Raw genomic sequence first — 144,179 nt, forward strand, 5'->3', positions numbered from 1 at the left:
ATTAGTTCCAATATGCATAAGTGTTGTTGTTTCTTCCCGCACACGTTTCGCAACTTCTTAAGCAGCAGGCTGAGCTGAGGTAACTTAGCCCCGACACGTTCCGTTCTGGCTTGTTTGAAGAAAACGTCACGCCAAACTTCATTGAACATTCTCTCAATTCAATGTGTCAGCGCTCATCACCAAACGCATAATGCTTCGTAAAACCTCAGTTAAGACGATTCCCGGGTCGGTTAAGTCTTCTGGTAAACTCGGCACATATCTAATCCACCGAGCAGCATTTATTACAATACAATTTCATCTTTTAGAATTGATTCATGTTGCTCGCTTCCGCCCACCACGCTGTATTTTGGTGAACGAAGATGGTCGGAATAACAACCGTACTCGCTTAGAAAAGTTGAACATGTAGTTGCAGTTAATGGTGCTATGTCTATTGGATATATGCCGAACTGGAGAGTGGATCCTACTTATTCATAAAATGCATTGAGTCATGTTCTCCGATGTATTTCCGTTTGCCGATAAGTAGGGAATTATTAACTTCATCGATTTCTGAACGGAGGCTGGCGGACACTTCTCTCCACACACTCTCATTGGCACTCATCGGGGCTAGAGGTAACTTAGCTTGTGAATTATGTTTGCAGTGAACAAAATAACAACAACAGGACTTACTTTCTGTGCAACGCATCCCATCACGAAGAGTAGATAGGTTGTCATAAAAACATGAGCCCCAAGCGATGTAACACAACTCATTTTCCTCTACTTGCTCCTTTTTAATGCGACGCACAGTGAGTGAACCGTAACCCGCTCCTCTTCCCTCTCTCCCTCTCTCTCCCTCTCTCTCTCTCTCCATTCACCTGAAGTGTCGGGAGCGCGCTTCCATCGTTCATGGGCAGACCCGATACATAACCAGACCCCTAGTTTTACAGGGTCGTATATTGTAGTGTGTATGACATTACAAAAAAATCTCCTATAATATCACTTCAATATTCTTATATTTCTAAATTTGTTTGACTGCGCACAGTCACACTAGAACTCAGTGAGTCTTCTCTAGTGAGTTTTATGGTGACCTTGAGGTTGAGGGCAGCCTACTATTCTATGATATCACATTATATTCTTATAATATTCATGTAGAGACTGTAAACAAAATATGGCAATTTGTGTAGTATCCTTTTAAGTTTATAGGATGTGTACTATATGATTAGCCTACTAGGGTGTGTGTGTGTGTGTGTGTGTGTGTGTGTGTGTGTGTGTGTGTGTGTGTGTGTGGGATGTGTACTATATGATTAGCCTACTAGTGTGTGTGTGTGTGTGTGTGTGTGTGTGTGTGTGTGTGTGTGTGTGTGTGTGTGTGCGCCGTGCGTGTGTGTGTGTGTGTGTGTGTGTGTGTGTGTGTGTGTGTGTAAACCCCTCAAAAAAGTTTGGAAACTTTTGTTTGGTTGATCATATCTCTGCTGTTACTGTTTCCTCAGCATATCTTATCTTATTGGAAAGCCTATCCATGTCCCTTTACAATGTTGTCTCTTTTAAGGACCCTGCGTTTGTGGGATGAGCAGCACAGCTGATTATGTGGCTAGAGCCGAAGTCAATGTAGTCTCTCAAGCCAGACTGCCTTCTACATTCTGCGAATGCAGCTTAAAGTCTGTAATTCACGCCCACAGAACATGGACAAAGGAAGTTGGTGGGAAAAAACGCTTCAGACCGGAGGAAGTTCGATCCGATGCAGGTGATTGGAGAAATGCGAGCGGATGTCCCGCCTTGCTCGTATTTCTCCAATCACCTACTTTTAGGGGGGACATCCGGGACATCCCCGTATCATCGCTCATTATTTTCCCTGACCAAGTTTTCCCTGCTTGAATTACAATTATCTGCATTTAGAATTTGCGAAGTTGCGAATTTCCCTGCCAATCTCAAACAATGTATTGGTTTTGACTCTATGGTTTTGAGTTGTCTGGGGTGTTGTGGATGATTGAACTCTACAAGGAACAAACCACACATATTGGCAATTTGACACTTTATTCATTGAACACAGTCAGGAGCCTCAGTAGCGGGCAGAAGAACCATATGCAGACACAACAACACCCTGCCACCTCCTCATGCTGGTCACCAACCTGGTCACATGTTGCTGTGGGATAGAGGTCTGGGCTGTGGGCTAACTGTGCGAGGCAGCTGGATTCACGCGAGATCATGAGATCACAATCACACGACAAATCCATCTTGCCACGCTCAAGTCTATCGGTTTGAATCCGAACTACCAGCAGGTTCACACCAATCAGCGTCCTATGAGAGGCAGCTAGGGGGCGGGCTTTAGGTGTGACGCCAGCGAAAGTGAGCCCGTGACAGACATGATAGATTATGGTTCATCCAATCATCTGCCAGGTATCTTTGTGAAAGTATTGTCCAAACTCACCAACAGCGAGCACACTCACTCCAACGAGGAAAAACCTCAGTGAAGAAGGCCTTTTGGCTTTTTGCCGTTGCTGTCTTTAGTCTTGCCCGGATGATTCATTTCCGTCTTACGCAGCACAATGCTGAAGCAGGCCTTTTGAGCTGAAACGTCCGTTGCCGTCTGTCCCAGATGATTCATTGACATTTCCGCCTTACGCAGCACAACGCTGAAGAAGGCCAGTGTTGTGCAAGTTCACACTTCACAAGAGCTAGCTCAAAGTTCAGCTCACACAGATTAAAATGAACTTGTCCATGTTCATCATAGTTCACAATTTTGAATTTTGAACTAAGTTCACTGTCCCAAAAAATGAGCAGTTCAGTTCATTTTCAGTTTGTTTCTCATTCTTCTTTCCTTCCATTTTGTTTTTTTCCATCTACGTGAACCTGCCCTTTCAATCGGTTTCCCGACAACTTGTTCCCAGGTGGTTATGTGGAAACAAACCATCTGGCAGCGTCGCATTAGCTGTGGGCAGGCCATTCCATTCTCTCTACTCCCACATTCTGGAGGTAATAATAAATAATGTGATAGCCCTGGCTCTATTGGGGCAAGCGTTGTCATCTTTGAGGATGGAGTTACCTCCCAGCTTGTGGAGATATGGGATCGCCAATGGCTGAAGAATCTCGTCCCGATATCTTACTGCATTGAAATAACCTTTAATGGTGACAAGCCTTGTTTTGGCAGTGATGGAGATGGTGACCAACATTCCATACTGCCCCCATTCCATTTGTCAGTGTTGCCGACTCCAGTGCAAACAGCTTGATAGTGAATGGCAGTCATGATGGCAGGCTTACGAGCTTGGAGATTGCCTGTGTGTTCCTGATCTGTTCCTGATCGTCTGATTAGAGACCGTCTGCCATAACGTCCTGTTGGCTGTGTGCAGTCTGTTCCTGATCATCTGATTAGAGAGCGTTCTGCCATAACGTCCTGCAAACCTTGCCTGCAAATCTCTGGAACACAGCCTATGGTTCCTCAGTGATGAAAGGGTGATGAACCGGACTTCGTGGGATGTTGTCTTCTCGGGGCACCCACTTTGTGGTCTGGCTTCACAGACCTTGGCCTTGAGTTTGGAGATGGTACCAGGGCAACAAAAGAGTCAATACCAACAGGATAATACACTGTTTGACATTTGCAGGGAAATTTGGCACATTTGACTTCGGCTCTATACCTACTGTATATAATCAGCTGTGCTGCTCATCCCACAAAGGCAGGATCCTTACAATGATACATCGGTGTAAAGGGAAATGAACAGATTTTCCAATAAGATAAGGACAATGCAGAGGATACAATAACACCAGAGATATGATCAACCAAACACAAGCTATACATACATTATATACAGTATACACACACACACACACACACACTCATGCACGCACGCACGCACACACACACACACACACACGCACACACTCATGCACGCACGCACGCACGCGCGCGCACGCACACACACACACACACACACACACACACACACACACACACACACACACACACACACACACACACACACACACACACACACACACACACACATATGGGTTTTCAAATGCCATGCCCATACATAGATATTTTGGATTGAAGCTGACAATAACAAAATTCTCAATATGCATGCACGTGTCAAAATGTCCCATTAAATCAATTCAGGCTGCTCGGAGTCCTCTTTGCTCCTCACAACGGCCGTGCAGCAATCTCTGACACGGGATGACTGTTGCCAAGAAACTAATTCTGAAGGAATGGAAGTCCTCCTCTCCACCTTCTTTTCAGCTGTGGCTGACAGACACGGTCTCAATTATACATATGGAGAGACTCAGGTTCCAGAGGACCAATTTGTTGAGGAAATCTTTAGTTATCTGGGACCCATCTATTTTGATGAGGCTAAAAACGATAATTGCCTTTCTTTTGGACCACTTGTAGTGGATCCATTGCACAGTTTCTTGCATTTTACATGACTGGTAGCACCACTTTGTAGCATTGTAATGTTGAATGTATGTATACAGTATATGTTTTTTTTTCTTCTTTTTTCCTGTTCTTGTGTTTTATGTTCTGAAAACATAAAATGAAATATTGAAAAACAAATCAATTCATGCTAAGGCTTTCTCATATAGGCAACCAATATTATTGATCATGTATGCAATGTATGACACGACTGGCCGATATCTGCTCTCAATAAAAAGCTAATATACCAGTTTAACTCGGTTTAATCTTAATCACACCAATTCAGGCTACATCTACTAAATGCATAATGAAATCATGTTTTCTCAATTCAATTTAAGCTGTCAGATGAAAACTGTGTCCGCAATCCAGCGTAATCCCATTACATTAAGCAGTGGTAATATGATGGTATGTATGCATAGGGTTGCAATCCAACCATGCATTTGAAAAGTAGGGCGCAGTTTTACTCGTTGTCCACAAGAGGGAAGCAATGCACTAGCCTATCTGACAGATCGACACAGCGGTATCTGTTCCACATTACACATCGTGTACTTAAATTATTATTATATTCTTTCAGAACAGATGTATTTCAAACGCTCAATGTGTTGTAATGGAAAATAATATGAACGTTGTGTGAGTGTGTAGTACACACAGAAGCCCAGTGTCTGCATCCAGGTACTCTTGAGAAGAATGGTATCTGGCTCCATTTGTTCTTCCGGATACAACATTTGCGGTTGCGCCCTCTCTGTTTCTAGTCGGAAACATATACGGATGGAAACCAAACAGCCACGTATGTAGAAGGCGCTTCGCTCGATAAGGTTAGCGTTTATTGTCTTTTTAAACATTTTCGGAAATTGTCATTCTATGGCTTGCCCCTAGGGTTTGTAACACAATTACACTATACAAGATTATTTGCAGATTATTTTAAAATACTTGAGAAAACGCTCCTTTGTTTCAGTATTGGGGCTTCAAGATACTAGCTAGCTAGTTAGCACCTAGGGGTTAGCACGGTTAGCTTGACAGTTCCCGTCGTAAACATAATAGCACACGGGTTGTCATTAGGTGACGGCTAGCATACGATCATTTGGAGGCTGCAGCTTTCATGCACAACAGCTCTCTAACGCTGTAACATAGTTAGCTAGTCATCATCCTGCTAGCTAGACAATAACGTTACATTTCATTTACGCCTACGCTAATTATATTTAAAAGGCTAGTATTATGGAATGGGGCCTTGATTATTGGTAGATAAACACACCACGTAAACATGGCTCCACCAGACCTTTTCGGAATTGTTCGCTAGTGACCCACTCGTAAATTCACCAAACAGCTTATATTTTAATTAAACTTCACCCGTTAAAATGGGTGCGCCTGATACTCCCCACAATCTTCTTCAACACACAACAGCGAACAATGACAAGCACGTTAATCCCAAACACCTTAGTGGATCAGACGTAACGCTAATTATGCCGAATATATCACTACAGCAGATCCCACCGATTCGGAGCCTAAAGGCATGTTGACAGGTGTCATGCCGGGTATGCGCGTAGTCGATAAACAAACGAAACATGCGACTCAGTCATCTGCTGCTGCTGGTGTGCCTTCTCCATACGGAGATAGATAGCGAATCTATCGGGGCTACTTGCCGGCTATCCTATATTTAACGACACAATCTACTTAGCGTAACCACCAAGTCAGCTTGCTAGCTAAAGTGAGCTATTTTGTTATGTAACGTTAATAATACAGGCTAACGTGGTCTCCTTAAGCTATCTTGTAGGGGTGGGCGATATGGCAAAAATACCATATCACTATTTCCCCCCCATCCATGATCTGATCAATATTCTTTTTCATGTTGCTTAAAAACGATTGTGCAAATTACTGAACAGTACGACTAGGGCTCAGTGACATGGGCCAAAAATCATATCTCTGTATTTTTAGGCGAATGGTGATACATCTTGGTATTTCATACGAAGTGGGCTTAATGTTAACTTGTAAGTCAAAGCTAGATGTCACAAGCACTTTTATTAAAACAACACACTATAAATTTAATGATAATGATAAAGACAGGGTTTCCTTCCCTGACTATTGGCTTTCATAAAATATTTACACAATGAGATTTTTGATCAATAATCATCAGTAATGTGGATATTGTGGTAAAGGCAAATAATAGAACAGCTAGACCAGTGTGGTAAGTTCAGAAAATTACATAACTTTACTGTAATGCAGCCTTTAAGACACCACTTATGCCATATCACGATATTACAATATCCAAAATCTAAGACAATATCTAGGCTCATATCACGATCTTGATTATAATATCGCTGTAGCCCAGCTCTATTCTGAAGATATGCATTTGTGTTTGTGGTGTAATGATACATTACCTGGCTGTTATAGATTAATTATCTTTGGTTTTATTCTACCATTGGATGTCTAACCTGATACATTGTTATTGTTTAAATTCAGTCTAATGTTAATATTGAGCTCCCAATTTGATGTTTTCTTTTGTTAGTGCAGTTTTCCTGGAGACTTCAGCCTCTCACTAGCCTGCCAAGATGGTTTGAGACATTCTTTCCAAGGGGGCACCAGCAGTACAGTCAGCGTTCAAGTCCTTAATGGAAATGGATATTAACCACACAGACGCAAAAGAAATGGAGACAAAGGTTCATCAACAAGACATAGTTGTCAAATCCAAAGAGGCCGAAGCTGAAACACAGCTGCCGAAGCAAAAAGGGCTGGAGAAGACAAAGACCACAGCAGGGGAGGTTCATAATGGTGAGACACCACAGCTGCTTACTTGATGGGATATGGCTTGATGTGTTAGAAATTATTTCACTTGAAGCCCAACACTTTAATACAGCCCAACAGAATGTATAACTAATTATTTTCCATTAAGTTTGTTGCCAAGCCCACCCCATTAAAACAAAACTATGAATAAAAGGAGCTGCTTTTGCAGAGATGTCCTTTCCCTTTTAGGCCAAATTTTCTTTCTAATAACATTATGATCTCTCCACGCATGACCTGTTTTGGTGGTTACTGGTAGGCCTGAGGCCATCCAGCACTCCCTGCTGCCTGGCTCTTTGAAGTCATGACATGTAGAATGGACTTCCCTCTAATAATAGTACCTTCATCACGGTGCTGCTGGGACTTAGAATCCAAGGTTGGCACTCTTTTAGGAGAACAAAGTTAGGGCTCTGAAAATGATTGCAAATACCTCTCCCAACTTTGAATATTAAGTTGCACACGTGGTCATTCATTCCCCCCATTCCAGCTATAATGCATTTATTTTTAGGTGTATTTTCTTTCTATTTAGAACCATGTTCATACCACTCCCTCCTCACCCTCATCGCAGCCTGTGTTATTTGTCTTCTCAATATGTTTGCATTGCAAGTTGATCCTGGTAATTGTACTTCCTTGATACAAGAGTAGGTGCAGTCATAGGGACACGTGGCAGCTGAATTGTCACCACCTATCTTTTCCAGTTGGTAGAAAAAAAGCGGAAGACAAAGTTGCTTGGCCAGTTCGCCAAGTTTGCCAGTTTGTCTATCGGGGCGGCTGTGGCTCAGGAGGTACACTAATCGTCCACTAATCGCTTTGGATAAATGAGGCCGGTGGTTTGAACCCCCGGCTCTCCCTGTCCGCATGTTGAAGTGTCTTTGTGCGAGATACTGAACCCCAGCTTTTTCCTGATGGTTGTGCCAGCAGCACCCTGCGTGGTCACTTGCCACTATCTGCATATGAATGTGTTGTGTGTATGAATGGGTGAATGTGGGCATATTGTCAAGCACTTTGGGTAAAAGCACTATATAAATACAGACCATTTACCAAGAGAATCACGGTAGTTTTGCGGTCTTGCCAACAGGGCTTTTCCTAAATTTTGGGGATATCACAAATCCACCTTATTTTTTATTTTTTATTCACTCTAAATCACCAAAGCTGATCCATTTCTCTGGGCTTCTCTTGTGCCTCTCCTGTCAGGTCCTGTCAATCCAGATGTGGTGCCAAATGGAGACACGGTAGCAGAGGGTCCGGCGGCCACTGCCGGGGACACCCATCTGAATGGTCCCCTGCCTCCGTCAGCCCCTCCCCAGAGCACCAGCTCCCCTGTCACCCCTCAGACCCAAGAGCCCCACCCAGGTGTGGCTGCCCCTGTCACCCCTCAGACCCAAGAGCCACGCCCAGGTGTGGCTGCCCCTGTCACCCCTCAGACCCAAGAGCCACGCCCAGGTGTGGCTGCTTTCCCACCCATGATGCTAGAGAAGTCTGAGGGAGCTAGTGCTGATGAGTTCACGGTTCACAGGGGGGATGCATTGCAGTCGCTCAGACTAAGTATTCCTATGCAGGAGACTGAATTGTGTAAGCATAATAAACCTGTGTGCAGTGAGTGCCCCCTCTATAACCCCCCCAACCTCCTTTTGCTGTGGGAGTTTTTGCTTTACTGGCTGATTTATATATACCTCCTTTTTTAACCCCCCTTGCCTGTGCATTCTCTGTTGAGCAGATGGATTCAGTGGCTATTCGATGCAGTTGTTTGAGTCTGCTTCTTTTGTGCAACTCCTCTGAGCATCCAATTGCTTCATTAGGTCTTGGGCGTTGTTGGCACATTATTTAGATTAGTAGTTTGACTATTGCCTGTGTGTTTTGGAACTAAATCCCTCTGTCATGTCATGTTTTGGTGGTATTTTAATGTCAGGCATAGTTGCCTCGTTCCCAATCATGAAATGCAATGTTGTTAAGCCTGTTGCCCGTATTGGTTCATACACTTTGGTCAATTTGATCGGTTATGTCTCCCACCTAGAACGCAAACATGATGAATCCTGTAACATCCCATCTGGTGGTACATATTCAAGACTGATCCATTGTGCATCTGTTCGATCGATGTGTTGCTGCAGTCAAGAAGTCCTCATTTAACCTCTTGCCAAGTTTGCCATACTGACGCCTTGTTGCTGCACAACTGGCTGCAATCATGGCCAAGCTTTTCAATTGTGTGCAAGCTAACCAAGCAACTCCCAATAATTATCTGGCGTTCCCGTTTAACCTGAACCCTTAAGCAGAAAAACTGGTGAAGGGACTAACCAGGATGCTAATTTAAACACATTCGCATGTAACAAGTAATTGTTTAGAGAGAGGTTCTTTTCTACTCTAAAAATCTACCTGTCTCTGGTCAAATAGATACTAAAGTGACAGGTGCATTTTTAGACTCTTTGGCCGCTGTGACTGTAGAACGGTTAGTTTACTGCCCTGGGATATTAACATAAGGGACTGCCATTAATCTGATTTATGATCACTGTTTGAGGACAGGGTGGCATGCAGCTTCACTCTTAAACCACCATGTACAAACTACAAACAATGTGATCCAAGGCTCTGCATGACAGTGATGCAAAGTAAGGCTCATTGCTGGCCAGGATTCACCTGTTAACAGACCAATCAAACCACGCCTTGTATCACAGTGTTCATGAAGGGCTGTTGTGTGCTGTGGGATATGAAGGAGTGGAGAACACTCCTCTTTCTGTCCTAATATACTTTCCCTGTAGCCAACCAGGAGCCATCACTGGAGATGGAGAACGAGGAGAAGATTCGCATGGAGGCTCGCCGGCGTCTCGAGGAGCAACTCAAACAGTACCGAGTGCAGAGGCACAAGGAGAGGGTGAGTGGATTCAGTCAGGCTGAAGCTCAGTTTGAATCAAAAAGCATAATTTCCTTGCAAGTTCTCCCAATGTGGCTTTGTGGTTTATTTTTGATTGAACTTAATTTCTTCATATAAACAAAACACTTTATTCTTCCCCATTGACAGCAATGACCTCTTAAACAACTGGGAAAGGTGGTCAAGGCAGCACCAGCATATACACGGCACAAAAAAAAAATCATAATAATTAATAGTGAATGTGAGAAATGGTGAGAAGCTAAGCAGCATATTGGTTTCAGACCCTGCAGTGTGCACAGGGTTGCTGGACTAGTGACATTCTGGTTTCAGACCCTGCAGTGTGCACAGGCTTGCTGGACTAGTGACATTCTGGTTTCAGACCCTGCAGTGTGCACAGGCTTGCTGGACTAGTGACATTCTGGTTTCAGACCCTGCAGTGTGCACAGGCTTGCTGGACTAGTGACATTCTGGTTTCAGACTCTGCAGTGTGCACAGGCTTGCTGGACTAGTGACATTATGGTTTCAGACCTTGCAGTGTGCACAGGCTTGCTAGACTAGTGACATTCTGGTTTCAGACCCTGCAGGGTGCACAGGGTTGCTGGACTAGTGACATTCTGGTTTCAGACTCTGCAGTGTGCACAGGCTTGCTGGACTAGTGACATTATGGTTTCAGACCCTGCAGTGTGCACAGGCTTGCTGGACTAGTGACATTATGGTTTCAGACCCTGTAGTGTGCACAGGCTTGCTGGACTAGTGACATTCTGGTTTCAGACCCTGCAGGGTGCACAGGGTTGCTGGACTAGTGACATTCTGGTTTCAGACCCTGCAGTGTGCACAGGGTTGCTGGACTAGTGACATTCTGGTTTCAGACCCTGCAGTGTGCACAGGGTTGCTGGACTAGTGACATTCTGGTTTCAGACCCTGCAGTGTGCACAGGCTTGCTGGACTAGTGACATTCTGGTTTCATACCCTGCAGTGTGCACAGGCTTGCTGGACTAGTGACATTCTGGTTTCAGACTCTGCAGTGTGCACAGGCTTGCTGGACTAGTGACATTCTGGTTTCAGACCCTGCAGTGTGCACAGGCTTGCTGGACTAGTGACATTCTGGTTTCAGACCCTGCAGTGTGCACAGGCTTGCTAGACTAGTGACATTCTGGTTTCAGACCCTGCAGTGTGCACAGGCTTGCTGGACTAGTGACATTCTGGTTTCAGACCCTGCAGTGTGCACAGGGTTGCTGGACTAGTGACATTCTGGTTTCAGACCCTGCAGTGTGCACAGGGTTGCTGGACTAGTGACATTCTGGTTTCAGACCCTGCAGTGTGCACAGGCTTGCTGGACTAGTGACATTCTGGTTTCAGACCCTGCAGTGTGCACAGGCTTGCTGGACTAGTGACATTCTGGTTTCAGACTCTGCAGTGTGCACAGGCTTGCTGGACTAGTGACATTCTGGTTTCAGACCCTGCAGTGTGCACAGGCTTGCTGGACTAGTGACATTGTGGTTTCAGACCCTGCAGTGTGCACAGGCTTGCTAGACTAGTGACATTCTGGTTTCAGACCCTGCAGGGTGCACAGGCTTGCTGGACTAGTGAAATCAGGACTGCATGATCGTCTGCAGTTGGTCTGGAATATCAAATGCTGAATCATCATATTCCCTCAGCCAGTTTTGTTGCTCTGTCATTGCAGGTATTGTAAAGTTGGAAAGAGGCCATTTTCACTCCTGTCTGTTTGCCAGTTTACCAAAAATGGTAAAACACAGATGTGGATGAAATTTGGTGCACAGATGGGATCCCAAGGATCAGTTGATTTGGGATTTCTGTCATTAGACTTCCCCCCCCCCCTTTTTTAACTAACTATCATGCTATGTTGTTCAAGTGCTGGTGGGAAAACATGCATTCACATGTTATTTTCTTGGAAAATCAAACCTAGAGAACATTAAACACACAGATATGTATGGAGGCTGAAGCTCTGCAAATGAGGGAATTGGTCTGCATTGGTGGAGATTTAAGCTTTACTGGGTGCCTTGTAGTTGCTGTTCTCTTGATTTGTATGCAGTGCTGTTTTTGTTTCAGACCGCTTTGTCGTCATTGTCAGTATTGCCACTGACAGAACCATGCTTCATTTATTTGAATGTTTTGTGGGGGGGGGGAGCACTTTCATGGAACCCCAAGCTTGAGGGGTCCTTCAGGGTGGTAGAGGTGACCCTGCTAACAGAGAGCCGCAGGGATGACGTATTTTTGTAGGCTGAATGCGGAAGTCCCGAACTTCCTGGTTCTTCACTGTTTCTGTCTGTGGGATTTTTGAATGGGTTTTTGGCGCGATGCTTCAAATAATGTCTGTGGGCAACGCAAGTTTAATCAAACGCGAACCAAGGTTCAGCGGGATAATCTTCACACATGAGGACCACTTGCATGAGTTTTGTAGCGTAAATGTGAGCCCTAGAAGTAAAAAGCTCGAGCTAAGCTAATCCAGAACTACACACTGTCGCATAGGCTTCCACGTCACGTCAGCACTCAACCTGGACTGTTGTTGATGTGTGCACTGATTACCCCGGGCTGAACGGGGCTGAACCAGGTGAGGGAAAGATAATTTCCGTGTTCCTCCTTGAAGTGGTGACGTTATTGACGTATATATCCCCATCGACTCAACAGTGTAGTCTCATTTAGCCGTTTGCTAGCTAGCCACCCTTTTAACGGCACATAAAAGCTTCAAAACTCATAAAAGTGGTCTTCATGTGTGAAGATGATGTTACTAAACACTGGTTCACGTTTGATTAAGCCAGCGTTGCCCAGAGAGATTATTAGAAGCATTGCGGCAAAAACCCATTCAAAACTCCCATAGGCGAAAACTGTGAAGAACCAGGGCTGTTAGCATCGATGATTTCCGGACTCGTTACTGCGGCTCTCTACTTATGCTTGTGTTGTGCCATGCTTACATGGCCACACTGGCACATCTGGTCAGGATACCTAGAAGAATTGATAGCAGCACCCCTGATCCCTTCATGTTCTCTATCTCCAGTCTCACCGCACCGCCCCAAAGAGCAGGCAGTTCAGCACCCTGGATACAGAGGTCATGCTGCATCCTGAGACTCTGCCCCGGGCCAGTACGCTTGCCATGACCACAGAGTATTCCTTCCTCAGGACCAGTGTCCCCCGTGGGCCCAAACTGGGCAGCCTGGGCATACCCCCCTCCAAGGAGAGGAAGTCCCGCTCCCCCCGCAACAACAAGATCCACTCCCTTGCTGACTACAAGTCTCCCGAGAATGACGGCGGTGGAGGAGGAGGAGGAGGAGGAGGAGGAGGACGACAAGATGGAATAATGACAGCAAACAGCACCATGGGCTCCCTGCAGTCCACCATCAGCTCGGTGTCCACCCTGTCCGAGGTCAGCGTGATGTCCGAGTTGAGCTCCGGCGAGCGCGAGGGCCGGCCTTCCGGTGCTTCCCGCCAGGCCGGCGACAATGTCTCCGAGATGGACGGCAGCGAATCGGGAACGAGGCTGGGCAACGACGGCAACGACAGCGACAGTTCGTCTTACAGCAGCGTGTCCACCAGGGGGACCTACGGCATGCTGTCTGCGGCCGTGGACAGGCAGCGGGGGCCCTACACGGTCGAGGGCAGGGAGATCGCCCCCGAGGCCATGGGGCAGTTCCCCTCCCTGCAGGAGGTGCTGCAGGCAGCCAGCGAGGAGCGGCACCTCCTGGAGCTCGAGCAGCAGAGAGAGGGCACAGCGGAGCCTCGCAGCCGCAGAGACAGTTTCTCCAGCAGGTATTTGTTAATTGGCAAATTCTAGTTAATTGATCAGATCAGGAAGAAACATAAAGCGTGCCAACACATCGTTATCACACCAAGTCATAGAAACTGAAAGTAACGTTATTGTTGGCACTACATTTTAGCCATCGTTAGAGTGAGGTAGCGTAGCACTATGCTAGTACTTGTTGCTGTTGTTGAGCTCTGCATTGCACAGCGATAATCTTTCTTAAACATCAAGGACATTCCTTAAAATGCCATACAAAATATTGCCTCTAAAGTTACTTTGCACTATGTGCACGAAAGCTAATGCTGTGCTAACATAACAGATTTACACTTAACTGTGAAGGTGCTCTGCCGTCTTTCACCGGCATCGTGTGTCACATTTTCAGTTACTCAAGCAAATTAGTTTGATTGCAAGTATTGCAAAGACATGTTAATCTCACAGTGTGCATGTTACGACTGCATTCCTTCAAGTGTTAAACTTTCCACACTTTGGGGCGGCTGTGGCTCAGGAGGTAGAGTGGGTCGTCCACCAATCAGAAGGTCGGTGGTTTGATCCCCGGCTCCTCCAGTCCGCATGTCGAAGTGACCTTGGGCACTTGCCACCTTCGGTGTGTGTGTGTGTGTGTGTGTGTGTGTGTGTGAATGGGTGAATGACTGAATGTAGGCACATTGTAAAACGCTTTGGATAAAATCGCTATATAAATGCAGTCCATTTACTTTGATGTACTTTAGACATGCTTGAGACATCCTCACAACTGCTGTGCATCAACTATTTTCAAAATGCAAACAGTGAGAGATGATTCTTTAATGACAAATTGACAATGGGAAACAGTATTTGATTATTCTTTATGATCAACATTGTCTCTTTAATGTTTCTAAACAGCCCAGAAATGAAATCAGAATTGGGCCATTACCGAATTGCTCTCACAGTGCATCTTAAATGTACAATTCAGAATTTATTTGACTGTCTAAATGTTGTTGTGAGAGAAAGGAGCAACACCTTCTTGTTGTAGAAAAATATAAACCTGTTTATTTAGCTATAAAACAAATGGTCTTGTACCTTTCTCACTCAGCATGCCATTTTGGATTTAAGGTTGCACCTCCTTTTTGTAGCTTGAACATGGATTTTGAATTGTAAATGGCAAATACGCTTCTTAGAACTTCCTTAGCCAAACAGCTCAAAATACAGATCTGTTTTACTTCAATTAGGGCTGGGCGATATAGACCAAAATCATATCTCTGTATTTGTAGACTGAATGGTGATACACAATATACTACATCTTGATATTATCTTGTATGAAGTAGGCTAGATGTTCAGTTGTAAAGTCAAAGCCACATGATGTGAGATGTCACAAACACTTTTATCAAAAGGCTGTCATCAAAATAAAATGTAAAGACAGGGTTTCCCCCTGACTATTGGTGCTTTCTCTAAATATTGACACAATGAGATTTTTTGATAAATCACACCTTTATTTATTTTTGCTGTCTAATGCTATCATAACAACAGATCTTTCCCGTTACCTCTGTCTTTAATAAAACACAGAAATGTCAGACTTTAGATTTGAACTCAATCTGATGCATGTCTCCAATGATGACTTTGTTGCCTGTTGGTTTTGTAATGACACACCTGCATGTTAAACGGACAGTCGCCTGTAAAGACAAATCAATTGTATTTCCTCCAGTGTTTCTTTGGAGAGTTCAGTGATGGGCCATGATGACATGCTCCAGGTGTTGAAGGAGAAGATGAGACTGGAGGGCCAGCTGGAGTCCTTATCATCTGAGGCCAATCAGGTGAAGCAAATATACTGATTTCTGTTATCATAGTTCTGTTCCTTACACACAAAGCACCCGTACAAATCAGACCTACTTACAGCTGGCTATCAGGAAATGATATCTAGAGGTACTGTCCTGGTTATTGATATCTATTAAAACCAATGAAATTGTAATAAAAAATATTAACATCTTATCTAACAGACTAAATTCTTAAACTGCGCTCACAGGACCTCTGTGAATTATTTGCTACATTTGCTACAATTCAGTTTCTGAAGTGCTTCATGGGCTGTTTCAAGTCGGCTGCCAGACTGCAGCATCAAATCCTGTGTATTGGTGGATGCTGATCATAAACCCCAGGGCGTGTCTGCTGAGAAATGTAATTGAGTATGGGCTAATCGTATTTAGAAAAGACAATTGTTGGTAGAAATCTTACACAGAAAATTATTTACTTTATTACACTATGAAATGTGTTTTTGTCTACCAAAGATGTGAAAATGAAGGTTTATCATATTAGAACCAGCATATTATTATCTTATCATTCATATCATTTTTCTTTTTTTTTTTTCCGGCACTGATGTCTTTTACTATAGTATAAGTTAATGAGGCCTTACTTGCTGCAGGCAGCCAGGAGCAGACGTCTAATTATCACCACTTTAGTGAAGCAAGTACAAGTACAGTGCCCCTCTATTGAGTTCATGTTGTCAGTGCTAAGTTGAAGGAGCACAATGTGCTGTGCCAGAGGTGCAGTCAGTTATTATGGGCATTGGCCTTTTTCACAACAGCCATTGTGTGTCTAAAAGGGAGAGGGTTTCCAACTTCCAATCCATGTAGGTGTTCCACTGCTCGGGCCCTCATTAATGTTTTGGTTGCACCTGTGTTTACCCTGCCTTTTAGACACAAAATGGCAGCTGTGAAAAAGGCCAATTGAATTCCAGTAACATGCCTACAGTGTTTGACAGCATTAAATGTTTGGATTTTTTTAATTTACTTTTTAATACAACATAGACAATAATTGCAAGGTTTGAACACTAGCTTTCCACAGCACCCAAAATGAATGAATAAAATGGTGCTGGCGGTTAATGAACTTGGGCAAGCCGGTCAGAATAATAGAATCGTAACGCTGACCGGACTCTCATCCTCCAGGCACTCAAGGAGAAGACGGAGCTACAGGCCCAGCTGGCCACAGTGAACGCGCAGCTGCAGGCTCAGATGGAGCAGGCTCGGGCCAGCCAGGAGAAGCAGAGCACCCTCAACACGGAGGTTGGCACCCTGCGGCAGAACAGCAGCCAGCTGGAGAAGGCCATGGTGGAGCTCCAGGGAAGCCTGGAGAGCAGGAACGCCAGCCTGGCTTCCCTGGGCAATGACCTGCAGATGGCTGAGGAGCAGTACAACAGGCTGCTGGGGAAGGTGGAGGAGATGCAAAAGGCTGTCTCCTCCAGGGACAATACTGGTGAGTGATGCAGACACAGAAGGCTGGTGAAAGTTCCCATGGATCGGCTTGTACGATGCTCTGGCAATTTGTAATTTGCACTAAAATGCTCTTGTTTTTATACAGTTTGTAGCAGGGTTCCCGGGGCCTTGAAATCCTTGAAAGTTTTTGAATTTGAGGGGGGGAAATCAATGCCTTCAACGTGTTTGAAAATAGACAAATAGATTATACAAATAGATATGGGTAATTGAAAGTGGTATATATTTTGTGCAAGAATAGAAATAAATAAAGTTATTTTCATATATATATATATATATTTTACTTAACGTTAGTAAATAGGCTACATTCATATGTCTGCATGTGTGTCTCCCGCCGTCTGTGCGTCCTTGTTTCAGGCGCCACCTGCCCAAAGACGGTCGCATGAGTAATTGAAGTCGAATGATGCAAGTTAAACCGCGACAGGCAAGCGAGAAAGTTAACGTTAAGCGAAGCTTCAGTTATGCCTGTAAAGTGTAAAAATTCTCAGTGTTTTAACTGTAATTAACCGTGATCTGCGTCTCAAACTATGCCGTATTGGGTCCTTGAATTTGAAGGAACTGGGCCTGGAAAGTCCTTGAATTTATTTGGTGTTCAAGAAGGTGTGGGGAACCCTGTGGCAGATACATCCCATGGTGTCAGTGTGGCTTGGATTTAGGTTGTGTGAAACATGACATGTTTTTGGTCGTATCCTTCTGCAGTCCAGGATTTGCGTCAGCAGATGGGTGGTCTCCAGAGCCAGCTTCAGCAGGTTCAGTTGGATCGCAGCACCCTGCAGAGCAGACTGAAGACGTCCCAGGCTGAGATCGACTCGCTGCAGCAGGTCCGACAGTGGTACCAGCAGCAGCTCGCGCTGGCCCAGGAGGCCAGAGTACGGCTGCAGAGCCAAATGGCTAACATGCAGGTAAGGATAGTGCTGAGACGGGTGGTTTTGTCTCATTGGGCTTGGCAGTTGATGGATAATAGAGTTGACTTGTGACAGACATGACATGCTACTGAGTTGACATGTTTTCTCTCTCTCTCTCTCTCTCTCTATCTCTCTCAGGCTGGAAAGATGACCCAGAACGGCGTCCTTGAACATCTGAAGCTGGAGAACGTGACACTATCCCACCAACTCAATGAGACCCAACACCGCTCCATCAAAGAGAAGGAGCGTATTGCAGTTCAACTGCAGAGCATTGAGGTATGTTCAATAAATCACTTCCTGAATATGCCATCAACAGGTTTGGACGCAAAGAGTGTTGAGGTATATTCTCTAAAATCCATTTCTGAATATGGTATTAAAGAGTTTATTTTCAAAACTATATATCCATTTAGGTAACAAGCGGCAGCTGAAGCTGTTCAGTATACCTCTAAAATACAGAGGAGGCTTTGTTGCTGCTGGCATGTTTTTCCAGTGTTTGACTTTTACTGTCTGTGATGTAGGCTGACATGATGACCCAGGAGTCAGCTTACCAGCAGATCCAGGATGCCAAGTCCATGGTAGAGGATGATCTGCAGCACAAACTGGAAGAGTTTGAGGAAGAGCGCGAGCACTTAGTGAAACTGGCCAACACAGCCAGCACTCTAGAAAGGGAATTAGAGCAGGTAATCACTCTAAATGTCTGTTAATTTTGCCATCCATACATTTTCATTCATACATTCCTACAAGTTTTAGTGTTGAAATTGTCTTTTTTCCACCTTGTATGGACATTCAATTTTCATTCTATGCTATTGCCCTCTGCCTGCCTCCCCCAGGTGAAGTTGACCCTTTCCCAGAAGGACGTGCAGCTGGAGTCCCTCCAGAGGGAGCATCTGGACCTGATGCGTCAGCTGACCGCCACTCAGGAGAGCCTGCACACCAAAGAGCAGTCCATCAACCAGCTAGAGGCCCAGTACCTGGAGCTGGAGGCCCAGCTGGCCGAGGTGCAGACGGAGAGCAGCGCCAAGGACGACAGCATCCAGTACCTCCAGAACCAGAAGATCGTCCTGGAGGTGGCGCTGCAGGCGGCCCAGGCCGACAAGAGCCGGCTGGACGAGGGCGCCGCGCGGCTGGGCGAGGATGTGCTGGTGACCGCCGACGTCTTGGACCAGCTCAGACAGGAAGTCCAGGTCAAAGCCTCTCAGGTAGGAGACTGGTGCTGTGGTAGAAAGTTCTGTAAGAATGATCTGACACTGGAAAGTTGAGAAATGTCCATTCGTTTAAAGCACGTGAATGGAATAAAGAGCGCTAGACAACAGATTGCACTATTAAAAGCTAAGTTCAGCTACAAGGGGGCGGATCTAAGATAAGAGTTTCGGTATTAGACAAAAGGCCAGTCTCTGTAAGATTCTCCGATCCGCCTACCCAACACCTACAGTACAGCTGGAGGCCCATTCAACTGACAACTGATAACATACAGAATAGGATGGTAAGGATCCGGAGATGAGGTTCTGAGGTGAGATCAGCTTTTCTGTACAAACAAAGACCAATTAAACTGGCCACTAATCTCAGGCTCATAAGAGAACTGCTGTACTGCAGTTCACATGAGCTTGCAAAGACATCTAATAGCATAATAGTATAATGCAAAATAGGTGCCAGGAGGAAAGTGTGTAGTGGTGTACCCCGATTCTGCTACGGAAGGTGAATGGAGTTCATGACTAATTTTGACAGTGTTTCAAATGTATTGTATTTGCTCATTTGGATGATAGTGTCTGCTAGAGGCCTGGGCACAGTGGGCAGAGGAGGGAGCTGCTCATGTGTTTCTTCATCATAAGTGTTATTTGTGGAAATGATAGATCTCAACACTACCTTTACCAAAATTGTCCAAAATTGCAGTCACTACAATTAGCGGTCAAAACTCTTGAATGTTTTCAGATCAGATTTGTTTTGAAATGTAATAATTAAAATGTAATTCTCCAGCATTTTGCCTCTGAATCATCAACATTGTCCTTAGCTCTCAGGAGTGCATGGGTTTATAATGTACCTTTAGGGTCTCCTCCCCATCACTAGATTTATCTATGTAGTGAAGTTGTTGAGAAGGTATTAAATAACTATGGGCTTTTGCTTTATTTTAGATTGAAAGTCTACAACAGGAAAACAGCACCGTAAAGAAACAAGCTCAGAAACTGAAAGAGCAGTTCCAACAACAGAAGGTAAGTTATCTCTCTCTCCTTCTCTAGCCTGATTTTCCCCCCTGATTTTGACAAGTTGTAGGTCTTTAAAATTGTAGAAAAAATATGAGCCTAATTCAAAAATACGAAATGGATAGACAGTTACTTTTATAGTCAAGATAAATAAAAACACAAATGAAGAAACAGATTGGTGCACTTGCGGAGAGACAGTGCTCAGCCCCTTCTTGCTGGATGAAGTTAGAGGGGCAAGAGAGAAGAGTAGATTCTGTGTACATTACCAGTACAATCTACCAGCTGGCCAAGGCTGATGCAGTTTTGGGCGGACGTTTTGTAGAGCCAGATGGCAGTCTGCGCAATTGAACGCCCAAAGCGCTCCTCCACACGCCTCGATGGGTTGAGCAACGGAAGAAGCTGCTCAGTTGCAATGACAGCCTGTCATGAAGAGGGAGGAGGTTATTGACAGGATGACAGACATATCTATTGTAGTTGATCTCTTTTCGTGCTTGAGTTTTCAAAGACCCCTTTTATGCCTGGCTGGCATTAACAAGCATTCTGGCCAATCAGATTGGATTCAAACAGAGCAAAAATGCATCAAATCCAGGTGTACATGCATTCAAGATGTTTAATATAACATCACCCCGTGCCTCCGGAATGGCCTCCATTAGCCTACTAGTTATATAGACTATAACATTTAACCGTCCATTTGTGTTTTTCACAGCAGCCATTTTGTGTCTCAAAGGCAAGAAATAACACAGGTGCATTAACGATGGCCCCGGTACTGGAACACCTACATGGATTGGAAGTTGGAAGCCCTCAATGTTTTGCTTGCACCTGTGTTACTTCCTGCCTTTTAGACACAAAATGGCTGCTGTGAAAAAGGTCAATAACTGTGTAAAACCTACCCCACTCAAGCCCAGAGATGATTCAGTGTAGGACTTGAATCGTCTTTCTTCTTGTATCTCTGGTACATTGTCAAATCTCTGTCTGCCTGTGGCTACTGTCTGACTCGAGACAAACACCAAAGACACTGCCCACTCTCCTTGTTGGGCATTTCCTCCTTGTAGACCAGAGGAAAAGCATGCGATTGACTTACTCTTCACAGGTGATGGTGGAAGCCTACCGCCGGGACGCCACCTCCAAAGAGCAGCTGATCAATGAGCTCAAGTCCAGCAAAAAGCGGCTGGTGGCGGAGGTGAAGGAGCTGAAGCAGGAGGTTTTGGGCGTGCAGGGGGAGAAGCAACAGGCGGACCTGGAGCAGGCCCGGCTACAGAAGGAGGTGCTGAGGGTCCAGGAGCAGATAAGCAGCCTGGAGACTCACCTACAGGCTGTTCAGAAAGAAAGGGATCAGCTGGAGACACACATACAGGTAAGGATAATCATCAGAATCAACTCAAACAAACTTGACAAAGTAGTTTAATGTTCAAATATAAGCAAACATCCTCATTATCACATTGATTAAAACATGTAAAAACTAGGGATGGGCATTTCTAGCAAAAACACTATTCGAAATTCGCTGGCCAAATTCGAATTTAATTCGAAATTCGAAAATAAAAATAAAAATGTAAAAAAAAATTAAAATGTTTTTTTTTTTTTTTTTTTTTTTTTTTTTTTTGTGAGTGAAATGTTGCATTGTCTCCCCTGATTCTAAGTCTAAGGCTTTATTAATTAATATAAAAAGCTTCTGCTGTGGATTTTTAGCTCAAACAAGCATTGCACCACTGAAGTAAAGAACATGTTACATGACATTGACATTTTCGAAAATAAAAAACAGTTTTGACAATCATGAGTGGTTCATTAAATATTTAGTAGGCTCAGGTCTGAGTGCCAAAGGGGTGCCAAAGTCACCCCCTCTCCCTCTTCATGGGATTTCATCCGCCATTCATTTTTCCATAAACCTTGCTTAAAATGCTTATAAAAATTGTTTTACTTGCTCAAACCAAGCGATTTGACTATACTTAGAATCAGGGGAGACAATGCAACATTTCACAAAAAAAAAAAAAAAAAAAGGTTTTTTTTTTTCTTTTTTTTTTTTTCCCGAATTTCGAATTTCAATAATAAAAGTCGACCTTGATAATAACAACGATTATTCGAAAATTCGAAATTCGATGCCCATCCCTAGTAAAAACAAGAAGACAGCAACAGATGAGAGGAAGGTAAAGACAATAGAATATGGAAAATAATAGGAAAAATGACATTACATCAAGGGGAAATATGTCCATAGAGTCCATGTGGCCATGCACACATAAGGGTTTGATTTAATCAGTTTTTGAAGGCCAATACCAATATCTTTTGGAATGAAGCAGTTGATAGCCACTAGTTTGTACCAATATTCAATATCTTTAAATTTGGCAATATCTTTAAATTTTCTTGCCAGGAAAATGTCAAGGATTCAGTATACTCCACCAAAAGAATGTTATTTTTAGTAGGGTGGAAAAGCCTCTGAAATGACATGTTTTCCATGACACACACAAAAATCAAACTGAAACCCAAATAAAAGTCTTTTAGGTGGGTGATCATTTATGTGTACTTCATGTGCCTGTTGCATATTGCATATTTAAATGACTGCTAGGTACTATATGCAGCCAGAGATGACTTCTTTCTGTAAAACCTTCAATCAGGATCTTCAACAAGACAGACAGGCTTTGGTCAGGGAGGAACCACCACTAGGTTGAAGTCCAGGGTTTAACTGGCTTTGGTCAGGGAGGAAGCACCACAAGCTTTAAGTCCAGGGTTTGCTGTCAGCCTTTTTGTGTGAAGCCTGTTGTAAGTTGGTCTGCCTCCCTCGTCCTCTCCAGACTCTCCAGTTTGACCAGAGCCAGCTAGCAGCCGTGACGGAGGAGAACGAGGGACTGAGGAAGCAGGTGGAGCAAATGCAGGGCGACGCCAAAAAGTGAGTCATGTCCTCCACAGTGATGGCTTGGACCGAACCATATTTATGATAAATATCTCTTGTTGTCAAGTCTAGTTTATACAACTACACAACATTGCTTGTACAGCTTTTGATCTGCATATATTTCTGTACATTCTCTGCATACGAGTCACTATATAGACTGCTATCTCCATCAATGAATATGTTCTGATGATAGTGAACAGACGGTAATGCACCCTTGCACGTTACTTTTTCTGTACTTGGAGTTTTTAGTAAGCAAATCATGTCAGCATGTTCTGTACATAGTTATCTACAAATTGAATAGCTCATGGCCTTCTATAGACAGTTTTAACTCAACATTTAAACATTCTAAATTACCTCCAGCCTACTTCCTGTTGCAGTGTTTGCTAGTACAATAACTGACAGGATATAAGCTAGGTTCCAAACTGTTCTTTAGCAACACAATTCTGTGAAAACCATCTATAGAACTGGTAATGTGAATAATACAGTCACAATCCATTACTTTTGCTGCTGCAACAACCCATTTTCCCCACGGGTTCATCCCATCTTCCAATTCTTACGTGCTTTGAACAGGGCCATCTCGGAGCAGAAGGGACGCATGAAGCGACTGGGGACGGATTTGACCAGCGCGCAGAAGGAGATGAAGGCCAAACACAAGGCGTACGAGAACGCGGTGGGCATCCTGAGTAGGAGGCTCCAGGAGACGCTGACCGACAAAGAGACAGCTGAGGCAGAGCTGCTCAAACTCAAGGCCCAGGTGGCAGATGGGGGCAACAGCCATGTCCTACAGGTAAGGCAGCACTTTCCCCAAGCATGGACCATTTTAATAGGATGTCTTGACACGTTTCAGATGGTTTTGCAACAAGTATTAAAATAACAAGACTGGGGCGTCTAGGTAGTGTAGAGGTAAAAGCACTCGCCTAGCACCGCGGAGACCTGGGTTCAATGACCTGTAGCGGTACTTCCTGCTTGGTCAAACGTTCCTACAGACACAACTGGCCGTGTCTGCGGATAGGAAGCTGGTGGGTTTTGAGTCCAGGTTGCTGCATTAGTGCCTCCTCTGGTCGGTAGGGGCGCCTGTTCTGGGGAGGGGGACTGGGGAGAATAGCGTGATCCTCCCACGTGCTACTTCCTGCTGGTGAAACTCCCCGCTGTCGGGTGGAAAGAAGTGGCTGGTGACTGTACATGTACTGTATCAGAGGAAGCATGTGCTAGTCTATGTTTCTCCCCAGATCGGCAGAGGGGGTGGAGCAATGACTGGGATAGCAGGAGGAATTGGCCAAGTACAACTGGGAAAAAACTTGGTCAACAAACAACATAACATAAGACTAACGGTCACTTTTGCAATGTAAGGTGTTGATGCAGAGCTTCGGATAATTGGCATAAGGAAAATAACTATTATTATGATCATCACAACTCACCATTTGACATGATCAGCATGGCTTTTCTCCTCCCTCTACGAGCCTTTAGGAGGCCTAAGGCAGTGGGGATGATTTGGTCGTAATAATAATTTACACTTTGTCCCAGCCAGGCTCATATTTCTTCATAAGTGTTCGTTGCAGACACAGGCATATTTCTTTGATCTATTTATAGGATGCTGTGCTTTTAAACCTTGCACTTTTTAGTGTTGATTGCTTATGATGTTGACAATCTTGGAATGAAAAGTTATTCTACTGTCTACTCATTGTAATGCATTCAGGAGAAGAGCGCCTGCCGAGTGACTAAAGTGTGGTGGCATATTAATAATCTGTGTTTCTCTGTGGTCCAGGAGAAGATTGAGGCTCTGCAGACCGAGCTGCAGGCTGTGAGCCACAGTAAGAGCATGCTGGAGAAAGAGCTGCAGGAGGTGATCACCATCACCTCCACAGAGCTGGAGGACTACCAGGAGAAGGTCATGGAGCTCGAGGATGAGGTATGCTATATAATTGTGAGTGAGTGAGTGAGTGAGTGAGTGAATGAGTGATTGATTGAGCACACATGATAGAGGAAAAAAGAAAGCTCGCACACTGCAAGGCTCCAAGTTGAGTGTATTTATTTTACACCGGTGGTGGTAACGTTTCGGGCAGCACCCTGCCCTTCCTCAGACAAACTTGACATGAAAGACGCCATCTTTAAATACCCACATAATGCAGTCACATGACGCAGTCAAGTGGGTCAACTCGGTCATGTGACAGGAAAAGCTTAGAATTAAACAAAAGTTGTATACAAAGACAATTGCACATAGTGAAACAAAAATAATCAAAAGTGAAGGCACAGTTAGTGATTGAGCACACATAACTGCTATTCCTTTCTAAAGGGAGCTCACTGGTTCTTGCTTTTATCCATTTTTGTGTTCCTGATCACAACCCTGTCTTCGACATGTTTATTTTAGATTAATTATATGAATCAAAATCTAATTCACAGCTTCAAGAGGCGCGATGCTTCAAGAGGCGGATTCGGAAGTTGGAGGATGCCAACAAGAAGCTAGCACTAGAGCTGGAGCATGAAAAGGGGAAATTCACCGGACTGGGACAGTCCCACAATGCACTGCGGGAGCATTCCAACGTTTTGGAGACTGCCTTGGCCAAGAGAGAGGCAGATCTTGTCCAACTCAACTTACAGGTGAAAATGATTTTACATCTCACAATGTTCTTCCATTTTTCCTGTGGTAAAATGTTATTCAGAGTATGGAAAATTAATGTTTATCATTTTCAGGGTCTTGAAAAATTATAGACATTTACAAAGTGTGAAAGGGAATGGAGGTGGGAAATTGTTGTTCATCCTCATACTAGTATCTGGCTACACACATTGTAGAAACCCAATTCTTTCACCATTGTAAACCTTTATTAGATCAAAACAATTGAGATATAAAATCTCTTTTACAATTGTGATCTGGCCAAGAATGCAGCAAAGTTACATGTTGGCTTATACATGTTGTCATGTAAGAAACTGCCATGTCACAATAGTCACAAGAAAACAACATACATAGGAAAGAAAGGACATGTCAAAATAGTTGTGCATTGTGATAAGAGCAGCTTGTGGTAAGGATTTCAGGTATTAGAATAAACCTAAGCTACAGATACCAGTATTTGGCATGCATAATATTGATCATCAACCAAACCCATCAAATCCAGTCAAGAGCTAATAGTGATCCTGTTGCTTTCTCACTTATTCTCTTCTTCAGGTTCAAGCTGTCTTGAAACGCAAAGAGGAGGAGGACCAGCAGATGCAGCAGGTGGTGCACACTCTACAGCTCGCCTTGGAGAAGGAGAAGACCAAAGTCAAGGACCTCAAAGAACAGGTAGCAACTTATAGCCCAACATAAGGATGCAGTTTGCTCTTTTACATGTTTTAAGTCGAGGGACTCCAATGAGTATATTCATGTTGTTTACATATATTTGCATAGTTATTTTTTATATCACTTGCTTCTTGCAAGATTATTCATGGTGCAACAGTTGGGAAGCTGTTACTTTATTGTTACATTGCTTAATCTGTGTCCATTAGCTTTTTTGGGGGGGTCTGTGGCCCACCAGCAGTGTTATTTTTGGGTATTTGGCCCTCTGTTTTCTCCACCTGGAGCTTCCAGCAGCGTAATGAGGTAATGTGTCCTTTAGGTGGCAGCAGCAAAAGCTGAGGCAGCCCACAATAGGCGGCACTACAGGGCAGCCATGCTGGAGCTGAGTGAGATCAAGAAGGACCTGCAAGCCAAAGAGGAGCTGGTTAAAGCCCTGCAGAGTGAAGCTCACAAACTACAGTACGTCTAACTTGCCTGTTAAAAGAAGACAGTGAATTTTTAACCAATTGTTTGTTTCTCTAATGACCTCTAAGCAAAGAACATTTCAGTCCTGTACATGCACACATTGTAGCATGGCTGATCCCAGTCCCAGTGCCATGCTCTGTCCACAGTGGTACATCAGACCACTCCTCACTTGTTGGGCTGATCTCTCCTCTGCAGAGCTCAGGATGAGCAGCACTCTCAGGAGGTGTCCAGGTTCCAAGAGGAGCTGGCCGAGGCCCACTCCCACCTCCAGATCCTCCAGAAACAACTCGACGAAGAATTGGACAAGCAGCCTCTCACCAACCAAGAGGTGGGAACTCTGAACTAGGGACCAAAGATTGGGCTGATATTAGCCTGTTATTTAGGAATCAGATATTGTCAATGTCATCCACCTCTCATATGATGTGGCTTGTTTTTGAGATGTACATAGTCAGATATAAAAACAATGAATATACAATGAATATCTGACCAAGCGTTGCTCTGAGCCATCCCATATTGTTACTGGAGAACCGATCTCCGTGACGCTGATGTCTGACAATGTCCTTTATCAGGTTGAGGACCTGAAGTGGGAGGTGGAGCAGAGGCAGAGGGAAATCGAGGCCCAGAAGCAGCAGCTGGAGATGATGGAGCAGTGCAACCACAGGGAGCTGGACAACCTACAGACAGCTCTGCAGGCAAATATTAACTCCATTTTAAAATATACACAACTGCACACAAAGGTCCCCTGCTGAGTGTGGCTGTATTTCATACAGTCAACTAAATACGAGAACGCTAAACTCATGAAGTTATGCCTCCAGCACATGGAGTAGTTCCAAGCTTGAGAGGACTTTTACTGTTCTGTTTCAGCATCTATTTATTTGTTTATTTCCCATCTCTTCCATCACTGTTTGTGCTGCCAGAAAAGCAGGCACCAGACTAAGTTGTGGCTGGAAATGAACACATTAGCGCACTCATGTGGTGGAACAATGTAATACATGTTCTTTTTTATTGTGCACTGTGCAGTCACTGCTACTGTTACCATATACCTGTATCATTTTTCTTTCTCTCCAGCCAAGTCAAATTGCACTTGGAAATTGGTCTGAATATATGCAGTAGAGTATTCAAAAGCAGACATTGAAGTTGTTGATTGTTGAAATTGAAGTCTGTCTTTGATATAATCTGTCGTCACTGTAACACAGCAGAGTTGAGAATTGTTCACACATTCAAGCCTCTCTCTCTTTAATTGTTGTCTGTGAGCTTCTGTAAAGCCTGCTAATTTTCATTATAAAATGTTTGTGTTGTAACAGTAATTAATTACCCTTGATCCGTCCATGTCTCAAACTTCCTTGAATTTGAGGGAATTGGGCCTGGAAAACATTGAATTTGATTAGATGTCTCACTAGACTAGAGCATCCTCTATCATCATCAGACATAAACAAATAGTCTATGAAACTAATGGCCGTGTCTTCCATCGTGGCTCTCCTCTGTCTGCTGAGTGTGCAGTGCCAGTGATGTCATCAGTGATGTCAGTGTGTGTGGACACACACAGAGTGAAACAAAACCCGGAAATACCGCAGCGTTGTATGCACTAGCATGTCACACACGCGACATGCACTAACATGCACAAGTGGATTTCAAAACACAGAGGGGGCGTGGCTTCCTTCACTGCTCAGATCGCCATTACTCCCCTGTCTCGCCACATAGCAAGTAGCGTTTTGCTGACATCTAGCAAGGCTGAACATCGTATTTAGTACCTTTTTCTAAGAACGTGTGGGAACCCTGATATAAGTCTAATCTATATCTATCATGTACGTAACTAGGCGCTTCTGTTTGTGTCTCAGAACATCAAGGTGGAGCTGGAGGTGGTGCAGGAGGAACTGAGTGGCACCAGGAAGGACAAGTTCATGCTGCAGGCCAAGGTGGGCGAGCTGAGGAACAGCATGAAGACGGTGCTGCTGCAGAACCAGCAGCTCAAACTGGACCTCAAACACAACCGGCTGAGGAAGGTAAGGCTTTGTTTGTTTGTTTGTTTGTTTTCTCAGAAGTGTGTGTTGATGTTGTGGAAAGGCCTCTGAAAGAACACTGTAACTAGGGTTAGACTGATATGCCCATATGTCACACCACATAATTGGTCACTAAGATTTTGATAGTGTTGTCAAGCTCGGATATGATGCCGGTTCATTGCATGTTTACTGTATAATTGATCAATACTACAGTGGTTACCTATCAACTTTTATTAGCAGACTCATAGTCCATAAAAAACACATACACAATTATTAAAACACACAAAACACATTAAAAAACTATAAAAGAGTATTTCCACATATGTGACTGTTATCACACAGCACTAAAACCAGGATTCGAAACCCTTAACCTGGATTGATTCTAATGCAAGAATTATTGTTGGGTTCCATAGTATGAATGAATGTTATTCTCAGTATTATTATTGCTATATTTGGTAAGAGTGGAGTTTTAGTGTCCCATGATGGTCTAAAGGCTGTTTCAGAGGCTTTTCCACCCGATCAAGAAATGTCTGGTGGAACCCTCTGAATACTTGTGATTTACGGAAAAAAAAAAAAAAATTGGCATGATGTATTTTTTTTATTTTTATATTGTCTATCAGCAGCTTCAATTCATAGACATCGGTATTGGTGTGATTGTGATATTACTCTTCATGAGGCACTTCCAATGTTAATGTTTATATTTGAGCTCAAATAAGTGAAAAATAGTAAGTGTGTTAGAGATTTCTTAGGACTGAAAACAGTGGACACTGACTGACTGCTATCTTGCTATTTTACATCTGGCTGTCATTCAGTGTCCAGAAGTAATGCTCACAAATCTCTCTACACCACCTCTCAGTGGCTGAATGACCAACCCTAAATCATTTACCCAAATGACAAACGCCTACTCTAGATAAATGCTAAAATGACTATATGTATCCCTATACTAGTAGGCTACCTATACTAATGGTGTTGTTGTATGGAGCAGCAGCGTATGGAGTTGAAAAGTGAGGGGAACCCGTCCAGCCCAGTGACGCCGGTGAAGATCCCAGACTGCCCAGTGCCTGCCTCCCTGCTGGACGAGCTGCTGAAACCCTCAGCCTCCGTCAACAAGGAGCCCCTCAACAACCTACACAACTGTCTACGGCAGCTCAAGTAAGAGCCTTATATTGAATCAGTGTTCGACAATCACGTAGCATTGGGTGTCTGGCTAGTGCAGCGGTAGATTTCCTGCCTACCAACACACGAAGGTCGCAGGTTCGAGCCCTGTGTTACCTCCAGCTTGGTCGGGCGTGCATACAGACACAATTGGCCATGTCTGCGGGTGTGAAGCCGGATTAGGGGTGTGTGTCCTGGTTGCTGCACTAGTGCCTCCTCTGGTCAGTTTGGGCCGTAGACTGTAAGAAGAGATGGGCGGAGTGAGTGTGATGTCACCCATTGGTTTGTGATGCGATCTCCCGTTCTGAACGGTTCTGAAGCCTCTAGTTTGGCATTTTGGCCGAGGAAAAAGAAAGAACGATAAAAACAAAGAAAACAATCACGTAGCATCTAAACGTCTGGGGATAAGGTTAACAATCATACTGTTGTTTTCCCTCAGGCAGGAGATGGACAGCCTTCAAAAGCAGATGGAGGAACACACAGTAACGGTAAACGAGTCCATGAGCTCATGGACCAACGCAGAGGAGGAATTGGCTCAACTCGGGGTGGGGCACGACGTCTCCAAATCGCCGACCCCACTCGACAAGCTGGAGGAGAACAACCACCCAGCAGAGCAGGAGGCGGAGCCATCATAACTGCTTTTTTTCTCAGGCCAATGTAGGGAGAGTGGAGTTTTATCCACATGGACACGTTTTAGCCTCCCTAGCCCGTTATTATTTCCTTTCTCTTTTCTTAACAATTGCTGCCAACATTTGGCGTTCTCCCATCAGCACAGAAGTGCTTGCATAAAGTACTACTTTACATACCATAGCTTTATTCTTTACTCTTTATTTTGACGGTTGTCTATGTTTTTGTTATGCTTGTCATATTTATTTATTTACAATTCAAGAATTACAACCCCCTCATCTGAGCGGCTAAGAAGCTTCCCCATCTTCAGTTTCGCTGTCATCGATGCAATTAAGCTCTCGCTGTTCAAAGATTTCCAGTACGGCAGTTTTCCCCGTTAGGCAGTTTTACTCAGTAATAGGTAATTAATTACCCTCCTCCTGGAGGAATATTGAATCAGTGAATCAGTTGATGCTGCGAGAAAATGGCCATTATTAAGCAGTGTTCTTGGTGACAGAAAAGGCAGTGAGCCACCCCACCACCACCACCGCACCACCTGTGAACTGTTCTTCCATTTCTTGTGCCTGTGCAGGAGTGAAGTCACTCTGAGCAGTTTGTGACAAAACTCCATTGAACTTCAAGTCATGCACAATTTGTGGTCATTTACTTTTATAGCGTCTTGTTACAAATGCAGTGTTTCTTTCCTTAAGCTTGCTCTAATCATATCATATTTGCTTCTTAATCTATTGAAAACGGTGTGCGTTTGTCTGGCTTGGACTGCAGTAATGTGTATGCAAAAAGCCGTATGGAATGTTTAATATGCTGTAAAAGGACTAAATTGATTGGAATGAACGTATTTCTACTGAAAGTGTGTGCGAGATGTAATATATAGGTTATATTGTACGGTTATGTTGTGTGCAAATCCATACTGAATTGTTTATTGTAAATTATGTGGGTCGCACCAACTGACATTGCACACTAGATGATCAAAACTTGCATAACTGACTGCGAGGGAAAGTTGACGAAGCAAAAATGTTACTACTAACAAGAGTGCAATCACATGTGTTCATTTTCTGTTACAATTATTTCATATTCCTTTTACAGTTGGTTCATGGTTAGGGGAAAATGTTAATTATTTGAAGAGGTTAATATATGAATATACTTCCTTTTGTATGATTGTAAATTCATCATAGTTGTTTAATAGTGTAAATTGGATGAAATGGAAAATGTTATCAAATGCAACCCATAAAATCAGAGCAGATGGTAATTCTGGTACAACTCCATTAGAATTCAATGTAGAGCGGTCTTTGGACAGCATGCTATCTTAGCCCTTGTTCACACATGACGCCGAACGTAAGCAGAACTGAAGCTTGAAGCAGGCACAAGCTGAACGTACGCCTTACCGTTCACACAAGAAGCCTTCTCTTTTCCTCTCGCGCCTTGAACCCCGCCCACAACTCCTATTGACTTCATGCCTGGCTTCACGCGTCCCGCTTGGAAAATAGGCGTGAATCCTGAATGGTCGCTTGAGCAAGGTGTGAGCGTGGCTTCGGCGAGGCTTCAGCGTGACACACGTGCGGGTGGTGTGAACGGCCTCGCCTGTTAACAAGGACGCCTAAATGAAACTTGTGGGTTCAGTGTAGGTAGAGCTTAGGTTGAACATTGCGTCTGCGTCCTGTGTGAACGGGGGCTTACAGCACCTGACCTGTGCCGCGACTTGTGTTGGTGCTCATTTCCACACCATCTAGCAGCTTGTCTAAAGACTCTTTAACAACAGTGTATGCTCATGTGTTTCCAAAGGGACAAGCAACAGTTTAAGGGATGACAGCAGTGACCATCTTCCACACTACCTGTCACTGTAGGTAGTGCTTAATAACATTTGCATAAACCTTCAGCTGTATTTACTGTTCAGTCGGTTAATCTGCAATGGTTGGAATTGATCAATTCCGATGTTTAACATTTATATTGGGAGATGTCATTGTATTTATCTCATAAAATTGCACTATTCATCAATCATTACTTGCTTGTATTTTATTCAATGGATATTGTCTAAAACTAGGCATGTCACGCTCCACTCCTAGGCTTCCATACGCAGCTCGGCCGCTGCATGGCCTCGCCCGCGCTGCAGCTCGACCGCTGTGCGGGCTCACATGCTCTTATGACATCACTGATGACCACTAATAATAATAATACATTTTATTTGGAGAGGCCTTTCAGAACACCCCAGGTCATCCATCGTACCATAACTGACTGCGAGGGAAAATTGACGAAGCAAAAATGTTACTACTAAGAGAGTGCAATCACATGTATTCATTTTCTGTTACAATTATTTCATATTTACACAAAAAAAAAAAAACATACATGAGTTTTTAAATTCCTTTTACGTTTGGGGAAAATGTTAATTCTTTGAAGAGGTTAATATATGAATATACTTCCTTTTGTATGATTGTAAATTCATCATAGTTGTTTAATAGTGTAAGTTGAATGAAATTGAAAATGTTATCAAATGCAACCCATAAAATCAAAGCAGATGGTAATTCTGGTACATCCATTAGAAAAAACGTAGGCGTAAAACTGTGCTAAACAGCAGCCAGCAAAGAGCTCCATCCAGAAAATCTGTTGCAAACACTTTTTTTCACCCACCACTTCCACTCACACCATGCCGAAGGGGAAATTTAGGTCTGAGCAGTTCATCCAAATCTAATCAGTTTATCCTTGTGAGTTCACAGTGACCTTGAACTTTGACCTTTGAGGACCAAAATCGAATCAGTTCATTATTGACTCCAAGTGGACGTTTGAGCCAAAGTGACCTTGAAATTTGACAACCAAAATCTTTTTTTAACAATATATTTATTGTGACCACCAAAATCGATTTTGTATGACACTCACTTTAACGTGATCTTAAATGTCTCCCTGCAGCATGTATTGTTTCCCCCTGTGCGATAAGATCAAAGCCAAAACAATGCCTGGAGACAGTCACCTATGGGGGGGCCGGCCAGGCAGAGCCCACAGCCAGTATTTCAATAGCAGAATGATGCCTCCACACTGGCACTGTTGTAAAGTTTAAATCATGTGAACTGTCATCAAGGAGTTTCATCCACCTCCAAGGTGGTGAAAATGCAATCAGAGTTGATCTAATCAAGCGTGGTCTTCCGGCCTGGGGCACACAGACCCCCGGTGTTGTCAAAAGGCACAGGAGCCCATCTAAACTCTGAACACCTGCAGTGCCCATCTAAACTCTGAACACCTGGTTGGCTAGGCGCCAGCTAGCCTTGAGACATGATTGGCCAAATGATATCTCTTTATTGTGTCTCTGATCAGTGTATAGAGAGGCAAAGTGACCGCCTACTTCCTGCTTCAGCACTACCAGGGATTTTTATCCGCCATTTATTTTCTCATAAACATTCCGTAAAATGCTTATAAAAAAATAGTTTTACTTGGTCAAACCAAACCGGTTCAGCTATATTTAGAATCAGGAGAGACCATAGAACATTTCACTGGGACCAAAACTTTAAAAAAAAACTACATTGAATTTTTTTTTTCCAAATCCGCAATTTTTTTTAAAGTTTTGGTCTGAGTGAAATGTTATATGCTCTCCCCCGTTTGCCATGCTGCTCTTCCAAACCTGGCCATCAGCTGCGTTGAGCAGTCTGGAGGACTGGAAACTGCCTGTTGATTGATGTTACTCTGTGCCTAAACAGCTTTAGATGAAGATTTACACCTTCTGGGTTACACCATTTCACCAATGTGTTTCAAGGTGAATTTCATCATTTTTTTTTCTATAGTCTATCAGTATTAGCCTATCTGAATCAGATGGAGAGGAGCTGGGGGACGCATCACTTTATGAGAGGTCCAACAAGCAATTAAAGATCTTGCTACTGGGAAATCTCCAGGGGCTGATGGATTCCCCACAGACTTCACAGGAATTCAATTTCAAATATAAAAACCAATTGTTCATTTCTGATTGTATTTAAATGTGGACAACTAAGTAATGAAAAAGATACAAAAAGTACAGTAAACCTTTAGATTAGCCATTTGATATGTTGAGTCAGAACTTTGTGCTTTTACCAGTGAATGTCTTGACTGATGTTAGATTTTGAAATACTCAGTCTGCTTCTTTCATGTAAACTGATGATCTCCATCTTCCAACCATCCTGAACAGCCTCCAGTTTTCCTGAATCTCAAGGAGCTTCATGAGGCATCGATGCCTGATACAACTTTTCAATAGCAATATATGACAATACTGATGTTCATCTCAATTGAAATGCAGGATACTATAAGATACAAACATGTAATTTTCAAATAATATTCCCATTTATCATTCATTTATAACAGAATTGTTATGAAAATCTCGATCAATGTTCTGAACAATGTGTTTCCATTGATAAGACAATTACAATATTGAATTATTGTCCAGCCCAATATTAAGTGACCTCTGCTGTGTGGAGTATCATGTGTCTCTTCGGGTTTTGTTATGACCAAAACATTTACCACAGACTGAACATTTAAATGGTTTATCACCTGTGTGGACTATCATGTGGACGTCCAAGGTTACTTTCTGACCAAAACTGTGAAAACAGACTGAGCATTTACTGTAAATGGTTTATCCCCTGTGTGTGGACTCTCATGTGGATGTTCAAGGTGCTTTTCTGACCAAAATTGTAACCGCAGACTGAGCATTTAAATTATCTCATGTGGACAATCATGTGTCTCTTCACATTTCGTTCATTACCAAAACCTTTACTACATACTGAGCATTTAAATGGTCTATCTCCTTTGTGGACAATCATGTGTTTTGTCAAGTGTCCTTTACGACTAAAACTGTTACCACAGACTGAGCATTTAAATGGCGTATCTCCTGTGAGCGTGTGGACTCTATGAACACATCTTTTGCCACAAACTGAACAACCAAAGTGTTCATTCAATTTCACACGAATTCCCAAGAAGTCTAAAAGAGACTGAGGGCTAATAGTGTCTGTCCTATCATCACTATCTTCAGTCTCAGAAGAGTCTGAAGTCTTGCCAGCACTGGCTGGTTCTGATACTCCACAGTCCTCTCCAGCAGCTTCTGTTTCCATCTGTTCAGTTGAGCTGCTAGCTAGAGGCTCTGCCTCACTGTTCTCAGTTTGGCTTTGATGAAGCTGTGAGGAGTGAGGTTTTTCTTCCTCGTATTCATTCTTCAAAGGAACAGGGGTGAATTGGAACTTGGTGATATCAGCCTCCTCCAGGCCTTGAAGCTGCTCTCCCTCCTGACTGGCCCAGAGTTCCTCCTGTTCCCCTTTAATGGGTGGGAGCGCTCGGCCCTCCTGAAGCTCTCCCTCCAGACTAATCCAGAGTTCCTCCTGTTCCTGTTTAATGTGTGGGAGCTCTGGGTCCTCCTGAAGCTGCTCTCCCTCCTGAATGATCCAGAGTTCCTCCTGTTCCTCTTTAATGTGTGGGGGCTCTGGGTCCTCCTGAAGCTGCTCTCCCTCCTGACCCGCCCAGACCCAGAGTTCCTCCTGTTCCTCTTTAATGTGTGGGGGCTCTGGGGGCTCCTGGTCCAGACTGGGGCTCCACTCCTGCGGCTCAAGGAGTACTTCTTCTTTAATGACCAACAGCTGCTGGAAGTCTGGAGGTACGGCTGCTCTGTGTAACTGCACTTCAGGATTTAAAACAATGTCCAGAAGCTTTCGTTGTTGCTCGTTCTTTTTGGAATGAAAACATTCTAGTCTGATATCAGACTGAATGGTTAACTCGTTACACTCCATTTCCTTCTTCAGAAGCAGTCAACTCAGTGGAGTTGGAAGATCTGGAGGTCTGGACTCAGGAAAAGAAGCTTCCTCCTCGTACCATGCATATCATGCGTATCATGCACCTGAGTCCATAAAGAGAGAGGAGCTTCCTCTTCCTCTCTCAATGCTAAACGAAGCCTCGCCTCCAGTTTATATATCCGTGATCATCCAAACAGAGACTCTGTCGGTCAATTACAGTTGTAAACTAGTAATGAAACAGAGAAAAAAATCTGCAAGATAGACCTCCGCCCAAGAATATGTACATGTCGAGTAAACAAACACCATGGCTGACACACACACACACTGGGCCGCAGACACGGCTCTGACTGGGCCGCCTTCTTATCATCACTTTCACTTTCACTCTTCTTCTTCTTCTTGCCCGACGTCTTCTTCTTCTTCTTCTTCTCTCGATTTGAACAACTTGCACACCGCCACATGGCTCTGACCGCCACCTACTGTGTTACGTTTTAACAATTTCAACGTGTCAACTATTTACAATGTAAAATAAATAAATAAGAAAATAAATAAATGTTGGATTTAAACAGAATTTTCCACTAACTACCGTAAATAAACAAAATAAGACCCACCCATTCTTAGATGTTTGTTTGAGAAAGCTCTTGTCCGACTCAAAAGAGTCCGTTCCGGTGTTTGTCCGACTCAGCTCCCGCGCATTGCATCGTCAGCATGAAAGGAAGTAGCACGTGTGCGCCAGCGGCCTCAACGGATAAAACTGTTTATCTGGGAAAACATGCACCTCAAAGTAAAGGTAAACACTGTGTTATTGCGATGGAATTAGGACGACCTCACATCACGCACGCATGCACACACACACACACACACACACACACACACACACACACACACACACACACACACACACACACACACACACACACACACACACACACACACACACACACACACACACACACACACACACCTGTGCATATAAACAGGCCTGTGCTGGCTTGCCATAACCCCACATGAGTTTGCATTCAATAATGACAATCATCAGCTGTAGGCTACAGTATTTATTTAAAAAAGTAAAGTATCAGACTGCATTGAGTGGTTAGCTTATGCATGTGTAGACTATTGGATTACTGTATACAAACACCTAAAAAGCAGAACCAATGTATCGAGTTTTAGTACCCTTTGTGAGCCACTGGAGGTGCCCAGTGTGTACAACATTCTACACATTTAAAATGCAAGGCAACTATTGTCTTTGCTGAGATTTTAGGCATTGGTTTTAGGGGCTAAGTTGTCTCTGAGCAGCTTCCAAATCTAGCATGTATATTAGCTTGTATGTTAGGTTAGCAAAGAGTTCTAGAAATGTGAATATGAGCTGTGAATATGGTAGGCTATTAATGGCTATTTCATTCTTTATAAGAAATAGCTTGCAAATCACATTTGTTTGTTCATAAAACTCTTTATCCAGGGGGGTGTTGTTGGCCATATTGTATATTGTAATATTTTGACTGTGAGAGTGAAATTCAGTGGGACTGTGGGCTAGTCCATAGTCCATACTCTTGTAGTATGGTAAATCATAATATGTCATATAAAACCTTATTCCATGTTTGTATAAAATCAAACATACATTTTAAATAGAAAACAAGTGCATGTGCCACCAATAAAATATATGAAATTAGAAAACAATGAAACAACACATTGTGCTTGATTGCTCAAAAGGTCAAGAAAGAGTAGGGCTAAACATAATGTGGACATTCTTTCTTGTATTTCTCATTGGAAAAATCAGCTCTGCACTGCATTCGGTGGAGTGTTTCTTTTTTCATGCTTCTGACCTTTCATTCACTAACCTAAAAACGTGTATATTGTGTAGGCCTGTACAAAAGAAAATGTTTTTGTAATCCACAGATCAAGCCGTTATAAAACCCCCCCAAGTCAGATAAGCGATCAGCGTGAGTGAGAGCTGCTGCCTGCACAGCACAGGTTGACTTTTCTGGCCGTCCTCTTGGCGAACCTCACCTTGCCTCTCTTCTTCATGTTGGCTGTGTACTCGTTGGACTTGAGTTTGGAGTAATAGTCTGAGAACTTGTTGAAGAGGATGGATATGGGCAGGCCGTTGAGGATGATCCCAAAAGAGATGCAGATGAACGCGAAGCAGCGGCCCAGCATGGTCTCTGGGTAGATGTCCCCGTAGCCCACTGTGGAGATGCTGACCTAAGACATACAGTAAGCATAAAACATTTTCAACGAAAGTCTTATTTAGTAGCTATACCTTATGATCAGGGTTAGACCCATATAGTGGTTTGATGATATTGCAAACACAGTACTAGGTTGGAATAACCTGGGTACCTGCCTGGGTTATGAGAAACATTAAGATGCCAGGTTAGTGTTGCGTTCATGTCACATTGGATTTTCCATAAATGTGATCGGCAGACTGGGAAAAACATTCAGCCTAGAAGTGATGGTTACAAGTAGGATGTGAATGATTTTTGTAGGTGTGATTGTAATACTGGAATACGTAAAAAATGCAAAATCTGATTTGATTTTAGATGTGTGCATTCCAACATGTTCGGACAAACTCAGACTCGCATAGTACATTCTGATGTCAACAAAAAAAGAATGGGGGGAGTATTCTGTGGTTTATTCATTGGGAGACTCAATCACAAGTTATCAAAGGTTCCCATAAACATCCTGTAGCTCAACCTGTATCGGACTTTAACCACTGTGAGGCCAAGCCCAGCTTACTTGCATGTATGTAAAAAAACATGTAAAACTAGCAACTGAAACAACAGAATAATCCCAGTGACTCCCAAAATGACATCTATGAAACGGTGCGTGCAGGTGATACGCCTCGCCTGGGACAATTTGAAACACGTCACATCAGTTAATTTGAAAAACGGTTAAGCTATGTTTAGGCAAATAAAAGCTTGGTTGAGGTTAGGGTTATGGTTTGGGTTACAGTTTGGGATGCAATCCCGCCTCTCTCACTTGAAAGACAAGGAAGTTACCAGTCCACCAATCCCACCCTTTCTGGTCAGCGAGCTAGTCATTACATCAAAGGTCACCAGAGGTCACCGCTACTTCCTGGTTACAGCTCCCTTCTCTGGCCTACTGTATGCACTGCACGCATGCACTTACTCACGCGACCACAAGAGGTCACATTCGTAAACATCCGTCCTTTTAAGCACCTTGAAAATGGAGCAATGTTGTCATTTTCTTTTCAATGGAGGCTTTTAGTGTCCTGGCTGTGATGGTCTAAAATGCTGATGCTGTTTCCGAGGCTTTTTTCTGCAGGAAACACTGAATGCTTGCATTTTTTTGGTAGATTTTTTTTTGCATGCAAATGATCAAATGTAAATTTATATTGCTGTTGCACCATCCTAAAATGCACTGAGGGTTTGAGAGTGACTAGAGAGAGACAGACAGTGTCTACAGTGACTCATTTAGGTACCGCTATACTTGTCAGGATATTCCACTGACTTTCATCCGTGCAATTGTGGATACACCTATACCTAACCAGACACATGTCTGAGAGACACCATTCAGAGGCCATGATGCAACCATTTGAGTAATTAAAGCATCAGAACCTAGCTTAAGCGGGTGACTTAGGTTTCTCGTTAAGTCAGTAATTGATTTATTCAAGGTTAAATTACACGCAGGTGATTAAGTATAGTTAATGGGTTACCACGGGAAACAATGAAGTGATGAATGACGACCTGCACTAACTTACACACCTAATTTGAAGACACATTTCATTATGCGAATTGTGTGTTTGTCTTTGTCTGTTGCTGCTATATATCTTCTGCCTGGGGTATATTATCTATTGGTTTTTGTTTCTTCTTTAGTCTTGTCCTCTTGCTCTTTCACACTATTAGCTTTTACCAGGCTGTACTCAATGCAAGTACAAAGAGAACAGATGTAATTGTACTTACATCGTGCTGTCATACACTTGTAAGTGCATGATGTATTAGGGAGATTTCCAGGCTACCTGTTAGACATAGCTTAATACAGAGGTTCATACCCTGGAGCGAGGCCATTATTATATATTATTATAACCAAATAAATGTGTTGGCATTGGCAATGAGTGGAGTAAAAGAGGCCAGGATTTTGAGTTACTTGCTGCTGGTTGCAGGGCTCTCTCTCTCTCTCTCTCTGTCGCTCTCTCTCTCTGCCTCCCCCCCCCCTCTCTCTCTCTCTCTCTCCCTCCCTCTCTCTCTCTCTCTCTCTCCCTCTCCCTCTCACTCTCCCTCTCACTCTCCCTCTCCCTCCCTCTCCCTCTCCCTCTCTCTCTCTCTCTCTTCAGATTGCTGCTGACTGCAGGGCTCTCTGGAGCAGAAGTGGTGCTGCCACTCCCCCTCCCATCCTCTCATGCACCCCCCCCCCCCCCCTATGTGTTTCTGTTAGTGAGCCCCTCCCACCTGATCCCCCTTGTTGTGTTTTTTTTGTTTTGGTCCAGGTGAAATGTTCTATGGCAGGGGTGGCCATACTGACTTAGTTAAAGTAAGTGAAGGGGTGGGCCACACTTTGGAGATCATACCTGCCAACACTCCCGATTTTCGTGGGAGTCTCCCTATTTTTAACCCTCTCTCCCGCTGTTATTAGTAAATTTTCTCGTTAATCTCCGATATAATACTGATACAAATCCAATGGCTGTAGCCGAGGAGATTTACTAACATAATACCGCCTTTTACTGGGGTTTGTTTGTTTTCCTTTGAGGGAGTTGGGGGCCGGATTGAGCGGCCGCATTTTTCCCATGTGTGTTCTATGGTCTCTCCCGATTTTAAATATAGCTGAACCATTTGGTTTAATAATTTAATTTAATGATAATAATAATTTAATAATACAAAGATGTATACTGTGGAGGAGCTGTCAAAGATGGTACATGCTCTATCCAAAGAGTGCACTGTTAAAAAAGAAAGAGATATATCATAGATGAGTAGATTATGTAGGTGACTTACAGCTGCCCACCACCATGCGGCAGGGATGCTGGTGAAGTTGGTCTCCGGCATGTCGTGCTCCACAGTGTAAACCATGGCCGAGAAGCTGAAGATGCCCATGGCGATGAAGAGGAAGAGGCAGCCCACTTGCTGGTAGCACTGACGCAGCGTGAAGCCGAACGCCCGCAGGCCGGTGGAGTGTCGCGCCAGCTTCAAGATACGGAAGATCCGCATCAGCCTCATGATCCGCAACACTTGCCCCAGCTTGCCCACCTGGCCCACGCGGCGCATGTCCGCCTCGTGTTTCACGTAGTTCTCATGATTGTCAAAGTACTCTAGGATCACCTGTAGATACTGGGGCAGGATGGCGACCAGGTCCACGGTGTTGAGCACGCTCCTGCTGAAGGATCTGATGTCGGGCGTGGACACCAGGCGCAGTAGATACTCCATGGTGAAGAAGGCGATGCACATGGACTCCACGTATTCGCAGTAGGTCTTCCCGCTGAGCTGACCGGTGGCGGTCTTGTACTGCATCTCCTCCACCGTGTTGAGCGTCATGGCCACCAAGGAGATCAGGACAAACAGGCTGGAGGCCACTGCCATCAGCTTGGCTAGCACAGAGGAGAAGGGCTTCTCCATCAGGTTCCAGATGATCCGGCGTTTCTGGCCCATGAACATGTCCTGGAAGAGCTCCTCGTCCTCCTCGATCTCCACCTCGGCCTCCAGCTCCCTCTGGATCTTCAGCTGGTCGTTGAGCTCGTCCTGCCTCTCCTCGAAGGAGATGCGGCAGCAGCGGTGGGTGTTCTTGATCCGCACCCCCCAGTAGTTGATCTCCTCCAGGAAGTTGCGGGGGCACAGCTCGTCCTTGATCCACAGCACGCCGGTCCTGTAGAAGTTGAAGATGCTGTGGAAGACGTTGGGGTCCCTGTCGAAGAAGAACTCGTTGTTGGTCACGGTGTAGTCATCACACAGCTCCAATTTCATGTTGTGGTCTGTGTAGGTGGCGAGTCGCCCTATTCTGGTCTTGGGGTACTTGGCAGCCATCGCGTGGGCGATCTGGTAGCACTTCCCCCCTACATTGATGTTGATCATGTAGTTCTTCTTGGAGGCTGGCGCCTGTTTGTCAGGGCTGTGCACCACAGTGTCCTCTTCCTCGTCCTCATACTCGGCGTAGATGTCGTAGATGTCCCTGGTGCTCAGCTCCTGCATGGAGTGCCATGACTTGACGCAGCTGTCCCCGGCGAACGGGAGGACGCTCTCCTCCGAGGGTCTTCGAGTGGCGTCTGTCCCAGTGACTTTGTAGTTGGGGAAGAGGCTCTGTCTCCTGGTCAACAGTTTGAGCATCTTGCCGGTGCTCCCCATGTCAACGCCCCCAGACTACAGCGCAGACGGCACGCTCACACCTGCCAGCATTACCGCCATCTAATACCCCCTTCACTTAACCATGGAGGATATGTACGATGCCTCATGGCCCCATTCATATTGCTGACTGAGAGGATCCGCCTACTTACAGGACATCTAAATACCATTATCCTCTGCTGAGCTCCCTGGCTGGCGTGACGTCGGCCTAGAGGCATATCTCAAGGAATGCCCATTGTGAATTCACCTCCTTTTAAATGTGAAAAAGACTGGATGATGTGGACGTGTAGTGGAGAGTGGAGAGACTAGGTGCTCTTTAAAAACGACCATCAATATGCTTTTCCTCGCATCCCCTCTGAATGCATAGGCACTGAGCCCGCAGTCATTAATCTTTTTGCAATCCCCATAGGCATAGATTATTGAAAGGAAGTCATGTTGGAAGGCTATGCTTGGAAAAAAATTGCACTGCACATCTTGTACTTTCATGATCTCTGAGCAAAACCACAACACCATGTGATGTTTTGTTGTTGTTGAAATATAACAAAAATATAGAATGGTTTTTATTCCGTGAAAATCAGTTAAAATAAATGTGTGATGTTTACATCATCAATCAGTCTGTATTGCCAAAGTGAAGGTCACTTCCTGCTTCAGCACTGTACCAGAGATTTTCACCCGCCATTTATTTTCCCATAGACATTTCGTAAAACACCTATAAAAATAGTTTTACTTGTTCAAACCAAACAGTTCATATATATTTAGAAACAGGAGAGACCGCATAACATTACACTTGGACCAAAACGTTAAAAAATTGCGGATTTAAAGAAAACAAAAAATTGATGTTTTGTTCTAAAAGTTTTGGTCCGAGTGAAATGTTCTACAGTCTCTCCCGATTCTAAATATAGGTGAACTGTTTGGTTTGACCAAGTATAACTATTTCTATAAGCATTTTATGAAATGTCTATGGGAAAATAAATGGCGGACGAAAATCTCTGGTACAGTGCTGCTGAAGCAGGAAGTGACGTTGACTTTGGCTCTCTATTGTAAGACCCCCATAGTGAAGGAGAACAAAGCGGGTGGATACATAAAAGAGGATAAAGGTTTTAAGCATTCAGCCTACTTCCTGATTGGGAGGGGCGGTGTGTGTGTGTGTGTGTGTGTGTGTGTGTGTGTGGGGGGGGGGGGGACCCAGACCCAGACACAGACACAAACTGAGTCACTCAATGGAGATAATCTTCTGTTGATCATGACGGAACTACAGAGACATCAGCTGTAAAGCTGGCATATACAGTAGAGTACATATTGTGACACACTGACATACAGTAACTAGTAACAAGTAGGTTAAAGTGATTCAAATTTAAGTTTGATTTGTATATCCAAAACAAGTCCTCTATGGAACATAACCTTGCTCGGCACTGAATCCTCTTATCGGACATCAGATTATTATCCTGCTCATTAACATGCTGCTTGACCAGCAGGGCCATTCTGCAGAACCATTGGCTAATTATTATTATTAACAGCATATTTACCTGTATTTACCCATTCCTGTGGCAAGCGCAGCTGATTCATTAAAACAATGAATGATTGAGCTTGTTAAAGCAGTGACATTTAAATAGAGCTACCAGATTAAGCTAGTCTTGTTAGTGTGTGTCATAAGACTTATGAACTTGGCTTGTTATGCAAACCACATGGGCACACTATAGATGGAAGAGACCAAAATGAAAGCTGGAAATCTAAACACTGCATTTGGAAATTGACTAATTTAATTTTATAAGCATATAGGCAGCTAAAATGGTCAGTGATCTTCCACTTCACTGATAGGTTCAAAAAAGAACTGGCGATGGCATTACACGCATCTTCCAAAGGAGAATTTCGACTTATTTTATGGCGGATTAATGTTTGTGATTGATGATCAATTGCTGCAATTATTGCAAGTTAGCTGCTGATCTTTTCGATATGTTCTGCTGCTTTAAGGTCTAACGGTGCGGTGTGTAACAGATTCAAAGTTCAGCCTCTCTGAAAACAGTGGGTGTCTAGTGTAATGTGTGTGTCTAAATGGGCTACCAGGCCTGAGGAGATCTATAATGTATTCCAACAAGAGGCTTGGAGCAGTGAGCTTCTAAATCCAAGTGCATCTAATCTTGGGGGACAGAGCATTTGCCATCATCGCTGGCCCAAACCTCTGGAGTTCCCTGCCCCCTAACATCTGAACTCTACACACTCACTTCTTTATAAAGCAACTCAAATCCCACCTGTTCAAGAAAGCCTACAATATCTGACTTCCACCTCCACCATCCTCTTTCACTCTGTAACCTCTATATTTGTATTTGTTCTGTATCTGTGTACGTTTGTTATATGGTTATTTGTTTTCATGTAAAAAGTGTATTTGAGTACCTAGAAAAGTGCTATATAAGTCCTATCTATTTATTATTATTATTATTATTATTATTATTATTATTATTATTATTAATAATAATAATAATAATAATAATAATAATAATAATAATAATAATAAAAAAATATCTCAGGAGAACAGGCAGTGGTCTAACAGGAAGTACTGTATATCTACATTTCCACAGTTTTGATCCCAGTTTTGGTCATGGCCCAGGCCAGGGTTATACTCTATAGGTACGTCGTCGTGATGAAAGTGCTAGTTTGGAACATCGGTTTGGCTAAAATGCAAGGTCCCCGAAAAAATGTAATGACCAAATGGATGTCTCTGAACATACTTTGGCATTTGACTGGGATTAATGTCATCTACGCTCAAGGTCTCTCGCTTCCTGTCAGTGACTATTGTCTGCAAGATTCACGGGTCAAATTTAGTAAAGGCTCTTCAAAGCTGCTTAGTAAACCAAGAATGTAGGTTATAATCATCATCCACAGACAATGTGTACGTGTACGTACAGTGGGAGTCACAAAGCGTGTGTGGCATCTGGCTGTAATCCCTTCTGTTGCATTCTTCTTTAGTATTTACAACCAGACGTGGAAAATCCAAATAGACTGTTCCTCACACGAACAGTGTGCACTCATCCTGGCCTTTCTCATGTGCTTGATTAAAGGTGTGATCAAAATAATTTGACAGAAACCAAGTCAGGTCTGCTACCTACTTTTAGTCTCATCTTCTCAGACTCCGTTTCAATCAGAGCAACACTTTATTTTGGATTCTTCATCTGACACCTATTTCCATAAAAAGCCACGACTGAGTTTAATGTTTGAACATATGCTGTCAGTATGCTGCCGCCTCCTGGACCTAAAGTGAGTCCTCATTTAATCTTAGAATTTTTATTATTATGATCAAGAGCAAAGATGAAGCAAAAAAGAAGCCGCGTGTGTGCGTACAACATACATACTGTACAGATACATACATTCATTCATTCATACATACATACATACATACCGGTACATACATACATACATGTACATACGGTACATGCATACATACATTCATTTTTGCTTCATATTTGCTCTGGATTATAATAACAGCACTGTTCAGAACCAATGTTCTCTCTAAGCTGACTTTGACAACTAATCACATCAACAAAATAATATCCTGTCAGTCATCAGTCATGGCTCTACTTTGTCCACAGGAATGTAGTGGATATTAGTGTTTTATGACTTTTTGATACATTCAGGTTTTTGTGAATGTGGACCCCTGCCTGCTCTCCAGGGTGTTTCCCAAATAGGGACATTTTCAATTTCAGAATTTATTTTTTATTTATTTATTTAGAACTGGCTAGACATTTACAAGATCACAGAATGTGTAATGATTGACTACTGTTCATGTAAGCCATACAGCAATAATCTTCTCATTTGTGTGCGCGCGCGCCTGGAGACATAATCTCATCAAATGGGTGGCGTTTACTTGTTCTACAATATACAGTAGCAACATCATTTGGTTCATTAGTCAAAACTATTACAAGAAAAAACGTAACTTGATCTTGACAATCTGCAGAAAACAGCCAACAAGAGATACCAATGATAAAATCTTAGCATACTTGGGTCTACATTTATACAGTCTATAGCAGGGGTGGGCAACTATTTTTCATGGGGGGCCACATGAGAAACCCAGATTGTTGCCGGGGGCCGAACAAATATTGTCATGCCGTAACCCATGGATGGGCAACTTTGATGATAGAGAGGGCCACAAAAAAATGTCCTGGCTACCAGATTTTGCTGAGGGCTGAACGGCGCCAGCACGAAAAATTTGGGGCATTTGAAGCCAGGTTTAGAGGAATAACTCATTTTAAATGAACAATTGTGATGTCATTATTCAGTCTTAACCACCAATATTTGATCCTTTTCCTCACTCACTCCTATGTCACCACCTGCTCTCCCTGCAGGGCTTGAAATTAACTTTTTTCACCACCTGCCAATATGGCTGCTAGATTTTAAAGTTACCAGCCAATTAGAATTTCCACTAGCCGAAATGTTTTTCTTGAAATAAACCGGAATATGAGTGGGTTAGCATAAGTATCAGTAAGTGGCCCGGGATTCTCAAAGCCTGTGTTGTGGGTCACACAAGAACAAAAATGCACTCTTGAAGCTAAATAAATCCAAAACCAACAAGTTAATTATTTAAATTTCTACTTCAATGTAGAACAGTCATTTCTTACACATGAGATTACTTTTAGCCTTTTAGTCATAAATATTATTGAAAGATATTCCATATTTCAGACTGAAATGCTATAACAGAAGAGTATTGCCCAGAATGACATGAACATTTGGACACTTATTCAGCGGGTATATTGCATGGTGCGTTCAAGTGCACTGTAAAAAAAAAAAAAAAAAAAAATTTTTTTTTTTTTTTTTTTTTTTTTGCAATTACATCGCGGGCCACACAGGGGGCGCCCGCGGGCCGCATACGGCCCGCGGGCCGTATGTTGCCCATGTATGGTCTATAGTCTACAGTTTAGGGCTGTGCATCTCCATGATGGAGGCAGATGTGATATACGCATCTCGGTGCATTGCCAACAATCCAATACATTAAACAGAGATAGATATCAAACAACTACTAATGTAGTAATGTACTATTGTGATGCAGTGTGATTCGATTCAACATAATGCGATTCAGCATGATATGATGCGATTCAACGTGATGCAAAAATAATCATGCTATGCTAAAGTCAATATGGTACAGAGAGTTTCATTTTATTTCTTTAGCAGCAAATCATAAATTAACAAGAAAAAAGTAAAGAAAAAAAATTTTAAACAAAAAAAGTGCGACTTTTACTTTACATACCGTAAAACTTAAAATAAACGCCGAGTCCCAAATAGATGCCGGGTCTGGCTACATGTTTTGGTAAATAAACGCCGGTCCCAAATAGACACCGGGTATTTTTTCATTACGGTATATTTTTGTGTTGCGCTCAGACTGAATTCACAGTCACAGTTACAGTAATGAGGTGGGCAGTGCATGTTTTTGGCTGAAGTCAGTCTGGTTTGGCAAGAGGAGAAATTTGAGTAGGCTACTTTCTCCCCCCTGTCACAGTTTTACGCTTTGTTTCTACATAACCGACATGTTTTAAGTATGCATACTGCATTGTTTGATGCTACGGAGTATGGACAGAGTCAACGTTTTAGACTGGTTTCCATAAGGACAACATGGGGAGCGGTGGAGAAGTTACCGGTAACGTTAGTTGGGCGTTGTAAAAGTGCATTTCTGCCAGCGGAACAGCGATCATAAAGGCAGTATGGATTATACCGGAAATGTATTGGAAACATTTGCTAAGTCTGCTTTTTGCGCAACAATGTATTGGTATTGTCTGATTTTGAAGTGCTGACCAGCTGGTTACTGAGCTAACGTTAGCTGCTGCTAAATGCTAACGTTAGGTCTCAGCCAGAAAGACTGCTATTCACCTCCTGTGTGAAACGGTGGCAGTTTGGTTTGGTTCAAAGTGAACGACTGTGTTTCCAGCCTGTGATTATTAACCACGGGTATTAATCACTGGTTTAAATAAACAATTTGATACTTTCCAATCTTTGCTGAGCAAGAATTCTGTGCAAACAGAATTAAACGCCGGTCCCTATAGACGGCGGGTCTGGAAATAAGGTTTGGTGAATAAACGCCCGGGCTACTATTTGAAGTTTTACGGTATTTGATCTCCATTGCTGCAGCTCAGTAAGCATCTCATTCATGCTGTTTCTTTAAAGGCATAGGGCCTCTACTAATATAAATCTGATTTTACAGATGCAAAGAAAGATGATGGAAACAATGCATCGTGAGTTCACCCCAAATTGTATCCGATGCCAACTTTTTTAAGCATACAATCGCATCTTGAACCTTTGTGCTGTTGTACCGATGCAAATCTGTGAATTTGATCATCCCTACTACAGTTTAATACAGGTCTTGACTCTGTACTTGTGCATTTGGAGTGTTTTCTAGGCGTCCTCATCTTGACTTTTCATTTTGACAGCTTTGGCGTTCATGTCGTGCAGCTCCTCAAAAGTCATATAGATGTTGGACTTGGTTTTCTCCTTGAGCTTCTCCTCCTTGTGCTGCTTCTTCTCCGGGTGAGAAACAGCCAGGATGAACGGGTCTTTCCTGCAATGACACAGGATGGTGTGGTCACACACAGACAGTTGTTGTGGCAAATTAAAACGTTCAGTCAACTGTGGACTCCAGTTGATGATCACTGCAAGGTCAACCACCACAAATGGACACAGAAAACACATTTTCAAAATTGGATAAATGTATGTTTTTAACAAGAGCAATCTAATAGAATTTACCACAATGCACATTATTTATTTATATCATAAATATTTAGTATATCAGATGAGATAAAGACACAGTGAAGCATTTCTTCTGCCTCCCCCCCCCCCCAAAGAAAAACTGCAAAAACATTAGTTCCATAATACTTACTGTGTTGTTTACTATGGATTATATAGATTTATATAATCCGAAAAAGGAGGAAAACAACTACCGTATTCTGCAATTTGAAAGGTGGTGAAACTACTGTAAGTGTAGTTGGGTTTACCCTCTGTGTCAGATAGAAGACAGTAAAATAACAGTATGTAGTTACTTTGTGTGTTCAGTCTTAATTCAGGATGAGCTTTGCCCCCGGATTAAACAGGAAATTATATTTTTTTGGTCAAATCCGTGAAAGTTGCTCTCACCCGATGAATGTTGCCGTTTGTGGGTTTGGTCTCACACGTCTCACTACGTAGATGCCAAGGAGTAATTCAGGAAGCAGAAACACACAGCACCATCCCAAACACAGCCAGAAGGCATTCTGCACAAACAGAGACCAAGACATACTCAGTGAGGTCACGGTGCTACTGACCTAGTCTAAAGACTCAACCATATTTAGAACCCCTGATAGACAATTTGCTATTAGCATTGCTGTGAGTCACACACCCTCCCCCATGTTCTTTATTTGAACTAATATGATCCTTTCTCCATTTTTATTATTTCTTTGCCCAGTAGGCTGCACACAAATATTTGGTTAAAGCTATTGCCAGGCTGCTGGGACATTGACCCTTGACCCTTGCACTTTCCAGGCCATCCTCGCAAGGAAAATGACAACATTGGTCGATTTTCAAGGATATTAAAATGATTCTGGCATACGCCAGAGTCAGGAGCTGTAACCAGGAAGTAGCGGCGACCTCTGACACTCTTTAACCTAACTACGGTCTGATATTAAAATAGCTTGCTGACAAGTGGTAACTTTCTCATCTTTCAATTTCCTAGTAACGAGACTCGGTTCGCCTCCTGATGTCTTCCGTTTTTAACCATAACCCAAACCATAACCGACCAAGTTGTTTTAGTTGCCTAAACATACCGTAATTAACATTTAAACATAACCAAAATGACGTGTTTCAAATTAACTGTGCCACTTGCGAGGCGTATCACCTGCACGCACCGTTTCGTATGTCGTTTTGGGAGGCATTGGAAATCGGCTTAATCTGTCATTTCAGTATGAGGATGTGTTGTAGCTTTGCTACCTGTAATTATTACTCAATGATATTGAGTAAACTGAAGCTTATTTTACTGTTGGGCCCATTGCCAAAAAAGCGACATCCCTGCAATGTAAATCATGTCATGAAGATGTCTCACTCACCCATGGGTCGATCACATTTAGGCATATTGCAGTGTACACATTTTCCACAGATCTTACAAGCCAATGGCAACCCATAACCTCATCCAAGATCTACAAACAAGAATAGAGACAACAGTTGATAAAAACATTTCAGAAGCAGTAATTAATCCACTTTAAGTCATACACACATATGCTTTTTAGACAATGATAAATGTAAACACATTTATCATTGTCTAAAAAGCATAGAAGACATTCACCTCAAAAGCTCTTTGTACTAAACTAAACACCTTGCTATTTAAATGCTAACATCTTTGGAGCGTAGCATACATAGAGAGTGCCTACAATCATTACAAATCGTCTCAACAGTTTTTGTTACTGTACAAATTAGTGCTACATTGTCCCGACCGATATATCAGTCCACCGATATTGTCAAACGATATTTGCCGATAACAGATATATCGATATCGGCCAATATGTTGGCCGATATTGCCGATATCTTTTTATTTTGTGTTTTTTAAGTTATAGACAACATGTTGTGTATAATTGATCTTTTTTCTTAACTCAAGCTATATTTTATATTTGCTCCATTTGTGTTTTTGTATTTCTAGTTATTTATACTTATTAAATTCCCAGTGTAGTTTACCGTTTCATTGCATAGATGTCATTTTGGACAATAAAGTTGATTGATAAGCTGTAAAATATCCTGCCTACATGACATATCTCAAGTCATGTCAAGTCATATCTTTGTCAAGTGTTTGATATTTGAGGGATCAATATAATGTGTATACAGTATAGAATATAAGAATATTGGCCGATATATCCATATCGGCATTTTTTTACTCCCTAATATCGGCATCGGCCTCAAAAATCCAGTATCGGTCGGGTTCTAAATTATTGTGTTGTGGTCTGTGTGGCTACACTTCACCCACCGCATGACGGACCCAGTCCAGGTAGCGCAGCAGGCATCGCTCCGCTTTCTCCAAGGTGCACCTGAAGACCTGGGGAGAGGCTGAGACATGAGCTTATTTCTCCAGGACAATCATTCACATTCATGAATTGATGATCAGTGTTGACAATAAAGAATATTTTTCTTACGTTTGCTACAACGTATGGGACCTGAGCCTGCATGGCAGCTTCAGTTTGCGTGAAACCATGCAGCGTTTTGTCAACATTAGCCTGTAGGCGTGAAAGAAATGAGTTTCCAACCAACACACGACACACAACAAGTGATTGTCTTTGATATGCAGAGATTTCTGTTGACATCACACAACTGTTGCAGCACCATCTTGAGGACCAATATTTGAAACAATAGGCCCTCTATTTAACTGGAAATAGTGGAACATTAGTGTCAAACAAACAATATCTCAAAAACTATAGCCTACATCGCATTGCTTTGACATTGTGACAGAGCAATTAGCTGGAGGGTTTGATGTATACAGTAATATACACTGTATGTATGTGTGTATGTACAGTATGTAGTGTGTATACAGTAATATACTGTATGTACTGTATGTAGTGTGTATACAGTAATATACTGTATGTATGTGGTGTGTTTACGGTAATGTACTGTATGTATGTGTGTGTTTACGGTAATGTACTGTATGTATGTGTGTGTTTACGGTAATATACTGTATGTATGTGTGTGTTTACGGTAATATACTGTATGTATGTGTGTGTTTACGGTAAGGTACTGTATGTATGTGTGTGTTTACGGTAATGTACTGTATGTATGTGTGTGTTTACGGTAATATACTGTATGTATGTGTGTGTTTACGGTAATATACTGTATGTATGTGTGTGTTTACGGTAAGGTACTGTATGTATGTGTGTGTTTACGGTAATGTACTGTATGTATGTGTGTGTTTACGGTAATATACTGTATGTATGTGTGTGTTTACGGTAATATACTGTATGTATGTGTGTGTTTACGGTAAGGTACTGTATGTATGTGTGTGTTTACGGTAATGTACTGTATGTATGTGTGTGTTTACGGTAATGTACTGTATGTATGTGTGTGTTTACGGTAATGTACTGTATGTATGTGTGTGTTTACGGTTATATACTGTATGTATGTGTGTGTTTACGGTAATGTACTGTATGTATGTGTGTGTTTACGGTAATGTACTGTATGTATGTGTGTGTTTACGGTAATGTACTGTATGTATGCAGTGTGTATACAGTAATATACTGTATGTATGCAGTGTGTATACAGTAATATACGGTATGTGTGTAGTGTGTATACAGTAATATACTGTATGTATGTAGTGTGTTTACAGTAATATACTGTATGTATGTAGTGGGTATACAGTAATATACTGTATGTATGTAGTGTATACGTAAGGGATAATGGATAGTGAGCCGGTGATACTGGCGAAATAATGACCGACAGGTGATATTGAGCCCGACGCGCAGCAGAGGGCTTAATCATTCACCTGAAGGTCATTATTTCCAGTAATCACCGGCTCACTATCCATTATCCCGCTTAGAACACGGCCTACAACTAAATCATTCAATAATCTGACAAAAATAATTATTCAAATAGATTTTTTAATAGCGTTTTCAACGACAAAGCGGTTTCATTCATAATTGGCACACAAGACACCACAGCTGCAACTGGTTGGCCTAATTAGTAGTGTCTTGCTGACAAAAGGCTCTTATCAACTGATTAATCCAGGTGTGGCAGAGCAGCGGTCGGTTGTCGAGAAATAATGACCGGTGAATCTTGTTGATTGACCAATCAGAATCGAGTATTCAAGAGAGCCGTGTTCTAAAGTAATATACTGTATGTATGTATGTATGTATGTAGTGTTAAAGTTGTGTGAACTGTCACAGTTTTAAAATGTGCGAAATTAGTCAAAAGCGCAGCTTGGAAAGTTGAGTAGAGTAGACTAGTAGAATTGTAGAGTAGTAGAGTGAAACAAGTAGGCTATAAAAGGTAAACTGTGACACGCACGCACACGCACACACACACACACACACACACACACACACACACACACACACACACACACATGCAACAGAAATGTGTAAGCAGATTGTGTGTACTGTACCTTGTAAGTTCGGCTTATGTCCCTCAAGGCCTTGACACTTGCAGTCATGTTGGCCTGAAGTGATCAAAAGACATGCAGACAGACAAAGCCCACATTTTGACATTAGAAAGAGAAATTCCCATGAGAGAAGCAGAAACGTCTCAGTATTACAGTTTTGGTCTTTGTGTGTAAATTGGACTTGACGTGAGGAACATACTGCATCAGCTCTCTGCTGTCTCACAAGGTTGTGCAGAGATCTGCTAGTTGCTGCGTCGTGATGTAAGTCGGCCGTGATGTTTGCGTTCTCCTGCCAGAATAGATGTAAATGCTGTCAATGACTTTACTGTAATTTTAGGATTTGTAATTTTATTTTAAAGAAATATACCAAGTCTTGGGAAACTGACTTGTTAAGTGATGATCATTGGCTCCGGTGTTCCATGCTAACACTTAGCATACAGTATGTTGTTGACTGAGAGCACTAACTATACAATTCAAAAATAAACACGAACTCAGTACAGATGTAGCCAAGATCATTTTCAGAACTATTTCAGGTTAACGTGTAGTCATCCGCTGTGGTTTTCCATTGGCCACCACCACTATATGTACACTATTTCTTAAGCGACTCTGTCAGACAAACACTTACAGGCAGCTCTGCCTTCTCGTCTAGCTCTTCGGCCAAAGCAGAAAGATTTCGCTTCACCACTGGCTTGCTGAGCTGTGAAGGAAGAGAGTGAAATGCAAATCCTTGATTAAAAGGAATGGAGACTCTCACACGCACGCGCACACACACACACACACACACACACACACACACACACACACACACACACACACACACACACACACACACACACACTAAATGGCTTTTTTCCACAGCAGCCATTTTGTGTCTAAAAGGCAGGGTAAACACAAGTGCAACCAAAACATTAATGAGGGTTTCCAACATCCAATCCATTAGGTGTTCCAGTGCTGGGGCTCTCGTTAATGTTTTGGTTGCACCTGTGTTTACCCCGCCTTTAAGATGCAAAATGGCTGCTGTGAAAAAGGCCAATTTGAAACAAACCGTCGGTTAAATTGAAAACCTCGCCACATTGCCAACGTTGAACGCAGATAAAACAACTTTAACAACTTTGTTTATGTTTAGGCATAAAATGACTTGGCTAAGGTTGGATTATGGTTTGGGTTAGGCAAACAACAGATAACAAAAACATTAAATGTGACTTACTTTGAAAATAAATGTAGACTTTGAACACACGCGAACACGGCCCTCCGGTGTGAAAGCTAAGTGTCTACGCCCTCCACCCACCCCGAGCACAACACCCTTATTAGCCACGCGCTATTTCAATAGCAGACTGTAATGTTAAAACCTATCTGGAAATGTTGATATGCAACATATTTTCGGTTCAGAAACATTGATATTCTACATGTCCGGATTGAAGAAACATACAATGCGAACGTTTTATTCTGCCGACCAGACTGCAAAAGAGACAGGGAGACAGAGAGGTGTGTGTTTTTATTATACCAGCTGCAGCATCATGTCATAGCTGTAGCTTTCCAAGTCGATATTTCTGAAGTCCAACAGGCCTCGTCTGTCTCTATCAGACAGCAGCTTAGAGTCGTTGATGTTGACCTTCATGTCTCCAACCATCTCCCTGAAGCCTTCCAGGTACTAGAATGGATGCACAGGTTCTTCTCAGCTAACAGTACAGTTCATATTCATATGCGCTATGAAAACATTATTATTCTGGTGGCGTCTTGTTTTTACTTATTTAGTTAAAGATATTTGATGAGATCGATGTCATGCTTTTATTTGACAGTTATAGCCGTTTGTAGCTTATGTTTTAAAAAGTGCTTTGCAAAAATATATTTAATGTTTATAAATGTAACAATTAGACCCGCACCTTGGTGGAATTGAGGAAGTCTTCCAGGTCAAACTGCTGATTCATGTTTATGCTGTGAAAGATGGAGCTTCCTCTCATACAGCCTCTGGACAACAGGAACAGTGACGGTGCAGAAACAGAGCGTCCGAGACACAATATTGATGAATGATTGACATTGCTTGAGCTGGGAATCATTTGTGGTGGGACTATCTTGTTATTGGTACAGTAATGGAGGACTTACTGGTAGATGGTTGACATGCGGGGGTGAACTTGTGCAGTGGCGTTTCCTTGACTGACAGCAGTCTGGTTTCCCTGACTGACAGCAGTCTGGTTTCCCTGACTGACAGCAGTCTGGTTTCCTTGACTGACAGCAGTCTGGTTTCCTTGACTGACATTGAGACCGGTGAAAATGTGCTCCTGATGGTCGAGGAACTGTGTAGGACAAGCAAGTTCAAATTTGTTTATTTATATAGCCCTAAATCACAAACCTGTATCTAAAGACTTTACAAAAATGAACAATTATAAAAGACAAGAAAAAAAAAACGGTAGATTTATTGCACACTTGATCATTCAGTCTTGTTTACTTTTTTTTTTTTATTAACAAATTTTTTGTAATTCAAGTAAATGCAAGTAAGTTGAAACAAGTCTCTCTATGACTGATTGCTGAGTTCTTACTGTAAAAAGTTGGCCACTGGTGAAACTCTGGCAACCCAGGGTGTACACATTTCCTCCCAAGAACAGAGTGACAAAGACCAAGATGATGAAAAGCCAAGAGAAGGCACCGCTCAAAATCATAGAACTGTGGATGGAAATTAACACACACACACAAAAGACTCAGGAACTGTTATTGGATTGACTATCTCTCAGCAGGAAGAGAAAATCACCATGTCGGGGTTGAGCTACTTACGCTTGGAATAAGCCGAGTGCTGTCCGTTCCAGTCTTGCATTTGGGAAAGAGGAGTATATCGCCGGGTTGAAAAGCACAGGCAGTCCCATGGACAGAGCAGCCACCATCAGTAGCACTATCACCAGCATCACAAAGCACAGTGTAACTGCCACCGCCCACCTATAGAGGGAGCCAGACGACACACTGCCAATAAGAAAGACATCACATTTCCTACCAGCCGTACTGGTTGGAGTTTGGAATTTAGATGCAGGATAAGTGCGAGATAAATACATGTTGAAAAACAACACATTGGTATGCCTGCTTGGTGTGCACCTTCACAACAGTAGTCTCATGTCATGTAATTGATAAGAGATCAGTGATGACCTGTTTGATTATAGCCTACTGTACAGGCCGTCTGGCAACTCTGGCATCTGTCCTTTATCTATATTATTTATTTATTTATCTGCGCACACATCAGCCTGGTAGACGGCCCCTAGCCTAGATTTTTAAATTAACTTACAGAACGCTGTGCAGTCTGTTATGGGCTACATAGCAGCAGTCTGTTCTACAGAAATAACAGACTCAGAAACAAATTCGGTTGTTTTCTTCTCCCTGATGCTCGGACGTTGTTCCATTAGTTCTTTGGTTGTTTTAACTGTGTGCTTTTCTAATGCAGGACGAGGCTGTTTAGCAGAGTGAATAGAGCTGAACAGTCACGTGACATCTCTTGCCCCGGAAGTGAGTTTCCCATTCATTTTCTCCTTAGACCAGGGGTCAGCAACCTATGGCACGGGTGCCACCTCTGGCACGCAAAGGGTTAACCACTGGCACGGCAGCGTACAGTAGCAATAAGGGCGCAATTGAGATTTATTTTATAGAAATGTTGAAGTGCCCTGTCAAATTACCTACTGTACTTCACAGCCATTTACAATAGCGTGGCATCAGTTATTTATGATAGATATGTATGGTAGTGACCCACTCTCTTCCTCTGATTGGTTCCCTTCCATCGCAGCAGAAAGCAGATGAACTAATTTTCCATCTGCTTTCTGTTGCCATGGGAGAGAGAGTAGAGTGTGTATCTGTCTTTGGAGAGATGTGATAGACCCGAAGCTACCTGATGTAATCATAGTAGTCTATCGGTCCTTCAAAGCGCCGGATGGAGGTTCTCAGCCGGGACACGAAGTGGGTGAAAGATCGCAGGGAGGGAAAACTCTGACTGGTGTTCATCAGTGACTCCTGGGTCTTATTCAGCTCCAATATGAGAGCTGGTGGAAGACAAGTCACATAAACACACAGAAAGTCACAGACGGAACGAGGCAGAGAGAAAGAGAATGAAGAAAACAGAAACGAGAGGCAACACTTCTGTGTATGATGTTAGAAAGTGTAGAATGAGTGTCCATCTCACCCGTAGTAGTCGGTGCAATTTGGTCAGAGCAAAACTGAGGAATACCCCGGAAGGTGGAGTTACCCTGAAGCAGATTTGATTTGATCATGTTTTCATGCATTTTGGGGTAAAAACAAATCACATACCCCCTCTGGCTACATGGCTACATCAATTACAAATCCTGGATCAGCAAGAATCTACGTATGTCCGCCTGTAACAATTCCACTTGCCCTTAGGATCATTACCGTTTCCTCTTATCTTGTGTTTGTTTTCTCATCAAAATCTCCATCACACTTTAGGCTACTGCCTCATTACCAATCATGCTTACTTGTTCAACAAGGCCTTCAAGCTCACGTCTGGGGGGCATTGAATCCAGTTTGTCCTGAACACTTTGGATCTGAAATGACAAAACGACTGACTCGATTCTGTACTAATTATATTAAAATATATCTGTGTGGAGACTTTAATGTGTGCATTGCAATGTTGCCCAGAACACATCTAATGGAATACCAGTGTATAGTCAGCATCCGTCTCCAGGTCAGTGGAGTCAGGAACATCACAGTCGCGACAGTACTTTAGAGTGTCCAGTCGGGTATGTAGCTGGCCCAGGGCTGTCTGCAGGACTCTGTGTCTGCTCTGCACAGACCGTCTTCTTGTCTCAATTGTATTCAGGTTATCAGTGGTTCCAATAGCATCTGTTGGGGGTTACAGAGACAGAGGTACAACTCGCAAGTGCAACCACCAATACCGGTTGCTTTGCTGTGCAGCTTATTTCAAACTCTACCTGGTTGTACATGGCAGCTAAAAGCACGCCAGAGAGACGCAGCCACGCCCATAAGACAACTATAAATGAAACTGTGCATCATTGCATGACATAATCACATCAACATGTGCTGTATGTGTGCAACAAAAGCTCGTCGGTCGGTCACACCTTAACACACCTTTAACAGCAGAGGACAAATCCCTCAGAGCCTCCTGCACCTCACTGCTGAAAGACGCCACTATTGTCGCCCTGACGGCATCATCAGCCTCTGAAGGTGCAACAGAATGTCGATTCTTTAATATATCAAAACGTAAATGTTGAGAAAATATCAGAAATCTATGAAGCAGTCACCCTCACCGTGGATTGTTTTTGTGATTTCTGATTTGGGAATGTTGTACTGTTCCATGATGGCTTCCATTCTCTGCAAAGACAGTAAAACAAGTGACATCACTAGTACAGGGCCTGTATCCATGAATAATAATAATAATAATACATCGGATTTATATAGCGCTTTTCCAAATGCTCAAAGACGCTTCACAATACAAAACAATATAATACCATAACTTAAGAATAGAGAAGAAAAATAAAGAAAATAAATAAAAGGTGAGAGAGGAAGGAGTTCATGGGTTGAAAGCAAGGGTGAAAAGGTGGGTTTTGAGGGCGTGTTTAAATTATGACAGAGTGTCTGCTTGATGGATATGGCTGGGGAGGGCGTTCCAGAGGGTGGGGGCAGCTGCAGCGAAGGCCCTGTCGCCCCAGGTCCGGAGCTTCGTTCTGGTGGTTTGGAGGAGGTTAGCATCTGCGGACCTGAGGCGACAGGTAGGCGTGTGGAGGTGAAGGAGGTCAGAGAGATAGGAGGGGGCCAGGTTGTTGAGGGCTTTGAAGGTGATGAGTAATAATTTGAATTGAATCCTGTACGTGATGGGGAGCCAGTGGAGATCATGGAGGATGGGGGTGATGTGGTCGGAGCGGCAGGTGGAGGTGAGCATGCGGGCAGCGGAGTTTTGGACGTATTGGAGTTTTTGGAGGGTTTTGGTGGGTGTGCCGTATAGAATGCTGTTGCAGTAGTCCAGTCGGGATGTGATGAAAGCGTGAGTCAGTGTTTCGGCAGCAGAGAAGGATAGTGAGGGGCGTAGACAGGCAATGTTCCTGAGGTGGAAGAAGGCGGATTTGGTGATCTGGTTGACATGCGGGATGAAGGAGAGGGTGGGGTCGAGAATGATTCCAAGGTTGCGGACGTGGGTGGAGGGGGTGACAGTGGAGCCGTCAATGTTGACAGAGAAATCCTGGGTGGAGCGGGTGAGGGAATTTGGGCCAATGATGATGATTTCGGATTTGTCACAGTTGAGTTTCAGAAAGTTTGAGCGGTGAGCTTCGTCCTAAAATGTGGTATGCGCTCACCTGCGTACCACAAAGGCATAGTCATTCCCGCGGCCGGGCCCGGGTTCGAAGGTAAGTTTCCAAATCCCCTCATAAGACAAAGTGAAGCTTATAGTCACATTAAGGTTATGAACAAGGCTAATTAAATTGTCCCCTTGAGGAAATTCGGTAGGTGATTATAAACTGATACAGCGCTGAATGGGTTCATATTATATGAGTGATCAGCATTCAGTCATACTCAAAAGACATTCACACTCTCATTAAGCGTACCGCTTGTAAGTATAACAAATTCAAAATAAACCAATGACATTGCTTAATGAGGTGGAGGTGTTGTTGGAGGTGTTTTGTTGCGTCAGTCAGACCTGAGGAATTGATTGTAGACTGTCCCCCATGATGCCGACGTTGGCGTCTAGATGGTGGAGGCTGGGTGCCATGTTGGCTCTGGTTCTGTTGTTGGTGGTGAAAGCCAGAATCACCCCGATCCTGCAATCAACACCCATATGAATGAATGAATGAATGAAAGAGGGGACCTTTCTATCCTCTAATAGTGGTGAGCTTCGTCCTAAAATGTGGTATGCGCTCACCTGCGTACCACAAAGGCATAGTCATTCCCGCGGCCGGGCCCGGGTTCGAATCTGACCTGTGGCGCTTTGCCACGTCATCTCACTCTCTGTTCTGAATTTCGGAACTGTTTTACAGTATCTCGGCGGCCTCGCCTGCCCTATTGGCGCGCGCGCGGGTGTGTGTGTGTGTTGCTCACTAAATGTTATTGCATCAGTGATGACATCACATCATTAGCTAATTAGCCTAATTAAAAAATCTGTCTCCGTCAGGTCACCCGCACGGGTGCCCTTTACACACCCTGAAGGTTTCAGCCCGATGGCATGTAAAACTGCATAGCTGTGGCCGAACACTGAACTCAGATTTGATATAAAATAGATTATTATAGATATTTGTATTTAGCATTGGCATATATTCTTTTCCACACCAAATAATTTATCAACTCATTATGGTTTGAATGGATGAACTTTTGTTGTTCGTTTGATCATTGGCTACTGCTTTGTCAATATTGTTTCTGCTAAACAGTCGTGCCAATACAGTAAATTAAATGAAGTGAAGTGAATTGTGAAATGTGGATAATACAGTAATGGTAATCATAATTGCTTACAGGAGCAGCAGTGTGATGAGAATGAGGCATCCTGACACCATGATGTCGTTATAGTAACGTGATGTCGATGAGGGGCTGGTGAGGCGCGCCGATCTGCTGTGAAAATGCTGCCGCAGCAAAACTCCCACCGCTATTGGCACGGACAGCAAGTAGAGCACAGCCAGGACCAGACACACCAGGTATCCTGCCTCGTAGCGCACCAGCTGTTCACACAAAACACACAGGTACATTGTGACCGCGCAGACTCCATCCATATACACTCAAGTTTCCCCTAGCACCAGTGCAGAGTCATGCTAGCCGCGTGATACTGGAATGCACCAACAGGAGAGGACGACATCTAGTTAGAACAAAAATTAACCAGAGGATGTTGGTGAGATAAGGACTTTGGATGATTAATCTTCCATTTATATTTCGATATATGATATTTAGAGGGGGTGATAACAATCGTAATAAACCGTAACCCGACCTTTTTGACTTATTTAATCCATCAGTTGCCAATCCAAGTATTTTGGATTTGTTAGTTTCCTCATAGCACTTTATAGTTATAGTTTCAAAGAGTGGGAGCAGGCCTACACTTCCTGCCTCAATGTGGGAAAAAGTTGCATCATTGTAGTTTTAACTTTGTTTTGAAAAGTGCTTGACATGAATAATCTGTGTTGTCCAATAGACCCTTTTCACGGGGGCCATTTTTTGTGTCAAAAAGGCAGGGTAAACACAGGTGCAAGCAAAGCAGTAACGAGGGTTCCAACTTCCATGATTGGAAGTTTGACACCCTCATTAGTGTTTTGCTTGCATCTGTGTTTACCCTGCCTTTTCGACACAAAATGGCCCCCGTGAAAAGGGTCCATATTGTGTCGATGCATTCTAGGCTGTGTATAAATACAGTGTGTGTACTGTTCAGTGGAAGATCAGTTTCATAAGAAGCAGAGTGACAAGGAAACGATCCACAGATATGATAGGATTGCTACGATTCATCCATCCATCACTCAATAAACTCAAGTCACTGTTAAGATGAAGGAGACAAACAGTTTACTTTAGTTCACGCCGTGTCAAAGACAAGAGCCCTCTGCACGCTATGTTAAGTATAGGCTACACACAGTATAACTAACTTGCAGCAACTGTTAAAATAAGAGTTATGAATGAAAGCGACTTGTTAGACTTGCTACTGTTTACCGCTGTGCACTGTGCACAATGAAAGACTTCAGACCAAGACATTGCTGTTTGTTTCAATCTGTTTCATAAGGACTAGAGTGACAAGGAAATGATCCACCGAGATGACAAGATTGCAATGGTGCATCAGTCTGACAAGAAAATCAAGTCATTGTTTCCAAGAAGTGAACAATCACTTAAAAAACACTTTCACGCCTTGTCAAATACATTACTCTAGTTTTTTTGCGGTGGGTTCCTATCTGGAGGAAACCCCAGGGGAAACTGGGGAGAACATGCAAACTCCACACAGAAAGGCCCTTTTGACAAGCCCACCTGGGCAGTAGGCACTGAGGACATGGGGATGGGGACACACCCTCAGCACCCCAGGCGGGAATTGAACCCATGATGCCCTCTTGCTGTGAGGTGACAGCGATGCCACTGGGCCACCGTGCCCACGTGACTTTGGGGATGACTCACATTTTTTCCACTGACCTTAACATGAATATCGATATATAACACAAAGCTACAACCATGGCAATTTTGCATACCTTAGGAATGTCTTGCTGTTCATTCTTCAAGGCTTTGGATACAATAGCTGAAATAAAAAGAAACAGAATACATTTCTATTATTTTGGAATAATTGTAGTCTGTATAATGAGAGGATAACTTCTCTCATGATTGGGAGGAGGAAGATATCCCCTGTATCTTCCTAGTGTCTCCAGTACACTGTAGCCTACCTCAGTGGTTTTCAAAAGTGGGGGGCGGGGCCCCCTGGGAGGCCGCCAAGGGGCACTAGGGGTCCTCAGCAAATTAATAGAAATGCTTAAAAAACATCTTTATGGGAAAGGAAATGATTTGGTTATATTTATTAATACTACCGTATAATTAAATATCTTTTTTACTATATTTTATACATAGTATTAACAAATATAATCGAATCCTTTCCTTTCACATTAAAAAAAATCATATTTGCCATGCCCATCTGTTTAATTGCCTGCCAGTCAAAACGTCATCACATTCATTGTCATTTTCCCCCTGATGTGGGTAATAGTCTGGAAATATAATATAATGGAAAACAGCTATATTGAATATGAATAAATAAGAAGAAATTTGAGATACAAATGTAATGATTAGGTTATTACATTAATAAAAGTAAGGAACTATATTCTGAGATTGTATGGATGTGATGTGTTCTTAAAGACATCTTGCAATAGGGGAGCCGCGGCCAAAGGCTAATGTTATTTGGGGGGCCTCGGCATGGAAAAGTGTGGGTATTCCTTGCCCTACCCGTTGTTCCTACTGATTGAGAAATGAGGAAATAGCCGTTGTGAAGAATGGAGTAAAAAGTTATGATGGGGCGGAATTCCCAGAAATCTGTTATGAATTTAATATACATTCCCAGCAGATACAACCAGTAAGTATCAATAGTGAAAACAGCTCTTATTAAGGATGCAGTCAACTCCACCTTAGTGGAGTCCAAGTCAATTCGAAGAGGAGGTCCAAAGGGGGTCAAGACTAAGTCATGACCGAGACTAGAGGGAATCAAGTCCTATTCCTATTCCAAAATAGTGAATAAACAGTGTATATCTGTCCAAATAATGAATCTCTTAATGATCAACAGAGATTTGCAGGAGCTCTGTATTCAAGCATAGGAATTGTCCAACTGATGCACAGAGGTTTGAGGTACAAGTCCGAGACAAGTAAAAAAAAAAGACACAAGCCCAAGACAAGTCAGGGTAAAAAAAGACATGAGACGTCAAGAGTAAGTTATTGTCACTTACATTCAGGGAAAGGATTTGGCTGCACCGCCTTGAGAAAGGCCCGGGCGAAGCCGTACAGGGGGCGTAGGCCATCCCTGGGCCCGGGCCCCAGCACCTGACGCGGCACGGGCTGGGTGAAGGCAACAAAGGGCTGGGCGCCACCGCCATCATCATCACCACCGGGGCAGTGCTGTGCCGATGCCCAAGCAGCACCGAGTAGAAACCCAGAAACCCAGAGCAATCTGCCGAGCAGGAGCCACATCGCTGTATGCACTCAGGCCCCCACTGAGAGCCCTGGGAATGTAATTATTATAGCACTGTGAAATCAGTCAACTCCTCCACACTGTCCTCACCTACCCTGACCGTGCCTGTCATTATGACATAGGTGCATGTGGCAGAGTGTTAAAAAGCATACCTGGACGGGGTGTTGAACTTGGGAACCAGTTACAGCTCAGTACTGTGACGTTGCGTCACCTGACAGGACTTTTCACTCGCGAAGAAAAGCATGGCTAATCATGGGGATCAACGATGATGACAAAGATGTACTGCAGCTGCAGTGTACAAGTGCAGGTGCAACTGATAACTGCATGCCTAACATGATTGGCTGCCATGTTGAACCAGGAAGAATACCACAAAACATGTGCAAAACATCATAGATAAACATCTAAACAACATTATATATATATATATATATATATATATATATATATATATATATATATATATATATATATATATATATATATATATATATATATATATAGTAACTACAAGAATTAATTTACTGAGAATATATTTGTCTAAAGAAAGAAAGGGGAAAAAAGAATTGCCACCTCTGGACTCAATTTCATGGCAATAATTTTACACTTGCCTTGGATTAGGCTGAGTTGAGGTACACGGTTATGTTTCCAAAAGATACAAAAACATGTCAAACAGTATGGTATATGTTGTCAACTAGCCTAAGAAGATGATTTGCCATTGACCAAATATTAAATGAGTCGCTTTTTACTTAAAAAAAAAAAAAGATTTCTGAAATATATCGGTAGGCTATCTTAAAACACATTCTGAACTAGTTAAGGCTAGCCTACTGCAGGTGAGATTTTTTGTTTGTTTGTTTCTTAATAAATGGAGCCGTCTCATCACAGAAACAAAGAATATAGCTAGGTAGGCCTATAGCTAAATTATCACTCTAGTCTTAAATCAAGAGTTATAAAGCTGAGAGATGCACTCTGTCTGGTCTTACCTCATATGTTTTGGGTCTTGTAGTCCACCATAGCTGTTGGCCTCCCCTAGATTAATGCTAGACATTCTCATCAAAAACTACAGAGAAGTGGCGCACGAAAGGCACAGCGAGACCACAATGCGAGCTGCGTCAAACTACAATACTCAGAATAAGATCGGAAATTATGCGATTTGCATTCAAAATAAAAGCATAACATTTGTCACTTGAATGAAAGTTAGTATGCTACTGGGTGAACACTATACAGAAAAAACTATAACAATAGATTCGATTGGACTGTAGCTGTAAAGTAAGCAAGCACAGCTGACTGGTAGGCTACCTTATTCTATTAATCTACTTTTTCGAAGTGATACCATAAAAGACATCCTTCCAAGTTGTCTGTTGTGGTAGGCCTAGCCCTAGTTCATTGTGTGTGTGTGTGTGTGTGTGTGTGTGTGTGTGTGTGTGTGTGTGTGTGTGTGTGTTTGTTTTGTTTTGGTATAAATAAGTGAATGAATGAAAATCAACGATTATTTTATGCATTTACATAATTCCTGTTTATGCTCGAATGAGTGTGTTATTGTGAAAATTACAACCGGAAGTGATTTTGTCGCTAGCTTGACACCGATTAAAAAATATATTTTTTAAAGGGAAACCAAGGTTGTTGAGGTCTGTGGTGGGCACAGCGGGATCGGGTAGGTGAAAACTCATTCTTCTGTATAGACTATCAGACCATTATTGTTGTTCTTGTGCTCAAAATGTGTCTCGTTGACTCGCTCATCATTTAGGCTAGCGGAAATGAAGCTGCGGGCGAGTGTCAAGTCAAGAGAGCTGGTTAGCTGCAAGCTAACCAGCTAACCAAGCTAACGTTACCACCAGGTTCACGACAGCTGGCTGGCGAACACAACAATGTCCATCCTTTTGTTTGAGTGCATTAATAGGTTTATATTTAACGGGGGTAATTCAATGTTAATTGAAAAGCACGTTGTTCAGTTTTAGTTGGCATGCAAGCAATTTAGCTAGTGTCTAAAGATAGTTAAGGTGCTACATTGGCGAATTATACCTATCTGCTCTTTTTCCACGCTAAAACTGTCAACTCTTTGATCCTAGCCCTGTTAGTTAGAACGCTAGCCTAAACGGTAGCTAATGTTAGCATATCAAAACGACAGTATGTTCAAGGGAACTACACTATCCCTGATCCAGCATGGCCATTTGGGAATCAGGGCTAGGGAACCTGCAGCTACGTCAACTCTCGGTTAACAAAAACCCCGGTATGGTGACTGACAAGCGACCTGCATGCCAATCAATCAGTAATGGCAATCAATTGTGTCGATCAATCAGTAAAGCAGTCAACTTGTCAATAAACCAGGCAATTAACCTATGAACCAATGTGTTTTCTATTCACAGTGTTGAACAGCCCATGAGAAATTTAAGTTACAGTTGAGGAGCAAATGCAGGCAGCTCTTTAACCAGTGGTTTCTCCAAGCTTTTAATATCCACATTTGTAAATATCTGTGCTGGGCCACCATAATCTGACGATTGTTGTTGTCATCGTCGTCAGTCTATATACAGCAGGTGGGGGGTTTGGACTGTGTAGATTAAAACCTCATGCTGTTACACATTCATTTTTCTAACTAAGTTCTAAAAAAGTAATGGTGAAATTAAACTATCCTGTGTCATTTTGCAGACCCGCTGCAACCCTCTCAAGGACCCATACCATACAGTAATATCCGCGGTGTCTCGAAAAGTATTAAAAGTTGACTAATTGATTTAGGGAAAATTAAGGCCCTTAAAAAAGTCTTCATCACCATTTGAGAGGTAATATTTTGTAGCTATTGTGCTGATGGTGTTAAATGAGCTATGATGTCTCATCGATCGCAGACCCCTGAATTTAATTGATATTGTATCGTGGCAGATTTTGTGATATCAGCAAATATCGTATCATTGTCCAAATAATCTATATAATATCGTATCGTGATGAAACTCGTGATTTACACCACTATCGCTGATGACGAAAGTGACATTGAGGTCTTAAAATAGATTGAAAAAGTCTTAAAAAAGGTCTTAAAAGGTATTGAATTTAACTTCAGGCAAAGTGTGAATTCCCACTAAGGTTACATCAGCATTTACATAATTGATTAATGTGAATAAGGGTAGTTGAATAAGTTTACACTGAGATCATAAACGGAGAAAGAGCATAGTACAAAGGACTTAAAATGTAAATGCCACAAGAATAGAATAATTGTATGGCAGATATGATAAAAAGCTATCTAAAAACTATGATAACCTTTCGTTAGACTACCGTATTATTTGCAAGAGTGACCTTGTTTGGAGAACAAGAGCTTATTTTTATTTGGATTTACTTAAGACGAGTTCATTCTTCAGTGTAGAAGCTCTTTGAGTGAAGGTCAGATTTGTAACTCTATACTGTGCAAAATGATACTGCCGGTGTTGTCCCACACTATAGAGCAGCTGACCTTGGTCGAGTCCTCGTTCTCACAAGTGTATACTTCACCTCAGATCTTTCAGGATAGCAGTAGCCTTTTACAGCTCCATATTTATTTTATTTATTTGCCTTTATTTATACTCGGAAAACCCATTGAGGACGAGTCCTTGTTCATGTTGTTCATATCTTTTTAAGAGGTGCTTGTTCTTCTACCTCCTCGTAGTCCTTATGATCAGGGCTCATGTCATCTAAGGGGAAAATGCACCCTAAAACAGTTTAGCACTGTTAAGAAACAGCTGTTCCTTTATCTTGCGTTCCTGGCACTATTTTGTTAATTGGTGGGGACAGCAGCACCAAATAACAAAATGAAATAGTAGTCGTAGTAGTAGTAGTAGTAGTAGTAGTAGTAGGGATGCACGATATATCGGCAATCATATCGGTATCGGCCGATGTTAGTCATTTTTTAACATATCGGTCATATCGGTATCGGTCAGATGTTGCAATGTTAATATCGGTTATCATTATCAGCCAAATTCTTCACATTGATATGAAATAATGCAGTAAATCTATGATTTATGGGCTTTTCCAAAGGCTTTGCAAATAAAGAAATGCGTAACCTTTTCAAATTCAGTGTTAACATGTGTTTTTCAGTATGTACAAAATGTGATGATCATAAAAATGTGGTTTTATACAGATCATATCGACATCGGTAAATATCGGTTATCGGCCATAACAGCAATGTTAATATCGGTTATCGGCATCGGCCAAAATTTTCATATCGGTGCATCCCTAAGTAGTAGTAGTAGTAGTAGTAGTAGTAGTAGTAGTAAGAGATAAAATGTACACCAGACCTAAAATAATGCATTATATTCACCTTTTTCCTGGACTTGCGTTTCCCATGATTCTCAGCGGTAGCCGGTTGTCAACTTCCTGTTTACATTTTTTTCACTAGCAAGGATGTGCGTGCCGCTGTCAAAGAGTGGGAACGTATGGCTTATTTTATCCGAAATGGCTAAAAATAGTAACGTTGTGTGGTTGCATAGCGACGGTATTTTACAAAAAGGGGGGATTGTCAATTCACTGGTACTCTATGGGCTTATTTTAGCCGAAATTGCTAAAAATAGTATGTGGTTGCATAGCGCCCGCTTTTATTTTGAAGGCTAAACGTCCAAACCGGAACTCTTATATTTGGTCATTGAACGGAGCTTTAGCGGTCTCTTTCAAGATTCAAGATATTGTCACTCCATTGTACAATTATGCACATGTGGAAATATTGTGCTGGGGGCTCCATTACAAGACATAGGTAGGTACAAAGTCACAACAATTATTATGATTATTTTCAGTCTCTTTCGCTATGAACGGTCCTGGGCGGAAACAGGCAACCGGCAGCTGGAAACGGGGAGGGAGGGTGTCATCCAGTGGACCTCGCTACTTCCCAGGGCCGAGGACTGAGTGCTCGTCGCTGGCTGGCTTGCTGCAACCCCGGAGAGAGGGGGGAGAGAGCCAGCCAGCACTCAGTCCACAGAGAGAGAGGGGGGAGAGAGCCAGCCAGCACTCAGTCCACAGGGAGAGAGAGACCATCTCGCTCCTGGCACAACTGTCAACCGGGGAGAACTGTCCTCCCACCTTGTTATCGGGCTCAAGGGGTCTCTGGCGATGTCGGCACCTGACTGGTCTTGAAACACGGACCAAGGGAACGGAACTTTTATTGACGTTGTGAATAGCGAGTTTTCTAAAATGCGTGTTATAACGAGCCAATTACATATTCCTCTCTTTGGAACAATAATAGTATGTTTTTTATTTACATGTGTTGGCACAAAGTGGTGATTACTGTATGCATTTTAATCAGGGCTAATTTATAGAGGCAGAAGACTCCTGACCTGCACACTGACTTAACTTGGCAAGACTTATTAAACAATGCGTTTCGGTCAAGCGACCTTCATCTGACATCGACATACCCTGTCTCACTCTTTCTGTGCAATTGCTAGTGTCATCTCCACATTACAGACTGTATTACACTGTATGGAACAGTATAACCCACAGCTGGCCTGGAAGCAACAAGTCCAGTCAAGTTATCTGGGATCGTTAAAAGGCATTTTAGCAAATGTAGGAAACTGACTGAACGTAGATGAGGCAGGTTGAGGGAAAGCGTACACCCCCCCCAAAAAAAATTACAGTTAATTACATCACTTGATCACATGACTCCTGAAATGCACTGAACATCACAGATGGATGATATCAAACAGTTGAGTATTTGTTTATTTGAGGATGGATTTTTCCTTGTTAGTAATGCGACTCTCTCTCTCTCTCTCTCTCTCTCTCTCTCCCTCCATTCAGATTGCTGCTGGCTGCAGGGCTCTCTGGAGCACAAGTGGTGTCGCCATTCCCCCTTTCGTCCTCTCATGCCCCCCCGTGTGTTTCCCTATGTGTTAGTGAGCCCCTCCCACCCACCCCCACCTGGTCCCCCTTGTCGTGTCGCCCCCCCCCGGCCCGGCCCGAAGCTCCCCCTCTCCCCCCATGCTTTGGACCAAGTCAGCTCACTGCCAGCCCAATGACTGCCTGGATCGTCCTGCCTGTCAGCCTATCTGCCTTCTCCATCACAGGAATATGGATAGTGTGAGTGACACTTCATCCTGTGTGTGTGTGTTGTGTCCATGTGTTTAATACGCTGCAGCATTGATGAAACATTAGCCTGTTAGCACACACTGCAATGGCATAAATTGTTTGGATGATTAGATGGGGGGGGGGGAATTATAGATATGTGGGAGCCCAAATATCTCCTGGCATGTTGCCAGACATGTCCGGGGATCCTCTGCGTTTCTGTACGTGTGTGTAACGTTAGAGAGATGGACAATACCGTCCGGAAGGGAAACAAGACAAGTACGGATCCTCTACAGGCGCCGGTGTCGAATGCCACGTGCTGCGGCAGAAAACGGACAAAACTACCGACGCATAAGATTTCTGTCCACTGGGCTGTTTCACTTCATACTTCATAGAAACAAACAAGTTGAATTCACTTGAACACATTGGCTACTCAGATTGGGTTGAAAATAGAAAATAATGTGTCGTTTCTTCTTTCTCAACATTTTCACAACGCAACCGTGTCACAACGTCTCCGCGGCTCAGAGTAAAGTGTCTGTGCTTTAGCGTTTGGATGTGCGTTTGAAGATCCCATATTATGCTCTTTTTAGCGGTTTAAGACATTTCTCAGACAGTGGTCTTTAAAATAAGGTTAAGACTTACGTTACGTAGGGCCTCTCCCTCCACAGTTTCTCCCCTCATTAACGCGCTGTTCTGATTAGGTGGGGATGCCATAAGTCAAACTGTCATGTGTGTTTTCCACATTTGACCTTTCTCATTTAGCATCATGACGTGTGTTCTTTGCCCCACAGCTATGCCATGGCTGTGATGAATCACCACGTCTGTCCCGTGGAAAACTGGTGAGTGATTATTTGACGTGAGAAATTTATTTATTTTATTTATTTTATTTATTTTATTTATTTTATTTATTTTATTTATTTTATTTATTTTTGGACGCTGTCTCATTCCTCAACTACAGGTACCAACGAGGGATCCATGAATAAATAACCTAAACTCGTGCTTGTGTCGTGTCCCCGGCTGCAGGTCTTACAACGTAACGTGCACAGAGGAGCTGCCCAGACCCGGCTTCCCCAAGACATGCTGCACCCTCCAGGACATCCCCCTCATCAGGTCTCCTCCTAATTCCACCTCTCGGCCTCCAAACACTTCTTGCTCTTTTGTATCTGCAACACAGGAAGCAATTGTCTGTCACCGAAAGGCCCCGAGCTCTGAATTAGCACCTTGTTATGTGGTGGCACTGAATTAGCACCTTGTTATGTGGTGGCACTGCTTAAGTCATTCAAGCCACACTCTGCATCAACCGCATTCGTCCAATCTGCAAATCACTCTCCACCACTGGCAAGTAGCTACACACATGCTTTTTGTTCAACGGCATCATGAGCCACATAGTGGCCTTTGTCCACAGAGCGTACGTAGAGGTAATTCCTCAGCTAAAGCTTAGTTTTATATCCAGATATAACATGGCAGTAACGGTAAACATGTCGTAGCTGACGATTAGTCCCCCGCTGGGCCAATCGGTAAAGAGACGCCTTGGTGGGAAAAGCGCTTTCACAAAAGTGAAATTGGTGGAAGATGTGTACAGCAGATTTCATATCATTCCAATTAGTAGTGTGGGAGATATGACTGGATCTAAAATGGTTCATTTTGACATGTTCAGTGCTTCCCCTACCATTCTACAGGCCTGCCAGGCCAGAAAAGTAACCCCCCCCCCCTTCCCGATTCCCCTGCCCCCCTACTCTCCCCAAAATTTCAATAAACCTTTATGGCATATTATTACAATACAACAATACTAGTGTTGACCATAATAGAAAATGCCAAATTATTCAAAACAATAAGCATTTTGCTTTTAGGAGCATCGTGCCAGCATGCGGCGCTGTTCCAAAACGTGTCAACGTGTGTCGTTGCCTGGGAAACGCACATCCCATAATACAACTGTTCGCATCGCATCCCATAATAGTATGATGATACTTGGGATGCCATTGCGAACATAGATGCGAACAGGTTAGCTAAAAGTTTGGCGTCACTCACCAGCGAGGGCCGTCACCAGCGAGGGCTGCCACCGCTGCGGTCGGGGGGTACGTTTCGAAATCCCTCCAGGCCTGAAATGTTTTCTAGGGGAAACACTGTTGTTGTAGGACAGCTGTTGGCCCTTCAGTGTAATTGTGTTGTTTTGTTATTTTTGCATGGCCCGCAGTTTTGTGAAAATCTGTATTGCAAAATATCTCAATGTATTTCATACATGTCATCATAGTTTCTCTGCTTAGTACAGTGTACCAGATGATCGTTGTCTTGGTGGGAATAGTGCAGAAACACAGTGTAACAAATGATGGGTGATGGTACTGGGACAACAGCATCACATCTAGTGCAAGTCCTATATGACAACGTCAGCATTCAGATAATGGTCGATGATGAGTACCTTTACGTGGACCGCAATATTCCCATGTTAACCCGATTTAAGGATTCAGGAAACTAACATGTAAACAGCTTTTTCTGATTACCTTAACTGGAATAAGGTCATAGCATCTTAAGCAATAGTCGAATTAAGACGTGGAGTGTTCCGATCTTAGTCGCGTTATTGAAGTGCATCGTAGACATGTCTACACCTTATTGCACTATGACGTCCTGTCGGAGTTTCCGCAGCATGCACGCAACGTGCGGCCGTCAAACTGCTTGACGACACATGCTCTAGCTTCAAGTGAGCGTTGTGCAATGTGTTTACAGAAAAAAAGATGGCCGCCACGGGTAAAAAGATTTTAAGAAGTCTCAACATGTTGTCTCTAACATGGTAGAAAGGCGTGCGTCTTCAGTCATGAATCAGACTCTGCTCTGTAACATGTAAACAGGAATATGAATGCAATATTCTATAAGCAACTCATGTAAACACCTTAATCAAAATATTGTCTTATTTAGATTAAGGTCACTAGAGGATTATTGCAGTCTGTGTAAATGTAGTCACTCTGTTTAGTATCTAGTATTGGAGTATTTCCTCGTCTCTCTGTAATAATGAGCTGTGTTCTGTCTTCTTGTCGCTGTCGGTGTGTCCTGCAGTAAATGTGGTTCCTACCCACCAGAAAGCTGCCTGTTCAGTCTGATTGGCAACGTTGGAGCCTTCATGGGTAAGGCCCCGCACGCACGCACGCACACGCACACACACACACACACACACACACACACACACACACACACACACACACACACACACACACACACACACACACACACACACACATTTGAGTAAGGAGGAATTGTTAGCAGGGCAACTGTGCATGGAGACCAGCAGAACCACTTTGTTTTTCCACGATGATTAATTATATCAGATATATATTTATTAGATCAGAGCTGTAAGAAATATCTGTGACTAAATATTCTGCTTCTATTACATTAGGCCTGGGTGACCATAGTTACGAATAGGGAATGGAATCGACTGTTTCATATTAAATGTGCTGAAATTCTTTCATAGGAGAGTGATTAATGGACTAGATTACATTTACGCTATATTCCATCACTGCAGCTGAGCAACATGAGACAATCCAGTGCAACAAACTGAAGCAGTATAATGGAATATTAACACAATAGTTAGCATAAAGTGGCTACTGCATTGAATTGAAGTATTGCAGATGACTGATCTGATCTGGTTCATAGGTTTAAAGTGCCTGATGCATCAGGTAGAAATTATGCTTCTGGCAGAGTGAAGCAGAGTTCACCGGGGTGTGTTGTGCCCAAGGCACACCAAAGAGAAGCACTAATGGGGGGATAACATGGGATAAAAAAAATCTTCTTAAATATATTTAAGAAGAAATGTGCTCTGACAACTTTGTTAAACTGTTTCATGTTGTGTTGCATTGCATCACATTACCTGGAGGAGTTACAGTAATGCTTCCCTCCCTATATTATGTGATATGCGTGTCCTCTGCAGTCAGGAGTCTGGCTTCAAGCGCTGAGCGCAGCGCATGCAGGCTCGCATCTAGAAGGAGTAGACCATTCATTTGTAGAGTGCAGGGGGGTCATAGATTGGAAATATTTTTTTCTAAGTGTTTTGGACCCTTTTGCACATAATTTCTTGGTTTAATCGGTTTGAATAGTGACGTCATTTTATATCTATAAATCTATAGCTGTCCGAGTCCCCTTTTAGTTAGGCAGCTCAATTTATCACAAAATCCCATAGGACACCATTTGGGAACCAATGCTGTACAGCAGTGATACTCAACTTGCGGCCCGCAGGCCACATGCGGCTGTGTAGCTGTGTGGCCCGCGATGGATTTTTTTTTTTTTTTTTTTTTACAGTGCACCTGAACGCAACATGCAAGATACCCGCATTTAGCTGCTAAATTGTCAAATACCGCCGTCTGCTTGCTACCCAGGCACTTATGTATGTACTTAACCTAACTAACTATCCGGTGTGCACAACATTGTCAAACTAAACTCTGGCTGACACCCCAAAAACCTACAATCTGCTACAGAAAAATGTATATTGTTTGTTTATTAACTGGCCCCTGGCCTTCTATCATTTCACGAAAGTGGCCCCCGGGCAAAGCAAGTTGAGTATCCCTGCTGTACAGTATATATGCCATCTACAAATTTAAATACACTTTGTATCGAGACGCCAGTTGGCTCAAATGAGCCGATGGGCCTTTTTCACAGCTGCCATTTTGTGTCTAAAAGGCAGGGTAAACACAGGTGCAACCAACTCACTAATTAGGGCCCCAGCACTGGAACACCTCAACGGACTGGAAGTTGGAAACCCTAATTAATGTTTTGGTGCACCTGTGCTACTTCCTGTCTTTTAGACACAAAATGGCTGCTGTGAAAAAGGCCCATGGACAGGACTTCCAACCCAATTAGTCCATGTTGTCTGGATGAATAATAGCCTGATCCAAATGTGATCCCAGGGGCAGCAATCCAAAACATGGGATGAGAGACACGTTTACATTCTTCTGATTGACAGGTTGAAAAGGTTGATGGAAATGTCAAAATTTGGAAAATAAATAAAAACCTCAGTTTCACCAAATAGTTCCGACGCTCGCTTGAGCCGTTGATTGAAAACGCACCTGATTTGAATTTTAAGATTGTCACCTTTTCAAAGGTTCGCTTAGAAATTGCGCAAACCCTAAATGGAAACTCTATTGCCGTGTGGCAACATGAAGTAGTGCAGCTCTCTAGGAATTTATAAATACATGCCCTTAATTCATGTGTGGAAAAACCAAATACTTGGCTAGTGATTTAATCTCAGTGGTTAAACCTGTTGCAACCCTCATTTGAGTGAAGGTTTAAGGTTATTAGTTTCTCCACTCCCATTTTCTGTTTGACGTGAACTTGCTGCATGGCGGCTGGCTACATGCAGCCGGCTGCGACTAGCCTTGAAGAGATGCGGCGGCGCTTTAAATAGCCTGTGTGCTCTCCGATCAATAATAGATGTGGTCGCCTTCCTCTTCCCCTCTCTCCTCTTCCCCTCCTCCGTCCTCCATGACCTTCCTCCATCACTCCTCTTCCTGTCTGTTTATCTCTGCTCAGCTCTGCCCCCTCCTTTCCCCCCACGACTCTTAATTACATCTCTCTCTCTCTCTCTCCCTCTCTCTCTCTCTCTCTCTCTCTCTCTGTTCCTTCACTCCCCCTCTCTCTCCCTCTCTCTCTCTCTCTCTCTCTCTCTCTGTTCCTTCACTCCCCCTCTCCCCCTCCATCCCTTTCTGTTTCCATCTCCACGCGTGAGATTTAGCCCGAATTTTAGTTAAAAACGTTCAAAAATGAACTAAAATGATCAATGGGATCTTGACAAACCACAATTTTGACGTCATGTCAAAGACGTCTATGTATTGTGTTGCGGAGATATCTACTGAAATTAGCGTGCTAACCGGCTAGCCCCGGCTGTACCACTTGTATGTCAAAAGGCGATAGTGAGCCACTGTAGCGTTGAGTTTACCCTCAGTCCAGGAAGAGGAAGTAGAGCTGGAGAGAGACTCCTGAGGCGGACGTTTTGCCTCAATGGAATAAACTACGATCTCTCTCAAATGGACCCAACTGGAGTAGAAAGCTTGAACAATCCACTAACTAACTAACAAAGTTAGACCACCCAAATCTGTGTCGGGCTAATTTGAATTCTCAATCTAGCTAAAAGCAAAGAAAGGTGCAGTGCATTGTTTGCATTGTTTTCCCACGTAGGCTGGTAGGTGTGAAATGCTGCCCCCTATTAGTTTGGATCATGTGACGTCACCAAATACACATTGCATTAATGTTGCTTTGCATCTTTCCCTCCACCTCTCCTCTCAGCCCTCCTTTCCTCTCCTCTCTGCTCTTCTCTTACAATGGTCTGGGTGCTGTGGTTTTTGACCTTTGACCTCCTTACTACTGGTTGTTGTAGGGATGTCACAATATATCGTCCCACAATATATCGCGATATCAAAACTAGGGCTGGGTATCGTTCAAAATTTTTCGATATCGATACCGTTTCGATACTTTGATTTCGATACCGGTTCCTGAACGATACTTTTTTCGATACCAATTTTTAGAAAAATCCATTTTAACAAAAATAAAACTGCATTACACATTGAGAATTATGATACAAATCTTTAGTTTTTTTCAAGTTTTACAGCAGAAAAAAAAACTACTGTATTTAACATAACTTTAAGTTGTCTAAACTTATTACTGTCCCTACAAAAAAATATTGGAGTACTACAAAGGAAATTAATGTAAAACAAATAAATCAGTGCAATAGTTTTCAGTGCAAAACGGAGAGTTGCAAATGAGTGTTTAATATTCACTGATGCAACAGAACGCTATTCTTGTCCAAACTGATGAGATGGCTCCACTTCATGCATGGAAGACAATAGTTGAGCATTGACTAGCCTATCAATAATGGCACAAAGTGAATCCCATTTATATTCAACAAACTATCATGACATCAGCGTTTGTTAACGAGTTGCTAAAAATACATAATGGGCGATAACTGCCCGCTTGCATATAACGTTAACACTAATTAATTGAACATCTAACGCTAGCATTGCAGATCAGTGTTTAATGCTCACTGCTGCAACAGAACGTCATTCTTGTCAAAACTGATGAGACAGCTCCACTTCATGCATGGAAGACAATAGTTGAGCATTGACTAGCCTACCAATATAGCCTTAATGGCACAAAGTGAATCGCATTTACATTCAACAAACTATCATGACATCAGCGTTTGTTAACGAGTTGCTAAAAATACACAATGCCCGCTTGCGCATAACGTTACCGCGCCAATTAATTAAACGATCTAATGCTAGATACAACTCACAGCCAGACTGTCAGACTGAGGGATCTGATAACCGCTAATCAACAACAACTTGCGGTAAGCGGACCCACCTCTCGATTATTTCTCTTGTCTGTGGAAACCAGTCCCAGCTCCACTTGTCTCCGCACCGCACGCTGCCTGCCTCACAACAAACACACACCGGCTAAAGTGGGCGTAACTTTCCCTGCATGCTTCTACATGACAGCCAATCACCAGCCGTATTAGAGCGTGGTGTGCAAGCATGTCGCATGCTTATAGGCTCAATGACACTGTTTGTTTTGGTATCGAAAATTGGTATCGATTGACAAGGGAGGCTTCGATACCCCTTACCCTTAGTATCGATGTTTTCATTTCGGTGCCAAGTAAGTATCGAAACTCGATACCCAGCCCTAATCAAAACGTGACAATACGTATCGTTGAGATGAAATCTCATATCATGAGAAAAAGAAGCTGAATATGGTGGCACTGATCTGCATCTGATTGCATGCTCGCTCTCCTTTTTATTGCTTTGTTTGAACAGACGAGGGATGTTACAGACACGGAGGATGAAAATGGTGAAATTACTCAAATTAGCGTGGAGGATGCCCCCTCAAGTTACAAATCGATGGCAAAAAAATATTGTTAAAATATCGTATCGTATCGTTAACCCAATATCGTGTATCGTATCGTGAACTGAGTGTATCGTGACACCCCTAGTTGTTTGTCATGTTGCTGATCTCGGAAATCAAGTGTATTTTACTCGGCATGAGAGTGTAAATGGCCAAAATGAAATAGTGCATTGACATAGTGGGAGGATGCAGTAGACAGAAACCTGCACCTTCATAGTTTCAGAAAAACCATAGCCAAGAAAAGTGCCACTTCAAGTGCCCATAGATGGACTTTGCTGACAGATTTCGTTTTTTCCCCTCAACTTTTGCCTTCTAACATGGTAGTACATGTAAATGCAAATCAGTTGTTGTAACATCTAACAGGGCGTTCACACCATACTCCGAAGCAACGCTCAAGCAACACTGAAGCTACGCTGAAACCACACGTTTCAAGGCGCGCTGAGCGAGGCGCTGAGGAAAATAGAGCGCTTCTTGTGTGACCGGTTTAGCATGAGCTCAGCTTCAGCGTGGCTTTTAACTTCAGCTCTGCTTTTGTTAAGCGCCTGGTGTGAACAAACGCTAACAAAATGGATGTGGACAAACACGTTTGTCCACCTGCTACTCTTGTCTCCTCTTCAGATGAAGATAACGTAGTGAATAAGCAAAAGCTTTCTATGTACAAGTGACCATTTTGGAATCTGTAAAAAAAATAAAATAATAATAATATGCACTTCCAAATGCTTGTTTGTCGGGTTTTCCAATTTTCTGCTTTGGCTTCCTCTTCATTTCATCTCCTGTTCATATCAAACAGAATTATCCTTAAAGAAGAAGGCTTCCTCAGCTGCATTTTGCACTTTACTGCCATATGGTGATAGCATCTGGTTAGGCCACAATGTGAAGCCAGTATGAAGGTAGCCATCTCCTCCTCCTCTGTCCTGCAGTGGTGATGGTGTGCCTTCTGCGCTACGCCCAGCTGATCGAGCACAGCCACCGGTGTTGGATCAACACCGGCGCCTTGGTGTCCGGCTGCACCAACGCCGTCGGCCTGGTAATGGTGGGCAACTTCCAGGTAATCTTTCCCTGTGGGATTTCTCCTCGGCTCTACTCCATGTAGGGAAATACTGTACTCTTAATTGCGGTGATTTCCCCCGCCCTTGAATTGAAGAATTCTGAGTTATGAAACTTTTCTGACCCTTGGGTGTAGGGTGCCAGTGATGGACTGATTTAAACAAAAACCCTGAAAAAGAAGCATGTGTGCAACTCAAGGTTCAAAGGGAACCTTAATGACTACAGAGATTGTACTGCTGTTAAGTGCACTCCTACATTTTTCACTTTCAATTGAAGAAGTGTGCCCCTTGGTGGAATCATCACTGTAGAGTCCTGCCATCTGCCGCCACTCGCCTTCATGCTTAGGTCTTTTCATGAAGTCTTCCCTTCAGAACACCTACCTAAGTTTTTGTTTGACTCAAAAAAATCATAAACTCATGATCCGTTTCCACAAAATGACGTCTTTTACTTCCTTGTATCAGTTATGGTACTGCTCACTTTAGCGCGAAAAAAGAAGCGAAGCACACTGGATACACAGGCTGGATACCTCCGCTCCTAACGGACTCAATGAGGAGCTGGACCTTGCATGCTTTATTTAGGTAGATCTTGAAGTCTGTAGTACTGGAATGCCTACTGTTATGTTATATTTATATTTATATTATTCATTAATTATATGCATTGCTCTGTGTGATTCTTACATCATATCCTTGCGTGATTTTGCTGATATGTTTTGCATTAACATCAACATGATAGGACCTGTATTTTCCTACAGCATTATTGATGTGACATGTAGCCTATTTTTGCATTATTATTTTTGTAATATATCATCATGTATGGATCTCTGCTAGTTCTGTCTATCCTAGTAGAGCAGACCATTTCCTCTGACGTCAGGGCTCTGCCCCCTTCACGTCACTCCACACTACCTGTGCCACGTAGGCTATGTTCTCTATTTAACCTGGTGCGGTGGCCGACGCCCTCCCATACAGCCTGATGAAAACCAACGGTTGAAATGCGTTGCGTTTTGTGTCTTGCCCGTATCACCTATATGAAGATGTACACTGTTTGTTAACTGTGAAGTACGCAGGTACAAATTACTTCTTATTAAATTTATTTACCTTTAAACTCTAAGCAGCTCATTTTTCGCTTTGTTATTATAGTTGCCTGCTGAGTTGCTTTGGTCCACACCTTTTTGTGCGTTCCTACTGCTCACTTTAGAACAGGATTTGTAGAGAATGATTTTCTCAGTGTAGCATGTCGATGGCGTAGTGTGTCGTCCCTCACCGAGTGACCTGAAGTTAGCCTGGGTAAACCCAGCATCCACGTGACCGCCCACGTGCTATCAGTCACGAAAGTGACGTTACAGGCATAGTCTGTGACGTCACGTTGGAAGGCTGGGTTCACCCAGGCTAACCTGAAGTAGCCTCTTAATGACTCAAGAGTAATATGAACACGCCCTCTGTGTGACCGTGTGTTTCCCCGGCAGGTCGACCACGCCAAGTCTCTCCACTACGTGGGCGCCGGCGTGGCCTTCCCGGCAGGGCTGCTTTTTGTGTGCCTGCAGTGTGTGCTCACCTACCGGGTGGCCGTGACCGCCCTCGACTACTGGATGGCCCACTTCCGGGTGGCTCTGGCACTGGGTGCCATGGTCTCCCTCGTCCTCAGTATCCTTTTCTTTGCACACGGCAGAGAGAAAATCTGTTTACACCTCAGAGGTGTTTTTATACATGATTTACTTCAAGGTTTTTTCAGTAGAGGACAAACTACAGCTCTGACATGAAGAAGAAGTATGTACGTACAGCATGGAATAGTGAAATCCACGGTTCCATCAATCTAGCTAACCTACACAGAGAAATTAGCATAAGCAGCCTAGGGAAAACTCCCACAGCGTCCCAGGTGGGAATTGAACCCAGGACCTTCTAGCTGTGAGGCGACAGCGCTGCCACTGCGCCACCGTGCCCCCCGTATAATATCGTATCATGATAAAACTTTCACGTCTTAAAATATATTGAAAAGGTCTTAAAAGGGTCTTAAAATATATTGAATTGAACTTGAGGCTTCCTGCATATACTCTGTAATACCTTCAAACCTTGCCCCAAAATGTCCCCAGGTGTATGATCCAAAATCACATTATAGGGCTTGGAGGGAGCCACCAATTCCAAATGATGAATCTATGTACTGTATTCGCTGCTATAGCATTTCCTGCCACAAGGTGGCTGTGTGCCGCTGCAGTGCAGTTCAACTGCACTTTCACACGACAAAAATGTGACGCATGTTGCAGTTTTATTGTCTGAACAGAAATGGAATAGCAAACATAACACATTTACAACAGGACAGGACCGCTCTGCACGAGAGGTCAACACCAGTGGGCATGCGACAGAGGCATGCGACTACAGCAGTATCACTAACGATATTGAATGATGCGAAACAACTACACATCTTGTACAGGCCCACAGCGTGCGTGTCCAATTCTGCTAGCTGCAGGAGAAAACTGACATATTGGCGGATAGATTTCTCTCCACTGGGCTGTTTTGGCACATCAACATTGAGGTTTGACACAAACACAGCAGCCTAGCTTCACTCAAAATGGAGCTACTTCATAGAAACAAACAAGTTGAATTCACTTAAAGAACGTGTAGTGTATTCTTTCTCAACATTTTCACAACACAAACTCGGTTACGTTGCTGTCTGTGCTTATCGTTTGTTACGTCCCGTTTGAGTGGAGTTTGCCGTGTTTAAGCACCGTGATTGGCCCGAAGGTCCAAACACCGCCCAGCCGGGAAACCTAATTATTTTATTCACATGTCTGGGTATTCAGTGCACCTTTAACCATGTACTGTCAGTCCCTCCAGGATTTCGCGGAGTTTTTTTGTGATTATTGCGATCATAAATGCTTGATTTTGCGGCTGCTTTTCTCAAAATTTGCGATGCAATTTGCGACATTTTATGTGTTTTTTTGCGGTAAAATTGCGGGAACTGGCAAAAATTGCGGAGTTGAGGAAAAAAATGTGATTTCATTTTTTAATTTTTAATTAAATTTTTTCTTTTCCTCCCTTCATCGTTTCTCTTCTCCTTTCTTCCTCATCCTCAATAATGCTATTATCACTTTGCCTTTTCTCATACTTTTTGCTTAGTGCTTTATATATTTCCTCTTATCCTTATTTCCTCTTCATGCCTTCGCTGTCCTCCTCATCCATGGATGTATTGTCCTCATCCCTTCCTTGTTCCTTGTTCCTTGTTAAATATTCAAACAACTAGACCCTAAAGCTAAATATGCCACACACTTCCTTGTTCCTTGTTAAATATTCAAACAACTAGACCCTAAGCTAAATATGCCACCTGTGTGTGTGTGTGTGTGTGTGTGTGTGTGTGTGTGTGTGTGTGTGTGCGTGTGTGTTTTGCGGTTATTTTTGTTGGCAAATGTGAGGGGTTTGCCCTCCTCATCGCAATGCGATGACGTGTTACGTTACGTCCCATACTCTCGTCACTTCCTATTGTTGTCCCTCGTTCCCACAGCAACCAGGCAAGATGACAGCGCACACATATCTCAAACCCAGGTAAAGATGCGGCATTTTACTAACTTTTTGCGGCGAAATCGCGGGGATTTTGAAAAATTGCAAGCCCCCGCAAATATCGCGGAGTTTGGTTGAATTTGCATTAATTATTGCGATCGCAAAATCGCAATTTCCTGGAGGGACTGACTGTGTATGCACAAAAATTCACAAAAATCTAATTGCTTTAGTTTTTCACACATTTTCACATCAAAAGTTCATGTTTCAGGATTTCATTCATAACTGTAATCTACAGTATGGTGATGTCAGCTAGTACTATCATTTCAACCAATCCTATCACGACATGACAGCTGTCAATCAATCTTCATCTTCGGGAGAGGATGTGGAGGTGTGGCAAAGACGAAGAGCGATGCTCAGCACACCAAAACCAATTAAGAAGCCCTCTATTCCATTGGCGGATTATAATAGAAAACGTCCTCGATTACAGTTATTATGAATAACCATTAGAAAAAAGATTTTTTAACAGTTTTGGATGTGCAGAACCTGAAGAAACATGTGATCCTACGGTGCAACACTTTAGGATCCAGAATATCTGATCTGCTGCAGGATTATTGGGTCATTTGTCGGGCCGGTCGGGCTCTGTTCCACTAGCAGAACACATCGCAGCAGACCAGACAAGCTGCCAGCTGACACAGGGTCCAGTTGATCACTTATTCAGAAAAAGTGTTTCCATCTCCCATTTTCCATATTAACTCTTTTTCAAAACAGGCACACACACACACACACACACACACACACACACACACACACAAAACAAACGGATATAAAAAAGCGAATATAAAACTTTTTTTTTCTTCAAATCTTGCCATTTCCATCAACCTGTTTCTAATGCGATACTTAAAAATGCGCATAAAAGTATGTTGACGTAAACACGGCTATAGTCGGGCTGGGAGAGATAAGAGACAGATGCTGTGCTTTCTGCCTGGCCGGTTGATAGATCGGCCACAGTAGGAACATATGGGCCTGTCAGCCTGTTTGTTCAAAACCAGATCTACAGCAACAGAACGACTTAGACGTGCTCATACATTTAACTGCAAAATAGTCACATAGCTGTAGATGTTTTCTTTTATTATAAACGCGATTAGAGTAATTTTGATCAGTGACCTGATGTGGATTTCTGAATACCAAAGTTTTTGGTTTGAAGAGGTGAGTGGCTTCAACTATTTTGTGCTGATATTCAATATATATTCATATTCAACTTTAAAGTTGACCATTTTCATGCATCGTTCTTTCTGCCCGGTCTCTCTCCACTATGAGCGGTCGCTCCTTAACGCTCCCTCCCAGGCGGCATGTTCTTCATCCACGAGAGCTTCGTGCTGCAGCACGCCGCCGCCATCTGCGAGTGGGTTTTCACCGTGGACATCCTGGTCTTCTACGGCACCTTCACGTACGAGTTTGGCACCGTCACCAACGAGACCATGATGGCGGGCCTACAGCAGAGCCTCCACGGCTCGGGGGTCATCCTGGGCCCCGGGGCGCGGGCGGGCGCGCTCGGCGGGGCCACCAAGGGCCTCAAGTCCCCCGGCGGGAGCAGCACGTCCACCCATCTCAACTGCACCCCGGAGAGCATAGCCATGTTGTAGCTTGACGTTGCCGCCCCCCCCCAACAAAAGGTCACCAGCTTCCGCAAGGAAAGGGAGGTTACAGTTGCAACATGAGCAGGAGGAGAGCAGTTTCTGGGACCGACACACCAGGTTGATCGTGTCTGTATCGCTGTTTTCGCGGTTTTCCTAATTTTTTTGTGTTGCCACAAAGCCGTCCAGGTTAACCGCTACAGTGAAAAACGGGAAAAGAGCCCGTTGCATTTGCTGTAGTGACCTCTTGAAAGAGGGCTGAATGTGCGGGGAGGGGGGCACTCGATCCAAGAATGTCTTTCAACATGGCTGTTGACCTTGGGATGGGAAGTAGTTGTTCACTCGGTCGGGGGACCTTCTGTTCAGCCACTCTGGCTTTTTACCAGTTTGTCGGCGGCATCTTGCAGGAACGAGAAGGTTTCTCAGAGCCACAAAGTATTTTAATTTTTTTCCCCATCTCCCCAAGACACTTTTTCACAGAGCATCCCAACGCTTGGTGTGGCCCGCCTCCCTTTAGCTGTTTTGACCCCCTCGTTTATCTCTGCACGCCACACTTTTTGAATGAGAGAATAACAATGTATGTTTGCGTTTTGAGTTTGTATTCAAAATTCTAATTCTAAAGCATCGTAAGTAGAAAATATTGAATGTTTGAGAAGTGAATAGGTAGTCAACAGTTATGTATCTTTTGACAGGTTAAATCCACATGGCCTTTTTTTTTAATCAATCAAGCATAAATTATCTGTCAAATGATTGGCCAAAATCATAAACGTAATTTGACTTGACAATTTTATTTGTGTGCACAATGTTTATATCTGGAGTAGATTCCCCAAGTGGGCAGGTGATTTGAATGCTAATTTTGATGGTATCTTTTTTGTTTGTTTTCCAAATTATATATCTGTATTTTTGAACCACTGCATTTCGTGTTCTCTTCAGGACGTAATCCATTTTGTCGACACGTGAGTGTGGACTGCTTCTGTCATCCTGCTGGTCTGTCGTGCCCTTATGTTGAATGGGACTGTCCTCATCCCAATCACTCTTAATCGAGACTCTTTTGTTTTGTTTTTCATTCCACAGGATATATGAATTCTTTTTGACGTTTACTTTTCCATGCTACCTTTTATTTTTCCTCATGTCCGGTGCAATAATTGCCATTTCATCCGACAATTGACACTCCAGTGGAGTGAAGCGATGCCTTTTTTCAGCCAGGGGACTTGAGGGTTTACCGGGGAGAAGTGGAGCACAGGGGCAGGGCTCTTGATCTAGTAAAAGTGAGTGCTTTTGAAAAGGGTGAATCCATACGATCCACCGAGTCCATTGTCCTACACATTAACTTCTCGTCCACACACTCAGCATAATGGTGGACACACAAGCTGTTTTGATTCCAGGCTGGTCCCTCGGAAGCCGCCTTATTCATTTTTCATTTTTTAGTTGAGGTTTTCTTTAAAAGCTAGTCATGTGACGCCTGCTCAGCGAGTTACAGAGGTCGTTACAGAGGTTGTTTTGTTTGGAGGAATTGATTGAGAGGTGCGAGTGAGTTTGACGCCTGTAGGACCTTATGCCATTAACCCTGTAGGTGTCACAAAGGTGTCATAATGGTCCCAATGCAGTGTTGAAACCAGGCAATATTGTACAAGTTGTATTACAAAACACTGGTCATTGTGGGAACTGAAACTATGTTACATTTCAAATATGTATGTACATTTTGTATGCTTGAAAAATAACTCTTTCTCATTGCCAACTTCTCAACAGTGTGATCATTCCAGGTGAGAATTAGCTGAACACCAAAATACCCCACCAAGGTGAAAGCTCAAACTAGAGCTGACTAGCTCCACCTTGTGGAGAACATTACTCCACACTTGGATTGCACACTGTTGGATTGGTTGTGCGTCCTCGTTCTGTGATCAGTTCCAGCAGTATGTTACATAACCACTGACACAGTATTTTGCCATCTGGTACTTTTATTGGTACATTTTGAGCTTTTGTCTCGCCACTGGATGCCAGCAATACACATTTTGAAGTTGTCGCGTCACCTACCTCTGTTATCTGTGGGCTTGATGTTGGGAGAAGGCAGGGTTCCTACATGTTCTCCATCTCAAAATGCATCATATTTCCCAGGCTTTGATATCGCACGCCAGTGTTGAGTATGGTAGTGGCTGGCCAATACCAATATCAAAATATATGAAATGGAAGTGTGTCTACTTCTACATAAAACGTGTAGTCGTACGCGCATCAGGTCTGAAGATTCTTTTCTACTTCTAGATGTTTTTTGTGCAAATCCCCCTTTTTTCAAAAGCTGGAATTGCTGGAAACGATGGCGTTCGCCTCCCAGACCCTGTAGGAACCCTGACAAATAGCTGTGTGAAAGATGTTCTTTCTAGCTCCTGCTCTTCTTGCCATAAAAAGATTGGAGTCGACACTGGAATTCGGATGGCTTTTCTGTGTCGCCTGCTGGTCAAATGAATGGGATTTGGATGGCTTCCTGTTGTGTGTGTGTGATCGAAACACTACCTGATTGTTTTAGCCGTACCCCTCATCCTGTGCCAGATGGACACGTTCAATGATTGATTTTTCTGTTGAATCATGTGTTCTGATGTAGCCTATCTCACCATATCCTATCTCACCATATCCTATCTCACCACCGGTTAGACCTCAACTGGCAGCTCGTACGAACGCTCACACAGGGTTGGGTTTATTCTGTGACAGCATCACTACCTTCCACTGGACAGGCCAAAATATGAAAGTGGCGTTACAACCCATGTTTCTTTTATTTATGTCACACACAAGAAAGAACTCCGGTATGTTTGTTTGTGAGAGAATCCCATTTACGAAAGGCTGCCTGACCTGTAGATGTCTTGAACTCTAGAAAACTGCAATGCAGAAACAAATGTCTATAAAAACTAAAAATGTACGTCTTTCTTCTTTTTAAGTTTGAAAATGATGTAAAACATGTCTTTTACTCAATTTGATGGTAATGGAGTCAGTGAAATCCCAAAAACAAGGCAACGCAGATAATATTTTGTTTCCTTTTATAAATTGTGTAAATATGTATGATTTGTCTATCATTTAGGTATTTTCTTTTGTCAGAGATTTATATTCAAATATCAATTAAAAAATGAATTATTAGCACGTGTTTTGCGTGGGTTCTTTTAGCACAGTAAATGCCTACTGCGTCTTATACAGGACAGGAAAAATATCAATATGATTCTGCTAATACACAAACGTCAAATAACAGTCATACATTACTATAAAAATAGTGTGTTATAGTATTAGTGATACATCAATGTTTGGGTGGTTATTTTTTTTATAAACAAGATATGCTTATTGCCAGCACAAGTAAACTACAGTAGTTCTATCAGAGCAGATGACACAAGATGTAACATTTTGAAATAAGTCATTGGTTTACATTACATACATACTACTGGTTTAATTCGTTGACATCCAAAACAACTCAAGTAAAATCAGTGCATTTCAAAACAGAACCTGAGAAAAAAATACTTAAATACACTGAACTGTTTGAGCCTGTACATCCTCTGAGAATAACCTTTGAAAAGCAACATCCCAAGTAAAGATTGAAAAGCTCTAATGATAGCGTTCTAAAACTCAAGACCCAGTGGCTCATAGTGTTGAAGGCTACCTGTTTTGAGGTTGTGGGTTTGAGCCATTCGAGCCTGTCGGAGTTTTGTGCTGAATGTGCTCTATTAGGGGGACCCTTGTGACGGGGACCTGGTGTGATGGATTCACAGACTCCATCGTCTCATGCAGACCGTGGTTCGATTCCCTCTCCACTAACTGGATTGACCGTTCCCACTGCGGTGGGGGGCGGGGCGTGTCCCACCCGAACTTCCAGAGAGCTGTAAGGAGGCGGTTATGGAGGAAGCCCCACCCAGCTGAAAGTTTACCAACATGTCAAGCTGCATTGATTGGAGAGTTAAAGGAGTTTTGCCATTGCATCTAAATTACACAGCCCATAGCTAAAAAGAGGCTTATGTTTATATGGTATTATATGACTATCATGACTGTCAATCAACTATTGGATAAAAATGAAATGTAGGCTTCCCCTCCCCACATCAGTCACTTATAGCATCTGTGTGTATGTAACTACCTGTCGGAGCCCATTTCCCCAACTGTTATTTGTCTGTTATTTATTTGGATCAGTATGTCATTATGTCAATGCTGTGTATTTCTTTGGAGCAGCCAATAGGAGCCAGTATATTGCTCCAGTGTGTTTGTCAGACTTCTTTATAGTTTCTGGCTGGGCCATGTCTGGCACTGACTGACTGACTATCTGAATTTCAATTTGGGAAAACCTTAAAATTTAATTCAATAGTAATCGCAACTTCAAGCATTCAATCTCCAATTTTGATGATCCTTAGATGCAATACATTGCCTGCTGGCACTTATCTTTCCATGCTGGATGTCTTAGCAGTCAGACCTTGTTCTGTTTGTCAGTTTCACACAATTCCTTTCAATGTAGCCTCCACTGAATGATGACACAACAGTTTGAATTGTCTGGACGGGGAACAAACACCCAAATCACTTTGCATTCAAGGAAATTGACAATGGAGGCAACTGCAATAAACACTTACTTTCCCGAGGGGCTCTACAGGTTTCATCAAGTTATATTCAACACACTTTAAGGCCTTTTTACTGCCAGTTAGAATGAAATAAAGACCAATTTCTCAGTATAAACATGAAAATGTGAAGTGCTGTAGAGGTCTGCAATGATTGGAATATAGTTTCAACACCTATAAACCTTGCCTGGGTGAGTAATCTCTGGAAGAGGGAACATGACTTTATTATCCGGGGTTCTGCATTTTTATGTAGAAGCATCCAGACAACTCAGGACGTTAGTTGCTTTCTCCGAAAACCCGTAAAATCACAGGGTTTGATGCATAGTATCCAAAGTCTTTAGACGCTGATCAACAAAAACACGGGCGATGTCTGGTAGAGCGCGTACCGCTGAGCCTTCCCGCATCTGGCCCGAGTTCTAATCCGACCCGTGGGCCTTTGCCTCATGTCATCCCCCCTCTCTCTCCCTGCCTTTCCTGACTGCTTACTGTCCTGGCCAGTAAATGCAAATGCCCCCAAAGAGAGAGAGATATAGATATATATGTATATGTACAGTATATATATATATATATGTGTGTATATATATATATATATATATATACACACTGTATATATATGTGTGTGTGTGTGTGTGTGTGTGTGTGTGTGTGTGTGTGTATATATATATATATATGTATATATATATACATACATACATACATACACGTGTATATATATATATATACACATACATATATATAAGTTTTACAAACAAAAACAAACAAAAGATGGGTGATGCTTTGTCATAAAGTCAACACAACTGCATGAGATGCATTAAAACTGGGGGAGAAAAATGATTCCAGGCTCGATGGATCACATTTGTGGACAAATTAAGAGATTATAAGGCAGAGAACGGAAAGAGTTAAAACTATCCAGCTGTATAAACTGGCCTAGCATTCCAGACTGTCATTGAATAATTCATACTCGTTGGAAAACAAACCCAGCTGAACACGTTTGTGTGTGTGTGTGTGTGTGTGTGTATTTAAATCTCATAAATTGTACACGTATATAAAAAATGGAATAAGGTAAAAAGTGATTTCCCATGGTCACGTCTAACTGAATGCAAAGTACGGCAAAGTTCTACAGTGTCCACGCTCCTACGTTCTTTCCTGTGGCCTTCAAGTTGTTTTTCCTAAGGGAAGCCGTCAGCGTAGAGAACCTGGGCCATCAAGCGCAGCACGCCACAGAGACGCTGTCCCGGCTGTCATGTGTACATGGCCCCGTGCAGGTCCTCCAGCCTGTGTTCCCGCTGCTTTCTTCTCTCCTGGAGGACACACAAACCCAATGCCGTTAGTAGAGCAGTTGGAGCGCCCCCTCCAGGAAGCGTTTTTGCCAAAGCGATGCATATTTGAGTTTGAGTTTATTTCATTCGTGCTCACAATATTACACTGAATTGAAGGCAGAATTTACAAAAAATATCTCTGATAAAAACCTAAACTCTAAAGCCGTAAAAATTCTAAAAACAAAAACAAAACAAAAAACACACACAGCCAAAAACATACACACACACACATGCACACACACAAAGCAGACTCTAAAGGACTTTAGCTATCCATTTGAATCCGTGTTATACAGTCTTACAGCTGTGGGCAGAGTTGCTGCTTTCAGCCTGAAATTTGCAGACCCACCTTGTCTTTTTTAAACTCCTCGTACTCCGGATTGTCTGTTGGTAATTCAAGCCGACACAGAGGACAAGAGTTGGTCTGCATTTAAAAGAAGAGAAACATTTTTAAAAAGAGGCGGGATGGGGAAGAGTTTTATAAGTAGCCTGCTCAACGCTCACAAATTTCCACTCCAGGTCTGAGGAAGTGGTGCAGAATGGACATTTGAATGACATATCTGTACCTTCCCCAGCCAGGGTAGTATGCACCCTGCGTGGAAGAGGTGTTTGCAAGGCATTTCTCGGACTGTCTCTTGTTCCTCGAACTCCAGCAGACACACCGGGCACTTGAGACCTTTGTCTGTGAGAAGAAAGAAGGCTAGGTTGAATATCTCTCTAACTTTATTTATCCACTGGGAGTGGGAGGTAAGCATGCATACGGTCTTCCAGCAACAACACCCTAATTTCAGATTAATCAGAAATGCTTGACTGAAATACTTTAAAAGGCACCCAATGCCCCATGTTAACACATAATGCCTTTCACAGCCAGAGTGTTATTATAGGAATATAGAAGTGAAAGTAAAAACACACTTAGTGACCCTGGAGCTAATTTCTGTCACCTGCTTGCTCTGGGGAAATGATGACCACAGAAAGGGTTTGGACTGCCGTTTTGGCAGCCGGAGGAGGAAGACGCTGGTCCCAGTCTGACAGGTCGAACGCCCCTGAGTCAATGTCCAAGCCCTGCATTAAAGACCTGCCACACAAAGACCAACAGTCAGTCAGAGCTTGGATGTCCACCAGTCAGTGCCATGCTGGAGAAGGAAAATGTGCCTCACCTGGCCAGTTCAAGTAGTGCGTTCTGCCGATACTGTTCCTCAGGGTTGGTAGGCTCACAGTCATGCTCGTCAAAGTAGGATGCCATCCTGGCAGAGCAAATCTCTGTGTCCTCTTTGCAATAAGTTGCCTGGCAGAAACAAATGGATAGGATGGAAAGGTTGAGTGTCTTGCTCAGCTGCTGCTGGGATCGAACCCGAGACCTTCCTGTTACAGGACAGGACAAGATCTGGACAAGATGGACATGATGTTTTGTTTATAGTAGTGTATGGCACTCGTGCCTATAGCATGTTTAACAACGACTTTGAATAACCACCATAGCAATATTATTTATTTGTAACGTTATTGCCAGCTATTTGACCCTTGCCCTTCAATCTACTAGGCAAGGAAGGTGAATTATGTTGTCCACATTAACACATCAAGCAGTGTTTAAACTTTTCGCCCCTCAACCAGATACCAGTGATTATTTATAATTCACTCATGGCCTAAGTTGCTGACCAACTCGCCTCAGTCACCTCTTGACAGCAGAACGTGGCTCTGGTGATCGATCCTCCTCTCGTATGACGAATATACAGCACGTTAAATTCCATTCAAAGATCTGAAGATTAGTTTGTTTCCTTGGTTATCACTAAATAAACAGAGCTCACAAATTATTTCAGAAAAACTTCAGTGATTTTTTTAGGAGCAGCTCTTCAATTCGGCATACGTACAATCCTCCAAGCAGCACTTATTTAAATAAAGGGTCAACCTCCATAGCTGATTTGCTTGCACCAAAACACAGCACTAACCGTTAGGCTGCAACAGCGAGCAGGGTTAACCACTTTTAAAGTGGAAGATTTATTGAAATAACGTGCTGCTTGGTGTATTGTATGAATGCCGAATTGAAACGTGTCAACTCAACACCTGGTAAATGTATCGAGTGTCATTTTAAGTCAAGAAGTATAGCCGTTTGCCGATAAGCAAGTCACATTCAATTGTGAGAATTTGAATGGAGTTTGGCCTATTGAGCTCTTATCAGGTTATGGCTAACAAGCTAACACATTAGCTCCGGCTATCTGGAGCTGTCTGGCTTTAGGTTTTCTTCGACTTTTATACAGCGACATAACGTACACAAGAAGAGCTTGTAGACAAAACATAGCACTCAAACAAATTGTTAGCCGTTTTTAGTCCAGACTCAATGAAATAGACTTACCCGCTGTTAGCAACAGCCAAAACTTGTCATCCTTCCGGGTATGACGATGTACCACCACGTGATGCTTCTCGCCCAATCGCAAAGGGTCAACAGCAATATGATAAATGAATGAATGAATAAACATCACATCGAATCAAATATGTATATGATCACCATGCAAGTACGACTTTTGAAGAAATTATTGCATCATTGATTATCCTTTAAGATACGATTAGATAAGATAATAAAAGATAGCACTTTATTGAACCCCTTGGGGAAATTGTACAATCAAAAAATGTTGAGGCAAACATCTAAAATACAACCGAATAGTAAACATGTAGAGTAGACCCTTGGGTCAGTTCCATTCTTTGTCAATGCTGCCCCCTGGCGGGTCAAAACAAAACATACACTGTGCCTTGTTTGTCCTCAGAAATCTTGTACAATACAACATACATTTTGGCTCAATAATTAATCCAGAGTCTTACTTCAAACTATCAATAATTAATCTGCACCAATTTGGCAATGTGTATTTTCTCCTTGAACTACATAGGAAAATAAGTGTTGGATAGAAGCAGTGAGAAAAGAATGTTTGCAGTTCTCTAGCTTGACCAGGGCCTGGACATGCAGCCACCCACTGAGTCAAATATAACTGCCACACCACACCAGAGTTATGTGGACAAAACTGGGTCACAGCGTAAAGTCCACACTAAGGAGTAAAAGCAATCTGTCCTTTACTCTAATGTTTGGTATTATTGGTAGTTATTTATATATATATATATATATATATATATATATATATATATATATATATATATATATATATATATATATATGTGTGTGTGTGTGTGTGTGTGTGTGTGTGGGGTGTGTGTGTGTGTGTGTGAGGTGTGTGTGTGTGTGTGTGTGTGTGTGTGTGTGTATGTATGTATATATATATATATATATATATATATATATATATATATATATATATATATATATATATATATATATATATATATATATATATAATGTACTGTAGGGGGAGAGAGAGGTAGTTGAAAATGATTTCTGACAACTGCAAACATCTTTGTAAATGTTTTATGATTATCTAAACAAAAAGACAATACAACATAAAGGCTTTGAGGAGAGAACACAAACAATATACAAAAAAGGGACAGGTATTGCAAGGGGTTCCTCAGCAGCAACATTTGTACACTGTACACAATGCATATGTGGATGGAGCATAATCATATCCAGCAAACAGCATGGATTTTATATTTGGACCTAATTAAAAGAAACATGGTATTTTAAAGGAATGGAGACACCGGTGGATTGGTTTTAGTCTGTCCTTGAATGTGATCACATTTAAGTAAAATGCATTTTAAAGGCCCCATATTCTGCACTTTCCAGTGTTTTATTTTGTGTTGAGGCCCATTCAAAGCTGTTTGTGTGTTGGCATGTACCATAAACACTCTCAATCCATTTGAACAGGCTGCTTCTGTTTTCTCTTTTGCTGTGCCTCTATTAACGACCCTCTGTTCTGATTGGCTAACCGTTTCAAGAGTGAAATATGACTAAAACATGGCATTTCACCCGGATGGGATGGGAGTGGTTTTGCAGGAAGTAGTAGTGCACGCTTTGGTGAGCTCCGTCAGTGTCTCAGCCCGTGTGGCTTTAAGGCAGAGGAGGTGGTTGGGTTGAGGCATGAGGTCAGTGAGGTTATGGTTAGAGCACGCTTACGGTCAAGTGGTTACAGTGAGGGTTTAGTTTAGGCCCTGAACTAAACGCTCACCGTGATGATAATGACCAGTTCGAAGTGACAGAAGAGTTACTTAGTGTAAACCCGATGCCAGGCCCTACCACAGCCATTGACATTTTTCAGCAACTGTGTGACACAATTGCACAATTCTAACTGGAGTTCAAAGGGACAGTTGAAAATGAACACTGGCTTATTTAGTAATGTGCATTGTCCCTAAAAAAAATGGGAAAAAAGTCCCTCAAATAAACAAAAAATTGTTAATGTAACAAATAGATTGTCCCTCAAATAAATGAATAAATTGTTAATGTTGAGAAGTTTCTAATATGGATTGCGTGGATTTAGTTGGCGACCGTACATTTCGATACTTTCACCATAATCAAAGAGCCAAGGTGAATCCTGTTTTACATGATATGGGACCTTTAAAATCCTATGGGAACACTGAGACAGTTTAAAGCATTGTTTCCAATAGTTCATAATACATTTCCTCCATCACAGATAAGACGGAACTACATTCTGCTTCTATGCATGGACTGGTGTGCACGTCCCATCTGGGCCGGTCATTGACAAATAACAAAAGCCAGAAGAAGCAGCTGAGCGAAGCTAGGTACCATATCGACTAAAGAACTATACATGAGTGACGTACGGGACTGATCACGCCCATAAATGCCTGGAAACACAGTAAGAGCACAAACTGAGTGGTTCGTACACGCTTGAAAGCTTCTCCTGTGAGATCAGTTCAATAACTCCTATGATTTACATCTCCTTTAGTCCCGTCCATGTCCTTTAGTCCCAGCATCTGACTTCCTGGATCCCACCGAGAGCGGCTTGGTCGGGTTCCAGCTGAGACGCTGTTTTGTCGAAACCGTGAAAGATCACGAAAATTTACAGGTGAGCAGTTGACATCAAAATGAAGGTCCAGTTCGAAAATGGGTGCGATCCGAGCGAGAGGGCCGGTCCCCCCATATTGCCCCCCCCACTTTACACCCCTGGTGTCGCGGCTGGTGGGATCCCATCGTAAGACGGTCCCGTTTATCCTAGATGGATAACTAGGCTACGTAATTAAATGGTTTCTTTGTTTGTCCATTTTAACTGTGTTTATTGTTATTTCCTACTTTACTGTGCAGTTAAGTCCAGTTATGAATGACATGGATGAAAGATTTGTGGCTGTGTTTTACTTTTAGTTGTTAAAATAGATGCATCCCCAATAATTATTCTCATATCTAGATTTCCCGGTTCAGTGTTTACCCTAGGATGGAGTTGCAGCAGTGGCGGTGAAACATTTGGAAAAACACTTTTCTGCAGAAATAATGTATTTCACTTGCAAAGTGTGCCCTGCCTAGTCCTGTCCTGTCGAGTAGGAGATACAGTCAATAAAATGGTATTTGGCGATAGGGATCTAGTATTCCTATAACATTCCTACAGTATTCCTATAACATTCAGTAATTCTATAATATTCCTATAGTATTCCTATAATATTCCTATAGTACTCCTACAATGTCCCCCCTGTCCCCCATGCTTCCTACACCTATGCGTTGTGCTGACATTATCACGATCAAAGCGCATTATCGGGAGTCTGCACAGGCTGTTTTATTTTGAAAATGTGAATTCTATGCCAGTGTCTGACTTCCTGCCAGCTCGATCTGCTTGACGCAACTCGACACGGCTTCCGTCAAAAATAGACTAGGCGCCTATTTTTAGCGGAACAGAGAGCCACTTGCGGGACACTTCTGAAACACCACGGCGTGTCTGGTGGAGTCACAGGTAATTGTCTAGAGTGGAGCGCAATCAGCTCGGGCAGCCGCTCCTGGTGGGATCCAGCAGTTAGATGCCACTCATCAGTGCTAGCCACGGAGCTACTGTCCTTAGATGGCTTGACAAATAGCAGCTATAGCAAGTCCGATTACGATAACTCCCACCACCACTCCGATGGCAATCAGCGCATATTTCGTCTTGATGTTCTCCCATCTCTTCTTTTGCTTCACCTTGGCGGCGCTCTTTTGGAAGCTTTTGCTCTGGGGGAAAACACACACACACAGACACACAGACACACAGACACACAGACACACAGACACACACACACACACACACACACACACACACACACACACACACACACACACACACACACACACACACACACACACACACACACACACACACACACACACACACACACACAGACATTAAGCCCAGAAATCTTCTCTGACTATAATTGTCAACAAGAAATGTATCTTGGACACACATTACAGCACAATGGAACATCCATAGTTTACAAAGAAAATACAACATTGTTGTTGGCCTTCCTTGTTTTCCTACCTCCTACCAACGCTGTTTTATTTCATGCAGGGCTCTAGATTGCAACTAAAATGCTTGTGCATATGCAACCATTTTTTGAGAGTGTGCGAGTTAAAATTTCACGCGGTTGGTGCATTGGTGCGAGTGCATGATGATCAGCTGTTTTGTATGTGCCCCTCCGGCACGGGTACTGAAGTGTTTACCCCACTTACCAGGGTTTCCCCACACAGAAAAGGTTGTGGCTTTTTCACTACTTAATTGCATGTAGCACATTGATTCGCACAGCCCCAATTGCTCCACACGCACTCTTTCTCACCGCTCCTCCGCTCTCTCCCTCTCTCTCTCTCTCTGTTCCTCGTTCTCTGTTTATATTTTTAAGTGATGTTATCTTTGACACAAACTATGATTAGGTCATCCTCAACTGAGCAGACGAGCCCAACTGGATCTTCTACATGGTTAGGCTTTAGTTTACACATGCAAACTTGACTCCACGCAGAGAAAGTTGGGGAAAAGGTAGTCTAGAGCTCTGGTTTCATGAACACTACTCTTGTCTGGCATGTGCACAATAGCAGATACATTGAATCCAGCAATTCAAAGTGCTGGATTCATGCGAGAATGAGATCATGTGACAAATCATCTCGCCACACTCCAATCCATTGGTTTGAATACTAATCAGCGTCAGAGGAAGGAGGAGGCGGTCCTCGGTGGTTGAAGTTAGCTCATGATAGACGATAGACAGATGGTTCATCCAATCACCTGCCAAATATTTTTTTGAAAGTGCCTGCCCTTTTTAACCGGTATCCATGAGTGAGTTCCTCGATGCTTCTGTGAAACAAACCATATGGCAGCGTCAGCTTAAAGCTTCCCAGTTCTCCATAGCTTTTATTTGAAAGCCTAGAGTAATAAGCGTCTCTACAACCATGCTTGGAGAACGTCCATAGTTGAGGTCGATGGTAAGTTCTGTAGGCATTTTATCAAATTTTTCAGTTCGTTTTGTGATGAATTTGTTAATTGAAGCCATTTTCCTAGGTTTGTTATGCATGGGTAGACTTTGGTGTACCCCTTTGATCTGTGACTTAAATATTTATGAGCCCTTTTTCCGTTTGCCAATCTTTCTTATCCATCTGTACCCTTAAGTGACCCATGGCCTAAAATGTCAGTGCTCTCTTCCTAGTTTTCCTGTTTGTTTTCTCCCACTGACCCGCTTGGACCAGTTCTCCGTGAAACTGGTCAACAAGCGTGATGTAACAGGCCCGACTGGGCGATGTGGGAACGATGTGACCCGCTTGGCGACCCCCGGACGGACATTCGCCTCGTGGCACGTCCTGGACTCGCTCTGTCATACCCAGGGAGACCGGTTCGCTTCATTCATCTTAGGAAAACAATAGGAAATACCTTTCTAAAAATAGGCCCATAAAACACAATCAGGATGTAAATTGTACATTTGTTTTCCTCCCCAGCTCCACCTAAAGGTGTATTTATAGACATCAATATGACATTTCCTGGTTTTATTCCCCAGGTTCTGCTAGACGCCTGTGGAGAGGGCCTCTGCCCAGGTTCTGCTAGACGCCTGTGCAGAGGGCCTCTGCCCAGGTTCTGCTAGACGCCTGTGGAGAGGGCCTCTGCCCAGGTTCTGCTAGACGCCTGTGCAGAGGGCCTCTGCCCAGGTTCTGCTAGACGCCTGTGCAGAGGGCCTCTGCCCAGGTTCTGCTAGACGCCTGTGGAGAGGGCCTCTGCCCAGGTTCTGCTAGACGCCTGTGGAGAGGGCCTCTGCCCACAATTTGTTCGAATTGTTTCGCCTCAACCCTGCATTTCCACGGAGAACGTCAAAACTGAGTGAGAATAGTTTGGTGTGACACTAAAGGAATTATGCCCCTAGTTATGCTGCTAGAAGCTCTTTTTTTCCATCTTTATTGAAAAACAGACAAATATGCCTTTCTTTTGTTCCTGTTAAAGGGGAGTTTTTCATCACACACTGAGCTCCATCTGTACACATTCATGTCCCATTAATACATATTATTAACATGGCTTCTTCCCTTTGTGCCGTGGACACGGACGGAGCCCTCCATGATCTCCATCCTGATACCAGGACATTATTATTATTATTATCCCTATTTCTACTATTACTATAGTTGTTATTATTACTGTTGTTATTACCATGCATTATGCATTATGATTAGTACAGTATTATTACTAGTCATAGTTTTACTTTTATTTATTGTTACTATTGTAATTACTGTTGCTACTGTGCACCTCTCTCCACCCCCACCCCCTCTCTCTCTCTCTTTTGTTCTGATGTTTTGATTGATTGAGGGATTACATACATGTTGTAGGCAGAGTGTTTAATAAAGCCTTGTTAAAACCAGGTTAAAACTCAAAACACTCTCTCTCTCTCTGTCTCTCTCTCTCAACCCAACCCGTCAAGGCAGATGGCCGCCCACCTTGAGCCAGTTCTGCTCGAGATTTCTTCCCATTAAAAGTGGACTTTTTCCTTGCCACCCTCACCAACCGTTTTTGGGTCTAAAATAAAGAGCCTGGTCTTCACCTGCTCTATATGAAATGTGTCATGAGATAACCTTTGTTATGATTTGGAGCTATATAAATAGATTTGACTTGACTTTGCACTCGGACAGCTTCTCTGAACGCATGCCGCTCACCTTGACCAACAGGTCGTCGGCCCTGGTCTCCAGGTCGCTCAGTTTGCCCTCCCTCTCTTCAGTCTTCTCCATGTTGACCAGCATGATGTCCTTCACCTCATCCACATCCTTCTGGGTCTGCTGCAGGCGGCTCCTCCCGTTCTCCTGTCCAAACAACAAGCAGAGCACGCTCAATGGACCAGATGTAGTGGGGAGTAGTCCAGTCACTTTGGATTGTTGTACTGTATGCATTGGACCATTTGTGCTCACGTTGTTCGTACATTCCTTGTTTTGCTACGCGCTAGTCACTATCACACCAATATCACCAATTTGCTGCACTAAACAGCTAGAGATGCAACCATATAGATTTTGATGGTATGATTATAGTCTATTTTGATGGTATAGTCCAGGGGTGCCCAAATTCTTTCCCATGAAGGGCCAAAACGCAATCTGGGTGGAGGGCCGAGGGCCAAAAATAAACGTTGTGGAATTACATTAAAATGTATTGTGTTTTATAGAAAATTAACATTCTAAATCTAAAATAACATTTCAATATAATAATCTACTTTTTATCTGTTTGGTAATTGTAATAATTTGCAATTGGTTATATATATTTAAAAAAAAACATCTGCATTTGTGGGGAGCTTAAACATGTAATCAGTAAACACCCAGTTAAAAACAGTTGTATTTTCCACCTTTGTAATCAAGAGAGAAATTTGACTTAATTCACAACTTGAAAAATCCTCAAGGTACTTTGAAAATCAGCTTTATTGTCCATCTTTTGTAAACAATTTGCCATGACAATTTGCAGGGATGCAATCTCAGGAGTGAACACAGTATCCACAGCCACATTCAGACACTGTTTCACAAAGTCACCACATGAAAAAGCTCGTCCACCCTTTCTTAACGTGTTTGCAATACATTCTACTGTTAGTAGATTGGTTAACTACGTTTCCCATACACCCTAGGGCAGGGCTATTCAACTATATTTTTCAGGGGTCCACATTGTCAGAAAGCTAAGAGCCCGGGCGCCGGACATTTCCCTAAGCTATTATTATCATCATCATAGTGCTGTACAGACACAACGCACCACCACATCTTCCAAACTTTGATTTTACTACATTGCAAATGTTTGTGGTAATTTTCTTTAAAAAAAATACACATCAAAATCCACAGATGAAAAACGGAAACAGAAGGACTTGAGTTTTATCTGCTTCTGTAGCCTCTGTGTGTCATCAAGAGGGGGGGGAGAGAAAGGAGAGTGGACAGTGAGAGAGAAACAGATAGAGCGAGCAAGATATTACTGTGTGTATATATAATATATATATATATATATATATATATATATTATATATATATATAGAGAGAGAGAGAGAGAGAGAGAGGCCTGACTTGGCCCCCGGGCCACCAGCCACCAGTTGAATAGGCCTGCCCTAGGGGGTGATTATGTTTTGTGGTCTGTGACAACTAGGAAGTTAGGTTTTGTTGTTGAAATAAACATAGGGTGATCTTTTAACTGTTCAAGGAGTCGTCTTTGCGTTTTCCTAGCGCACAACTTCCACAGTACCATAATGTCCCCTAAACTTCCACAGTACCATAATGTCCCTTAAACTTCCACAGTACCATAATGTCCCTTTAACTTCCACAGTACCATAATGTCCTTTTAACTTCCACAAGACCATAATGTCCCTTTAACTTCCACAGTACCATAATGTCCCTTTAACTTCCACAGGACCATAATGTCCCTTTAACTTCCACAGTACCATACTGTCCCTTTAACTTCCACAGTACCATAATGTCCCTTTAACTCCCACAGTACCATAATGTCCCTTTAACTTCCACAGTACCATAATGTCCCTTTAACTTCCACAGTACCATAATGTCCCTTTAACTTCCACAGTACCATAATGTCCCTTTAACTTCCCCAGTACCATAATGTCCCTTTAACTTCCACAGTACCATAATGTCCCTTTAACTTCCACAGTACCATAATGTCCCTTTAAGTTCCACAGTACCATACTGTCCCTTTAACTTCCACAGTACCATACTGTCCCTTTAACTTCCACAGTACCATAATGTCCCTTTAACTTCCACAGTATCATAATGTCCCTTTAACTTCCACAGTACCATAATGTCCCTTTAACTTCCACAGTACCATACTGTCCCTTTAACTTCCACAGTACCATAATGTCCCTTTAACTTCCACAGTACCATAATGTCCCTTTAACTTCCACAGTACCATACTGTCCCTTTAACTTCCACAGTACCATACTGTCCCTTTAACTTCCACAGTACCATAATGTCCCTTTAACTTCCACAGTACCATAATGTCCCTTTAACTTCCACAGTACCAAACCCTAAAACAAGCAGGACACTGACACTGCACACTGTTACTCTACTTGTGAGAAAGCTTCCTTGCTGCTTGTTCGAGTAGAACAAGCAGTGTTGGGCAAGTTAATTTCAAAATGTAATATACTACATATTACTAGTTACTTTCACTTGAAAGTAATAAGTTACTTTACAATATTACTGTCTGTGTAAAGTAACGTTAGTTATTACACTACTTTTGCAGTACTTTCAGCAAAACAACAGCAGTAGCAGCTGCAGAATGACATCGCCGCCACGGAACCATCCCGAAAAATAATTTCAACCGTCTTGTAGTCAGTGTAAACCGACCAAGATTCTAAATGTTATGCTTTTCCTTGGTTATTGTCATCTATAGTGGTTATTTGCATAAGAACACACAATTTGACTAGGAAACCCAATGAGTCCTCTATAAGTTTTAGCTCTTTCTGCAACTGCTGCGCCTGTTGCTTATTGCACTTTTTATACTCTTTTTTTAAAGTTTTGTTGTGATGCTTTTAAATGTCCATTTTATTTTTTCTCTTCGTTTATTTTCCTGTCAACCATTTTATGTGCTTAATGAAGTTGCTTAATGCACTTTTTATACTCTTTTTTTTTTTTTTAAGTTTTGTTGTGATGCTTTTAAATGTCCATTTTACTCTCTTCTTTTCTTTTCTTTTCCTGTCAACCATTTTATGTGAAGCACTTTGAATTGCCTCTGTGTATGAAATGTGCTATACAAATAAACTTGACTTGACTTGACTTGACTAGGAAATGATTTTATCTTTGTAAATATAAATATGTGCTTTGATGATTTTTTTTTACCTCAATTTGTAACTTGTGTTACTTGACAAAGCAACTGGTATAATATTACCGAAATCCTATTTGTAATAAGTTATATTACTGAGTTACTGCTAAAAGTAATATATTAGATGTAATATGTTACTTTTGTAATGAGTTACCCCCCACACTGAGAACAAGTCATGACAGGTATGAGGTATGCAGCTGCGAGGCCAAGACACTGTAAAAGTAGGGCAGATTTTCTCTGACAGACAGTGAAGAATACATTCAAGTGTTTCCGCTGCCCTCCACCTCTGTCCTTTGGGAAATGGCAGCACCCGCTCTGACAATAAACCAGCGCAACAACACCGACAAAGAGAGCGCGGCCTCTCCTCAGATGCCACCGATAAGCTACAGGGTGATAAGACAGAACGCTGAGAGTTGAGCAGGATATTTGGAGGATGCCTCCCCCGACCACAGATTGATTTGCATCCTGACGGGGTTCCTCCTTGACCTTTGCCCTCCGGGCCAGCAGAGGAAGCCGGGGGGTCTCAGAGGTCGCGCGTGTGGACAGGGACAGCACAGGAAACCAACAGACAGAACAAAACAAAGCTCGCTCTCTCAGCATCTTCACTGGCTATATATTTCTCTGCCGTTTCCTGTAGAGACTTGCAAGCGAAGTTGCAAGGTGACATTCTTGAAGCTAGGAGGAAAGCAAACCCACGTCAGGTATGGATTAATTGATGGCCCTAAAGCCAGCTATCTCATTTTTAGCCCGCTACTAAATAGTTTTAGCAGTTGAACAATAGTCTGTGTTTAAAATTCAACCCGGCGACGTCTTTACACAGGAACTGCTGCCCATTCCAGTTCCCCTCCTTGCTTCCTTCCTTCCTTCACTCCCTCCCTCCTGCCTGGATGAATCAACCTGGCATTTTCCTAGGCTGGGAAAGCCCACTCACATTATAGGGTTCCGCATTCTCTTTAGAAAATTCGACCTCAGGTGAAAGAGTCAGCATGCAATCTCTGAGCGTTTCACCTTATTTTACCAGCAGAAAGCGTGTGCTCGGTATTTAATGGCATGGATTTTCAGGTATTGTAGCACTTGTGGAGTTCAGTGAGTCATTTTGTTTTACTCAGAGCATCCTTGGTGGTTATTAATACCTTAATACCTTAATTGTAGCCCAAACTGTTGATACAATATTTTCCATACAGCAAAAAAATACATTTTTTTTGCATATACAGTATTTGAAAATTGACATGTGTGTTAAATATATTGGTAGACCTAGTATAGACAACATTCATCTGAAATCGATTCAAAGTGCCCAGAATCTTATATAGGCCTATACATGTTTTTCCTCCAGTAGGGGTAGTTTTTCTACATTCTTTTACAATCATGTGTTCTAATTAGATACATACGAGAAATAATTTTGCAACTTAAATTAAGTCAGCAAAATAATTAGATTAATAATTAATTCATTCGTTGGCTATATATTTGTTATTACTATAACTAAACAATAGGGCATACGTATACATACATACACGCATACATACATACATACATACAGTACATACATACATATCGGTACATACATACATACATACATAAAGATACATTTTGGAATTCATGCATGCTACTTTTACAGACAGTAGCCTAACGTATTAAAACTAGGTAACCTTTGGTGTCCCATTTATCGACTTTAGAGGACTTTGTCCACTGACACTGGAGGCTTCTAGTTCTAACAGAGCCTAAAAGTTAGAGGCTATTTTAAAAGTTGTGAAAACAGTTGTTTTATTGTCAAGACAAAGCTTTCTCTTTCAGGCTGCCTCCATAAGTAATAGTGAAGAAAGTGCAGTTCACTCACCATGTCTGTCATGTCTGTCGCTGTGTTTGTGTGGAGCCTGGCTGTCACCGGATCCGAGTCATTTGTAGTAGACTTTACTCAGCTGTTTCTGGCTGAAAAACAACCTGGTTAAACCGGCTTGAACTGATATGAACTCTGTTTTAAGTCCCACCTCGCTTGCTGACCGAAAGTGCTGCGGCTTTCTGTAGCTTCTACCTTCTACTCTTCCCCCTTTGTACTCTTCTTCTCTCTCACTTTCACTTTGGCTTTAGTCGGACTCGGTCGATGGTTGTGGGCAGCTGAGCTGAACACTCCCACCTCCTTATCTAGACTGACCACGCATGCTGCGTTCAGGGTACCGTCCGAAATGTTGCCACTACATGACTGTCGAGACGAGACAGACGAGATTTTAATTACCGCAGAGCCACAGGAATGAGTCCGGAAGTATACTTCTTCAGTGGAAAAGTCTGTGGGGTTTTAGAATGGGGATTTCATTTCATGCATAAAATACCACATAACTCTGCTGTGGTGTGGCAGTTATATTTGACTCAGTGGGCAGTGTTGGGGGTAACTCTTTACAAAAGTAACTTATTACATATTACTTTTAGCAGTAACTCAGTAATATAACTTATTACTTATAGGATTTCAGTAATATTATACCTGTTACTTTGTCAAGTAACTCAAGTTACAAATTGAGTTACATTTTATTAAATCAAATCACATAGGCCTACCGTATTTAAAAAGATACAATCATTTCCTATTCAAACTGTGTTTTTATGCAAATAACCACTATAGATGACAATAACAAAGGAAAAGAATAACATTTAGAATTTTGGATTGTTTACACTGACTTCAAGGCGGTTGAAATTATTTGTTCATTCTGTCATTCTGATTCTGCTGCTGCTGTTGTTTTGGTAAAAGTAATGCAAAATTAGTGTAATAAGTAGACTCAGCTCTCAGTCTTGATCCAAACGTCTGGAAACCGAGACTATGTAATAAGTAACAAAAGTGTATGGGAATGCGAATCTGAATCTGCATGATCATCTTCACAAACGTGAATAACTTTTATGACTTTTGGAACGTAAATGCGTTAACGTGATTTTTATAAAACACTTCAAAAGGCATAACAGTTATTTTATGGAGTATGTCCCAGGCTTAAGCCCGGGCTTCTAGGGCCTTGCTCAAGGGCCCCTCAATAACCTCAACTGCTCCAGTGGAGCTGCTCAGTGGCCGGCAATCTGGGAACCCAAAGTCTATTTTTATTTGAAAAATAGAATCTATTTTTCAAATAAAAATAGACTTTGGGTTCCCAGATTGAGTGGCCAGCAGATCATACTGTGGTTGTACTGGTCAGCTTCCAGGTATGAATGTATGTGTGCGTCTGAGCAATCTGGTTATACAACATGCTCAACATGGTTTTTTCACAAACTGGTCCACTCATGCACAAAATTGATGGGGCTGCGTTCCCCCCGTGTTCCGTCATTCATTAAATTGATGTTCCATAAGATTGGGAAATAACACTGAAGGCCAAAAATTATGTTTGGAGGATCATCTCCGGAAACTAGAATTGCTCAACCAGTTTGTTTTGGGTGGCCTCATTTGATACTGGAGCAGGTACAACGGTGCAGCGGGTATACACACCCAATCAGTCATTGCTGGTTGCCCCTGGCGTAACCCCCATCCCCTGGAACAGAACGCATCATTATAGCCCCCATCCCCTGGAACAGAACGCATCATTATAGCCCCCATCCCCTGGAACAGAACGCATCATTATAGCCCCCATCCCCTGGAACAGAACGCATCACCTTGTTTGTTGCAGGGGAGAGGCTATCTCTGAGCATTGAGCAATATTCTGTTGAATGGTTTTGTCCTGAAGCAGTAGAGCCGCAGCCCCATCGATTTTGTGCATGAGCATAAGGTCACCCTACAAAATGGATGGGGCTGAGTTCCCCCCGTGTTCCTGTTTGCAACATTCCACTGTTGTTTTGTAGTCTACAGACCTTTAGACCGTAGACCTTTCTGAGGGCTGAAATCACGTCAGTCATGTTATTGGCATGGTCTGCTACCAAAGTATAGCATGCTCCCCATGTGTGTGTGAATGTGAACAGGGCACTCCTGAAAAAGAGAGCATTGCTCTCAGTGAGACTCCCCCTGTATAAATAAAAGGTAAAAAAACAAAACATCATAATAATAACTGCATTTTATTTCATAAAAAAACTGCCCCCTCAGTTTCAATGGGTATGACGCTTCTAAAGTAACACAATGAGAGAATGTATGACTATTTTGGTCATGGGTTTCATACACTTTCTGTAATAAAACATCTAAAAGCAAAAATCTTATCAGATGTCGGGCCCTGGGATAAAATCTTATCAAATGGGGGTCCGGGGTGGTCTAAGTTTAGGGGTCCTTGAGGTGAAAAAGTTTGAGAACCACTGATATACACTTTGGGAATTTTCTATATCAAGGACTTAAAGATGTCAACTGGGTATGGCAACTTATCTGTACAGTATGCAGTCTATCAACTGTAAAAGCTACATGATGTTAGTAATCGATATTCTTCCTTACCCATATTTATCACCGATAGGAATCTACCTTGCATTCAGGGGCATGTGTTTCTATAACCCCACACTTTACTTTTTTAACTTATTTTATATTTGATCACTATGTATTAAAAGCAATGGTAAATGGTAAATGGTCTGCATTTATATAGCGCTTTTATCCAAAGCGCTTTACAATCAGTAGGTAGTCTACATTCACCCATTCATACACCAATGGCGGCAGGCTGCCACGCAGGGTGCCTACACACCATCGGGAGCAAGGAGGGTTAAGTGTCTTGCCCAAGGACACAACGACAACAGCTGGGAGGGAGCGGGGATCGAACCGCCAACCCTTGCGTCATTGGCCGACCCACTCTACCTCCTGAGCTAAAGCCGCCCCAATGTTCTGATATTAAATGCTTTCTGATATAAAATTCACTTAAATATTGAAAGTAAAAGTAGTCTACAAGTAAATGCCTTAGTCTACATAAAGTAGCCCTAAAAGACATGCCTGGCCTTGAGTGGAATGTATCTTCTTCTTGAGTTGTAAGGGGTTGGCAAACAATGTTATCAAGATCAAGACCATGATGCGACCATCCTTTGATGTACGTTTTTAAAATCTATTAGCCTACGGCCGCCATGCTAATATTCTGGCCACTGCTGCCACCGCACTGTGTAGTCCTATTCATTTGGGAGAAGAAAACATCATTAATATCACATGTCGCTTTGTTGGGTGTGTGTGTGTGTGTGTGTGTGTGTGTGTGACGTGTGTGTGTGTGTGTGTGTGTGTGTGTGTGTGTGTGTGTGTGTGTGTGTGTGTGTCTCTCTCTCTCGCTCCCCGACAAGGGAAGTGGATAGGGCTATCGGGATGCTATTAAACATAGCCAAATAGTTGGAAAATATCAGCATTTGCTTTTTATTTTCTAAATATGGTTATTTATGGTGGAGGAAGGGTGATGTATTTTTCTCCAGTCACTCAGGGAAGGTCATGGAAAAATATTTGTAGCTCCAGGGAGGGTCAAGGAAAAACAAACAAACAAAGTCACCCACGCACCACGCAGCCACGCCCTCGTCTCCGGTCCTAAGTCGAAGAGGCCGGCTTCTGAGGGTGGGCTGTATAGGGGCCAGCCGGTGATGATGTGCTCGGCAGTCTGTTCAGGCTCGCCACACTCGCATGCCGCACTGTCCGATAGGCCCCACCTCTTCAGGGATGACTTGAAGCGTCCGACGCCAGAGCGCAGACGATTCAGTAGGGTCCATAGATGGCGTGGCATGTCTTCTCCTTTTACACCGCCTCCTGGGTCCCGGATGTATTGTTGAATGCGGGAGGGCCCAGCCATCTCCCACATCTGTTCCCAGGATGCTGCCAGCCAGGCGTCTCTGGACAAGTCCTCAGGGATGGAATGTAGCATCGCTTGTGCTACCTTGTTGTAGGGATGGCGAGACTTGAGCCTGCATGGTGGTGCCGGTGTTGTTGTGGCTTTGTGCAGGATGTGCCAGTCCCCTGATAAATAACAAACAGTCCCTTACACCCATACTGCAGACATAAGAACATACACCTACAAAAACAGACAAGTGCAATACTGTAAGTGCAAATAACGAGTAAAAAAGTATAAAAAGGTATCTGCACAATGAAATGTGTGGCAAAACCACAGTCAGGGAAGCCTGATCATCAAATACCGTCAAGACACTACATGGTGCATTACTGCCAGGGTGTAGTGACAAATACAGAGGTGGGTAAACTATCCAAGGTGAGTAGTTTACCCAGTTGATCTGAATATAGGTGAGTAAAGTGATGTCATAAATGCTCTCACACACACACACACACACACACACACACACACAAGGCTAATAGTTCAGTGATGACGTCATCAGTGATGTCATACATAGGCATTGTGACATCATTGTGACATCACTGATTATGTCATCAGTGACACACACACACACACACACACACAAGAGTGACTGAGGGAGAGAGGAGAGGGGGGGAGACTGAGGGAGAGGGAGAGAGAGGCGAGGGAGGCGGAGAGAGAGGGGGAGAGAGGGGGGGACGAGAGCGACTGAGGGAGAGAGGAGAGGGGGAGAGAGAGGAGGAGAGAAACTGAGAGGCGAGGGAGAGAGAGGAGAGAGTCTGAGGGAGAGCCTAGGAATCGAGCGAAGGGTCGTGAGATGCCTAGTTTTGTGAAAACGAGTAATCAGCTATGCCGATTTACGTGCGATCGGGCTAAAACTTTCAGGGGGTGTAAAGAGCACCTGTGCGGGTGAACTGACGGAGCTGGATTTTTTTAATTAGGTGATTGCCCTAATTACCTAATGATGTGATGTCATCAGTGATGTCATCAGTGATGACATGTGTATAATAGCGTGTATAATAGCGTATGCGACGCGCAGTGGGTGAGCTGCAGGGCGGGCAACATTTTACGTGCGATCGGGCCGAAACTTTCAGGGGGTGTAAAGAGCACCTGTGCGGGTGACCTGATGGAGCCCCTCGCCCCCCCAAAAAATAAAAATAAAATTATAATAATAATCTCGCGATCCCCTGGGGGGTCCCGACTACCCAGGCTAGGTCCCGACCCCCAGGTTGAGAACCACTGCATTAGACCATGGACCAAGATTCGATAACATTGTGTCCTAAGTGGTTGGTTCTCAACGTGGGGTCCGGGGAATACCAGGGGTCTTTGAGGGTTGTTCCAGGGCATCTGGAGAAAATAAGTCATTTACAAAAGTCAACGCAATTAAAGGATGTAGAAGAATGACTGTTTGGATCATAGTTTCACTGTTCTCTCTCTACCTACAATACAGATAGTCGTGGAAATCTGCACAAAATCATACCTAACAAAAATATTCTCCGATTTGGTCTGAGAAGATCTCATCAAATGGGGGCCCATGTAAAGGTAAAGGTAAAGTCCCACTGATTGTCACACACCTGAGTGTGCGAAATTTGTTCTCCACATTTGACCCATCCCCTGGGGGAGCGGTGAGCAGCAGCAGTGCTGCGCTCGGGAATCATATGGTGATATAACCCCCCAATTCCATAGCCTAGGTAAACCCAGCCCCCACGTGACCTGCTCTCTCAGTTCCCAGTCACTAGTCCTAGTGACTGAGAACAGGTCTGAGAGCAGGTCACGTGGGGGATGGGTTTACCCAGGCTACCAATTCCACCCCTTTGATGCTGAGTGCCAAGCAGGGAGGCAAATGGGTCCCATTTTTATAGTCTTTGGTATGACTCGGCCGGGGATCGAACTCACAACCTCCCAGTCTCATGGCGGACACTCAAACCACAAGGCCACTGAGCTGGTCTGGGCATATAATGTGGACTAAATTAGGTGTCCATGATATGAAAATGTTGAGAACCACTGACTGTCCTAAGCAAGCTCATCTGATACGATTATTCTTTAAGGTTACGGTAAGTGTAGTACTATAACTGTGTAGGCAGGGTGATAACAACTGAGGCGATGCTGAAATCTGTGATCAAAAGAGTCATTCTAATTCTTTTTATAATTGAGTTCACTTCTAGTAAATTAAATAATAGTGGAAGTAATCAATCTGCTGGGATTTCCTTTTAAAGAGCATGGAAACTAGTCTGTACAGCTAATCAATTAATTGGCCATAATGATTTTTTGAAAATAAAACAAGTCACCAAAACTTACTATTGTTACCGAGTCTAATTTGATATTATATCCAACCAAAAGCACGTATTAAATGCACAATAAGTTGCATTTAGATTCTCAATTGGGGAATTTACGAGTGGCATCTGAAGGCAGCACTAGTCTGACTGTAGTGACATTTACTTCTATTATCTCCTTTTGGCAGCAGGGAAATAAATAAATAAATAAATACAAAGTCTATTTTGGTGAGAAGTTGGCACCGTCCGACTCTTCCTCTACTCGACTGTTCAAACAACACGACCAATGAAACATGGCCTGTTTCCAGCCTGGCCTATGCAAAAGTTATCTGCAGAACATTGTGTGCTGTATGGCCACTACATGGGTGTTGCCTACTTACAGGCTATTCAACAAGTTTTTTTTAAGAAGGTGACTGCTGTTACACCCTGACGAAAAATTTGTATAACACTCATATAATATTCCCACAGGGACTTCCAGTGTGCCTGTACTCAGTAGTGGGTTTACAATGACCTCGTTGAACTTTAAGGTACTTTCTCCTCTACCCTGCCATGGGATTTTTGTATTTAACTTTATGGTACCGTTTCTTCTTTCCTTCCATAGGATTTTTGTGGTATAATTGTTGGACAAAATAGTTTTGCTGTGACAGTGTCCTAAATTGTGTCATATTACAACAGTTACTACAATAGGGCCCTTGTCTTGCATAGTGTAGGTCCTTTGTGGCCCAGAAATATAGTTTAACATACACGTCTGTTGGCTCACTGAAGAAGACTAGGCTCTTAACAGAAGCATCATCATGCCCATTGAAACTGATGAGGGGGCAGTTCCCCCCTCAAGAGGGGGGATGAGGGGGCAGTTCCCCCCTCAGATAAAGAAAAAATAAATCATGGTGGTCATTAGTAGTTGTAGAAACTGCTAGTGGTGTTGGTTAAAGGTGTAGCCTCAGCAAGTGGGGCATCGGTGAGAATGAGGAGGACCAGAGGAACATATGCCAAGGGTTTTATTTCAAAGCAAATTCCTTTGTGGATGGATAACCATCAGACAGATGTAGACAAGTGTGAACAGATGATTTAACTGGCAATAATGCATCTGCGCATGGCAACACCAAGGGAAGAACAAACAGCCTCCTCCACTGCTGTCTGGAGCACACTGAAGCCCAATTTATGCTTCGTCTGCCGACACTTTTGAAATGGTCGCAGACAGAAATGAGGACTTGAGTCGACACTTTCAAGTGTCTGCGAGCAGTGTCTGCTACCTGGTGAAATGTCTAGTGTCGCTGACTACGTCACATAATGTCGCGCAAGTCTGATTGGCTATATAGACGGGCACGCGCGACTTCCTTGTTTTAGTTTTCGCTGAAATGAAATTAATGAGCGTGTCCCCGGTATTTTTATCAGCCTGTCCTTGATGTATGACTTCGTGAAAATCACAAAGAACACCGTGACCAACTTCCCAGAGAGAGAGGAAGTGATTGTGTGGTTGTGTGTCGTTATATGCGGCGACGTGGGTTCACTGACAGCATTCCCTCTCTTGCCTGTCTGCACTGCACTAGTTCTCTGCCTCCCTCTGTCTCTAGCGTCACGTGACCGTTGCGCCGTGGAGAGAAGCATAAATGCAGCAACATGAGCGACACTTTATTTTTCGTCTGCGACCATGTGCTGAGCGACACTTTATAATAAGTATAAATTAAGCTTGAGCCTCACCCAATCAGCCGTCCTTTATTGAGCCCAGGTGCGGCCCAATCAGGGCCCCAGGTGTGGCTGATTAGGTGAGGCTGAGCTGGTGGGGGGATTTTGTACAGTAGTAGAGCATCAATCCCCTTTTCAAACATGTGAAAATGAAATGCTATAGGCATCGGTTGCATAGCAAGTTAGTTGGCTAGTTGTACCATGCAGCTACAGTTAGCATTGTAATGTTAGCCAGAGCTGTTATGGCAGTGAGCTGTTAGTTTTTTTACCCCCACTATCACATGTTATACTGTAGTTAGCAAAACACTGAATTCCATTTGATGTCACCCAGTCAAGATGCAGTTCATTAAAAATAATTAGCATTGTGGATATGAATAACATTTTGGGTGAAGATCTAGCTATATTTAAAGAAAAGTGGCAGCAGTGTAGAAGCTAATGTAGAAGTGAGTGACTATGCTAATAACCATAAAAGCACAAATAATTTACCAAAATCTCGAAGTAAATACACAGTTTGTACCTTAATGAGAAAAGGAACAAAATATTGATGGTTAAAAACTGAATAATGACATCACAACAGTCTAATCCTAATGTTAATTTAAAATCTTCAAATGGCCAACATTTTAGAAATAGCTAAATGGAGTGATTGATATATACATCAATCAATCATGAGTGGATTCAGCACAGTCTGAGCAGACTGATTGAATCATAGCAGATCTATTCAAACCTTATAGGTCACCGCTGAAAATCTTTAGCCGGCGAATGTCGCCCCCTCAGAATTTTTGCATTTGCATGAGGCCCCTGCTGGCTCATAATCACGTGTATTGTTATATCTGCATGTGTGTGTGTGTGTGTGTGTGTGTATGTGTGTGTGTGTGTGTGTGTGTGTGTGTGTCGACTGCCAGTATACACAACTGTAGCTCTCTTGCGTCACTCAGGCGCACAATTAAAATTCTTTTCGACCATCTTCAGCTGTGTATCCAGAGTGCTTCTATTTGCCAAATAACCAGACTGGTCACCAGAATAAAATGTCTGCACTGTACGTTTCTGCAATCCACAGATACGCAGAATAGCATGGTTCTGAACCAAAAAAGACATTGCATGTCACGTTTCTAGATGCATGTAGATAGTCACCCAGTCATGGTCACAGACATTTCCAAAGTCTCTATTTTATATTTTATTATGCTTTATATATATTAAGGTTATATTAATAAGCGTTAATTAATAGGTAATAAGGCCCTTACAAGTCCTTATAAGGTTCTTATTAACACTATTATATGCGTTAATAATAGCATCATAAACATGTTTATAAGGACTTATAAGGGCCTTATTACTTATTAATGAACGCTTATTAATAGAACCTTAATATAAAGTGTTGTCTTGTTATTTAAGCCTAACCTAAACATAACCCTAACCTTAACCAATTTGCTTTACCTGCCTATACATAACCCAAGTTGTGTTTTTTGGTATTGACATTTAATGTTTTCAATTCATTCATTTTGTTTAAAATTTACATTGAGATTATTGTAGGTTTTATTGTAGGTTTGCAGAAATGTAAAAGGCAGACGTTTTGTTTCAAATTTACGTTGAGATTGTAGCCTACATATCCACGGATTGCAGAAATGTAGGCTACGATACCGACATTTCAATTCTGGCGATTGGGTTGCAATAACACTCCATCACCGCCCCTGCTTACGGAGGAGGTCAACACTATGTGCTAACATCATAACACATGATGTCATGTCAGGTCACAGGTCAGGTGACTTTCACTTTCTGAACGTTTGCAAAAAGAGGATGCAAATAGAGGAATAGAGGAGCTGAAACACCTGAGGCTTGCAAGTAACGTAATATCGGAAAGAGGAAGATGGTTATTCCATTATCCGCACACTCCTTTCTAAAACCACTTCCACACCAATGACCAGGGTCAGACCAGGTTTACTTGACCCCAGTTCAACTCATCTTTTGCCAATTCAACACTGGTTAATCCCTGGTCATGACAATTCAGATAGGAGCCCGGTCAGAAGAACCCGGGAGAGATGCATAACAATGAACTCAGGCCGGAAATGGGCAGGGCGGACAACACGTCGCGTGCCACATTCCACATTCAGACAAGGGCATCATCTTATTGATTTGACAGATGTTTACATCGGCTGGCCCGTGCCCCCATTCATAACCATTGAGATTTGTTTGTCGCGCCCCGGTTGTTAGTAACCCGGGTGGTGCCGTTCACACTGAAATCACCCCATGTCCGACCCGGCTCTCGAGGTGGGTCACCAAGCCGAGTCGGGGTAACCCTTTCAAGCACAAAATCAACCTGGGAATAACCCGGGTTGGACCTTGGTATGAAAAGGGTAGGCTATTAGAGTTTAAAGACCATTGTAGGATATGACAATCTCACAAAATTCAATCAGTAGGTCGAATGAAATCATTGGTTGAGATTTATAGCTATTGCCGTGGCCCTCTAAATCTGAATTAGCTATGGTGACATGAATCTCTCAGATGTAAACGGAAGCCATGGTTTGTATGTTGGACGCTATAGTTAAACTATTTTATTTTAGAATAATTTTGGGGCATTTTGCCTTTAGTGTTTGATAGACCAGTAGGCAGACAGGAAAGGTGGGGAGACAGACAGAGAGGATGACATAGAGCAAATGAGGGCTATTAAACACAACATAACTTATAGTTACAATGCGAGAACACTAGAGTGCCATAGGAATGAGAAGTAGTACATATTTATGTAAGATTTTTCCCATGAGTGTAAATTATTCCTTAAAGATTTTCACCATCACATGATATATGGTGAGAATGATTGAATTTCATCTGAATGCCAACAAAACTCACTCCATATGATTTCCCAACAGTCTCCCTCTCTGACGTTTTTGGCCTCATAGCATCATCACGCTGAGCAAACGAGACCGTTTGCCGTTCTGAGATCTGTTTGAGATCTATTCCACACATCATCAAAATCAGTTTTGAAGGGTGAAATGGCTGTTGAGGAGGCCAGATGGCCATTTGAATCTACCACCCAGAACACACCTTCTGTCAACATTGACCTAACGATAATAACTGTGAATAAAACAATGTCTGGTTCCCGGGTACCAGACAAAACCACATCCAAGACAAAGTTGTGATGAAATTGAGTTTAATTATCTGTGGTATGTCTGAAGTTAGAACTAAGCCCAGGTATGAATGTTATATGAATTAGGATTAGACCAATATATGGGACAGATACTGGCCTTTTATTATAAATCAGATATGAGCCAGGCAGGATCATCCACCACTGATTTGATGGATATGATGCAGGTTGTTTGATTACATAGGCTACTTGTGGTATAATTGAGTATGCATGATTCTTTTATCATTATTATTACTAGTCGTAGTAGCCTAGTAGTAGTAGTAGTTGTTGTTCTAATCATGATCATAGTAGGCTAGTAGTGATAGCAGGAGCACTAGTAGCTTTTAGTAATAGTGGTGGTAGTAGTAATAATAGTAGTAGTTGTGGTAGTATAGTAGCGGTAATATGCAAACTATATATTGTTCACAATATCTTTGGCTCTACAGCATATAGGGAAGATCGGGGTTGACTGATGCACGTTTTTCAATTCCAATAGTTTTGGATTGAAGCCGCCGATATTTTGTCTCGATATTCAAGATCTTTAAAATATTCACTACTGTTATTATTGGCCTACTGCTGCTACTATATGAATGGACACATTATTGAGAGGGTCCCGGAATACAAAAATCTTGGTATCTGGCTGGATCAAAAAGCTACTTTTACATTTCACATTGACACATTTGTCAGTAAGCTACAAAAATAATAATAATGAAAAATAATAAATAAAAATAAAATAAAAATAAATAAATAAATAAATATGTATATATATATATACACACACACACACACATATGTGTTTGTACAGAAACCTAATTTTCCTATGTTCAGTAGAAAGCAGATAATTGAGGCGGTCTTCTTGTCTGTTTTGGATTATGGTGATGTCATCTATAGACACACCTCTGCCTCCAGATGCAGTTTATCATTACGCCCTAAAATGGATTACTAGTGACAGTTATTCCACACATCATCGCTTCTTGTATGACAAGCTTGGGTGGGCATCCCTAACATTAAGGCGTGACAGGCATTTGCTCTTTTTATTTACAACTTGCCAACATATATTACTTCTTTGTTCAAATGAGTCATAATAGGCACTATTCACCACATTCAATGCTCAAAGTATCGTGTACAAAAACGGCACCACTCATGAACTGTTCGTATTTTAATTGTGTTCGGCTGTGTTTCTGTTGGTGTTTGCTGGTTTGTTTTCTCATTGGTTGTTTTACGTGTATTTGACTCTGTACTCGGCATCATTGTAAATGAGGGTATACCCTCAATCTCCCAGATCTAAAATAAAGCTTGAACAAATGAATGAATTATCCATCGCATTGATTTTACGATCATTCTCTGAAATGAGTGTCTACTGTGATCTAGGGTAAAGGGTGAATGTTTTTTTCTAAACCAGGCCTCTCATGTGAGTCTAGGTCAGAGCTGCCAGGCTCAAAGAGCCGACCAACAAAAGGCTTCTTCTGGGCAGAGCTGATCCAGCAGCACAAAGGCCATATTCACCCCCGCTGACCGGTCCTCCCTCTCCATTATGGCCTAATACGGCTCCATGGATGGCAGACTCACATCCGCATGACTACCACAACCCTGCCTGCTTTCCTGTCACTAGTAAATGGGCTCTCAGTGCTTGTGCTTTGTGTGTCTGTGTGCGAGTGTCCGTTGTCTCCGGCGCTCATCATCAGGAGTTTTGTCATGTGAACACAATCTAAGCTTTAGTCACACTTTGTTGACAAAACAGCACATTCAACACGGACGGGATGCAGAGGCTGCCCGTGTTGTTGTTGAGTCAACATGATGGAGAGGCTAGTCTGGTCATGACCTGCTCATCACACCACCTACAAGACCTCAGATGTTTCAACTGACACTGTGACAAATCAATGGAGACGGTGGAAATGTGAGTGGACTATCAGATTGGAACTTCTTTCGTTGATTATTTGAAATTGAACTATTGACACTGCACTGCTGGTAGCACCAAGGCCTGTGCAGGACCTATTAATGTCCACCCTGGACTTTGATCATTTCATTTACAGCTCCTCAAGTTCTAGCTGAGCTAAGCACAAATCCATTGACCCCCGCCCTGCCCCCCCCCCCCCACCCCAAATTGGTCAAAGTATGAGGCCATTGACTGTTGTAAATTACTTTTCTGTTGTTGTTTTTCTTTCATTTTGGAGGAGAGCTTAACTGAGTAGAAATTAGGTCAGGCATAATATAAGCATTTTGTTTCTGCCTGAGCCTGTTCAGTCTCTGGTTGTTCGACTTTGTTTATACTGTGATTTTGTTATTTATAATGACTGAATAAAATTACATTACCGGTACATAAAATTACATTACAGCACTTATGTTTCTCTGAAATCAAATTAAGAAAATCAACTTTGTCTACTGTCTACCAATTAAGGCATGACAAATATGTGAAATCAAAAATTCAGATTCTGTCATGTATCCACCACAGACTGTATGACCGCTTCCACAGCTAATTTTGTGTTTCTACCTCGAACAGAAAACATTCTGTGGGGCTTTTCCTTAACATACTCAATATGATCTGCAGTGATAAATAGGTTTTAAACACAAACCAAACATCACAGCACAGGAGAATTCTCAAATGATGAAATATAATGAAGTCTTATGAGAATTCTCAAATGATGAAATATAATAAAGTTGTTCATAAGGCAATGGGTTTGCTCTGACCGCAGAGAAATCCCCTCTGCTCCCCACATCCTCTGCCATCCCCCTCGCTCTGTCGCCACCTTGTGGCTAAAACAAGCAGCCAAGGAAGAAACACCACCACAACAACAGAGTGTAAGTAAACACTATTTATTATTATACTGTATATCAGACGAAGACATTAAACACCATAAATCATCAAAATAACAACCGCCGTGATCAAAAACACATCCCACTGCGAGATGAGGACACAAGCTGGGACTCAGGATTGGGTTTGGAACTCACAGCCCTGAATGCCCTTCTTATGTGTGCTAATCTGGTTGGGATGTGGGAATGTCATCCTTGTGTTAGGAATGTGGATTCAAAATGACAAGAGTACGGAGCAGCATGGGAAAAAGAAAGAAAAGCCAGCAGATCCACCACAGCTGGAGCTGCTGCTAACAGAGAGCCACGTGGGCCCGGCACAGCACGGGCTCAGCATGGGCGTGTGTGAAAAGGGAATTAGGGAACGTATGGCTGCTGCGCCCCAGAAGCAGATTAAAAAATAACAATACATGAAGAGAGACAAGGGAAAAACATGCGATAAGTAATTTTACAAAATGATTCATAGCAGGGTGAAGGACGTAAAAAGGCAACCTGGTGAACTGTACCATTTGATGTTGATCTGGTTTAGGGATGCACGCCGATATATCGGCACGTCATCGGTATCGGCCGATAAAGGCTTTAAGATTAAATATCGGCATCGGCCCGAAATTAACATTTCTGCCGATACGACAGGCCGATAAAATGCCCAAATTTTAAAGCCTTTCAAGCCAAAATCCTCCATGCTTGACTAAATGCCATGCTTGACTAAATGCTCGAGGCCATGGCCCCGGCACGAGGGTGCGCGCGCAGTGGCCAAAATAAGAAAACGACTAGTTTTCTTATTTTGCCCGGTGAATGTGTACATTTTGAAAAGCATCATATTATATCTGCATCTGCCTGTGGGCCATCACAATAAGAGTAGGGAGGGATAAATAATAATGTGCTAATTCCACTACAGGAGAGACTTGATGTTCTCTGAAATTAGGTGGCAAAAATGTGCGCATATATCAATCGAGCAAAAGAGTCGGAAAGTCTCGGCATATCGGATATCAGCAAAAAAAGCAAATCTCGCGCATCCCTAAACGATTTATTTTTTATGGAGATCACATACTCCTCATTGGTCCACTTTCGATTTTTCATTAAAAAAAATAAAAAAATAAACAAAGATTAAGGACATGAAAAACAAAGACGTTTAAATAAATAGCCTCTAAAGAATATATACTTTAATTAACACAGTGGTTAAAGGCTTCTGCAAATATACAAACAGATGGGAATGTTGTTGACTATATACAAGCCATATAATGAGAATGATTTTTCTCTTTTCGAAGCTAAGCTGTTGTAACAATAGAAAGGGGAAGGGAAAAGGTTATGGATTAATCTAGACAAAAACCACAGCTGTTTACTAATTCAGTGTGAAAAACAACATTCTGCTTTAAAAAAAACGTGCACTAGGGAGAAGTTTCACAGCCAGAGATAAGATAAGATATGTTCAAGATGATCGGTCCAAAACACATATGCACCATTTGAAAAAAGAAAGAAAAAAGTGACAACCACCTAATAAACACCTTGTAGTATGTTGATGAAGGATAGTTGATGACTTTAGGGCAGCAACAATTAGTCGATCAATCGATTAGTCGAAAGACAGAAAAAATAATCGCTTATTTCACTAATTCTCATATTTCTAAGAAGAAGAAAAATACTAAAATTCTCTCGTTCCAGCTTCTTTCGTTTCTTTAGTCTTCTATGACGACAGTAAACTGATGGTCTGTGGGTTGTGGATTGTTGCTCAGGACAAATGAAGACATTTGAGGATGTCATCTTGGGCTTTGGGGAAAAAGTGATGGACATTTTCCACCATTTGGTGACATTTTATAGACCCAATGACTAATCGATTAGTCCAGAAAATAATCCAAAGATTACCGTAATCAATAATGAAAATAATCGCTAGTTGCAGCCCTATCTAACTTTACAGACTGGTTCTTCTACATTTGAGACTTAGATACAAGGCTGTTTTGGAAGTGGTTGGAGCCTCAGAGCCTGGGCCTATTGGTTGAGGAGAGACTGTAAATGATCTCTCTCAGCTGGCTGACTGGAAGAGTCTGACCCTCCAACACTAGAAGCCTGGGAACCCACGTCAACGGCTCACAGAGGGCCGGTCTGTTTATTGAATCAAAGTACAGCAGGGGCCATACGCTGAGGTCTGAAACTCTCCTACCCCCCCCCCCCCCTGTCCTGTCAATACATCGGCTCTGTTGCCCTGTGGTGACCTCCGCCGCTTCACTGTAACATATCGACCAAATTCACATAAACTCATATTTCTGGAAAGTGTCTCTGTTAAAACACATTCAGACAGCGAGAAAAAGAACAGACAGTTTAAAAGATTTTTTTCCCCATTCTTAAAAATAACTTCACAATTACGTGATTTTTGCTGTCCCACGACAGATCATTCGTGGCTCTTGTTTTGTGCTGTGTGTGATTCACATAGGCGTAAAACCCCTCAATACCGATTAAGGAGCCGATTACAACATTTTAAAAAGAACTAAGGTAGTGCTAAACTGCTAACTGAATACATCCAGTAAACAATGTGAGGGGAAAAATATATACATATTATGTCAATGGAATTCTACAGATTATTCTAGATTGTCTGACTATAAAGTAACAGCTAGCAAACCATTAACTCCACAAGCATTGAGAAAGGAACAGGCCACACATGGGACCTTCAATACAGAGTTCAGCCTTTCATTAACTAACATATCGGTGACAGATTGTAGGGTGTTGGGTGTGACACTTTTAATGTAAGAAATTAATTAAAATTGACTTGAAGATTGTCCAGTGTGTGAGAATGTTTGCGTGTGTGTGTGTGTGTGTGTGTGGGGGGGGGGGGGTGGCTTGTGACTGCGAAGCGCCACCATGTTTGTTTTTGACGCTGTTGACACTGCATTTCACTGTTTTCTTTGAAACTGTACAAGTTAGCGACAGTCACTGTCCTCACGTTGTAAATGTGCAAATAACATTCAAGACACCCGGAGTATCTAAGAAGAGACTGTAGGCAATCCGCATTCACTCTTTTCATCTATACATTATTCAAATACATTTCGTACATCCGTGTGCAGCTGTACATCAGGTTAAGATTGGCCCGACGACTTCCTCTGTGTCGCCAAGGAGTGACCGTTGGTGGTTAAGGCGTCACAGTGTGTGTGTGTGTGTGTGTGTGTTGCTGTCAGGTGAACACCTCGGACCTCCAAAACGTGCACTTTTGAACATATTAACTACAGCTGGTTGATGTTTGAATGGCAGCCCAACTCATATGTGTTTTCAAAGGCTTTCATAAGCCCATGTGTCATATTGTCTCGACCCAACGCTATGAAATCCTGCCTGACTGGTAGGAATCGACTTGGAAGTGACGGAGGTGTCACCTGACAGGGGTGAGTGTACGTATCATTTTGTGTCCTGCGGAATATGAATGTGTTTGACTGTGTGTATGAGTCTGTGTGTGTGTGTGTGTGTGTGTGTGTGTGTTTACGGGGCTTTGGTGGGAGTGATAGAAGGCACGGGGGCGCTGGTAGGGATGACTCCGGTGGACAGCAGGATGATGATGAGGATGATGATGAGGACGATGACCACGATGACCACCACCAGCTTGACGTTCTTCCACCAATAGGAGCGAGCCACTTTCTGAGACGTCTGCTTGAAGTGCTGGGCCTGGGGGGGGGGGAGGAAGGGGGGGAGGAAGGGGGAGAGAGAGGGTACGCTCGGTTAAAGGAAGACACCAGGGCTTCTCAAACTCCAGACCGCAGCCTGTATCCGGACCGAACTACAAATCAATCCGGACCGGACCTTGTGTCACATTAGTGTCTGACTGAACCTCATAGGGTTGGGTGGTACTGGTATCCAATTGTCTATACCTTTAAGTTGAAACCTTCCTAAAATGTGCGTGTGGTATACGGCATTACGATCGGAGTAAAAAACAACAACACATTTAACAAGTGCAAATTCGCAACAGCTGCGACCACATTATGTAAGTTTCCACAATGATGGCAGGGCCAGCCCACCCTACTCTGCCACCCTGCATTTAGAAATCTCCGCCCCTCCCCCTTTAGCCAATTGGCATGAACACAATGCACACACACACACACACACACACACACACAATGCCAAATTCCAGTCTTCTAGGGTGAAAAATGTGCCCGCTGAAGGGTGGTGAACTTTTTGTGGACCAACCAATTCCAAATGCTGAATTTTGTAGTCGCTGCTATACCGCTTCCCACCACAAGGTGGCTGTGATACAGTAGGCCTACATGTTCCAGTTTTATTCTCTGAACGACATGAGAAAGGGAACAGAACAGGACAGCTCTGCATGAGAGGTCAGCACCAGAGGCAGGCCACTACAGCAGTAACGTCAATGTTCTGTTTTTACACGTCAACATGGTGGAGAAGCACAAACACAGCTGCCTTGATTACGGAGCTAACGCTAACTTCATAGAAACAAACACGTTGAATTCACTTGCACACATCGTACTCACATTAGAGGTCTTCTTCACGGGTCTACTCGGATCCCAGGACCCGTGCAGGTTTTTGGGTCCATGTTTATTATGGTCAATTGGGTCTGGGTAGGGTCATAATTCTATCAGCACAGGCCCCGGGTCTGTTCATCATTATGTGTATTGTGTAATACCCGGAGCGGATCCGAGAAGAGCCGTGATCATCAGTGCTGCTGACGCAAAAGCTGGTGGGAAGCGCTGTGTGTTGTGTGATGACTGATTAGAGCGGACAGCGCGCGCCGCACAGACCTCCGCCCAGGCCAATTAACTGCATGTTCGTGTCATGAGGTTCGAGTTGGATCCGGATCTGCTCCAGAATTTAATGGGTTCTGCCTTGGCCCATTCTACACCCTTCCACAACGTTTCATGAAAATCGAGCCAGTGGTCTTTCAGTAATCCTTGTGTTCTGACAGAGAAACAGACAGACAGTTGCCAAACGGTACCGAGCAGCACCAGGCAGCGAGGTGGAGGGGAGGAAAGCGAGTTTGAGAGGAGCGCAAGATGGAGGCTTTTTTCACCGAGCTGAGAAAAAAAAAAAGTTAAAAAGAAAATGAATACGCAGAGGTCAAACCTAGCAATACCTCTTCTGTCTGCACATCAGATCATGCAAAAAAAGAAGAAGCTTCCAGGCAAACTTCAATGACATTTGTCAGAATGGGTTCAGTTCTGAAAAAGCAAAGGAAGCCATTTTGGAAAAATGTACCAAAGTCTGCGCAAAGGATTGAAGGGCCTTTAGGATGTTTGAAACGCCTGCATTCAGACAATATTGGACACCGGAGCAACACATGGCCAGTGTGATGGGAATGACCTTCTTCCCTCTGGTGTGTCGGTATCTGATTTCACGCAGAGGAAATATGAAACTCTCACGGCAGAGCTCCTGCCAACAGGTTAGGAAAGCCATTCACATTGTGTTGGAAATAGGAAAGAATGTGTAGTTTCTTCTTTCTCTACATTTATACCCGGGGTACGGTATTACCTTACCGCGCAACCCTAATTGAACGTGCATTTACTTGTGCGAGAGCACGCTGGCCTGGGACCGCCTCGGGATACCTCCCGGAATACCTCAGTCTGTCTGCTAAATGAGCCTAATACCTCAGTCTGTCTGCTAAACGAGCCTAATACCTCAGTCTGTCTGCTAAACGAGCCTAATATCTCAGTCCGTCTCAAACGAGCCTAATACCTCAGTCTGTCTGCTAAACAAGCCTAATACCTCAGTCTGTCTGCTAAACAAGCCTAATACCTCAGTCTGTCTTCTAAACGAGCCGAATACCTCAGTCTGTCTGCTAAACGAGCCTAATACCTGTCTGTCTGCTAAACGAGCCTAATACCTCAGTCTGTCTGCTAAACGAGCCTAATACCTCAGTCTGTCTGCTAAACGAGCCTAATACCTCAGTCTGTCTGCTAAACGAGCCTAATACCTCAGTCTGTCTGCTAAACAAGCCTAATACCTCAGGCTGTCTGCTAAACAAGCCTAATACCTCAGTCTGTCTGCTAAACAAGCCTAATACCTCAGTCTGTCTGCTAAACGAGCCTAATACCTCAGTCTGTCTGCTAAATAATACCTCAGTCTGTCTGCTAAACAAGCCTAATACCTCAGTCTGTCTGATAAACGAGCCTAATACCTCAGTCTGTCTGCTAAACGAGCCTAATACCTCAGTCTGTCTGCTAAACGAGCCTAATACCTCAGTCTTGTCTGCTAAACGAGCCTAATACCTCAGTCTGTCTGATAAACGAGCCTAATACCTCAGTCTGTCTGCTAAATAATACCTCAGTCTGTCTGCTAAACGAGCCTAATGCCTCAGTCTGTCTGCTAAACGAGCCTAATACCTCAGTCTGTCTGCTAAACGAGCCTAATACCTCAGTCTGTCTGCTAAACGAGCCTAATACCTCAGTCTGTCTGCTAAACGAGCCTAATACCTCAGTCTGTCTGCTAAGCGAGCCTAATACCTCAGTCTGTCTGCTAAACAAGCCTAATACCTCAGTCTGTCTGCTAAACGAGCCTAATACCTCAGTCTGTCTGCTAAACGAGCCTAATACCTCAGTCTGTCTGCTAAACGAGCCTAATACCTCAGTCTGTCTGCTAAACGAGCCTAATACCTCAGTCTGTCTGCTAAACGAGCCTAATACCTCAGTCTGCTAAACGAGCCTAATACCTCAGTCTGTCTGCTAAACGAGCCTAATACCTCAGTCTGTCTGCTAAACGAGCCTAATACCTCAGTCTGTCTGCTAAATGAGCCTAATACCTCAGTCTGTCTGCTAAACGAGCCTAATACCTCAGTCTGCTAAACGAGCCTAATACCTCAGTCTGTCTGCTAAACGAGCCTAATACCTCAGTCTGTCTGCTAAATAATACCTCAGTCTGTCTGCTAAACGAGCCTAATGCCTCAGTCTGTCTGCTAAATGAGCCTAATACCTCAGTCTGTCTGCTAAACGAGCCTAATACCTCAGTCTGTCTGCTAAACGAGCCTAATACCTCAGTCTGTCTGCTAAACGAGCCTAATACCTCAGTCTGTCTGCTAAACGAGCCTAATACCTCAGTCTGTCTCAGTCTGTCTGCTAACAAATGTGATTGCAGAATGTAGATGTGGCTCTCTTGTGTGAACTTTAAAGGAGAACTGTAATTGGCTGCAGTGGCCTCCATGATGTCAATTCATAGTACGCATCATAGTACTGAAGGTACATCCAACTCAATTATATAGATCAATTATATGTCATATGGTCAATTGAGCAATCTTTTTTTTTATGATACTTAAAGTGAATGCGTTGCATCGGTTCAGGAGGACAGAAGTGAATGGGAATTTCAAATCGGTCAGTATCAGTGGTTGGACTCTCTCTGCAGGTTCTAAACAAGCAGACAAGCTCGCAAACACAAAACGAGGTCAGAAACAATCGCTTCCTAACTTGGAAATATATCCTGTGCCGACCACATTCACGACATCGTCACGAGCTCTCAGACTTCCTTGTTCATTCATTCATTGTTGTTCCTATGTGACAGTGACACCCAAACAGCAAAATACCTCATGGCGCAAGTGCAATAAGAATAACTGTGATTTGTTGAGCAGTTTAGGTGCTAGTCTACAGGTTAGATGTCGGCTGGACAAGGTGCGGTGTTGCAGATCACACACGGTAAGACTGACCCCCGACTGCAGCTCCTCCGACTTGCCCATGAGGTCGTCCAGCCTCTCTCCTCGGGCCAGGATCCGGTCCACGTTTTGCGTCATGATGTCTTTGACTCCATCGACCTGGTCCCTCAAGCTCTGCACCTTGTCCTGTGGCACCTCCTCCTCCACTTCACCCCGCTCCTGGTCCTGGAGGGGGGTAGAGAGAGCATGACAGGGAGTTGGAGGGAGGGAGAGAGAGAGAGAGAGAGAGAGAGAGAGATTGGGTGAGGGAACAAGATGAGACATGCACATTTCATCTTGTAGATTTTATCGGTACAATCGAGAAAAATTATGAAGCAAAATCAAATCCCTCTAAGATGACAGTTTGGTGAACTACATCTAATACAGGATCATCAGTCAGGACTTTAGTGGATAAAAGTGGGTCAGCGTTGGTGCTAAATTACATTAGCTGCAGGGTCTTTCTGAGGTTTAGTCAGTTGACGCCCCATTTACTCTCATATTTACTCATTCATGCAGTGTATATGAATTGTGGTGTACGAAGGTGTGTTGGCTCAACAAATTCTCGATTGGGAGACAAAGTAAATCTTAACTATATGCCCTTCACCTTTATGTTGGCTCAGATGAATACATTTAGGGTGAATTTGTTTTTCTACCGAGACAATCTCTTGTTATCGGGGGCACGGTGGTGCAGTGGTAGCGCTGTCGCTTCACAGCAAGAAGGTCTGGGGTTCGATTCCCGCCTGGGTCGCTGTGGGCGTGTTCCTCCCATGTTTTCGGGGCCTAGTGCCCAGGTGGGTTATCTCGTGAAAAGGGCCTTTTTTTTAAAAAAAAATCTGATTTCCCCCCATTTCCCCCCCCAATTGTACTTGGTCAATTTCCCCCTGCTGCCCAAGTCGCCGCTCCACCCTCTGCCGATCTGGGGAGAGCCGTAGACTAGCACCATGCTTCCTCCGACACATGCGCAGTTGCCAGCCGCTTCTTTTCACCTGACAGCGGGGAGCTTCGCCGGCAGGACATAGCACGTGGGAGGATCACGCTATTCCCACCAGTTCCATTCCGCCCCGAACAGGTGCCCCGACCGACCAGAGGAGGCGCTAGTGCAGCGACCAGGAAACATACCCCTAATCCGGCTTCCCACCCGCAGACAAACAGCCAATCCTGCCTGACCTCCCTGAACACATGGCTGAGAGGAAGTTGGTCCCCGGGCGGCGGGCGCTGCGCTGAAAAGCTTCCCAGGAGGAGGACGAGCCGGGGTGGGAGAAGCGTGTGTGTGTGTGTGTGTGTGTGTGTGTGTGTGTGTGTCAGTGCCTGCATGCGTTGTTGTGGTTGTCGTAAATAAAGATGGGCTTGTCTGTCCGGTGTTGTTTGTGTCTAAAACCAGGGCAGGTCTGCAATGCCACCAGTATCCGAGGAGGACGTCAAACCTGGGCAGGTCTGCATGCCACCACCAGTATCCGAGGAGGACATCAAATGATTATCAGTATCATCAGGCACATATTTGTGTCTGACGTCACTTCAGTCCCTCTGGCTGCTGCATCATGTGATGTGACAGAGCAACCTGTTGCCTTGCCTTTTACATGGCCGGGAGGCAAACGTGTTCAGCCAACACCTACACTGTACTACTGTGTGTTTGCACTTCACCACCAAGATAAGCTGTGATGATGTGGAGGCTGCTGGCAAAGTCATGGCTTTTCATTTCGAGCATAGGATGGAGATGGTTTTTGTGCTAATGGTATGCAGTGTGTGTGTGTGCGTGTGTGTGTGTGTACACACAACTTCCAAGTCCCATGGAGGCACCACCACCAGACCGTAAACAAAACAGTCTCCTGGAAACGGAGAGCTTTTGCTGCGTCACCACCCGCCTCCACCTGCCTCTCTCTTCCTTCCAGTTCCATTCATACTCATTTTTTCCTTCCTTCCTTCACATCTCTCTTCTCTCCTTTATCCGATCCTTTCTTTCTCTCTTCAATATCATCTCTTAACTCACTTCTTAAAAACAGACTTTTTAAAAGACTTGCTTCTATGTTGATCTTGCACAGTCTTGGATGCACAATATAGGACTTTTTGCTGATATCCGATATTTTCCAACTCTTTTGGCTGATTGTCGATGCTGATATACCATTGGCGGCGTATGCACACTTTCCCCCCCCCACCTACTTTCAGAGAACATCAACTCAAGTCTCTCCTACAGTGGAATTAACACTACACTAACACAATACATAACATACTGTATGTGCTGTGAAGAGAAGCAAAAGACAAATTTCCACTAATGTGGACAATAAAGTAAATCAAATCAAATCAAATCAAAATCATTATTATGCCTATTCTTATTGTGATGGCCCACTGGCAGATGCAGATATAAATACAACGCTTTTCAAAATGTATACACATTCACTGGGGAAGAATTCGAAATCTACTTCAACTATGCAAAACTTGCCCTACTTTTGCCCTATTTATTTATGTAACATTTTCTTTCAAACAAAACAATAGGATTATTTCTACTTAAAGAGCATGCTGCAGGTTAGACACCACTTTACATTCATATGTGGGACTTTTATGTAGCAATTGGGATACTCTTTTGTTTTCCCCCCACACATACCTGCATCTAGACTGGTTTTTGCACGGATGAAAACCCGCAAATCGAGCAATAACACCTGTGAGGTTTTTAATAAACCATAAACAATAAATGTTCCCTCCGGATCATTACCTCTGTACGCCGAGCGTCTGTCTGTCCGTCTCCAATGATATACTTATCCACCTGAGACCATTCTGCAGCCGGCTTACATCAGCTGAGATGGTCGGTCGGCTGTGCATGGATCTCCAAAATTATATTTCCAAATAGGCGTTATTTTGAAAAAACAACTGTATATTGGAGGTCACTAGTTACGTTTGACTCCTGAAACTGTTAAAATTTCATAAAGTGCCATATCATTAACCATAGATCATAGAGCCCAAACTAAACAGAAAATAAACAGTTGCCTGTGGGGGGGAAATGGTGGAGCGGGGTTTTCTGTCCTCTCGTCAATGTCAAATTATCGTACCAGAGGGTCAAAATTATCGTTTTTGGTGGTAAACTATCGTACAAATATGATAATTATTGTACGTCTGGCAACGCTGATTCTGGGTGTTTTTGGCATGCTGTACACATTGACTGTATATTATTATTATCATTATTATTATTACAGTAAGTACAGTAGCCCGAGTGAGGTCACAGGTGTTATCTGCCCAGATGGCTTTTTTTTTTTTTTTTTTTTTTTTTTAAGCATGTGCATTATAATGGCACCTTTTTCTCCATATTTCTGCCCTGGGGGCATGTTTTATTTATTTTTGGGGGGGTATTTTTATAAGAATGTTGAGTCCTAACTGTATTATTATTATTTTTTTTTTTTACCTGCACCCTGCTCTTTAAAGTCATCGGCAGAAATGTCATATCGGGCCGATGCCGATATTTCATTTTAAATCCTTTATTGGCAGATACTGACGACGTGCTGATATCACTCTGCACATAGCCTCATATGTTCTGCTGTTCTTGGGAGGTTGAGTATTCCATGACATGTTTTGCTTCCCAGGTGCGCTGGATTTGATCACTGTGCCGCCGTATCCCTGTGACTGCAATGTTGTTTGCTCACCGCGTGCAAGCGGTGCACCATGATAGTGAGATCAAACACACCCTGCTGTAAATTTGGCACAGGCTGTCAAAAGACTGCTTTAAACAGTTGTTTCACGCAGGAATATCATTTTAACACCCCCGCCTAAACTACTGGCTTCCGTAGGGAGATTATTATATCTTTGGATCTGCGATCGGACGTCGGAGACGGGTAGGAGAGCGTTTTAAATGCTCGACCCCCCCCCCCCCCCAATTTCCTTATGGAAGGATGTGTGACGCTGATTCAGAGTGGATCACAGAGTAACGGGGAACAGCGGAACATTATGGGGCTATGTGGACCCCTACTTTTTCTTCAATCCTTTATCCATTCCTTTCTTTCTCTCCTTTCCTTTGTTGCTTTCTCTTTCCTTCCTTCACTCCTTTCTCTCTTCAATATAATCTCTTAACTCAGTACTTTTTAAAAGACTTGCTTCAGGGTAATTGTTGGTTTTACTCAATCTTGTGTTATATATCTATTACTTATCATTTATCTTTATCTTTATTTATCTTTTACTTATCATCATTGATTCTTTTCAACCATTCTCTCTTGAATGTTTTCCTATTTTTATCACTTTACAATCCTTGTGTTATGCTGTAAAGCCCTTAGTAAACTCTGCGTTTAGATAAGAGCTATAAAGTTAGACACCATGAGCGTATTTCTACTCTACTCCCTCTCTACCGGCACCACCACTGAATGGCTGCCACCTATCAGATGTCAACTCGCCAGAGAGAGAGAGGGAGAAAGAAACATGGCCCACAGCAGAACTCAATGCACTGACAGCTAGCTACATCAAGTATCATATTCAAATATTTGAACTGTTGTGAGCCTCATACAGGAATCCATCCCATACAGTGCTAACAAGAAAAGGAACGTTGGGAAGTGCAGTCTTCCGGTAAAGCACGATAGCTTGCCAGAATATGTCTTACACAGATACTAGATGCTGCAAATATTTAGACGCACACGAGGAAGCGCTCTCTAAAATGGAAAATGGAGACGAATCACATATTTCGTTTGACTACAATGAGCAAACTGTAAATGCAAAGGATGGATCTTTCATATTTGACTTGGCAGGCAGCAGCAAACCTCAAGTCCTCATCTAGTCATGATAAGATATTATCCTAATCCTACTCTGTGAGTATCCTATGATGAGGATTCAAAGCACATAGAGAAATCTGGCAGGCGGTGAGATTTCATTGTGGGAGTGACGTTAAGTCCCTTTGCATGAAAGCCATTCAAATAAAAGCAGACCTAAATATGACGGTGATAAATGCTCAGAAGTGTTTTGGTTTGTTTGTTTAGTTCCCCCCCCCCCCCCCCCTCAACTTTTGCCTGGACCTCCATAGAGCTGGAGGGGAATATTCCCAAAGCACTGAGGTCATGGCTCATAGTTCAGCAGAGCACGCGCTGTCAAATTAATTTAACTTTTCCCTCTGACCACTGAACAGATTAGACCCCATGGACCCACTGGATATGATTTTGTTCCTGGGATGAAGATTTTTGTTAGATATGGTTTTAGCTTACAGTAGGAGATATATCAGTGGGGAGAAATATCCTCATAATCAAAGTAGTCATTCTTACACATTCTTCTCACACTGTAACTTCGAATTCACAAGTTGGAATTAAACTATCATCAATTTAGCTGAGAACTCTCTAGATGGGGAGGGACGGACCTTTACCAGTGCCACTCTTCAATTCGGATTTCGGCATATTCGCGACACATAATTAACCAAGAAACACTTCCTACGTCAATAAAACGTCAACTTAAAAAACTGATTAGCATAATATGCATGCCGAAATTGAAGACTCCTGACGATTCAGTACGTTAGGTGCCGTATCATGTTCTATCGGCTTTAACCTTTGCCATTGAATTAGCCGTGACATACACAACTAGAGTTGTGTCCATACACAACTCTAGTTGTGTATGTTGTGTACTAGAGTTGTTGTGTAAAGTTCCTTTAGGAAACCTTTGGAGTTGTGTGTCGCGGCTACCATTAAATTAGATGACAGCATTAAGTTGCAACATTTTTTAATTGACTAGCGTTACTTTCTCTGTATACGATCGGACCCCATTTGGAACCACAATCTAGTTTTGGGGCAAAATGTAGAAAACATGGATATTGGATAACTTGAAACTGAGTAGAAAACGTTGACTGTCGACAATGGCTGAAAACAGGCCATTTTGCTAGGCTAACATCACATTGGCTCCTCCGACTACTTTCCTCTCTGTCTGGATAAAAAAAAGTTCGTGCTAATGCGCTCAACTATGCCACAGCTAGGCTGGAAAACCGCCGCTTAAAAAGCAAAACAGAAGTAAAAATCGAACTTAATCTACCGGGTAATACACCTGTTGCATGGAGACGGCGGTGGGGGGGGGGGGGTTTAGAAACAACAAAAACACCAGACATCATTATCACCTACCGGATCCATGTCCAATGTGTGGAAACGATGCCCCTAGATCACGAACCGATGGATAAACTTTCTTTGAAGTTGACGATGATATCGGAAACCTTTTAAAAACTCTTTATGGACGCGAGAGTTGATGCTCCGCGAAAGCGATTACGTTTCCTCCTTCCTGGTTGTTGTTTTTTCTTCCCTTCAAACATTCCTGAGCTCCATGTGTTAGGTTACCCAGAATAAAGGCTTCATTTTCCGGTCATTGTTTTCCAAAGTAAAACGCAATCCCCCTTCCTGTGCCGACATGTTTATCGCAATCTAAGCAGTAAAAGATTGTCGAAATGGCTTCAGAGGGTATGTAAATAAACAGAAAAATCTTTGACCCCTTTTTGCATCAACACGCACACAGACACACACGCTTTTTTATTTTGAAGGCAGAAATTACCTAAATTCCAGTCAGTAAACTCTGGCAACTTGACGCAGCCTGGGTCCGCTCCCTGTTTTGATCCTTTTATCCTCATGATGGCGTCATACCAAGGCGTTTCCAGCTGCTGGGTGTCTGCCTACTTACTCAATCACTGAGATACACTTATTTAACAATTTCATCACATTTTTGCATTATTTTTTAGGTATAAGGCTGTGTGAAGAGTAATTTATGACACCTTTTCCAGACAGTGCACAACAAAGGGCCCTGTTCATATTCTGCAATCTTTGAGATTATAACTTTAATGAACCTTTCCTCAATGTTAATTCAATAACAATAATAATCACAAATGACCCTATACAATTCTTCCATCAAACAATATTCTTCTTGAACAGCACAGCAGCTAAACAAAGTGGTTTGCGATATTCATATTTAAAAACTGTTCTGAAGTCACAAGAATGGGTTTATATATTACATTATATTGTATTATTAAGATTTAAATTAACAGTTGATTAACTGTCATGTGATCACAGTTTTGTTTATTGGATGTTTTACGTAAGCTTTCAACAAGTCTCAGCCAATCACAACTGAGGACCACAGCCATCCATTTTACAATGGCTTGTCATTTGATTAAAACAATTCTGCAGGCTGAAAACCAATGGTTAATTCTTATGGAAGGGGGGGGGGGTTTCTGGGACAGGGGGGGTGGGGGGTGGGAGAGGTTTGGACACCCAGAAAAAATATTGCAAATCAAGTTTGTCGAGAAACCACTTCTGCAACAGGTGAAAGTGAAATATTTGATTAAGATAGTCAGTGCTGTAGTCAGGTCCCAACCACACAGCCAGCAGTACCAGCCCTGACCAACCGGTTTCACATCTATCCAGGAAGGAAGGTGGGGGGGAAAGGTATGCGGTACTCAGGTATTCTGTCTCTGTAATGTGAGACAATGCTGCAGGCTGCTCGGAATCACAAGCAGCTAAAAATAACTGAAGCCAAACATCGTGTCCATTTTGTAAAACGGTTATAATAAAAGCATGTTTCAGAAATACAGCCAGTTGCATCGTCATAAATTGCAATCATTTAGGAACAAAAAGCCCAGATGATCACTACTGAATTGTTCCATTGTGAATGAAAACGTTTTTTTTTGTAAAAGTAGATGTTTCAGATGGCAGATAGCTAACAATATTGTGTGCCAATATTCGAGATCTTTAAATTTGACCATTTTTATTCCCGTTATATTTGTCAGTCATGGGCTGTTTAATTATTTCTATGTAAAACCCAGGATGATAATAAAACATTTGAACATTTATGTGGAATCTGATCAAAATGTCTCAATCAATTCATTGATTACTTAAAAGAAATATAATATATAATCAATCAAACTGCATCACATGAGGTGGATGATACTGACTAGATATCGGATTTTTAATAAGGCCAATATCAGCCTGATGTGTCTATTTTGGAATTAATCTCTTTACCTACATAGTATTTGTGAATACAAACACACAAATTATGTAGAAAAACCTTTTATTATTTAACTTCAACATCACTTTTTTTTCCACTGTATAACATAGCATTACGGGTATGGTCGAACAAACAGGGATGGAACCATCAAAATGGACTGGGATTATTACTCCTATAGGCAAACTCATTCGAAAACAATATAAAATATAAAATATAAAATAAACATTTTACCACTCATCGCCATAGGTTTCACCCAAGAGAACAAAACTGAAATCTAATAGATTGTAACTTTAACCAATGTTTAACATCACTTTTTTCCCCACTGTATAACATAGCATTACGGGTATGGCCGATTGGCCGAACAAACAGACTATGCAACACTGTTTGGATGTCACCTGCAATTACCACTCATCGCCATAGGACAAATAACATGACATATTATACAATTTCAATTATCAGTATTTGTCCATGTCTGTTGAAATTATTTTTTTTTTAACAAATTTGAATGCCCCATGTGTTTTAGAGGGATGAAACCATCAAAAGGAACTGGGATTATTACTCCTAGGCAAACTCACTCGAAGTTAAACATGCTACCAGTTAAGGAGTAAACAATAAAACAATTTCCCATGACATTTCCAAAACCTTTTGGTATTTATAACAATAACCACTTAAACATTTTACCACTCATCGCCATAGGTTTCACCCAAGAGAACAAAACTGAAATCTAATAGATTATAACTTTAACTTAAACCAATGTTCATTTATTATATATATGCAACAATGTTTGGATGTCACCTGCAATCACCACTCATCACCATAGGACAAATAACATGACATATTATACAATTTCAATTATCAGTATTTGTCCATGTCTGTTGAAATTATTTATTTTTTAACAAATTTGAATGCCCCATGTGTTTTAGAGGGATGAAACCATCAAAAGGGACTGGGATTATTACTCCTAGGCAAACTCACTCGAAGTTAAACATGCTACCAGTTAAGGAGTAAACAATAAAACAATTTCCCATGACATTTCCAAAACCTTTTGGTATTTATAACAATAACCACTTAAACATTTTACCACTCATCCCCATAGGTTTCACCCAAGAGAACAAAACTGAAATCTAATAGATTATAACTTTAACTTAAACCAATGTTCATTTATTATATGGTGAAAAGGGAGAGAAAGTTAAAGGAAAAGGAGAGAATAAGCAGCAAAGTGAAAAGAAAAGGTTAAAAGAAAAAGTCCATACATCCCATCACACATCTCTCAGTGGCCTTGTTTGATGATGATGTCAGTCAAGTCTGGAACTTCCTCCAGCTCCAAATCCTGTTTAAAGAAAGAAAACACAATATTGTACATATTCTGCTCACTATAATAAACAGACAAGCCACATATCAATATTATGGATTAAGGCTGTGGGGTATTTATAATGTTTAGGGTTCCTTCCATTGACAGTAAAGTTCCTTCCTATACATTTTCCACTTCAAAATTAATTCATGTTTATTTTGGTTAGTGTTTAATCAGGGTATATGCACCTTTCTATATATTTTAAGACCTCAACACCACTTTTGTCACATCAGCGATATGGGTGTAAAGGAAATGTGAATGAAAGTTTCCATTTCCAAAACCTTTTGGTATTTATAATTTCCCATTACTTTTCTGTGCATCTTGAGTCATGCGAATATAGCTTCGGAAAAGTCTGATCCTCTGTGATTCTTCTAAGCAGCCTTCCCCCCATACACTGCCACTCAACACCCAGCACTTGAGGTATGACACCAGCATCACTCACCTTTTCATTGGCGAGGTGAAGCAGGGCGACGAACGCCAGCGGCACCGACAGGTTCTCCGCCATCGTGCTGGGCAGCCTGGACCGACAGAGGAGGAGCATTAGAAAAGAGAGAGCAAGGTTTATAGTTCATAATTCATGTCATATCCTGGTGCCTTTAAGGAAGTAGATGTTTGGAGTCTTCCTGCTCGCTTTTAATCCAGTACTCCATAGAGAAATGTAACACAATCAGCCGCTATGCAGTTTTAGATGTCGTTATGCCCTTTAAAACTACAAACAAATCTACCCATTAAAACAAAGTAGGCAAGCTGAATGTAAATGAAGGGGGTGGGGATAAACTCATGCTGGTTCAACCCCTCATTAAAAAGGCTCATCTCAAAAGTTTAATTTCTTTCTAAAGTGCCTGAAAAGCAGCTTTTTGGAAAAACTACAATTAGGTTTCATGTCTAAAAACAGAACTGAGACTCTGCCTAAACTCTGATCTTAACGCTGGGCAATGCTCAATAATCCTAGTCATGTCTTTGATCGCAGCGCTGACTTCAATACGGTTGATCATAGAATTCTTACCAGCTGAGAAAATCCGGTATTTTAGAGTTAATTTGGGGCCTTTGTTGACTCTACTCCCACTTGGACCTATGGTAATTCTCTGTACACCACCCTCACTAACAAGCAGGGATGCACACTCATGGAGAGTGAAAAAGGTGACAGATACCAGTGCAGACACAAGACTAAACCATTCCAAAATCATTTACTAAGTGCCCTATTTTTGGATCAAAAGGTGACTGTCACCTAAAGGTGACTAGTTTGCCTCCCTGAACAAGGCCCTCTTCGGGCTACAACTTTTTTAAATTGTTCTGATTACTTTAGGCTTTTGAAGTCTCTCACACACAGACACGGTCTGTAGCTGTAACACGACTCTCCATCCCAAGGTCAAGATAAAAAAATAAAATCGCCGTCTAGTCCTTGTCCGTTTGCTGAATGCTGACCCAGTTTTCAGTCAAAAAAAAAAAAAAAAAAATCCTCAACCTTTCCAGACCTGAGTATAGTTCACTGCAACAATGTATTTTTGTTATTAAGTGATATTCAGCCATTATTATAATTCCTCATTACTTGCTGCACCAAGGTAGGAAGTCTGCTGGTACCTTTGAAGCAGCATATTTGTGGCCTCACAGAAGGATTTCTTCCCAGGCACCCCTGATGCCTCCCCGGTCGCTGCCTCCTGCAGGGAGCATGAATGGGTGAATAATAAAATAGACTTAAAACACACACACACACACACACACACACACACACACACACACACGGTGGTTAGTAATGACACCAAAATACTGTTACATGGCTGGCTCTGGCTGCTATGGATGTGTGCTCTGCCAGCTCCTTTTAGACAATGACCAACCACTATTCCATCTGAACCGAGGAACATGCTCCAACGTCAGCCTCGACCTGGAGGCTTGCTGACGACAGCTAGACCTATATATATATACAGGGTTCATACAGATTTTTAAGAATTCAATTCAAGCACTTTTCGAGCACTTTCAAGGCACCAAAACCAATAATTTTATCATCACATCTAAATTGTTACTGTAAAAATGCCATGATGCGGGGCGGGGGGGATAAAGTTTACAATATTCCTTTATACCCACAGCAATCAATGTATAGTGTCACTGTTCATTTTACCACCTGTTCATTCATATTAACTTTGATTGTATGTTTTGATCATGCTTATTTAATGCTTGCTAATTTCCAGAGTAACAGATCAACAGAGGACTTTATCTAGCTATTCTAGCCGCCTTTAGTTAATTATTTTCAAAGTTTCATTTGAAAGAGCAGATTATGTTGAAAATCAAGCACTTTTCAAGGAGTATAATTCAAATTCATGCATATTCCTAACCTTGAAAACATGACTGTTAAAATCAACCATTTTACAAACTTTCAAGACTTTGTATATATATTCGAACGTCAGCTTTTTTCTTTTTTGGAAAGGTGGGGAGAGAGAGAGGGGATGACGACATGCAGCAAAGGGCCGAGAGTCGGATTCGAACCCGGGTCAGCTGCGTGGACTAAGCCTTATGTGGTACGCGTTCTACCAGGTGAGCCCCATTCCAACGTCAGCTTGACACAGGGGGTCACAGAGGAGTCCCCAGCAAAATGTGTATATTGTGTGATTTCACTAGGATTTCAATGACTAGAAGTTAGCCCAAGGAGAGAACGTGGTGCATACAGTATACTTAAGCAATATATCACGAGAGCAAGTGTGTTGTGGTGAATATATCCCACTGATAAGCTGTTATCCCACGAGGCCGCAGGCCGAGTGGGATAACAGCTTGTCAGCGGGATATATTCCACAACACACGCTGCTCGAGTGCTATATTGCTTTTATAAAACGGTTTCCAAGTATAATAATATAATAATAATAATACTATAAGTCCGACTGGCATCGTATTCTGATAGAGTCAGTTGAAACACTACTGTAAGGCGGGACCTCTAGCAAGAAGATAGACGTGCGGGTGATTTGATTGGATCGTTCTGGAGACTGAAGTCGACATTGGCCAATCCTGGCGCTTGCTGAGAGCTTTTTGCAAAGCTCGACACCAGAGCCGTATGCCGACACCAAGTAACGTTACGTCTTATTTAGAAATGCGGGGTTAAGAGTGAGGGCGCGCGAGAGAGGGGTTAAGACATTAGCCCACGTCTATTCTTGTACAAAACATCATTTTCTGCGAAGTATTAATAAAGTTATAAGCGAAGATCGATTCACAAGGATCTGAAAGCTGTCTCCGCCATTTTGTTTTTGAGGTAACCAAAGCCTAAGAGAGTTGCGCCATCATGCGTCTGGCTGCAAGCGAGTAGCTTTTTGTTTTGACACTACTGTAAGGCGGGACCTCTAGCAAGAAGATAGACGTGCGGGTGATTTGATTGGATCGTTCTGGAGACTGAAGTTGACATTGGCCAATCCTGGCGCTTGCTGAGAAGCTGAGAGCTTTCTGGAAAGCCCAACACAGAGCTCGAGCGCAGAGCTGCCTTTTAGTAAGAGTTGCCATGGCAACCAATAACCCATGGCCATGGGTTATTGAACTCGGTTACTGGAATTATACAATGGCTGTGAACCAATCAGATTGCTTGATTTGAGAGAGCCGTTTTATAATTGGTAATAACTTTCACTCTGTCCTGTTATCTCCCCATCGACATTATATTATACTTGCGCTGTTCGTGTCAGCTGCGCCGAGTCACATTTTCGTGTCGATGCATGCCAGCTGTGCCGGTAGGCTCGCCAGCCTGTAGCCCTCGGTATGAGCATGTTTTGCGCATGAGCATGTTTTCAGTTTGGCTGGTAAAATAGCACAACTGGCAAGTGAAGTTACCAGCCACTGTGGCCTGCATAGAAAAAGTGATATTTGGATATATTCTGTCTATATACAGAATTTGAAACTTACTTCTGTGGGTTTTGGTGGGCTTTCAGTCAGGAGGCTCCACATGCTGTTCTTGAGCCTCTTCATGTCCATTGTCTTGGCCGTCTTAGCATAGTTGATCTCAACCTTGTTGACCTATATGAAGAACAAGCACAGCGAAAAACTTTATGGAGAAAGAAAAAAAGCTGAAATTAAATATCAATCAGGCCATGCCATGATGAGCAGGGTCTTTATTATTCAGATGTGCGCAACGTATTCTCTCTATGCTCAGAAGCTCTACTTATAATTAACATCACCAGGCCCAATAATTAACATGTTAATTAATTAACACCAGGCACAAGAGTATATTAGGCAGAGCATATGTTCCCGTAAGTTCTGTCTCTCCCTCCAACTGTCAGGCGAATTTTGCAGAAACTTTTGTTGAAAAATGTGATGTCGATGACAAATCAAAACATACGAGAAAAAGCCCAAACTTTTTCTAATCAGCAGTGTAGAGAAAGCAGGACACACAAACATCTAAACAGTTATCTCCTGCTGCCGCTAAAATGCACAGGTGCCTATCAGCTTTAAAGTCAAATTAATTAGCACCAGAAGCTATGAGCGTAGATGCTCATGATGTCTTCTGTCTCTCACCCTGTGTGGCTCAGGCACCAGATCGCCCTCCCCGTAGGTGGTGATACACCCTGGGTCTTGCGAGGAGGGAGCCATGCTGTCGTCGACCGGCTGGGTGTCATCTGGAATGGCAAACCCTTCAACATCATCGTCACTGTCGCCACCCTGTAGACAAAAGATTGAGAAAGTTGTTCCACGAGTAGTATTTGTCATCCCTGCCTGCTCAGTCATTCCAAGTTACGCTGGACCAGAAGTGAGCTAAATACAGAAATTGTCAAATGTAATCTAAAAAGGTTGGATGCAGACCTGTAGACCAGGACAGAAGTTGGCTGTGTCGTTGGCGTTGTTGTAGTTGTAGTCTCCGATGCCTTCCCCCAGCTCTCCAGACAGCCTCTTCTGGCCTTCTAGACATAACTAGGAAGACAAAACAAAAAATGTCAACCACGCTAAATGATGTATTAGAATTCCATATGCATTAGAATTAAGCATTTGATCATTCAAAATGATTGAACGTGTAGACTTCCACCTGCCCCCAACGATTTCCTGAAATGGACTCCGGCATCTCAATGGGCAGTAAACGCTAACATTAGTAAACAGACATAAGCGCAGTTATTGCGCAAATAGACTCATAACAACAATTAAACAACACGTATGTATGTGTATGCGAGTATGCACTAGTTTGCCGTTCTTCCGAATGGATTTGAATTGGACGACGCCGATTGGCTGAAGGAGTTTGTCTGTCAAGGCAAGTACTCCCGCCCACTGAAATCGATGTGGGCGGCTAGAAGTCCAGACCGATACATAGAGCCAAACAGTGAGGTCACATGATCAGGATGGTTTTACCAGGCCACAGGAATTATGAAGCTTGTCATTGGTCAAATCTTTTTTTTCTTTCCCAATAATTAATTCATACTGACTGACATTGAATATCAGCTAATACCCCTGCTAATATAAGGGTATTAATGGAGATACCCAATACTAAAATCTGCTACAAAGATCAACCATGTCATCTGGAAATGAACACAAAACTATGTGATTTTCTGTACTTACACTCAGGTTATAAAAAAAAAACTCTCACTCATTTATCCAATGACCTCAAAGTAAAGTAACTGGTAGTCCAAGTCTCTATGGATTAGTACAAGTAATGGATGAGACTGGTACTCAGTGCTAGGATTACCGTGATGGAGGGTTTGAGGCAGAGCTGCGACAGCGTCTCAGGGGGAAACTTGAAGTCTGCTGGTAGAGTCGTTTTCTTGTTGCTGGCACTTAAGGCGGACTTGCTGTTAGTGGTGGCGGCCTGGGGGGGGGGGGGGGGTCATTGAATTAGATTCAACACACATTTCACACATTATATACTGTACATAGATATTATTTTCTTTACTGGATTTGGAGATTTTGATCAGTGTTCCAAGTCCCTACAGGCAAGTGGCAACTATGTCATATCGCTGTGCTACAGCTGGAGATTAGTTTTGTGTGAAATGATGTATGGGCTACTACTAGATACAAAATATGTAATCATTGATTAGTGCATCAACACTGAAAAACTACATTTTCCCCATACTTTTACAGGCCTTTGGTGAAACTTGTCATATTCCCAGACTTCCCAGGCTGGCATTTGATCCCTGGATTGAGTGGGTTACTTCATTATTTGGTGATTGTGTGTCATATGTCACTGAACTTGATTCCTAAAACCTAGAGGTGCAGCGCGAGGAGGATCTGTACTGTGGGGGATCAGCACCAAGCCTGCAGCCAAGAGCTTGTAGTCCGGTCAGCAAATGAAGCCGTCCTCCTGAGATACTTTGAGGCCTTGGCTATGAAGGCTGAACACCACTCTTTTCTTATCTATAACTAAAACACACTGTTCTCATCTATTCTGAATAAGCTGTTCTGATCTGTTAACATTCTGAATAAGCTATTTGATGTAAATTTATTCAGAACAGATAGGAACAGCTTATTAGAATTAGGGTGTGTGTGGGGGGGGGATGCACATCCTCTAGTCTGTTATAAAACATATTTTCTATTTTATCATGATTATGTATTTTTATTTGATTAGGGATTGATACACAATGGTCAGTGAGGCCACAATTTGTTCAAAGGAGTAAATAAAGGCAATGGCTGCACTTGCTCCTGTAATCGTATTACAATGGGCCAACAACACTGGATGTCATAAATGGCTGTAAATTGAGTTGAACTTGGATCAGTACATGAATCATGCGCTGTGTATTTAATAAAGCACTCGTATCAGTGCAGCTCTAAATAAACTCATGCCAAATGTCTTGCATGACAGACTGGGGCGTAAAAGGCGCACACAGCCGGGGAGTGTGTGTGTGTCTGACCTGCATTAGCTGCAACAACCACCATTCACAAAGTGCCCCATGCCACGTTGTCATGGCGACGGCACCAAAAAGTACCACTCGAGAGAGCCTGAATCCCCCCCCCCCCCCCCCCCCCCCCCCCCCCCTCACACATGACGCGTGGTAAAACAGCTCTGCGCCCGGCTCGCTGTGCTGTTATTTTTAGTTACTTTCCTTCGGGGAGAGCGGTGCCGTACAACTATGCGGCAGCGATACCCTTGGCATTGCGCACCGCTCGAATTTGCCACCTTGTGCTGCGATCAAAGTTCAAATGATTTAAACTTTGACACCTCACTGGTGTCCAAGCAGCGTGAAGCAGCACAACATAAAGACTGACTGACTGTGTGATGCTGGCTGACAAACATGACTGATGCTATCAAGCATAAAAGTCAGCCATGAAAACAAACATGTTATTAGTATTGTTGGATACTGGTTTGATATCGTGCCAACACTGGCCTTTTATTAATAATAATCTAACCAGTCAGTCAGTGTCATCAATGATGCGGTTTGTTGACATATATATATATATATATATACACACATACATACCGTATACATACAGTACATAAATATAATCATATTTTTAATGTCCCATCCCCATCATGGTCTAAATCTGCTGTATGTATACATGTACAGTATATCTATATATACATATACACACACACACACACACACACACACACACACACACACACACAGTATTGGCACGAAGTATCAGATATTTAAACATCAGTATGATCCTCCAAAAATCATATTACATAATGTTGAGCCCTTCACTTTCATAGACACAAACCAATATATTTTTTATAGTATGCAATATTAAATATTGAGCAATCAACATCAGGCAACACTTTCCCTGCTAAAATTGATGCACGGTGTTTTGGAATAGAATCCTTACTCTTGTGGTGCGTAAGTGGGTGCCGAAGCTGACGTCGGCACTGAAGTCTATGTCAAAGGTCTTCTTGGGCTTCCTCTTACTCCTTGTCTCCTTGGCATGCAAATGGTCCACTAGAGGAGATAGACCGTACGGAAAACAGACAGAATATAGCGTTTAGTCTGCTGGAAAATTTCCACCACTGTTGAGAAAATGTGAAGCAGCAAATTTATCCCATCATCCCTCAAAGCAAAGGATAAACCTAATGTGTGTCTGGACATTTGACATTATGCCGTTTAGTATCATAAAGCATCAAAAGACACATTTCAGCTTTAACAGTACAAAAAGAAGAGAGACTGATGCGGAGCTAAACTAAAAATAACCCTGGGTAAGCATCACATAAAGCTATACAGAGAGGAAACACTGTATATATAGCTGATAAGGAATCCTCAGAATAGTTACATGGAATAGTTATACACATAATCAATTGCCTTATTTTTGAACATTATGGCTTTGGGGATGGGATGATATACGATTAGTTTTAAATGATATTACTTGCACTTTGTAATAAATAACATTTTAAAATTGTTATTTACATTCTAGCAAGCCAGCTGCTGGACCCTCTACACTACCATCACCCCCCCCCCCCCCGCCATCATTACCATGGCTTTCACTCACGTTTGTGCTTTGGTTTGAACTGCCAGTAGCCGGGTCCGGCCCAGGTGGCCATGGTCCTGGGGCTGAAGTAGGAGTACTCCCTGGGCTGAGAGGACAGCTGCAGACACATGGTGGCGATGTCCGCCTCCCCGATGGGTATCACATCCCTAGGCAAACATCCCAGAACGGGAAAAGTTCAAACCAACATCCACATCCACACAAACTTGCCTTAAATTCCCTCATGAAAGTGAAAAAAAGTTGGATTTGGAGCCATTCATCATTTTCTAATGAATCGACTGCTAACTCTCTTGGAGATACTGGTCAATCCAATTCCTTTGCACCCTAATTAAGTGACTCATCCATTTGAAAGTTGTGGGCATAAGTAGGCCATCAGCAGCAGAGGATCCTTTCTGATTGAGACTTAATGGTTTCCATTCTTTCATGCTGGCATGAGGCTCCGATGGCGTTAATGAACACTCATTAAGTGGCACCGTGATGATGAATAGCACCGGGGGAGAAACGAGCTGCCGTTCCAAGAACGTACAGCGGAAAGAGAACCACCATGAGGAGCTTCTGCCCGAATGCATGCTGGGATAGGTTCCAGCCCCCTGTGACCCTGATTAAAGATGAACCGGGTAGAGAGAGTGATTGAATGAATGTGTGAATCGAGCGATCGGTCAAAAGCGCTTCTTGGTTAAATTCCATGTATGGCAGTGAGACATCTAACTATTCATAAGAAAGATACCCTGATGAAGACAGCCTGTCGAAACTTGGTGATTAAAAGAACCTCATTTGGAGCTACGTTGAGTGTGCGCGCGGAACTTTTTCCTGTAGACATCTATCTAACCATCGTCTCGGCTTGGTATCATTTATTTAACAAGCAAACTGCCTGGAGGAGCAGCTGCAGGAGGAAGAAGCTTCCCAGTTTAACCAGCCCTTCTACTGCTGGTCTCCACTGGAGTTGGTTCTTCAGCGCCCTCGAAAGGCAGGCAAACTTTCCAGAAGCACAGTGGAACACGCCGCTGCAGATAGACGCGTGTGTAAGTCGCTGCGGAGGTGGTTCCAGGTCCAACAAA

General features: G+C 42.7%; 8 protein-coding genes across 13 annotated transcripts in view; 2 read left to right on the forward strand and 6 right to left on the reverse strand.

Annotated features, from left to right (window-relative positions):
- The first annotated feature begins 5,154 nt into the window (after window positions 1-5,154).
- golga3 (golgin A3) lies at window positions 5,155-32,503 on the forward strand. Of its 4 annotated transcripts, none has more exons than XM_083644852.1 (24): window positions 5,155-5,193; window positions 6,882-7,144; window positions 8,348-8,725; window positions 9,904-10,016; window positions 13,030-13,778; window positions 15,449-15,557; window positions 16,683-16,989; window positions 17,706-17,908; window positions 18,050-18,187; window positions 18,430-18,591; window positions 18,742-19,110; window positions 20,041-20,118; window positions 21,200-21,463; window positions 22,893-22,987; window positions 23,561-23,777; window positions 24,756-24,899; window positions 25,391-25,588; window positions 26,151-26,267; window positions 26,581-26,720; window positions 26,922-27,054; window positions 27,296-27,418; window positions 28,565-28,729; window positions 29,712-29,878; window positions 30,321-32,503. In XM_083644852.1, exons 2-24 carry the CDS (start codon window positions 6,985-6,987, stop codon window positions 30,514-30,516), a joined length of 4,725 nt encoding a protein of 1,574 aa, XP_083500978.1. In that variant the 5' UTR covers window positions 5,155-5,193; window positions 6,882-6,984; the 3' UTR covers window positions 30,517-32,503. The 4 variants fall into 4 exon arrangements, with proteins under 4 accessions (XP_083500978.1, XP_083500980.1, XP_083500981.1 ...); XM_083644854.1 differs by having other exon boundaries at window positions 29,715-29,878; XM_083644855.1 differs by having other exon boundaries at window positions 8,348-8,596; window positions 29,715-29,878.
- Window positions 32,504-38,169: 5,666 nt separating this feature from the next.
- Window positions 38,170-42,521, reverse strand: LOC310783766 (potassium voltage-gated channel subfamily V member 2-like; the record flags this gene model as incomplete). Its single annotated transcript, XM_083644671.1, has 2 exons — window positions 38,170-38,436; window positions 41,181-42,521. The coding sequence occupies 2 exons, from the start codon at window positions 42,519-42,521 to the stop codon at window positions 38,170-38,172; spliced, it is 1,608 nt and encodes a 535-aa protein (XP_083500797.1).
- Window positions 42,522-46,231: 3,710 nt separating this feature from the next.
- Window positions 46,232-64,308, reverse strand: LOC310783285 (prominin-2-like). The gene is made up of 23 exons (XM_083644111.1): window positions 63,972-64,308; window positions 62,739-62,785; window positions 61,042-61,244; window positions 60,236-60,356; window positions 58,851-58,914; window positions 58,672-58,761; window positions 58,241-58,425; window positions 58,059-58,127; window positions 57,752-57,815; window positions 57,461-57,611; window positions 56,368-56,526; window positions 56,136-56,259; window positions 55,702-55,892; window positions 55,482-55,566; window positions 55,103-55,249; window positions 54,224-54,295; window positions 53,798-53,887; window positions 53,602-53,655; window positions 51,647-51,727; window positions 51,481-51,549; window positions 50,573-50,662; window positions 49,629-49,744; window positions 46,232-49,056 (listed from the first exon to the last, which is right to left on the reverse strand). Exons 1-23 carry the CDS (start codon window positions 64,210-64,212, stop codon window positions 48,894-48,896), a joined length of 2,676 nt encoding a protein of 891 aa, XP_083500237.1. The 5' UTR covers window positions 64,213-64,308; the 3' UTR covers window positions 46,232-48,893.
- Window positions 64,309-65,831: 1,523 nt separating this feature from the next.
- Window positions 65,832-87,364, forward strand: tmem150aa (transmembrane protein 150Aa). The gene is made up of 8 exons (XM_083645126.1): window positions 65,832-65,864; window positions 69,953-70,231; window positions 71,008-71,055; window positions 71,240-71,326; window positions 73,265-73,332; window positions 79,009-79,136; window positions 80,598-80,775; window positions 83,968-87,364. Exons 2-8 carry the CDS (start codon window positions 70,167-70,169, stop codon window positions 84,264-84,266), a joined length of 873 nt encoding a protein of 290 aa, XP_083501252.1. The 5' UTR covers window positions 65,832-65,864; window positions 69,953-70,166; the 3' UTR covers window positions 84,267-87,364.
- Window positions 87,365-89,632: 2,268 nt separating this feature from the next.
- LOC310783296 (E3 ubiquitin-protein ligase RNF181) lies at window positions 89,633-92,540 on the reverse strand. The gene is made up of 6 exons (XM_083644122.1): window positions 92,492-92,540; window positions 91,302-91,429; window positions 91,086-91,219; window positions 90,711-90,826; window positions 90,494-90,568; window positions 89,633-90,129 (listed from the first exon to the last, which is right to left on the reverse strand). Exons 2-6 carry the CDS (start codon window positions 91,385-91,387, stop codon window positions 90,070-90,072), a joined length of 471 nt encoding a protein of 156 aa, XP_083500248.1. The 5' UTR covers window positions 91,388-91,429; window positions 92,492-92,540; the 3' UTR covers window positions 89,633-90,069.
- Window positions 92,541-93,534: 994 nt separating this feature from the next.
- vamp5 (vesicle-associated membrane protein 5) lies at window positions 93,535-104,432 on the reverse strand. Its single transcript, XM_083644475.1, has 3 exons — window positions 104,128-104,432; window positions 99,164-99,307; window positions 93,535-96,223 (listed from the first exon to the last, which is right to left on the reverse strand). Exons 1-3 carry the CDS (start codon window positions 104,137-104,139, stop codon window positions 96,074-96,076), a joined length of 306 nt encoding a protein of 101 aa, XP_083500601.1. The 5' UTR covers window positions 104,140-104,432; the 3' UTR covers window positions 93,535-96,073.
- Window positions 104,433-117,864: 13,432 nt separating this feature from the next.
- Window positions 117,865-131,706, reverse strand: vamp8 (vesicle-associated membrane protein 8 (endobrevin)). The gene is made up of 3 exons (XM_083645011.1): window positions 131,543-131,706; window positions 125,493-125,663; window positions 117,865-121,516 (listed from the first exon to the last, which is right to left on the reverse strand). Exons 1-3 carry the CDS (start codon window positions 131,549-131,551, stop codon window positions 121,334-121,336), a joined length of 363 nt encoding a protein of 120 aa, XP_083501137.1. The 5' UTR covers window positions 131,552-131,706; the 3' UTR covers window positions 117,865-121,333.
- A 1,859-nt stretch (window positions 131,707-133,565) lies between these two features.
- Window positions 133,566-144,179, reverse strand: part of ncaph (non-SMC condensin I complex, subunit H) — a 21,150-nt gene continuing 10,536 nt past the window's right edge. Inside the window, exons 10-19 of one of the 3 annotated variants that reach the window (XR_014553097.1) lie at window positions 143,125-143,270; window positions 142,471-142,580; window positions 140,396-140,515; window positions 139,525-139,632; window positions 139,240-139,383; window positions 138,631-138,741; window positions 136,339-136,415; window positions 135,200-135,275; window positions 134,481-134,736; window positions 133,566-134,396 (exon numbers count right to left, since the gene is read on the reverse strand). Coding sequence is in view for 1 of the 3 variants with exons in the window: in XM_083644508.1 (XP_083500634.1) it covers window positions 134,677-134,736; window positions 135,200-135,275; window positions 136,339-136,415; window positions 138,631-138,741; window positions 139,240-139,383; window positions 139,525-139,632; window positions 140,396-140,515; window positions 142,471-142,580; window positions 143,125-143,270 (952 nt within the window). In the remaining 2 variants the exon portion in view is untranslated. Of the gene's footprint in view, window positions 134,737-135,199; window positions 135,276-136,338; window positions 136,416-138,630; window positions 138,742-139,239; window positions 139,384-139,524; window positions 139,633-140,395; window positions 140,516-142,470; window positions 142,581-143,124; window positions 143,271-144,179 lie in introns of all 3 variants that reach the window. The other 2 variants (XR_014553098.1, XM_083644508.1) reach the window with 2 other exon arrangements.

This window comes from Poromitra crassiceps, assembly GCF_964638095.1.
Source record: "Poromitra crassiceps genome assembly, chromosome: 10".
Classification (NCBI taxonomy): Eukaryota; Metazoa; Chordata; class Actinopteri; order Beryciformes; family Melamphaidae; genus Poromitra; species Poromitra crassiceps.

What these genes read in the sequence shown, in the direction of transcription:
- golga3 (XM_083644852.1), top strand. Translation starts at nt 6,985, where the DNA reads ATGGAAATGGATATTAACCACACAGACGCAAAAGAAATGGAGACAAAG. An exon ending in AGCAGTTCCAACAACAGAAG is followed by an intron (nt 20,119 to 21,199) that starts GTAAGTTATCTC and finishes TACTCTTCACAG; the next exon opens with GTGATGGTGGAAGCCTACCG. An exon ending in GCAACAGCCATGTCCTACAG is followed by an intron (nt 23,778 to 24,755) that starts GTAAGGCAGCAC and finishes TCTGTGGTCCAG; the next exon opens with GAGAAGATTGAGGCTCTGCA.
- LOC310783285 (XM_083644111.1), bottom strand. Translation starts at nt 64,212, where the DNA reads ATGTGGCTCCTGCTCGGCAGATTGCTCTGGGTTTCTGGGTTTCTACTC. An exon ending in ACGAGAAGGCAGAGCTGCCT is followed by an intron (nt 53,888 to 54,223) that starts GTAAGTGTTTGT and finishes CTATTCTGGCAG; the next exon opens with GAGAACGCAAACATCACGGC. An exon ending in TAAATGTGATCGACCCATGG is followed by an intron (nt 49,745 to 50,572) that starts GTGAGTGAGACA and finishes CTGTTTGTGCAG; the next exon opens with AATGCCTTCTGGCTGTGTTT.
- tmem150aa (XM_083645126.1), top strand. Translation starts at nt 70,167, where the DNA reads ATGACTGCCTGGATCGTCCTGCCTGTCAGCCTATCTGCCTTCTCCATC. An exon ending in ATCACAGGAATATGGATAGT is followed by an intron (nt 70,232 to 71,007) that starts GTGAGTGACACT and finishes TTTGCCCCACAG; the next exon opens with CTATGCCATGGCTGTGATGA. An exon ending in CATGGTCTCCCTCGTCCTCA is followed by an intron (nt 80,776 to 83,967) that starts GTATCCTTTTCT and finishes GCTCCCTCCCAG; the next exon opens with GCGGCATGTTCTTCATCCAC.
- LOC310783296 (XM_083644122.1), bottom strand. Translation starts at nt 91,387, where the DNA reads ATGGCATCCTACTTTGACGAGCATGACTGTGAGCCTACCAACCCTGAG. An exon ending in CATTTCCCCAGAGCAAGCAG is followed by an intron (nt 90,827 to 91,085) that starts GTGACAGAAATT and finishes TTCTTCTCACAG; the next exon opens with ACAAAGGTCTCAAGTGCCCG. An exon ending in AGGAGTTTAAAAAAGACAAG is followed by an intron (nt 90,130 to 90,493) that starts GTGGGTCTGCAA and finishes TGTGTCCTCCAG; the next exon opens with GAGAGAAGAAAGCAGCGGGA.
- vamp5 (XM_083644475.1), bottom strand. An exon ending in CCGACGACCTGTTGGTCAAG is followed by an intron (nt 96,224 to 99,163) that starts GTGAGCGGCATG and finishes GTTTTCCCCCAG; the next exon opens with AGCAAAAGCTTCCAAAAGAG.
- vamp8 (XM_083645011.1), bottom strand. An exon ending in CGGAGGAGCTGCAGTCGGGG is followed by an intron (nt 121,517 to 125,492) that starts GTCAGTCTTACC and finishes CCCCCCCCCCAG; the next exon opens with GCCCAGCACTTCAAGCAGAC.